Here is a 144,179-nt window from a genome sequence, read left to right on the forward strand (position 1 = left end):
GAAACTTCCAGCCTGGTAGCACAGGAGAGGCTAAGGCGAAGACCTGCAGATATGATTACACCTGATATAACCGTTTCCAGCAGTGAGTCTTCGGAAGATGAGACACGAGGCTTAATTCTTGATCCTGATTTCCTGACTTTGTTCCAGAAAGATCTCCTGCAAGCTTTTGAAGCAATTTATTCCACACTCGTGACTGTAGTATGGCGCTACTATCTGGATCATGCAAAAAGCTGGCTCTCTCCACAAAATGTTGCCATAAGCATATATTCAGACAATCCACCTTTCTCTAAAAATGTACTGACAGATCTTACTTCACTACCTAGTGAGGTAAGCATCGAAAATATGCTGCAACAAAGACAATCGAACCGGAAGCATTTCTTCACTGTTCAAAGCAAGCAAGCACCCTGTGTTTTGTTTGGGAACAGGCAGTTCTGGAAGAGCGTCAACAACCACAATAGATCAAATGAGAGGGAAATAGAGAAGCTCAAAGAATTGCTACAACGAAAGAAGATTATTGACATCTGATCAACAAAGCAAAGTTGATGTTAGACTGAGGTCGTATTTAAGCAATGCTGAAGAATAATCATTAAGTGTTACATGCCGGCAGTAATTTTTATTCTTGGGTAACATGCCCGATTTTTCGTTCTACATGATGTTGCTTATTTGTTTTGCTTTCACTGGTCATGACTGGGGATCCCTGTTTCTGGAGCTGCGTTTGAGTACCTCTAGCCCGCAAGTATTGTACAATTGTACATACTGTTGAATTTATGATTTTCTTCGCGTTCACATGGTGTATGACTCTTGATTTGCACAGTCACGTCAATGTCAACTGTTTTGTTTAATTACTCTGTGTTGGTAGCTTATGCTGAAACGTTTACATGTGAGAGACACTGTGCGATAGGAGATGACGATATTCCAAGCCAATCGTGAAAGGAAGTCCATTGTTGTGTAAAATTCGATGCACACTTGTACCCTATGCCATAGCACATGTTTGTTGCTCTCTATAACTTGTAATCACAGTAATTACTGGTTCCAAGGGTTTTGCTTCTGTACAACAAAACATCAAAAATATGAAAAAAACAGTTTTTTGCAATTAACTTTTTTTTCGTTGCAGATAGGGTAGCAAAATGTATTAAACGCAGATAGGAAGTTGGCCATTCCGAACAAGTTGACACCTTACACGTCTTCCTATCTCCTTCCGTTACCGCGAGATATCTCCTTCCGTTACCTAATTGTCTACTCTTCAGCAGAGTACTGTGCACCTGTCTGGTGCCGCAGTGCTCACCGCCACAACATCGACACTGCCATAAACAGCGCCCTGCGCACAGTGACCGGATGCCTGCGTCCCACACCATTGGACAATCTCCCCATTCTCGCTGGCATCCAACCTGCTGAGCTTCGTCGCGAAGAAGCCACTCTGTCCCTCGGTCGACGGGCACTGGAGCCTAATCATCTTCTCCACCACAAGATCTCTGCCTTCCCAAACGGGCACCCCCGCCGACTGAAATCAAGACACCCATTCGTGCCAGCCGCTCGGCTTCTGATCAACGAAGCTGATGAACAAGACATCTCTGCGGCTACTTGGGCGGACCATAAATGGAATTCTGAATGGAGGTCAAGCACCACCAGACTCCATTCATTCATCCCCGACGCCGACACACGCCCAATCGGCCTGACACTACAGAGACAGGCGTGGGTGCGCCTCAACCGTCTCCGTACGGGCGTCGGCCTTTTCCGCTCAACCATGCACCAATGGGGAATGGCTTCTTCCTCCTCCTGTGAATGTGGTGCCGAGGAACAGACCGCAGACCACATCATCAATGACTGTACCATCTTCAAGCCACCTAACGGAGTGGAAGGTCTGCGCGTCATGGATGATGAAACTAAAGACTGGCTGCTCTCTAGCAGCCTTCCAGTGTAGTCCGGGAACATCGTGAATCTGGGGTGGTAAAAGGATAGACCCTCGGCCCCAGAAGCTCAGACGACGACGACCGCGATATCGCATATTTCCTGCAAATTTTCCCACGCTTCAAATTTTTAAACTTTGGGGGGGTCGCGCACCCTCTAAAAATCGTCCGATCGAAAAAATATTTTGGATCGGCTGTTTGTGGCCAAAATCCGATCTGATTAGACCCCAAGCATTTTTGATTTCAAAAATCGTGAAAAAATGAAACATCCTAATGCCCACCCTAGGTAGAGGTGAGCGGTGTTTATCAACAACCAGCTGAAGTCGGGAGTCCAACCAGGTTTGCATTATTGGAAAGTCAACGCCTTATCCGCTGTGCGATACCAAGGGCGCAAAACTACACAAAAAGTTCTTTTTTTTCCCAATCAGACTATGGCCTTATCCTTAAATGCATTTGTATTTGATAACAACAATAGACAACGTGGTACAACGATGTGATAGAGAAAGGGATTATATGGATGTGCTGGAAGGAGGTATGGCTTAACAACTTTCGACACCAGGCTTTTTTTCAAATAAAACAACTTATGAGATGACATTACACGGCAAATATTTTCACACCAATTACCTCGAGCAAATGTGGGATATAGAAATTGTACAAAAAGTTGTGAAATAACCACAGAAGTACAGTACAACAAACCACACAAGGTTACTCCAATAAAATGATGGATGGGTTTGTCAAAAACAGTTCCATCAACCTTTCAGGTTATGTTCAAAGATTTCTATGTCGTCAGCAAAATCCATACACCGTTTTAACATCGAAATATTGTGTCGCAACGGAAAAGGGACGTTGCTAACGAGGTTGAAACGAAAGCGACAACAATTATCCCAAAAATACGAAATAAAAAACAAATACAAAAATCACAGTAGAATAACCACAAAGAAATGAGCACAATGAAGAGCTGATCGAATACAATGGAGTTTATCTCTTTTCCGAATTTGGTCACTTTCCACTTTCAAAAGACTGATTTGGAATAAACAGAATTGTACATGACGACACAGCTTTTGACGTCGTAAAAAAACTACAAGATTTCTACGTTTCACCGTCTTGTGAGCTAGAAATTACTCTAACGTTGTGCTTAGTTTGCCACAAATGTGGACTCCAATATAGCAATAAGCTCCTGATGGCTCACTGTATGATAAATCGTAACACGTTCAACTTTGGATGTGAGCGAAAGTATTCGTCGTGGTTCAACACTCTTAGGTGAAAGCGTCTAATTGTTTACGAGGGTTTTCGTTTACAGGTACCTTCTCACACTGGCGTTGCAAGCTTGTTATAGCACTTATTTAAACAAGTCATGCATGACGAAGAGTAACATATGTTGTTTGAGGACATTAACTTTGGTGGCCGGCATCCGATTTCTCCTCTACAATTAGCAACGCTCGGTCATGAAATGACCTTACGGTTAAAGCACAAGAAATCAGTTCGGTCTCAGGTCAGGTGTCAATACTAAGAAATCAATGGCAAAATCTTACTGTCACACAATAGTTGTTCCAGAATTGAAGTGCCGTAAATGGTTAAATACATGAAGACGGCATAGACGGGTTGGTGAAAGTTTCAAAAAAGCCTTCACAATCACAATGCTTGACATCCCCATTGTCACGTGATGATGAACAAGCAAGCAAGGGCGGGAAGCCGGAAGCAACTTAAAACATTCATAGATGTGGTTGTTTCAACAGTTAGCTGTGGCGCATATAGATGGCTCAGCGAGCAATGAAATCGATAAAGTTTCAATCCTTTCGCCAACGTAAAAGACATCATTTATTAACTTTTCCACCACGTTTCCATTAAATCCAATTTACGGTGACTTAATGTCTCCAGTCGTTGATACACTTTAAAAAAAGACTAATTAGCTGGATACAGTGAATGACCAACGTGACTGTGCACAGACAACATCTTAACAACAAAGAAAATAAAACTCATGCAAGATTATGGTATTTTTGTTCGTTTCATATGCTATATATTTATATAAACAAACAATAATTAAGCGTAAACGATCTTTTTGTGCAAAACTGGAATGCCAGAAGCTTGCTACTTCAAGTCATTCAGAAAACAATGAAATCAGATCTTAATCAAAGAATGGACGGCGTGGAAAAACAACCAATATACTAACGAATTCATTCATACTTGACTAACGAATTCAGTCATACTTGCGATCAGTTATTTTACAGTTGATACACTTTTGCGCTTTATAACGTTCAATGAACGTAAAAATTGGTAAAAATACCGAACTAGCAATAGCTAGCGAAATACGTTCAACTCTGGTGTGGCATTCTGCCACATTTTCATAAAAAAAAAAGCGATGAAGACTTTGTTCTACTAATAACCAGGACAATGTTGTGCATTGAATCGTTGTTTCACCTACATTTGGCCCACTCACATTTCAAACCATCTATAAAACTTAAACATCGTTTTACTTTGAACCTGAAAAGACCCACATTGATTCAACGACGTTGAATTGATTCAACGACGTTGAGTCAATGTAAAAATGACGGATTTTGCTGTCTGAGGAGGCCAAAAAGACTTTTTTCCATCACGTTGGTGGAAAATATTATCACGTGATGTGACGTCATAGTCTGACTAATGATGCAAATGACGAAACCAGGACATGACAGTTCAAACACCGATTGCCGGTCAAAGTGCATTTGCACTAATTATTGGCTACACGCAGTTAAAACATACATTAAAATTAAGCAATATAGTGCTGTATGTTTCTGGGCAGCCGATTGTAGCATCGAATAGACAGCGATAGACACGTGTTACACGTGTTCGCTGTCTATTCGATGCTACAATCGGCTGCCCAGAAACTTATCGTTTATTAGTGGCTAGCGTGGAAGCTACACCGTTATGGTTAGCGAAGCGTTACTGCTGCTCGCTGTACTAGCGAGTGATCAGCCTTGTGCTGATGGCCGGGAAGAACACCCCTTCTTCACATAGTGCTGTATGTTATTTTACGCTGATTACACGTATCAAAACGTCATGAGAACAAGTGTTTTCAATTAATCAAGTGAACAACATTTCGTTATGATGACAATGATTTCTGAGTGATACTTGTCTGAAAATACAAAACAGACCTCAAAACACAACTTGATGTGTGCAAAGAAAAACGTTGATATGATGAGCGAAGCAGAAAAGTTTTGTGTTTAAAACGTATTTACTAAAGCTGTAGTATTCGTTCTATAACACAGTACAGCTGCAAATGTAATTTAAATATGCAGGTACTATATTCACACTTCAGAGACAAAAAAAAAATTCTTTTGGTTTTTGCTTGAAGTTCCAAAAGCCCAAAGAAACTACAATGCTTGCATGCTAATTATTGACAAAAAATAAAAATCTGAACAGCAAATATGGATGCACAGTACGTATACAATACAACACTGCTGAACCAATCCCAGTGAAAAAACAGCTTCCAAAATCCGTCGTTCTTACATTGATTCAACGTCTTCAAACTTTGAATCAATGTAAAAGTATGGACTTTGCTAGCCGGGACAGTGGAAACAAACTTAGTATGTCGTGTGGTGATAGTTCCTTGATTGATGTTTAAAATTCAAAAACAAATACAAATGATACATTTCATGCAAAATAGTACATCGCTCTCCTTATGAAGTTAAATTTGGATGTTTGTTTCAATGTGAGTGATATTTCAGCGGGGATATAAATTATAAAGCTTTCTCTGTGTTGGTAAAAAGCTAATCTTTGATAACTCTTTGGACAAGGTTGGACGACCGTTGAAATGCCATATGAATCTATTTAATACAAAAATTGCAAGACTGTAAACATAAAGTGTGATTATGCTTAACTATGAGTGTTCTGAGCATCATCTCTGTCAGCATCATGGAATGGAAACTCTTTCTTGGTGATTGTTCTTACAATTGATGTGTTTTGACAATAAATAAACTAAAACCGTTTCAGAGATCTAAAGATCGACCTTCTTCCTACTCTTTAGCGTCAGAAGCGACAGGCGTGCTTCCGTTTGTCATGCTGTGCTTGCCAACTGGGGTGGAGGGAGCAGGTTGATCGTCTTCAACAGTCATGGCTTCCGAAGCAGGCCTAAAAGATTTGCGTGTGGTCAGATTTGTAGTTTAAGCATTGCCTGTAAACAAGTTGTACGAAAACCGGGGCTGTGGAGTGGGAGTCGAAAGAATTTTGGCATGTCCGGAGTCGGAGTCGTTGAAAAAAAGGCCTACTCCGACTTGATACAAAACGCTGAACAATAAGATTTTTGTTTGCAATCTTTTTTCACTATATTTTTTCTTGTTCTCTATATTAGGTTACGCTTTTAAAGTTTACTAGAAAATAGAAGTGTTTCGTTTCAATTTAAATTTCGTTTCAATTTCGATCGCATCTTGAGTAAACTTAAATTTAAAAATATAAAAAGACAAAAACTTAAACAAATCTGATAACCCTCTAAAATCCAGTAAATTGTTAAAAATGAAAGAATGTTAGATGTGAGAGATGGAGTGAAAAAAGTAAGAAAAACTACTAATCCAACAGTAAAGATAAATGGCATCAGTGTCAAAGATAGAAAAACCAAGCAAAAATCAAACTCAGATACATCAAGTAAAAGTGGCTTCAAGTTTTTAATATACTTGCTTACTCAAAGTAAACTTATAAAAACCTAAAGTTATATGAGGTATTTCAAAGCAATAGAAAAGGAAACGACTTGGGATCGCTATCACGCCACTACAACGTTCTATAACTATTAAACTTAGCATCAAAAGAAGTTGCAGAGAGTCAAGCTAGGAGTGTAAAAGAGGCACAGCACACTTTACTTGTGCGACACCTGGTACCTTGTTGCAACGAACCTTGCAGTAGACTCTTCCTCTTCAAGGTTTTGGGACTCGTTCGCAGGAGGATTGTCATCATCCTTAGTCGACGACGTCTCGTCGCTCTTTTCATTTTTGTCGGCTTCCTCAGCGTCATCGGGCGCTGGAATGTCGGCGCCGTCGGCTTCAGATCTCGGTGATGCTGGAAGAGCTGTTACTGCAACTTCCGCAGCATCATTTTCGGCTTCCGAAGTTGCTGGTTCTTCTTCTCTTGGTTTCGGTGAGGATGGAGTTACGGAAGCTTTTCTGTCAAGGTGTTCATCTTCAACTTTATTTGATTCTACATCTTCTCCTCTCACTTCCTCTGTCAGTTTTTCTTCCTGCGTGTCTTCAACAAGGGGTGTTGTACCCTCAGAATTGTTTGATATTTTATCAATTCCGTTTAAAATTGAAACATTTTCTCCTTCAGTCGAAGGTACATCCTGAGTTGAATCCGATGTTTGATTTAATTCCCTATCATCCTCTGCAGGATTCAACTTGTCCGGTGATGAAGATACCTCATTGTCTGTTTTCTCGGAGGAAAGAGGTTCATTCTCTGTCGGTGAAACAACCGGCGAAGAGCCAGATTCATCTCTGTCAGCAGGAAGATCTTCAGCTGCATCTTCATGGTGTGGGTCACCATCAACTGATTGTCCAGTGACTGGATCATTCACAGCATTCTCTCCATCTACATCTTCCATTTGATTGGTACTTGGATCACTTTCTTCTTCAGCAACAACAGGAGCGTTATCGCTTTCGTCACCATTAACTGGTGGTGACACCACAGCAGCATCTTCTTCATCTTTATTCGAAGCAGTTTCGGGTTCCTGTGGATGGGCATCTTCCGGTGCAGTCACCGACTCTTTATCATCTTCAAGATCAATTGCTGCATTCCCAGTAACGATTACGTTTTCCGTAGATGATTCTTCATTATTTTGAAGAGGAGTATCAGCTTTAACATCTTCCTCATCCTCCTAAAATAATATTTTGTTTTAAAAATTTCAACATTTTTGTTTTACATCCATGCTTTTTAAATGGGATTTCCGAATATCTTCCGCTAAGTTTATCTTCAGCTGTTTATGTGAAAGCAATAGCGATAATTTGGTATCGAAACTATATTATGACATCACAATATATTAGAGCAAGAGCACCATTGAGTGGCCATCTACCAAAAGTTGCTTTTTTTTCTTTGCTGGTGACGAATGAAAATGGGCAACTCTCAGTCATAAGGTTAAGCGTATTATCATTGATGCCTGACAAACCTTTCGATTCAACAGCAATAACAACGGCTTTGAAAATTGCAATAAAACGGGGTAATTTGATGTTATGTTGGGAATGCAAAACTGGTTGCGAGATTTTGTTACGCAAGTAGATTTTTTTCGATACAACTGTATCCTCAAACAACCTCAACTTTATCTTTAGCAAAACTGGGTGGCATCTGACATCAATATTTATTCTAAAATATGACTGTAAATAAACACACATTTTTCCGATATTTTTTATCAATTTTGTTTTGTCTAGATTCTAGAATGATCCTGCTGACAGAAAATCTGTGAGATTAGACCATTCTTGTAGAAGTGAAGTTATTTCCAATTCATGTATTTCCAATTCATTATGTTATTTTCCAATTCATGTATTGAATCGGGCAATAAAAAACGATGGTTAAAGTTTGCTAAGTATGTAGAAAGTTGTGTTGGCAAAGCTGAAGAATAGTTTCAGGAAAAAATAAATTTGATCTCACGCAAAAATTGATTGTCTTCGGTATTTTTTGTCAAATTTGTTTTTCCTAGTCGTCGAATACAAGTTAAAAATATACTAAAAAGTCTAATTAACTGATTATGACCGGATTGAACTAAAGTAGCTTAGCTGTAATCACGCAAAAGTCCTCATCACTCCTGTAATATATAATGCTAAGGCTGCTCATTCATTTATTGATTGACTGCGACTATTAAAAATTGATCCCTGTGACGTCATTTTCGTCTACACCGCTGAAAAAACTCTCTCTCTCGACACAACACTAAGCCACTGCATCGATTTCGATATTCTCCTTCGGTCGACTCCATCTGGCGTTTAAGCTTTTAAACTTTCTCCTCTATTCGTCTTCAATCACGCACTCCGAGATGTGTCTGTTTAAATATCGGAAATTAACTACCCTTTTCATAAAGCAACGTCTTAAGATAGTACAGCAACGCAAAATTCAAATTCGTGGTTTGTATTAAATTGTCGGATAAATTCTGGGTTTAATTAAAGTAAAAACGTTTCTACGACACATGTCTTTCAATGCAACATGCCACAGTTTGCAAAATGTAACTCTATCATCAAGATTTTTCTATTTTTTTTTCTTTTAGTTTCATATATCTCAAGCGACATATATTTCCTTTGAGATGTAAGTAAAGTATAGTGCAATAGTAAATAGAATAGTGGTTGAATTAACAAACTGATTAGCTGAGAAGCAATGCAAACGTAATAAATTAGCCAAGATGTTCATAATTTCAAACGAAACACGCAACTGTCAGATAGAATTATTCATATGGGAGTAGTTTTAAGTTACGCAGTTTAATGGAAAAAATGCTATGAGTACTACTGCATGTTATTGACTGATTTTATTATAGTAGAGTGCAGTAAAAATTTAGCAGCGCAAATGTTGAAAGTTTCAACATGCATGTTACATGATCAATTTCTACCTGGTGTTTGGTTGCTGTTGTATCTTCGATGGCTGTTAGATCGGGCTCTCCTGCTCCAACGTCGGAAGGTGAACGGACTGAAAACAATCAGAAAATGAAAGTAGAACTCGAATAGATTAGAGGTCGGTTCTGGTAGAATTTCTATTGAGTCTACTGCACAACAAATTCTGCTTTAACTTGAAACATAATATTTTAGGAATGCTGTTACAAAGGTTAGATGCTGCAATATCCAGGCCCGGATTTAGAGGGGGGGCAGAGGATGCAGGTGCCCCGGGCCCCCCATCAGCTAAATTCGTCCCTGGCAATATCACATGGTAATCTGAGAAAACGCACCCATAAAAAAGCAAGATGAAAAGATGGCCGTTACCACGACCTGGTTGATATAAGTTATCTTTTATTACATCGCTTCAACATACGGCGACATACAAGATAGAAGCGACGACTAACCAATGTGTAGTACGATACGGCAACTAAGCAGTTCTTATACGAAACTGAGGTCGCTTAAGAAAAGGGTTATTTTATCACAGTCAAGCTGGTGCTACTTTTTTAGCTGTGTCTCACCTTCTTCAGTGACCTCTGGTGGGATCTCTTCACTTTGGTTGGGCTGCTCATCTTTCTCCTGGACTTCATCGACACGAGTTTCCGATTCAACTATGTCTTCCTCAATGTCAGGTATCTGTTTTAGACAAACAATAATTTCAGATGAGAACGATCTAACGTTTTTACACAATGCTCAATCAGTTGCAACTGTCAGTACAAGACTGCTCAAAACGAGCACTGAATTTGTAACATACACGAACAAAAACAGACCACATCTAACGATTACTGTAGGTCATCTTTTGACAGAAGGGAAGGCAGAAGATCACTATGGATGGTCAATTCGCAATGACGAGCCGCAAAATTGATAGTGAAAATCAAGAAAGGCATAACAACCGCCACGCTTGAGGGCATTTCTGGTGCAAACTTATCCACGATCACACTTTTATTGTGAGCTCAAGTTCAACCCACATTCCAATTTTCTTAGATTGATTGTCATCATCCAACTAATTTTCTTACAGATTGTTAAGGTAATATACACATACGTTTCGGTCCGAAGGATCACCATCTGGAATTGCATCGTCACGGGGAGAAGGAAGATGTTCTTCTTCCACTTCATCGGCAGGAACCTGTGTGTAAAGCAAACTTAAAAAAAAACATCAAGTATTTCGTAACACCAAAAATTAACATATTTTTTCAAAGATTGTTTAATGTTTATGTGAAATGCAAAAGTGAATAAACATAGATACGTGAAACTAATGTCATGAAAAAGTTTAAAAATTCTCAACTTAATTCACGATTTTTGAAATTTGTGCTCATAACCTACGAACCTGGTCGATTGGAAGATCCACTCGAGTGTCCTCATCTTCGTCTACTTCTTCCGCTTTGATGTGGCTTGAATTAGTTCTGAAAACGCCATCACTTTCTTCCGAAGGAGGATGAGGATCAGACAGAACTGTCGTGCTGTGGCCGCTGGCGCGCTTCACTTTAACCGGTTTGGCGTGGAAGACTGTTTCGCCTTCGTGTGTTGGAGGAGGTCCTCCTGAAGAAGAAAGATCGTCTATGATCGAAATGACTATCATCATCATATTATTATCATCCTCATCATCAACAATAATACCAGATTGACCTTCAACGACCATCACGTTTAAGTCATGTCTTGGTCGATGTCATTTGGCATATGCAGAGCAATTCAATTCTAATGGTTGTTGTTCTACATATTAAATCCTTTAATTCCGTCGTCGATAGTGAATTTCGCGAGATTAATCTGCAGTGGATTTATTGAAAAGCCAGCACAGCCTGATAAAGCAATCTTTCGATGTAATCTTGGAATGCACTATGTTGGAAATATGTGTCTCCATTGTTTTCAATTTAAAGCGGTATATTGCACTACCAGCGACAATACATTTACGCATACGTTACATTCCTGTGCGCTTATGTAGCACTAGATTGCAGTTACGCTATTACGTTAAGGTTTCGGTATGTTACAACCATAAATATCTACATGCTATGAGGTAAGAAACATATCTCGAAGATATATTAAATTTTAGTAGAATAGAATACTCTCTGTGAAACTGTGAAAAGATTGTTGCCGCTTAAACAAAAAGGAGTGTTTTGTTCTGCCAGAGCCTATCAAGATTTAAACACACCAGATGGTCTTTGAGGTTTGTACTTCTTGGTTTTAAGGGGTCGGTAACCAGTGGCGGCACTGGCCCCCATCACCGTGGTCTCCTCTTGCTGCTCTCTGTGATGCTTCTTCTGTTCGTACTGTGGATGTAGTACAATCACGAACATGTTAGACGTAATAATGTATGATTAATGCTAAACACAAAGTTCAGCAGGGCAACTTCAAGCAACTAACATTACCTCTGCCCAAGAAGCCTTTACAGTTTGTTTCAGCTAAGTGTGATAAATCAGATTCTTAACAACGTCAACAATGAACTTTGACCTTGTACGACACATCAAAATAACCTTTTTCTTTATTCTACTCGAATAAGAATTTTCTGAAGATTCCACTTTTAAGTGAAACTAGCTGTGTAAGTTTTTTAGACAGTGGTGATTTTAGTTAGTTGGTTTTTAGGTTGGTAATTTTTAGAATACAATACATCAGACTTTCCTGATAACAAAAATAAGGAATATTGAAATATCATGAGTAATCACTTTGAAGAATACATGATTTCCAAACACGCTTACAAACTGGGTTCGCTGCTGAAGAAGACTGGGTGGAAAATAAGATAAAAGTGGTGTAATTACATAATAACGCAACATTATCAGATTTACTGCTAATTACCCGAAGCTTTTTTGACTTCACTGAAGTCGTGATTTGAGGCTGCAGATGAAGAGATTTTACAGATAGAAAGGAAGTGCGAATATTTTCCAACATAATTTCCCTACTAATGTGCGACAATAACTTGCGCTCACTACAGAACTCACCATCTTGGTATAGCTTTGCTCTCCTTCTTCTCTGGGAGAGGGTTTGAACTTCGATGCTTTTTTGATGGGAGGTAAGGGCTGGTGGTGCCTAAAAATCAGTATATTCAGTAGTATATGGCAGTGGCGTAGCCAAGGGGGGGGTTTTGGGGGTTACAACCCCCCCTTAGGCACGCGTGTGACGTCACGATATTGAGAATGATGCTTTCAGTCTAAAAAAAATTGCCTAATTTTAAACAAAATTGCATTAAAAAAGCAAGTTTTGCCAATACCAAACATTCAAACATCTCAGCCAGGAATTAGCAACAAGAAAACACAGAGACTTAGCTTTTTTTTCCGAAAAATGCCGAAGAAAACATGATCTTATCCTTTTGCTATGCTACCGGACAGCACCATTTTACAGGAATATTCGTACCCACATTTTTGTTGAAAATGCTCTCAGAATGCACCAAATTCAAAGTAATTTTTCAAAATTTTCTGGGGGAGATCCCCCAGACCCCCCGCCGTTGGGTGGTCAAACCCCCCCCTTTCAAAATTCCTGGCTACGCTACTGGTATATGGTAACAATTTTGTGGGTATATTGACATTAACATCTATTTATTTACATCTCATTTGTTTATTGACATTGTAGGTAAGGCCATCGACAAAATATTAATAGAGTGTTGTTGTTTGTTTAAATTCCACCACAAAAGTATCCTTAAAAATGTCCTCACATCTTAGTTTCAGACAAGTGATTAAATGAAAATTTCAACCCCTGTGTCAAAGGAAATTCATTGTAAAAGACAACAAATTGTAAAAGCATTCCTTCTTAAACTGTAAATTGCAACATATCAACAAAAACACTATAACTAATGCAACAAAATTAGTGCAAACAATAATAATCAAGTAAAACTTTATTCTGCAATTATAGTAATTACAAGGTAATGATAAAGTGTCTACTCACGTTTTGCGCGGCGAATGCGATCCTTTGTGCATTTCACCATAGGGAAACTTTTTCAACTTTTCTGTACCTACTGCAACGTAATAGTGCCCGTTTTCAAGCTCAGAAGGGTCTCCAAGAAGTCGAAAGTTCATGTCGTACAACCTGCGAGAAACATTAGCAGGGATTTTCATTTCAGCGACATTTCAAAACGTTTAGGTTGATAACCATCAAGTACAATAGTGGATAAAAAGTTAAGTTATGGCGTGTGTTTGGTTGCACAGCTTCGAAAAATACACGCAAACCTTAGACGAGGATTGCATTTTGTACCAAGCAATTTTTTCTGTAATGGTTATTCTGCGATGGTATAAAAGATTCCCGAATCCCGAACAGAGTGGGGCAGAAAAACTAAGCCACCACGTTTAGAAGTTAAATATCAAACTTTAAAAATCACGTCAATCACTAGTTATCTTTAACATACGTTCTGAGAAACAAAATATAATGTTGTTGGCTGCAGAACACCATTTAGTCACTACTTCAAATGCAAGATGGCTGTCATCATAAGAATTTTCAGTATTACAGGTTTTACTACTACATCCCACACAAAGCCATTTTTGATAGAAAAACTCTACTATACTTTCTAACTGCTTGGCCAGTTCTCAAGCTGATTTTCTCCGTGATTTCTCCAAGAACAAGATCCCACGTCTTCATGCATCTTGGGATGAGGAGGAGACGCAGAGCAGGAGCATTGATGTCACCGTTCCCGTAAACACTGGCAACATCAATAATGGTGTCTATCATTACATAATCTCCACTGCCCAATGCCCAGCGCAATGTCATTGAAGCGCCTAATTTAAGGTCTGCGATAATAAATCATATTCTTTTGACAGCGTACTCCGTAGAGTACCACAGTTGTAGCTTCACCCTACTGTTAGTTCAGCTATAAAACATCCTCTGTCTTGATAAATAATGATATAGTAGCATTCTGCAGTCATCTTTTGAACGTTTGATATTTACATTGTATTTACGTTATATTATTATTGATATTTAAGGAAATACATTGATATTTCATTACCACCAAACGTTATCAATGAGCAATAAACAGAAAAGCTAAACAAAAAGAAATGCAAAAGTAAGCGGGATTACTAGCAAAGCATCCTTTGCGAAGGGTCTGTGGTTCAGATAAACGATTTTGAAACTGCTCTTTACCGATTAAAAACATACTTACAATATTTGGCAAGGGTCTTTCACGTACTTGCGCCACCTAGCAGATACATTCATCCTGTTGTGGCTGAGTTTTATCTGCGAGTAAAATAACTTCGAATTGAAACCTCTCAACTTTTAAACCGATAGTGATAAAATGTTGAAATGCAAGCGCTGAGAAATCAACTATCAGCTTCTTTATTTGAGTGTTCAGTTCTGAAACTGTGAAATATTTTTTTACTATCCAAAACAACATGCATTTGCCTGGACAAGATATTACTAGCCGGCTGATAGAAAATGACCAAGGAAATACAGAGGAAAGGTAATGAACTGTTGTATATTAAGAAGTAATTACGACACGAAAAATAACTTTTCAAATGTCAACGTGGTGCCAATTTGGTGTTTCTAATATTTCGGAAAACTGATACAGCGCAAATTGAAACCGCATGAAAATTTGATCCGGTCTGATTGAGATATCTTTTTGTAAAATAGTAACCAGATAGGTAACCAGCTCTTACAAGTAGGCTGCTAAAATAGTAACCAGGTCTTACAGGTAGGCTGTTGCAGTATCAATAACAGTAGAAACACCTTACGCTTGAAACGATAAGCTGTTTTTTTTTTTTTTTTAATTTAGCAACTTAATGGCATCTGTTCACTGCACAGGAAAAATAAATCATTTATATACTATTTTTGTTCTTAAACTTCAGTCATAGATCACTCCGGAAAAAGCTTACAAAAGCTAAAATAAGCCAGAAAAAGAACAGCCGAGCAGTTTAAAGCGATAGGAAGACTATCAAATCATAATTATAGCCATTCTAAGTCTGAAAAACTGCTGCAAGCGAAGCAAGGTAGCCTACTACCATTCTTCATACGTGACAAACAAAGCATACAACAATCACATTATTTGAACAATTTTGTTGTAACTTCCATCTGATGTTTCTCGGCAGTCGAGTGTAGCAAGAATTGACAGCGATAAACAGGTGTTTCACCAGGAGGCTGAACTCGTCAGTATCGCACCACTAATTCATGCCACTGCTTTTTGTCGAAAAAAAACGGACATCTTATGACGCTACATTGCTTCCCTATGATTGCTGCTTGGGGACACTTACTTTGTCATACATCTGAAGTTTCTGCATTAAAATTTTTCTTTTTAACAATATGTGATCATCAGGCCGCCATTTTCCATTCTTATATGACTCCATAAAAGTTTGCGTAACACTTCAATAACAAACCGCCTTACAAAAAGGAACAATTCTCTGCTCATGAATCAACGTGAAAACTGAATTCAATGCTTCCACAATTGTTGCTTTCTTGAACGAACTGGTTTAGAGTGGTTAATTCTCATCAGCAGTGGGCCTCTAGCAAAAACCTAAATACTTCAGCCTAGGCAAAGTTATTTTTTAGTCTTTTCCAAAGCTGGCAGTTTAATGATAGCTCAAACATTAGGCATCAAACAAAAATTAACCTTTGCGTATAAATGAACGAACAATCTGACCAACAAAGCCGCTTAACAAGTTGTACGTACGTAGTAAACTCAAGGGCGTTAAGCACATCAAACCCCTTCGAAGTTCTTTTTAAAAATTGTGATTAACCTGATTAACTGGTTTGAATTCAAGGCTTTGGAAGCCACTCAACTAGCGTGATTGGATAAGCACACTTCATGCCAGGTTAAAAGCCTAAAGAGAAGTGATATCTTGAACGAGTTACTTTAATTAATTTGTCGCTTTACATTTTTTTCTCTTTTTTAGTTCTTTTGGTAAACCAGCAGATAACTGAAGCTTTAAACATTCTCAAAACTTTGAACAATGTAATCTCAAAAAATGAATTTCAAAATTGAACATGATAGGCTATACTTCATCACGGGTGAGGGATTTTCTGAACTTTTCTACTTGAATCTAAATATCGTAAAGCAGGCCACATGTAATTGCATTATTACCTATTACGCATAGATCAAGAAGACCCAAGATGCAGACGTGCATTAAAAACTCTTTAAAAAAGATGTTTAAATAGTAAATTTGTGGACATTTGTATTCTAAAACATTGTTTGAATGACAGCTGTGAGGTCACCCTGTGTTGTCGCGGAAGCGATATAATCAAAACTAAGAGCTTTTTAAGTGTTAAGTGAGGCTTCCCCGAGTTTTTAACGGGCCGGTGGAGTGAGCCACCACTCCACTATCCGCTACGCTACTCAATGTGCTTTAGTTTTCTTTACAAAACATAGTTCCAGTGGGATTCATCGCATCGAACAACAGAAATCCTGACGAAACTAAGGACGAAATGAAATGAAACAATAAACACTCTCCATACAAAACAAGCCGTTTAAATGTCATATGAATCTTATTGAGTCATTGTTGTTGGTTTTTTCACACCCCATGCATGGTGGCACTGGCATATGTGACGTTTTTCACAAACCCATAGCCTATAGCGCAGTGCAAGTCGATGCAGAACAACGCAGTACTCACTCACCCGGGAGTATCAGATAATATTTCGTTTCTAACGCTAGATGCAAGTGTATTTTCAGTATTGAGATAGTATTTCGTTTCTAACGCTAGTTGCAAGTGTATTTACAGTATTGAGATAGTATTTCGTTTCTAACGCTAGTTGCAAGTGTATTTCAGTATTGAGATAATATTTCGTTTCTAGTGCTAGTTGCAAGTGTATTTTCAGTATTGAGATAGTATTTCGTTTCTAACGCTAGTTGCAAGTGTATTTTCAGTATTGAGATAGTGTTTCGTTTCTAACGCTAGTTGCAAGTGTATTTCAGTATTGAGATAATATTTCGTTTCTAGTGCTAGTTGCAAGTGTATTTTCAGTATTGAGATAATATTTCGTTTCTAGCGCTAGTTGCAAGTGTATTTTCAGTATTGAGATAATATTTCGTTTCTAACGCTAGTTGCAAGTGTATTTTCAGTATTGAGATAATATTTCGTTTCTAACGCTAGTTGCAAGTGTATTTTCAGTATTGAGATAATATTTCGTTTCTAACGCTAGTTGCAAGTGTATTTTCAGTATTGAGATAATATTTCGTTTCTAGCGCTAGTTGCAAGTGTATTTTCAGTATTGAGATAATATTTCGTTTCTAACGCTGGTTGCAATTGTATTTTCAGTATTGAGATAGTATTTCGTTTCTAACGCTAGTTGCAAGTGTAGCCTACAGTATTTTCAGTATTGAGATATAGTAATAGTGTTTCAGCAGCCCAAATGAGAATATAAAGCATTCTGTAAGGATAAACTCCATTAAGAGACATTGCGCACACTTGTACTGTGTGATTATTCACACTTCACAAGACAGCCCCAATTGTGTTAACGTTAACCAACTATTTAAGCACGCTCTTGAATGGTCTACTGTCTACTCGAAAAAAATTTAAACCGTGATCCCATTAGTTCTACTTAAAATCCTAAATGTATTTAAACAAAAAAATTAGTTAATCCCTAATCTTCATCAACTAAGCTTCAAATGCACTGAGAAGCGCTTGACTGCGTCGAAAAAAACGTTTAGCGTCGTGGTTCTCAATCTTTTTTAACCCAGGCCTCACTTTGCTTTTGTAAAATGTTTCGTGTCCCCCAGAGCAACCGCCGAGAGTATTCTTTTTCTCTGAGTCATTGTAATGCATAGATAGACCTACTATGTGATACGAATTACCAGGGGCATAGCCAGTACAAAATTTCGGGGGAGGGGAATAATTTGGCATGTTTTTGCATATGTGAGTGAACCCGGAAACGAGTCACCGAAAGCGGAGCACCCATACAGGAGCTTCTCCCAGAACAATACCCTGAAATTGCGCATTCTGAGAGTACTTTCAGCCTAAATCAATAGTAAAACATTGTCAAATATTGCTGTAACAGAATGTGAAATGTTTATTTGAAATATTTCAGGGGGGAGCAATTTCCTCCTTTGCCCCTCTGACTAAGCCCCTGCTAATTACAGTATATATGCGCAGGGTGTCCTGGTTTGGAGTTCACAAGTTTGCTACGCATTGACAAGCAGGTCAATAAGCGGCAAATACCATGAAACACTGGCCATCAGTAAACAAATTCTCGGGTTGATACCATTACCTACCAGTTTGAATGTAGCAAGTGCCTTTGCATTTCGTATTCTTAGCTTGATACGAAATACCATGCTAGTGATCAAGCAGGTCGATAAGTTGGTTCATTTTGTCTATAACCAACACGCGTCACTTGCCACGTTTCACGTTAGAAAACACTGGTCTAGATTAAAAATTTTGTAAATTGCAGGTAAGTCTAAATTTAAACACTACTTTTTAGATAAATTAATGAAAGAATACTGTATGGATGGACACAATATTTTGTTCGCACTTTGGTGTGTTGCAAAGTGAAAATGAATTGCGCCGTGTACATTAATTTTGGTCAATATAGACTTAATAACTTTATGCTTGCAAGGAAAACCACACAAGCCAAAATTTTCGACTTTGTTTTTCGTAATGACTGTAACACGAGCAGTTTGCTTACTGAGAATAAAACTGGCATTTTTTTCCTGCTTACGTAACATGAACAAAAATGGGAAGGATCATCATAAACCCGTCAAAAAATCTATAAACAAAATTGCAAAATGTAGTAAGATTTCAACGAAACTTTCTCAGCAAATCAGTATCCAGTGACCATGAAGCGGTACCGTGATAAACCAACGAAGCATCTCAAGGAGTAAAAGACAAAGAGCCACGCCCTGGACGCTTGAGCCGCGTCGAAGGTGGAGCAAAATGCCAAAAATCTGAAAAGTGGAAGACAATCAATGTGACAGAGTTCTCTTAGGACACATGACTCCCATCAACTTTGCAAGTCATCTGACAAAAGCACATCGCAATAAAATAATTTAGCCAGCAAGTCAGTCTTTTATTGCATTGATTCAACGTCTGCAGAAAGAGAACCCACCAGTTGAAGGCTTACAACAACAACATATCTCCTTTTTCGTGACCAATACACCAAGTAGACCAATACGTAAATTACATCGCGAAACATTTATTTACTAAAGAATTTGAAAACTTGTGCATTTTTGAAATGCACTATTGTGTACTATCAACTAAAACCAAATACCAAAATAATTAAAAAAGTAATGCGCACCATGTGTAAAATATTACTCATGGATATAGAATTTGAACTATGCTTGCAATAAATTTCTAAAGAAAAATGGCAAACAGAAGACGTAACCCTCTACTAGCTGTTCAATAACAATGGTTTTATAATAGGGAGGTAACATATACTTTCTAAAAACGTTTAAATTACGCTCAGTTTGATGGAAGTTGCTGAGGAGCAAGCTGTGGAGAAACTGGTACAACTTTATGAAAAGCGAGCATCTTTACTAAACATTTGAAAGTTAAAAAACACTGCATTTGTCACCATGCACTTGCAGTAGTACCACACAAATGCAAACCATACACTTATGGTTGTCATAGCGAAATGGCTATCACGTTACAAAGACAAAGCTGAGATTACACTACTGAGCCTCAGTGACGAATGAACAATTCATCTTTGAGTAGCAATTGTATCGTTTGCCTGTTCAGCCATTCAAGTAGGATTTGGAGTAATAACAAAAAGACAAAACACCTGGTGTTAACAAAACTCGTAGGTGAAGGTTCAGAGCTTTTCGATATTTTAAGCTACTAAAGTAAATCATAGCCTACCGACATTGATAAATCGAGAGACATTAAAATCTTAAAAAATAAGGCGCAGATCGATCGAACAAAATCTTTAACGCACTTGCAATATTGCTCTTTGTTGTACAATATTCAAGATAACACATTTTGATTCTTTCCTACGTGATAATCCTTCTGTAAATTGAAAGTGCTGGTGAGATTAATGTTTTTTTTCTGCCGAAACCGATCGTCGTCTACGTTTAAGCTTCTAGGGCCGAGGGTCTACCTTTTCTCAACCCAGGTTGTCGGTGTTTCTTAAACTACAGCAAGTGGCTACTTGAAAGCAGCCAACATAATGTTGAACGGAGTTAAAATCAAGAATATGCTTTCGCCAAACTATTTTAAGTTTAAAATAAAGTGAAACGATAAAAGCTCGTCCACCATCACATAACGTTCTTTACCGTTGTTGGATCGCTGTTGACAGTAGCGTTGATAGAGGGTAGTTAGGTACCCCCACTCGAGATAACTTTAGGAGCCCGAAACCTCTCCAATGGAACCGCAGGCTCGAAGAAACCGTCACGTTTTCGTTAACTATTGACTATTTAGTGAGTTTCATCCAATTCATATATTTTGGACACAACTCCTGCTTTTACACTTAGAGAAAACCAACTCTTTCCCCCGATGATTTACTGGTATTTTTTTTTCTTAGATTCTTTTATTGAGATGTCTTGTGTATTTCAGGAATTCTTGATTTGTGTGGCCCGTAGATCTCATCGGTACCTGGCCCACGCTATTTTCTCGTTGTCCCAGGCTGTTAATAGAACATTTGTTGCAGCCTAAAGTAAAAACTCCATTAGGCTTCAATGATTTGTGCACTGCAGAATAATTGCCGTTTGTACATCGCAGACCGCAGGTGATATTTCCACAGAGGAAGTTGCACTAGCAATGAAAGAGATAACTCTTAGCAAATGTACCTTTTGCATTTTGAGTATTCACAGATGTTATTTCAATGCAAATCTTATTTAGTGGTGCCGCATGCATTATAGATTTGCGGCTTTAAATCTAGACACCCGATCGCTATCTCAAGAGCAGTCTGGCTGTCATGGATTGTCATACATTCAAAGTAACGCAAAAAGATGTTTTAACAATGCAAAACTAAAAACAGGTCAAGCAAGACGTTCGAAAATACATTATCAATTGAAAGAGTAGCAACTCAACTTGTATATACAAATGATAATTTAGTTTTAAAACCGTAGGTGAATTATTTATATCCCTGAAGTCAATTTCAAAAGCACAAATAAACAAAAACTTAAGTGGGAAAGCAACAAACACTATCTGATACATTTCGATTACTGTTTAGGTTTTCTTTTTACATTTAGATTTTAAGAAAAGTATTCCACTTGTGCAGCACAATAACTGTGTACACAATTTAGGATTAGGGAATATTTGCGCGCAGACACTGTAAGCAATTTACGACTGCATGCACGAATAATGTAGGCTATGTGTAAGCAACAAAGTGAGATAAAATAATTTGAAAAGATCTGGCTAAATTAAAAAGTTTGAACATTAAAATTTTGTAACTTTTAAAGTGATTAAAGTAGAGAGAATAAATATACAACAATTATTTTTGAATTTAAAGAGCTAATATTGAAATTAGTGGATTGCGAGACATCCAGCCAGCAACGTTGGTTCAAAGTCTATCTCATTTGTTGGTAGGGGCACTGCAATCTGCGAAACAGGAGGGTCAACCACAAACAAAGTATCTACCCCTTGTCCATTCCATCCGGGCAGTGCAATAAACTTGCAATTGCAAGTTTCGGTTAATATCTTAAAGCTTGCTATGACCATAAAAAAATCTTCATTATCCACACGTTATTATGAAAACGAAAGCTTTTTATGTAGGCTACAGGTATAGTACTTCTGCTTTTTTGTACTGGTGTTTTCCCAAACTGTGCGGGAAAATGCAATTAATTTCCCTATTGTATTCATGGAAGTCGGTAACACTGTGTGGAGCTGTGTGAAGGCACAAGAGTGATGTAATCAGCTTTAATTTCAAGATTAGGGTGTTGCAAAACTCGTTTACTCATGCACACAACTCACTTGATTGACATTTGATACCACAAAGGTCTGCAGTCACCCATTGCAATATCCTAATTACAGCACCTATAATGTTTCATGCAATGCAAGTGTCGCTTGACGTGCCTCACAGTAAAAAAAACACGTTCAATCGTTAGCTTATCAAGGACAGAATCAAAGACTTTTTGAAAAGGAACACGCAATGCAACAGAAACAGATATGTGACAAAATGTCGCCAGAAGAATACAGTAGTAAAAAAGTCAATGTTGTATGGGATTCTTTTTCCTTTCTCAAGTCTTTTAAACGTTATTAGGAATCTACAAATTGACATATTTTTCCAGAGCAGGGTTGCAAACTAAAATGCCCTACTTGCTGCACCGGACAATCAGCCGCAGACACTCAAAAAGATTGCTCATTGGTCTGCGATTATTGCAGCAGGAGCTTGTGATTGGGTCCGCAATCCAGCCCCACTTGACCATTGCAAATTTCATAACGCTAACACAACACAGGTTATAAACTAAAGTAGTTGTAAGTGATCAGTGATCACGAAAATCACCTTTGAAGCATCTTTGACTCAAGTTATAAAACGCAACACGTGTCGTAGAGCATTTTTTTGTAGCGCAGAAATTAAGGGGAGAACAAAACTGTGAAGTGTGGAAGTCGCAAATTTGAAGCGCTTTTGTGTCAAAACGTTGCTCTGTAGGAAAACAGTACTAATACATACAACACACGAAATTCAGACATTGTAAAAGTTTCCCTGTCATGTTCATATACATACCAATGGTAATCTCAGATGGTGCGCTTCTTCAAAGCAACAGAGAACGGTGGTGGTTTAGTGTTTGTAAATTTATCAATCAAAGCATTACGTTACTCCACCATACACTGTCAATATGGATAGACCAAAGGATGACTTAAAAACGATACAGAAAACTGTTTTATCGTTCCACTTTATTATATTCTTGAATGCAGTAAATTCAATAAGAGAAAACTACTGCAACGCTCAGAACTTTCTTCAGTCTTAAAAAAAAAAGAACCATCAAAAATAACACAATTATTATGCCAAAACACAGTTTTTCTCAAATCTTCAATTGTAGCCTATTATTTATAAATTTAACACCAGAAATAATCTGCTTTAAAAGCGAGCGAAATGATGTTCAATTGTAAAAAATGTTAAACCTTGAATGTAAAATTACAACGCGTCAAAAAGGTTCACAAAATTTTAGCGTCAAAATGTATTTTTATAGGGAAAAAATTGAATTTAAAACGTTAAACAACTTTTGTTAAAAATACGACTGATAAACGCTCCACAATAATCAAAATTATAATTTAAAATCGGAGTACAACAGCCTCAGCTAAAATTCTTAACGACAGATGAGTAGGTTCTGATCACAGCCTCGGCAAAAAGTCTACCTCATCTAAGCTATCAACCAACCTCCAATTTCAGCAACATATTAAACCGTTCTGACTGGGAACAGAAGTAAACCTCAGCCAATTGAGCTTCATTACTGACAGACACCCGACTGCCATCTCAAAAATCTCATAATAACGACATATGAGCCTCTGGAGTGAACAGCGATGACCTTGCTCTGAACGGGCTAGCGCTGCAGTTCGTCTTCAGGTTAGACAGGAAAGGCAATCGATAATTTTCAATCCGCCAAAAGGACAGCAAGCAACACTTGATCAAAATTCGCAAAGCAATAAGAATAAGTGAAAAGGAAATTAACTTTAGACTGCGTTTGCAATGAAACCAATCATAAGAATTTTTTCCAAACTATCGAGTCATTAAATCGACGCTAATTAAAGTAGCCGAAAGAGCTTTATCAAATAGTTTCTCTAAAATTAGACTTGAAACTAAAGCATTATCTTTGGTCGATGATTAATTTATGCCTTTTACTTCTACTTACAGTAAAACTGTTCGTAACAAAATATTTTGAAATAAATGATGTTTTCGTCGTAAAAGTTGGATTCGCTTCAATTCAAATTATTTTACTTTTTGTGTAGAGATTTCGTTTCATTTCGAAATGCCTTGCGTGGAGTCAGTTTTCGCGTCGATCAAAACAAAACAGTAATTTTAAACAGCTTTTGTTGACTGCACCTTTCTGGTATAAAGTCTGCTTTGATACATGCAAATAAATCAGCACAATATTTCATGCAAGAGTTGCAAACTTAGCCGTGAAAAGAGCGGTGTTGCTACTTTGACCAATTGCCGCCCCGTATTGGCGGAGCATACGTTTCGGTATTGGCACATTGGTTTTTAACAGATTAGTGTTTACATTTTGGCATTAGTTAGTTGGACCAAAATAGACGAGGCCTAACACTAAAATGACTAAAAAGCAGCCCAAGTTCAATATAAGCCTTACAAAGTGGTCATCAAACTGATATTAAACATAGCACACGCCAAATTCTGTAAAAACATATTTTAAATATCACGATTGGTTAAGAAAACTTTCAGAATTAGCGCCAAGCAAGTTAACAAAAGTGCTGCTTTTTTCAAGGAAATGCCAAGGCAAAGTAACTTCAATTTTTGCTTCCAAACAAGACCTGATGATGCTGACAAACCAAAATTTAAGTTACCACCATTTGTATTTTAGAGCTTCGGTAAAAAAATCACGATGTTTTTGCTTCAGATGTTGTCGAATTAAACTTTTTATTTTGATGAGGACACGGTGCTGCGCCATAAGCGTTCGATTGTTTGTTTGCACTAATGATTAATTGCTTTGGTGTATGCCTTAGTAAAGTAAATGTGTTTACTGCTTGGTTTTATAAAAATTCTATTCAATATAATTATAAGGTCAATCAAGATAGAGCATTCAAAAAACAAACATCGCAAGATCCAAAATGTAGAAAAATCTTCTAATTTCGTTGCATAATCTATGATCGCCTGGTTGAATAGCGCACAATTTCTCATTTACTTTACTGAGGAGGTAACATCACACCGAAAAAAATTGATCTTTTTCGTCCTGACAGAATTCCTTTTTTCGATGCCTGCACGATACGTGCTCAACGGGGTATTCCGCAGATACCTTCCTTGTTAAAAATGCGAACACCGCAATAATTGAATGAAAAGTGATCTACCAGGTTTCAATTGATTGGGTCAGGTTTAATTAAATGAAAGGATATCCTGAGTGAATTACACTCAACTCTCAGCAAGCTAAAATCTCTTCTGTAAACCGTGCAGATAACTGATGGCTGAGTCCATGCATTTCAAACATTCAATTGATACAACTTGACAACAAAGTTACAAAGAAAAACGGAAGCAATTAGTCAATCGATATGCACCAACATTATACACAGAAAGGTGTTTTATGATCAAACATCAATATCACAGGGCAGGTTAAGCTTACTTCCAAGTCCTTTTAATGTAAGTCCGCAAGCAAGCATTCAATAAATGCAAATGTTACTTGCAATAAAAAAAACATTTTTTACAAGATAGAAATAACGCGTGACTTCGTGGACGAAGAAGCTTCAAGATCAAGCGGCGCTGGTTCGACTCTCGGGGTGTGCGCTTGAGTAACGCACATTCAGGACTGCTCTCCGCTCAGCGGCACCTAGTGAATAAAATAATTCCCCGGCAACAACACTTCAACAATCGGAAAACTTCACTCTGCCAAACTCGGTAACCGGCCTTGCGTCAAGAGCCTCTACAAGTATGCGAAACTACCAGGAATAACCTATCAAGGCGTTGTCAGTCCGAGAATAAAGATTCAAAAACCAAGCCAACCAAACTTACATCTAAGTAATTTCTTCTTGGCTGTGGACGTCTATTGCCTGCAATTCCTTGGTATCTAAACAAGAATACAGTACATTGCGTTTAACAAGAAAAAAAGAAAAGTTTTTTACTCTACTCATCTTCAAAAATGATACATTCGTCAGAAAGGGTCAGATTTATCTACAAGTTACCTACATTGCAGAAAACATAATGAAAACATTTTATTATGAGAAAGCTAGCCGTGTAGACCTTAAGTGCTTATCGTTGAGTATTAGACACTTCAAAGCCTCTATGACGTTTTCGAGATGGTGGTGAAAATGCTGGTCACGGCGAGTGAGCCTTGTCACTACAATGAGGTATGATCGTGCTTGCATTATTAAATCTGAAACTCGTATGTTCTCATGCATAGAAAATGCATGTGTCACTCGTGGCAACGCAAGAGCACCACCGCGCGGTAACCGGTTCAAAAAAGAAGAAAAATTCCACGTTTTAGAAGATTCTGAATGTTAGTTATTTTTTGTTATGAAATCACAAGCAGGATTTATTTTCATTACCATATAAAATACTGATCTTTTCAAAACCGCAGTAGCCACTATGAGCTTTCAAGCTTCTTTACCTGAGATTAAAAAATAAATAGTTTCATGGTTTCTTGTCGAAGCTATAAGCTGGGCTATCACAAAATGTTAAAGATCGTAGCCTACCGATCAGTTTCATTTTTAGATTAGTTTGTGTCTAGCCTGGAGATAGGCCTTTCTTTAATAGCAGCCGCTGTTAATCCTTTATAAAGCAAGATTACCTAACTTCCCCTAATTGTAAATGCATTTAAAAAACAAGATATTTCTCAATCAACCTTAATACAAGTAGAATCAGCATTAGGTTGTTGACTAAGCAGAATGTGTTACAACTGTCAGTTGTAAAAAATACTTTCAGGAGTAAATTTATTTCACATTTTCAGGTTGAAAATTACTAGTACATAGAAGTATGGTGAGGAATTACAAAATAGGTACCTAAATCCACATTACATAAAAAACAATCAAAAGGGACGCAACAAACTATTGCGTTGTCGTCGTCAACATAAACAGAAAACCTAGGTGAATGTCAACGCTAGCGACGTAACTAACCTAAGGCTGGATTCCCATAGATATAAACGAAGAAAAATTGAGCAAAGTATAAAAACCGCAATGTTTAAAAAGATGCAAAATTTTGATAATGTTAATATTTGTCTTAGCGAGCAGTCTCAAAGCCGCTGTTTACATCAATATTTGCTTGAAACTATGTCACCATGTCTAAGCCTGTCGCAAAAGCTTGAGCTTAGTCTTCACAAAACAATGAAATTACGACAGTTGTAAAATACAGCCCAAGAACGCAACGAGCGAAATGGGAGTTTGGTTTTTAACGATCTGTGGATATTCATCCGCAGGTCAGTAGTCTCAGGATATGAAAAATAGTGCCAGTTGGCCCAGTTTCGCCATGTGTCAGAAATCGTTGAAAAAGGTTTCACTTTGAAAACAAATAATGCACTATGTGGTATTTAACGACGCTGAAATATACCTAACATGATGGGAAATTACACACATACCTGAAAAGGAATTTTGCTGCTGAAACGCGAGTGACTTTTAATCGTCGTGTTATTGTAAAACTAACACAAATTTAACTAACGTGTTAACTGTGATCGGCTTATAGTTTCTCAATGTAGCCTACTATACGTATCCAGCACAGTAGGTCTAAAGGCTAATTGCTTTTATTAAGTTCCACATATTCAATGTAGACAATTTTACAATAACTTAGCCTAGTAGTGACAATGCTAAATTGGAATCGTTAACTTTTTACATCACATCAACCAAGGTCGTGACGTGCATCAACATTTAAAGATATTGATCAGTCGTTTGTGTCAACATCAATTCAAAACAGTGGGTAATGTCATTTGACTTTCCGCGCGGCACATGGACTTCTGATACAACTGTCAAAAACCCATACCATATTTTCAAACACTTAGGGCTGAATGCACTAGCAGCGTAATTCAAGAGTTACGAAAACCGACCGATTATAAAGTTTACTACTTTTTTGCTTTTGTGTACCAACAGTAAACAGTAATCCTTTGTATAAAATCGCCATTTATTCATCCATGGAGGAACTTCGCACAAACTGATTCTCGATTAACTAATCAGACCGTTAGCTCAACCGGCCGCTTAAAAGATCCGATGTTTGTGAATCTAACTCTTAGGCTTCCAAATATTGTAATCATAGTGCGCTCGTGTGTGTATGCACTGAAACTTTTAAAGTGCAGAGAGTATTCTACTTTTGGGGTAGAATTACTGATATACGTATAACATGGTTTTGTAAAACACACAATAGTATTAACAATAAGGAAATACAGTATATATACCGTATATAGGCCAAGTAGCCTACAAATGGTAATATAAATACAAAATACTGTCAACACAACTGAAATTACAATAAAGCACAAGTGCTTTGTGAAAAGTTAACCAGCTTTTCCGCAGGGCTTTGTCTTGGCATGATACTTAAGGCATGCTTAAAGGTGGACACGAAGTTGGCTTTCTTACCTTACCGTTCATTCAAGAAAAAAAAAAAATTAATCACCGGACATTGGGATGAATACAACAAAAAGTGATCATAGTTATTGACCATTTACACAGCTTTGATGGGTCATCGTCATCAATAAGAAAAGAGTTTTGCAAGTGGTGTGTATAAGTGTTTGCTAAAAAAGGAGGAGTTTTGCTTTATTTAGACAGACAAATACACGCAGCTATTGAAAAGAGAATCGCAATCACGATAAGTTGATTTGTTCATGTTTATTAAACGCGTAACCTAGAATGAATAGAAATAGAATATTAACGTTAGGCTCGTAAATTCCTTTGAAACCACGCATACCTTTGCAGAACAAACACGAGACGCCTCTGTCATATTTTATTGCATAATCTGCATGTTGTAGCCTACAGAAGAAATTCAACAACCTTTTCATTTTCACATTTTCAAATAACAAGATACGAGAATTCCTTACTCGATTTTTCTAAACCTTTCCACTCCTCCTGCAACCAACTTCATGCCACTTTGCAGCTGCTGTAGTTGGTTCACTCTGTGACCAGCATTCGGGGTGTAGACGTTACGCACAGCTCCAAAGGGTGCCTTCATTCCCATGGTTACCTAAAAAAAAACAGTTTCAAACAAAAAGTTTTAAGTTATTGCACTGACACAAAGGTTACTCTAGTTAGTTACATATAATAAGATAACCTGAACCGTGTAAACGTGGACAATTTGGAGTGTAAACTCAGGACAGCAACTGGCAAGTTCGTTCTTTAACCAAACGCGAACCCGCTCCACAGTACCAAGTTCGCCATTATTATTTCTATTCGAATATGGTGGAGGAAGCCGGTATAAAGATAGCAAAATATTTAATAAAAAATGATGCAAATTACTGAACATGAGTGGTTTTATTTAGTCATCGACTAACAACGCTGGACTGCTACACTTAGTACAGACCTGGTTTAAAAATCCATCGAAGTCGCTGATGTGTTTTCGATTGACTACAAATTTACGTCCAGCAAAATATTTATCTCCATTGAGATAGACGTGAACATTCTTTGCTGTCTCAGGCTGTTGCATCTTCATCAAGTTGTGATGTTGGCTTCCTTGGTCAGGTTGTTCAAAGGTTGTCATCTCGTGTCAGACTTGCTGAAAAGACAGCACACACAATGGCGTGACTTTGCTGTAGGCTATCTTTCTCTTTTAACTCCGCAGGAATGGTGATGGGAACTGGCACCTTGCCTTTTGTAACAAAGTCAGTGTTTTATCAACTTAAACTGTAAAATAAAGTCAAGTTTTGTATGAAAGGTTTATAACTTAGCATTTTCTGTGAAGAAAAATCACTCACATCAAAACAAACGATAGAAAATTACTGTATTTGAAGACAGGCGCGTATCAAATCTAGCATAAAATGTTCTTTTTGCTTAAACACTAATCTCAGTCTCGTTGTTTTGTTGCACTCGCTACAGCCTGAAAGCCGTTCAATAGAAGTTTTATCTTCTTAAAAATATCACTTTCTGGTTTAAAGCAAGTTAACTGTCAATAATTTAGAAAAACCGAAATATCAAAGTCTAACTTTTCTGGCTCAAACGAAAGCTCCTTTCACAAGACGTCCAGCAGAAGCAAAGCGGATGTTGATTTAGAATTTCAAATATTATCGTCTGAACTTCTGATTTCGAGTGCTGCTGCAAGTTATCACAAGTGAAGACAATGACGGGTATTGCCAACTCAGAACTCACAGTATTGCATTTTTGACTCAAAAATGTGAATGCGGCATAAAAAGCTTGGATAAAACACGTCGGACTAAAGGCGGCTGACCGAAAGGTGCTCCTGAAGATATTCAACCAGAATAATATGCATTCAGAAATAAAGCATTGAAGAAATTGCAAAATGCATCGAGAAATTATACACTTTTCCATAGAAAACCATCGCCTTGACGGAAACACATCGGTCAAAGGTCACAAATGACGTAAACTCCAGTCTCAGGAAAGTCATTAAAGTTTTAAGAAAATGGTTTGAAAACCATCTGTCTCGATAATTAGCACGAACATGCTGTAAATTCTGCCTGATCGTAAAAACGTCAGACAACAAACTAATGTGCAAATCCCAAACAGACAATATGAATAGTTAATGAAAACAAGAGCGTTTACCTGAATACAAAGGCTTTGTCAATGAGAAGTCACTCAACCCGTTAGTTGCATTCAATAAATTTCAACAGCACACAAAACACAACAAAAAAACTCTACACTAGAGTATAAAAAAAGTACCACTGCAACCATTATACATTGTAAAGTAGGCCTGCACTATGTTTGAGAAAAAATATTTATACCAAAAGAAGTAGGCTACAGGTTAACTTTGATGTGAATTAATTGTATATAATAATAATACAGAAACAAAGACTTAGTTCATCTGAAACAACATACAGTTCAATAACACTTTTCAATGCCCTTGCACCTCGACTGGAGAAATTTTTTTATTTTTTTAGTAATAAACTTTTTTTAAGTAATATACTAATCATTAACTATGAATTCTTAACTTTCACTTTCAGGCTGCCTCTGGCCTCAAGAGTGAATATCCGCCTGTTAACTTGTGGTAAAGTTGTCAGAACTGTCGTTTTCAAGCATTCACACGTTTTGTTAGCGTTTCTTTGAATTTAATACAAACCTATGTAAATTTTGTTAAGATAATAACTACTGCCAACAGTTTTGAAACTTTCTTTCAAATGCCGATTCACAAAAGGTGCTAACATTCATCTTTCAACTCTAATAAAATCCCCACATGCTATGCTGTATTGGCTTACTGATAAAAAAAAATGTCGTGAGAGTCCTACTGCCCTGCTACTGCAATCATATTTTGTTGTATTTAGCTTGCGAAAGGATGCTTGATAAGACATTAAAACAAATAGTCAAAAAATAACATAGAAAAACCAACACACCAGCTACTTGATTCTCTCGACCTTGTTATCTTGTATGCTTTGAAAGCTACCGACTAAAATCACAAGCTAAAGTGATAAGTCTACCGGCAGTTTGTCCAGGTGTGCCCTTATCAACAATGGTCTGCTACATGAAACAAAGAACTAAATATTCCAAGCTGGCAATTAAACAAATCGCTTTATCACATCCACACGGCTGGTTAAAAAGATGTACCTCCTTATACATTAACTTGCTGCTAACACAACTATTCAGTAAAAGGCAGAGCCCTCGACCTTGCAGTGGCGAAGATAAAGGCTCATACGAAGAAATGTCCAGGTACATTTAAACCCCGGAAAGTTGAACCATCTTTCCTTGTTCGTTGATGTTCTATTGTAGCTTGTACTTACAAACACCACAATGATACTTTTGAAAAAGGTGTGTTATTATTGTCAATGTTAGTGTATGGGATGGTGGTAGACAGTCAAGGAGTAAGGTGTAACGCGTTTATGATCACCGTGGCTAATCATTAATCGCATAACCACCAATGATTTAAAATAAATTATTACTACAAAAGTTAAGCTAAAAAATTTCACTGAAAATGTTATCATCGAAAATCGAATGGATTCCACGTTAGCCGTTTTTTCGTAGCGAATGGAAATGCGTTGCTCAAGCGGACATTTTGAGGGGTCGAGTAGAGTGCTGAATAGACTAAAATATTTTTTCAGTTAAACTTTGATCAAGTTCATGTTGAGTTTTGCATTTTTTTCAATTTTAACTTTTGTTTTTTTGAAACATATACGTATGAACTACAACTACCTTCAAATTGACTTTGAAGGTACATGGGAAGAGGAAACAGGGACGTCCAAAAAGAACAGGTGAAGAATGAGGCAGACAAAGTCGGATTGAAGGAAGATGATGAAGTGGATAGAACGAGATGGAGAATAGGAGTGAAGGCAATCGCTGCAAGGAAAGAATCAGCCACCCCCACTAGTAAGGACAAAACCGAATTTGGATCATGACGACAAATATTTGATCACAAATTGGTCAAGCAGTGTGTACGAGTGCACGTTACAAAGCTTCAAACAAGCACCACCCTGACACTTCGTGGATTGTTACTAGTAGGTGTAAATATTTCTTGGTACGCGAGACAGGAAATCGCTTTACGTTTCACTAAAGCGAAAGCGGTTGTTCGAAACAAAAATATTTCAAGAAAAATCAGCAATAAAAACAACTAACACTATGTGATAAACAACAGTAGTAATAAATACAATATGTTTCGTTTCAAAATTAAAGCAATCTCGCTTTGTTGTACACTCAAAGCAGCACACAAGAGAATTTTAATTGCAGAAAGGGTCAAAAAATGTAAAGTGCTTGATTTCACATGCAAGTTTGCTGCAATTTTTCTGTTCACTCAATTCCATTCAATTCTTAAGCTGTATTTTTAATCACCAAACATTTGTCATTTTCGATCACGTAACAATATAAAGCTTAGCGACGACTGAGGGTATTGAGTACCTACTTTAGGAACAAAAATGCGGTATGACAAAGAAAAAGAAAAACACAATTCAGTATTGGATTACCTGCTGTTATAACAATTCATGTCTTTACGAAAACAAAACAGTGCCACACACCAGACTATGGCAAGTATTGTTACAAGTTGCTCTTCGTGTTGTTGGCACAAACGCGCTGCCATAACAAAACAATCTGGTAAATGTAACCAAAAGATGTGTCAATTTACAATTCACTTCAAACAAAGCGAGCATGTTGTCACAATATTCCTGTGTCCTGCCACATTTCGCATTGAGAAAATTTTAATCCGAGCACTGAGATGGTTCTATTTGCAAAAGTTTGCTGAATAACCAAACCCTCAATTAGCCTACGGTCAACTTTATATGCTGGTAACATAGAATTCTAGGAGCGTACAAAACGTATCTAATCCATTTGTTGTAAGTCATAACCAACAGAAAATTTTATATAGACCACCCCATGGTATGGAAGGCCTAATTTCCATCGATGACGACACCAGGCAGTGGCTAACCAACAGATGCCCTGACATATAGCGACAATACGAGAGAAGAAGAAGAAGAACAGAAAATTACATTAAAAACAAGATTATTGAGGCACCTTTCCAGAAATACATCCAAATTTGTAACCAATAAACAAAAGAAAGTCGACAGATTTTCTCTTTACATTTTATAACTCTACCCTATAGGTGTTGCTGTTCTTTGGAAAAATGCTTAAGAGAAAATCTGTCGACTCTCTTTTGATTATTGAGACAGACTACTCAACCCTTTTATTTCAGTAGCCTACAACAAAATACTGTAGTGAACTGCAGTAGGCTGCAAGGGCGTGGCATCTAAACATGATTAGGCCTACCGAGTTGAATAGTTGAAACATGGACTTCTAAATAATAGAATCTGGACTGGAAACCGACTTTACGAAGTGTACAACAGTTGGCCAAAAAGTTACCAGTTCTTATTTTAGTGCTCTTTCAGTTGCTGCCCCACCCCCTCTCGTACAGTACCAGCACTGTACGAGTTAGGGTTATTCGCTAAGGGAGGTTTTTGGATACCTTAGTAACTAACCCTAAACTTGGCTGTTGGCCAACTGTTGGCCCACTGTTCTACCAACTGTTTGGCCAACTGTTGTACACTGTGTAAAGTCGGTTTCCAGTCCAGATTCTACTATTTAGAAGTCCATGGTTGAAAAGTCATCCAATCAGTGGTTCATTTTTTCTGGAAGATTCTTTACAATAAGTTTTCAGGGAATTTACATATTTAAGACAAGAGACTATGTAGCTAAGACTCTGTGAAATCATCAAGTAGCTTAAAGTAATTTTAAACAATTTTTCTCGGTTGTAAACTCGTAAAAAACTGTTTGAAATGAAACGGAGTTCTTTCGCCAAAAAAAAATTCTAAACCAAGTCAAGGCAAAGAGATTTTATGTCAAAACGGAAAAGCACAGCTTTGTTTTGAACACTCGAAAATTTGAATGTAACAGAAAGCCACATTTTACAAAAAAAAAAAACGTTGATCAAGGCACCACTTTTAAATTGAGTAGGTCTATGCTTTGTGCGCTTGAAGATTCATGAGCGCTCCATTTTCATTTGAGTTGATATTGGAGTGCTTTTTATGAAGGCTGGCCTGTGATGCAGCTGATGCACGCTCTGACAAAACAAAGGCACAGCCTATCGCTTTTTGGGTTAAAAAAAACGCTGTGTTTATGCACCCCAGCTTAAAATTGGGCAGATTTTGTTTTAGTAGGCCAAGAGGTTGCATGGCTTTTGAAAATTATCGCAAAGCAAAGATCTCAACAATTTTGTATGTGGATGGTAGGAAACCGACTCTGTAAGTTAAGGTCTGCTACTATTCGGTGAGTCCGATTCGGTGAGTTCCTAACCTCTAACCCCTAACCATAACTCCTAACCCCTAACCTTAAAACGGCAATGATAATTAGGCTACGGTACCCAATAATTTAAAAAAAAAATTGAAAAAATCCCCCGTTAAGGGATCGGACTCACCGAATCGGACTCACCAAATCGGACTCACCGAATCGGACTCACCAAATCGGACTCACCGAAACGGGCCATTCCGGTAAGTTACGGTGTTAACATTAAAAAAATTGTTTTTTAAATAATACATATTAAATGTATAGAAATATTTTTCTTTCAATGCAAACCTCCTTTTCTTTTAATTTTGTTTTAAAACAACTTTTTAGTGAAGAATGCATTTTAGTTTCATAGTACTTAAACTTCAAAATCGAAACAATTTCATTTTGTTTGTACTCAAAACAAAATATAGCAGGATCTTAAAAAGATCCTTAAATTTAAAAGTAGCCTACATGGATTTGTGTATGGCTTTTTATGCAGATTTAACAACTATTCAAGATAAGAGTATTCAAAACTAAAATATTTAAAAATAAAAATCATTACCGTATGTTATTTGATGGAAGTCCCTTTGTTTTGCATTTTATGAAGAACTTCATTAAAAACCGCCCTTTATAGTATAAACTTTGTTTTAGTCGACAACTCGACATATATCACTACTTCAAGTATAAGTACAAATTGCCTTAAGTTTTTTCTTGCACACAATTTAGTATTCAACAGATGTTGGTGGTTACTGTCGTTTCTCGTTTGTGAAGTTGGTCATGAAACGTTAGTTAAACTGAAGGCGCTTTCTTGGCAAACCAAAATAAATGAAGTAGGCCACTATGGTGCAGGTTTTCAGCAAATGAAAGAATCTGCTAACATAGCTTTTATTAACAAAGTGACCGGAAAAAGAATGGTTTAGTTCAACTTCAAATGACACCAAAATAACACAATTATACTCTGTTTTTGTAAAAAGAAATTTATATTTGGATGGAGACTGCTAAATGTGAATCTGATGGAGACTGCTAAATGTTAAATGCTGTTCACACACTTCATGTCTTGGTTGATTCTAAACTTTGATGTGTATACCTGTCATAGCATTGATAACCAGGGCAGAGACTTGTACACCAGCTCCCATGAATTTGACAAAGCTAGCTTTTTGAAACAAGAAACTCTTTGAATATATTAAAAACTTCAAAAGCTCTTCCTACTTGGTCATGCACTCAAACAAATGGTTTCTTTATGTTAAATGCTTCACAATAATCCCACTGAAATCTCATAAACTAAACAAGAGGGAGTGGAAAGAAGAAAAAAGCATTATGACATCTTGAAGTCAACTTCCCTGTCATCACAAGAAAACATGCAATGTAGGCATTTTACAGTGAAAAAGTACAATGAAGTGTTGGGAAAAAAACTTGCTATATACATAAATTTAATCACACTTAATGGTGTAAACCGCTTTGTGAATGTACATGAAGCAAAATGAAACACAAGTACAAAAAGAAATGCAGTGCAATTTCACCTTATCATGCTGTAAGGCAGGGGTGTGCGACATGCGGCCCGCAGGCCAGATGTGGCCGCGAAGAAAAATTATGTGGCCCGCGAAGATGTGCCAATTTTGAATTGTGTGTGGCCCGCGAAACGTGTTTATAATTTAGTTTAGTCTGGTACGTGTGAACAACTCATTGTGGAGTGGATTATTGTAGATTTCGCACAGCTTCTGTTAACCATTTTAGAAGTCTCCCACCGGCCACAGCTAATCCATTGTATTTAATTATTTGGAATGTAAAAATGTATGGTCACATATAAGGAATTATGAACAAATTACGACTTTGAAAAGCTCAAGTACAGACAGGAAATCTTTTCCACTTTCCAACTTTAAGAGACTATGGAATGCATCCTGAGAAGAAAACTGAATTTGCTGACCAACTTAAAAAATTGTTGTATGAATTTTTGGCTCGTTTCAAGGACTTCAAATCTCATGAACATTTGTTTGGTATATTCACTTCGCCATTCAGCACAGACATTAACAAAGCATCAGAAGATGTAACTTGAACTGATTGATCTTCAAGAAAAAACAGATTTGGAAGCAAAGTATTTAGAAATGAATCATCTTGGCGATTTTTACCGAAAACATTTCAACTAAGATGACTTTCCTCATTTGAAAAATCCACAGCTTCAAAAATGGCTCTTTTTGGCTCAACGTATTTGTGCGAACATTTTTTTTCTAAAACGAGCGTCATGAAATCTCCCTATTGGTCGGTTCTGACAGACAAACACTTGGAAAATGGACTTCGAATTGTGATCACTTCTATTAAAGTAAATTTGGAAAAATGCCGTCGGGATAAGAAGCCAGCTCCAAACTTCGCACTGAGCTCGTTTAAAGACGGTGTGACAATAAATTTGAATAGCAGTTTTCTTCAGAAATTTATGCGTCTTAACTTATTATTTCTGGAAGGAGATAACCCCTAATAATGCCATAAGAATAACATGAATAACAAAAAAACTACTCTTTTGTGCCTGCAACTACTAGAAATCATATGTTAAACAAACGTGCAGCTGCGGTTTTACCCAGTTATTCATATCTGGCCCTCCCGTTATAAAGGTTGCACACCCCTGCTGTAAGGTTTATCTTAATAAAAAAATACAAATATCATATAATCACATCATAACTCAGTTGATAAGAGCTGGACTTACTGCACGAAGAAACCTCAAGGTTAAGCGGCGCTGGTTTGCCTCTCATGGTATGCTCTTGAGCAATGCATTTTCAAGGACTGCTCTCCACTCAGCGGCACCTAATGAATGCAATAATTCACAGACAACCATACTTCAAAACTTCACTCCTCTGCCAATCTTGGTGACAGGGCATGCACCAGTGGTTTAATGCCTCTACAAGTATGAGAAACTGCCAAAAATCACCTATCAGAAGCTTTTTCAGTTCTAAAATAAAAATTCAAACCAACCAAGGGGCTTGTAGGTTTTAAGCCGCCAGCACTTTTATGAGAAAAAAAATAAAGGATAGATGTTGCCAACTATTGGGCATGGGCGGCTTAAAACCTACAAGTGCCCCAACCAACTACTGTAGGCTGCCATGCAATCTAATGTTAGGCCTGCAGTACAGGATAGTGTAAGTCGAACATCATAGATTAATTCACCAACTGGTTGTTGTTTCTTTCTCTAAGCTTATTAACAGAATGATTTTCAGCTACTTTTAATTTATGGAATTATTCACTACTAATTTAATTTTATCCTATTTTACAGCAGTGAAATTTCACTAAAAACGCATTTCACTCAATAATCTAAAATTTCCAAATTATTAAAAATGAGCTAAACCTTGCTGTGTTACGGTACTAGTAGTACCGTAGTGCCGTAATCACTAGCTTACTTACAAAAAAACTAGTATCAACAATACTGTAGTGTTAATCTCATTCTTAGGAAGTAGCATGAAATATAAAAATAACTAACCTGTCCAAATCATCCCTGTGCTGCTTAGGCATTCCATGATAGTCCTGCAATAGGCCTACAGGTTATCGTACCTCATAAAAGTAGGCCAGTCCTTCTCTTATCTGCATTACCAAAACTCCAACAAAGCTTGATAAGCAAAGAACCGTTTTATGTTTATAACACTCTAGGCCTAGTTTTACAAATGATGCTTAACTATTCCTTACGTTTTACATGTTGCGCCATGTGTTCAGTAGCCTAGGTAAGTTTTGAAACGCCACATGAATTGTAAGCTTTGAGGATGTTGCTATGCCATTTTCCGCTAAGTGGCGTATTATTTTGCAAACACAAGCATTTACTTTTTGTTGTAACAGTTTATTTCACATCACACCACAGAAAGGTAGCCACTGAGCTTTCAAATGATACTGCTTCAGTGAAACATTTTTATGTTATAATTTTAATTTTGGCGAAGAGGTGATTTTCTTAAACCATAGACAGATACAACCTAGCAACCACATGGCATTTACCATAATACAATAGCAGGAAAATAAACTTTAAATTACAAACGTTTTCGGCCATATACTCATGTTAGCCCTTATCAAGTTACAAAAAAACTGATGCTATAGGCCTACACAAATTAAAAATACAGAACTGATCTACTTATAAAAAAGAAATGCACAAGAATGAACCGGCAAGACAGAGGAGAGGCAAAATCACATGACGCTTAATTACGCAAGAAAACATGACGTAATTATTAAGTAAAACGTTTAGTAAATAAGGGTCACCTGCGACAAACAACTACTTATTGAGGCGAGGATTGCAAGATTTTATGAGCAAAGCCTCGTGGATTTTTGTATCAAATTAGGTGAAGCATCTACGTAGGCTATAGGCCACAATTATTCTAAAAGCAGGGGCGGATCTACCGGGTGGGCCTGATTGGTACAGGCCCACCCAGATTAACAGTGGGCCCACCCAAAATCAGATTCATGAAAAAAACATATTAATGTTTAAGAACAACCAAGTGGCACTAAATTGTCTGCGGCATCACTATTTCACAGCATTTGTAAGAGATAATCGGTAACACTACGTTTTTGTGTGCTGGCCCGCCGTGGCATCATTGTTGAAAGCCCACCAAGATATTTCCTAGCCCCACCCATAAATTACGTTCTGAATCCGCCACTGTCTAAAAGACTCCAAGAATGGTTTAATTATTGTCTGAATAAGTTTGACAATCGAGTAAGCTTATATGATATGGCACTTTTTTTGTTGAGAGCAGTTAAATCCAAGTGCTCCCTCACTTTCGTGGACATAATAATAGTAGGTTACACGACATTTAAACACAAAAAGGAGAGAGTCCTAAATTTAAGCTGAAAATAATAACCGACTTTAAACGTTTTAAACACCGAAATAATATCACTGTTGAACTTTAATTTAATAAAACTAGACATATTCTTGACAAAACGTTTGGATTCTTCACCAATAAATGCACAGTGAAAAGGTTTTTTAATTCGCGTTCACTTTCCTCCGCCTGAGAGGCAGTAAAACTTGAATCCAAAATGTTGTTATAAAAACATTCTTATGTTATTATAAATTTTCGCCAAATGCAAAGCATACTGTAGTGCCAGAGAGCTCTGTCTCTGACGTCACGCGCTCCACGTCACTAGAATTGCATTCCAGAAGATTCTGGCCCTTGAGCGCATACCGCGGACTGCTCTCACGTCTCGAAAATTCAATCCAGCAATCAACCTTTTGTAAGGCGCCTTGCCGAATTTCAACTATAGTTCATCGATACGTAGATCTGCCGTCGTGTTGCGTTGTATGATCGTGTGTAAAGCTCGCTATTCCAAACTAGAACCTTTCTTAAGAAGCTTAAACCACAATTATAATCAGTATTATTATTGCTTCTGCTGCTGCTGCTGCTAGCAGCCTATAACGTTTTTGGATCAGTAGGCTATAGTATTATGTTTAGAACTTGTAGGTTATGCTATGATTTTGGTGCAACAGTAATATGATTTTTGACTCAAGACTCCATTCTCAAGTCGATTCCGGTTGTAATCGAGCTAGTTAACAATGTAAAAGCGACAATAGATTATAGCCTATCCAGTTTTGGTGGTGGAGCGTTAGTCATTCCGGTGTTTTTCTTACTTTTTGTGTTAGTGGATTCTATTCCTTGAAAGCGCTACTCAGTCGAAAATTAAAATCAATATAATAATTTATTTGCATCAGACAAAGCTGTCCATATCCAAAACAAAACAACAAAATAATACACAAACTGCAAATGCACAAATAACGAACAACAAGTAATATGATTTTTGACTCAAGACTCCATTCAATAAACAAGTACACTTGTAAGCAAGCACTATTCGGTTGAATTTGAGTCAGTGGACGATACAGCAGTAAAGACGACTTCGTGTCCGATCATTCCTTGCCAACTTCGCCCAAGAATGTCGCCGTCAGCGTGTATGCTGAACAGCAGCGTCCGCTACACATTCCATCAATGTAGGCTAATATGTAAATGACTATAGCATGGCCTGCAGATTGCCGTACAAATTTAAGTTCCCGTTACTGGCGGCGACGACTTCAGTTTATGTAGTCATTTTTCTAGTCAATTAGTAGTCAATTTTTAAAAATGTTGTGTCTTTCAATCAAACTAATATAGCCTACCAGCTTGAATTTTGAAATAATTATCAGTTTCTTTGTTTTTTAATGTTTATTAGTGACTTAGTAAACAAAATATCTAAAGTTCTAAACAAAGTTTCTTAACAGTCTTTCTAGGGCAGGGTTACTCAACCAGGGGACCGCGGTCCGAATCCGGACCTTCTGGGTGTTGATAATGGACCTCGGGCTCAAAGAATAACGTCATTGCCACGTTTCTGTCCCTCTTTAAACAGATTTCCACTGGGAGGAAGCAATTGTCCCTGTGATTATCTTAATAGCTGGGCGCTTCTCCTCCCAGACCCCAACACTTTGTCAAAAATCCAAGTCAAGTTACATTTTACCTAAAAAAAATGGCTCGGTGCTGGTACTGATAGTTTTACTTTCGTGGTTGCGTATGAAATAATTACCGGACCGCTAAAAATATTCATCTTGTCAAACTGGATCTTTGTTAATATTAGTTGAGTAACCCTGCTCTATAGGGTAAATATTGCGCAATAAGCTCAGATTTATTTTTTTAACATCTTGCCTACCTGCAACTTCATCAGGAATAGGCCTATTATTTTCATCAAGAATGTCATCATTTCCTTCTTCGTCGCTGTCAATATTGTGCGAACTAGCTAGAACTGCTATTGTTTTGTTTTTTTATATATATATATTATTGGTAGCCCACTGGGAACTGGGGAGTAGCCTAACGCTTACGGCTAACTGTTTCCACTTTCAATTAAAGTGATAGACCAATTGAGGACCTGTGTTTAAAACGTGCTTCAGGCCCTTAATTTCTGTTAAGAATGAGTACTGAAATAAAAAAATATGGGGCGTTTAATTCAGAGATGTACGTATACGCCGTAAATGTTACGCCGTTTACTTGCGGCGTAGACTTTCTGTTTACGCTAACGCTTACGGCCACATTTTTTGAATAGTGGTCGCTTGAGGCTACGCCGTAAAGTTTTCGCGGTTTTTTAGCATATAGCGTCAACGTATACTTTTTAATGTTATTTTTTCGCTACAACACGCCAATACTTTCCAGCGCTACAGTTGAAAGAATATTTTCAATGGGCAAAGACATATTGAAACCAAAACGCAGCAAAATGTCAGATGAACACTTTCAGATGCTTGTGTTTCTTTGGGAAAATTCAAAATAAAACTTGTTTGTTTCGAGTGGTTTATACCGTGTTAATGTTTGACACCTAGCAAACAAAATGAGTTTACGCTAGTGTATGCGCTGACGCTGACGCCGCCAACTTTTTTTACAAATTACGTTGACGCATACGGCGTATGGTTTTTCGAACGTTTGCGTTTACGCTGACGGCGTCAATATTTTTTTTATACGCGTACATCACTGGTTTAATTGACATTACGCATCTCGCACCTTTTGGTAAGGTTCCGGCCCGTTCAAAAGTACCCCTTGGACTCCCTGTCAACGCTATTATTGGTGTGACATCATCGGGTTTGGAAGGATTGTGGGATCTGTCATATTAGCCTATGCCCTATGTTATGTAGATTTGGCGAAAAATGCGTATCATATAGTTTAAATCCTACATGAAACAATAGCCTACGCCAAAGGGAGTATGGAGAAAAACAAAGCAAGGCCAGTGGCGTAGCGATAGCTCCCCATTGGATATTGTGGACATACCCGAGGGCGACCGGGTCGTGGGGGGAGGGGGAGCAAAATATAGCCTAACCTGGGCTACTTGATTTTGTAAGATTTGAAATAGTCTTAGTAGAGATAGATGAAAACTGAAACATTTTTTATGAAGCATTGTTCTAAACAGGGTATAGGCTACCTTATGAATAATATAAGCCAGTTTTGCTTTTTCTTAGGTTCTTGCAGCTTAAGTCTCTTTATTTTACATGTCCTGTTAGGCTTCATGAAGTGTTAAAAACAAAGTTTTAAGGAAAAGCGTTTAGGCTACCACGAAGGCAGTGCCGGATCTGCCATTAGACTAAAAAGTCTTGCCTAGAGCTTCAAGTTTTAGGTGCCTCAAAATTTAAGATAGGCTATACCACGTAAATATTTAAAAAGGTTTTAACAGGGCCTTTATATTTGGAGAGACCTTCACCTGGTAATGGCATGAAATTCTCTGGGAACCAGTTCTGATAAAGTAAAGTGGGTATTCATAAACAAGTCGTAATGCAAATTAAGTTTCTGTTGTGTTTGTTTGGTTGTTATGGAAGGGACGTAGGCCTATGACACAGGGTTACATTTTTAACTGTTACTCTGAAAATGGCTTGATTGTTAATAGTCATTGAGACAATTATTTGCTAATTTTTAACTAACGATGTTAGTCAGTTGTTTTCTTTGAGTAACATTTTCTCTTTTACAGTAGGCTAATACTTCACAAAATGTTTCTCGGCAGCTGATTTGTAGCAAGAATTGACAGCGATAGACACCGTGTTTCGCCCTTGTGCTGATAGCCGGGAAGAACGCCCCTTCCTTCACAACTTCACAAAATGTTTACAAACAAATTACAAACTGTAGTTGTCTTCAAATGGTTAATTTCAACACTTGCGTGCAGGGGCTAAGTCTAGGAAGGGCAATTCCTCCCCAGTGGCGTATATTCAGGGTGTTCAAGGTGTGCACTGCACACCTCAAGAAATCCAGGAAAAAAGAAAATTTCCATCGGTTGTCGATGTTCTTTACTTTCATGATATTCTAACATCTTGCTGCATGCTGATTGCTTTCTTTTCAATTGCAAAACTCGTCCTCCCCTTCTAATTTTAATACTCCAACGTTTGAGGTCATTGCCTTTAATTTTTTTCGGTCATTACCTTTAAGCTGGGTGTGCACTGACACCTTGGCGAGTGCTATTTAAAATAAACAATTAAGAAAAATGACGTCACAAGGCAGCGAAAACAGCAATGGTTTTAGGTCAGCCAGGCTGTGCACTCGCTGATCTGCACACCTTGGCGCGTCATTGGGGGAATCCCAGGCAATAGCAAGTTTTAGCTTGTTGGATTAGAGTTTGAGGTGATCAGCGCTGGAAACAACTTTTGCTACAACTGAAGCAAAAGCAAGCTTTCTACGACGATGTAATTCAAAAATTTATTGCACAAACAAGAAGAATCGAATTATGCTATAGATGAATTTTCCTTCTGTAGTCGAGGTGTTAAACATTTTCGTTTTTACTAAGTAGTAGGCTACGGCGGATAAAAGTACAGCCGACCAACATAGCAACCGACTTTCTTTTCTTGTTTATTATCGAGTTGCTTTGCTATTGTTTTTTGTTTTAACTTTCACCTGTTTGTTTTTAATTTGCTTGTACATTTCTCAAGGTGTTGCGACCGTGCCTAATCCTTGCATGAAGTAAATCATTACCATCTCGAGCACGCTTTAACTTTCGCGTTTTTTCAGACTCCTGCTGTGTTATGGCAAGTGATATTGTTCGTTTTGATGGTCGGAAATAAAAAGTGAACTGAAGTATGTGACTTTAGAAATGCAACTTAATGTTTGATATTATTAAGTCTTTCATTCAATGCGCTGTCAAATAAATATCTATTTTGTATTCTTCTCCATTCCGACAACATTATTTTTGTCAGTTCTGTTCATGTTCAGAATTTGTGCTGAAAATGCTCTCTGAACGCACCAAATTCAATGTTAATTTAAAAAATTTTGTGGGGGAGGCCCCTCAGACCCCCCGCTGTTGCTTTGCCGTCACTGAACACCCTGTCAAAGTGGTCACGGTACGCCACTGTTCCTCCCCCTCCCCGGATTTTTTTTATACTTGCACCGAATAACATTAAGCTAGGTTATTGGACAATAGATGTTGATGCGCTGTCAATGTTAGTTACATTTTTTTTGAAATGACAAAATTATCATTTCTGTCGGGCGGCAATTGACTGATAGGTCGTATGGTCGTTTCGTTGTCTCCCTGTTAATACCGGCACGGGAATTTGTACCATTTTTGCGTTGTAGGCCTATATACCACTTGCATATTTCTACCATGTATGATGTAGGTACGGTACTGTTCCTGGTAAATAAACCACTACTTGATTGAGTAGGCTATCAGGTCTCGCAATGATGTAAATAAACGGAACAGTTGTTTTGGTTTTATGGAACTTAAGTAAACTTTTTACCCTCTGTTGCAGGCGCGGATTTATGGGGGGGGCCCGGGGGGCCCGGGCCCCCCCCGAAATTTTGTGAGGAATTGTTGAAATTGTATGTTTCCGCATCAAATGGTTTGATATGCTTCTAAACAGCTAATGTTAGTCCCACGGCGGACTTAACTTACCACGGGGGGATAGGTTTTTGTTATTATGGTTGAAATTACCCATCGATCAGACTCCGTTATTTTCTTTCATACAACTTCAAATACATTTTAATAGTAACATTTGTTGGAGCTGAAACCAACGCTGAACCAAATGGCGTCAGTTGCAACAATCTGTAACCCCTAAATGGCTCAGTGGCGTAGCCAGGGGGGGGTTGAGGGTTTCAACCCCCCCCCCCTTTGGCACGCGTGTGACGTCACGATATTGAGAATGATGCTTTCAGTCTCTTTATGTCTCTAAAACAAAGTTTACTTAACTTTAAATGAAACTGCATTAAATGAGCGAGTTTTGCCAATACCAAACATTCAAATATCTCAGCCAGGAATTAGCAACAAGAAAACATAGAGACTTAGCTTTATTTCCGAAAAATGCCGAAGAAAACATGATCTTATCCTTTTGTTATGCCACCGGACAGCACCATTTTATAGGAATATTCATACCTACATTTTTGTTGAAAATGCTCTCAGAATGCACAAAATTTAAAGTAAATTTTCAAAATTTTCTGGGGGAGGCCCCCCAGACCTCCGCTGCTGGGTGTCGTCTTAGGCGAACACGCAGGCGGGCTTTGCCCGCCCGACGTCATAAAAAAAAACCTTTCAAAATTTCTAGCCAAGCCACTGGAATGCCTGTTTTATAGTTTTTAGTCTTCTTTATAATTTCCATCAATTACGTATATGCCTGCAAACATAAAATATATCCAATTGGTCATGGATACTCCATGCAGGGTTTTAAACCAGATTTCAAGTTTACTTTGCATGCTTAGCAATTTTTATTGAAGCAACATTTATTTTTTAAACATTCACAATTGATGAAAATGGCTGTTTTAATGTCTATTTTATATCATATCTAGGCTATATGTCGTAGTATCATTATTGTTCATATGTGCTTTATCTTTTCCTTTCTTTTTAATTGATTTTCAAATTTTCTGGCCCCCCCCGAAAAAAACTCCTAGATCCGCGCCTGCTCTGTTGCAGCATCATTTGACAGCGTTTTACTATTGATATGGGCTGAACGTACAGTACTTTCACAATGAGCAATTTTAAGACATTGTCTTCAAAATTTTCAAATTAAAATCTTAGCTTATCATCTAAAAACATCTCTCTGATAAACAGTAGCGTAGGCAGGAGGTTCAGGGGGTACTATAGGACTCGGGCCCGAAATAATTTTATGGGCCCAAAAGCTCTTCAAGGAGCCGGGAAACAGGAAGAAACCACAGCGTATTCTTTTGATAGTGCGTTTTTTAAATAAATATCTTGATTTGTGGCGTAGAGATCTCATCGGCACTGGGCCCGAAATATGGCTATGCTGATGAAGTCTCGCTGAAAAACCAACCACAACCTATTGCAGCTACGTTTCAGCGCCTATTCAAAACGAATAAATAAGTTTTCTTGAAAAAAACATTAACGATTATTGACCTCATTGTTGGCTACTGTAAAAGAGTCGAAAAAATAATTAGCATTTTTGTACTTTTGTTTTTTCTAGTATACCGGTACTTTTTCTCGACCTTTGCTATGTTGACGTGTATTGTATTTGCTGTGATGATCAGAAATAAAAACAATTGAACTGAACTGCTTTGTGTTTTTCTTAAATTGAAAAAAAAAACAGAAAATGGGATTAATGCAGCCTACTTGTTTACTGAGAAACCAAGCCTTAATAAATTATGAAATTTCCAGAGTTCATTAAAGTTTTGTGCAATTTTGCAAAGCGGAAGCAATAAAACAAATATGAACATTGAACAGATTTAAGAACAAGCAAACGGAGCTTGAGCTTTGGATACAAATTTCGAAGCTCAACTTGGCCCACTACAATAAGCAGCAGTTAGGTAAGGCAGCTTACTAAGCCTACGTTTAAATCTGACATTGCCACTCTGGATGTGCTCCAAGTGCAATTGTCAACAAAATTTTGTTTATGTGACACCGTTTGTTTTTGCTTTAAGTTGAATTCATGTGAGACCGTTTAAATAAAAAGAAAAAACAAACGGTGTCACATAAACAAAATTTTGTTGACAATTGTTGTTTTTTTTTATTGCAAGTAGACCTAAAGCAAGGAATTTTTTTAACGTGAAGTTGATGAAATCGGACTTCATGTCTCGTGTGGGAAATAAGAAATTGTCTGTTTTTTTGATCTTGTCCGTTGAAAGTAATTATCTTTTCAAGTTGGGCTACTGCATACAATAGTATAGTATAATTCTTAAGTTTATTTTAGCAAAATCCCGACGAGTTGATCTTTGTTTTATACGAAAAATAAACTATAACCCTACTTAATAAAATGTTGATGTAGGCTAGGAATGGCATCATGGCCGTAGGAGAACAAAACATTTTGGGGTGCAAACAAAATTTTCCCATTTTTGTCTTTGCAAATATATTTTTAAAAACGCAACAGTTTGCAATTTTTTATATTTTGTTTAAATAACTGGAATTTTTTTGCCCAAATGCGAGACATTTTTTTGCAGCGAGGAAGCGACCGTCTCCCTTCACCCCGTCTCCTACGGCTATTAGCAGGAGGCTCCCGTAAGTTTGCCTATTATACCTGCAGTGGTGATGCATTATGTATATTTTAGTTTGCCTCGTGAATTGCTATTTTTCGTAAAGAGAAAAACTTTTATCGGCGTTTTACTGAAGCATCCAAAAGGGTGACAGTTGCTACTGAACCAATGCATGAGATACAATAACCTCTCAAAAGCTTAATTTACGTTGGTTTATTCGAATAACTTGCATAGCTAAATCTAGCGCTGCCACCAAACCTAAAATAAGTTGTTGTGCTGTTGTGCAATGTGCATGTGATATTCCAGTTCTGAAGAATTGGTGGCCAATTACAGGAAGCAAACGCGATTATAGACTCGACAATTTGTGAAGCAGAGCGTGACATATGGCAATTTGCAGTCCAACAAACAAAGCAGCCTTGCTGTGAATGCAACAAGAAGTGAACATAGAACGCACGGATTTCTAGATATCTCTGCAATCTGCATAGAACGGCTGCGAACACAGAAATAAAAAATAGTGACCTAAATCTAGTTGCATGTTTGCAGCCGTTCCATTCTAAGTTACTATTTTTTTAAAGCTTTGCATAACGTCTGCAGACCTTGAATCAATGTAAAAAAAGATTGATGATTTGTTGTCTGGGTTGCACAATTTTCTTTTGTAGCTGATTTTGAAGCTAGCAAGAGCCGTCCATCATTGCCAACTGCAGTCAATCAAGGTTAGTCGGTGGTGCAGCCTAAATGCTCAGCTATTAAAGTTTATTCATTGTAGGGGAAGGTCTAGTTAGTTGAGCCAGAAATCGATTTTTCTGCAATAAAAATTTAACGACAAACTTTACCAAAAATCCGAATCCATCATGATAAATTTCAGTCTTATGCGGTTCTTGTGAACATGTTTGTGTTTGCGACTGACCCCGATTTATATCATTTATCGGCATTTTAAAATTAAAATTTAGCCGGCTCAAATGATACCCTAAATTTCACGGTTGAGCCACCGGTTGTTCACGGTTGATCCACCATTATTTCACTTCCAAAAGATATCCCAAAACAGAGCTCAATCTGCATCAAACACAATAAACTCTTCTCTTGAACATCTTGCAAATAAACAATCAAAAAAAGTTTAAACTGTGTATTGTGTCTAGTGTCTTAAAATGAAAGAACAGTGAACACTGAACGAACAGAAATTTATATTTCTGAAAACACTGAGAATCATTGAATAGGAAACTTTGCACGAAGGTGCTTTTACCTTTCTGAAACGATTTCGCGAGGTTTGTGAAGAAAACGAACATTAGCAACCAGTGGTGTTGCTATCGAGAAAAATATAAGGGGGGGGAGTGCTAAAAAAATTACCCTCAAACTGGCGCATTACAGAAAAAACTACTCTTATGGAAGTTTAAGGGGGGCAGTGGACCGCCCCCGGCTAAGACACCAGTTCTACGCATCAATTACAGTACGGTACAACAAAATTAGGGCAGTACGTAAGGACCATCGGCTTATAAACTACATTCCTTATGATAAAGGCATGGCTCAACCGTGAACATTGCAAGTGGCTCAACTGTTAACACCGCCGCCATTTTCAAAATTCATGAAAAATTGCCAAGAACCAACTGGCTAATCAAGCAACGAGAACTACTAAAACAAAGAGTAAGTTACCCTCACCTATCCCAGTATTTCCATTAAGACAATGATGAAACATCGTAGGAAAAAATAGCACATTTCTTATTTTTCTCAAAACTACTTTAACCTACCATTTTACATTTGACTGCTTCACAATTTTTCTGCTTGTAGAAAATCCCTAAAACTACATGTGCTGATGGACTTCAAGTTTTTCCATATTTTCGTTATGAAACGGTTGACTAATCATGCACGACGTTGCGATAAAACCGGATGGATCAACCGTTACCCGGCTCAACTTACCAAACCTTCCCCTACATTGCTTTAACATTAACAGACAATGAATCAATGTAAAATGACGAATTTGCAATCAGCCAGACACTAGTAGGCTACCACCGCATCTGCTCCGAGTATTAACAGAGTTAAAAAAACAAGTGCGAGGAATAGACTACTACAGAAAGGTCAGATTGTATTTCAGAAGATTTTCACAGCACTGTACTATACTTTGGTGACCTGATCTAAAACCATTGAGCCTTTTTAGTTGACATAGAAGGCAAAAATAGAGGCAAAGTAGTAAGTAAATCACAATTAAGAGTTGCTAAACTCTAACCAATCTTATATAGACTATAGTCTAATACAGTATACTTTTTTCGTAGTCGTTGGACTGCCATTTGCTTGAGTTTCTTTTGTTCTTATGCGGTTTGCATTGGACCATGCTGTATCCAAGGGAGGGGGGGGGTGAGGGGGTGATCACCCTCCCACTTATTGGAGTCAAGTTGAAATTACAATGACGATTTTTGCCTACTGTCAAAAAATCACCCCCCCCCCCGAATTCTAAAAGTGGATAGAGCCCCTGCATTGGACCATAATTTTTTGGTGGCTTTGACACGGCTACCAAAACATTATGGTCCACCGCAAACCGCATAAGAACAACACAAACTAAAACAAATGACAACCTGCACCCAGGCGCGGATTTATGGGGGGGGCCCAGGGGGCCCGGGCCCCCCCGAAATTTTGTGAAAAATTGTAGAAATTGTATGTTTCCGCATCAAATGGTTTGATAAGCTTCTAAACAGCTGATATTAGTCCCTCGGCATCACAATTGATGAAAATGGTTCTTTTAATGTCTATTTTATAGCATATCGTATATGTTGTAGTATCATTGTTCATATCTGTTTAGCCTTTTCTTTTTTTTTAATTGATTTTCAAATTTTCTGGCCCCCCCCGAAAAAACTCTTAGATTCGCGCCTGCCTGCACCGATAGGAGATGATATCTCAACCAAACTGTCCTAACTGCAACGCCTCAAATCAGCCCTCAGACCATCTCTCTCATATTGGCTAGACTAGACCAGTAACCAAGCTTCAAGGTCAAGGAGGTAGGCTACCACACAGCCCACTAATGCTACAACGTTCTCATTGATTGGCTAAAGAAAACTGTTCGGATTTATAGCGTCATACGAAACAATAACAAAGAGATTATTAATTTTACGTAAACTTGTGACTTGTTTGGAGGTTTAATCTTTTTTTCTTGTGGCTTGTGAGATAGCAATTCAAGCAACACCCTTCAGTTTTTGTAATCATGGCATTGTCTCAGTTTTAGGGTTTGTAGGACATCCTTCTGGTAGAAAAACAGTACAATAAGAACATGATGTGCTGTGCTCTTTGTCTGGCTTAAACACTTAAACAGGGTACAACTTTTAAGAAATCACTATTTTAAGATTGTCATGTCAGGTTTTTCAGTTACTGAAAATCTTGCAACCGACTGTAATAATTTCTATATCAAGGGCGACAATCCAACCAAAAGTAATTATTTCAGGACATATTTAATTCTTTGGTATTAAATGTAATAAACTATTTCCTATGGAGCAAGCAAGTTTTGTTAACAATTTTAAAGAGGACCAAGTCAAAGATATTTTGCTGCGATATTATGGATTGCGATCAACCCGAATTAAACTTTTAATGGGTTACGAGAAGCCCAACATTCTGGTTTACCCAAAACATGGTGCAAAATGCCCTTCGCATATTCTCAAAGCTGACTCTGAGAACAATGAACAAGGTAAGATCAAGTCAGAGCTTAAACAGGAGTTAGGACCGCTATGTTTCAAACTTAAAATATCATGCTAACAGTTGATGTAGACAGCTGGACAACTCCACACCAGTGTAATGGTCCAAACGTAACATCTGACTAGACTCTTTGTTCTCTAGTCACCAGAGAACAAAAGGTTTTGAGCAATTTATTTATAAAACTTATGTAAAGCAAGCATTAAATTTTAAATACGTTTACTTTAAAAAATTGACGTCTATGAATTTCCAAACATTTAAAGACGATTGGATTAAAAATAAAAGAATTGTCAAACTTCGGCTTTAAAAAGCGGACCTTGTTGAAACTAACTAGAAGTTCACTCTCTTTAAGTAAGATTGTTTTAAGTAATTCAAATATTAATGATATTTGTCAAATTTGAAGATTCGTTTGAGAACATTTTTTGCAGCTATTCAAATTGTGATGAGCGTGCTATATCAATTGTTCCGAAGCGGGTTGCCTGTTCCATTTCCAGTGATGACTTTGTCCAGAGAGTGGGTACACAAGGCAGAGTTGGGTAATGTGAAAAAATGAATAAATTAGAGTCGTTGACGAATAGCACAGCCACCGCTGCATTTTAAGTGCTTTCTCAGAAAAATCGACGTAGCCTATAAAGGTGTTTCGTCAGTGAAGAAAGTCCATGCGGTGTGGGGCTGTAGGCCTGGTTAAATATGCTTTACTGTGACAACCCATCTATCAAAGCCCGTTGTTTTTGTACTGATTCAACGTCTGCAGACGTTGGATCAATGTAAAAATGACCGGTTTTGCTAGTTGGGAACGGATTCCGGCATTGGAGATAGATGATTTGTGAGGATTTGAGAGAATTAAGGATTTGGGATTTTGGGTTTTTGGGGGTTTGAAATTGGATCATATTTCTCCCATCCTGTATTGTCCAATTCCTTAACCTTCCCCATTCTAATATCCAGCACCTTCAATCCCCAGTCGTTCAACCAATTATTTATTATTCGATTAACTGTTTTTCAATCGAATGTCGCTTCCAATTTTCTGAATGTTTTTAAGTTGTGAAGGTTTTATACGGTATACTCATTACACAATACACAGCACATGCTATATAAGTCACACGTTTGAATTACATTTAACTAATTTATTTTGTTCAACAAACAGATTTTGTTTATAGAATTTTCATTAAGCTACTAAATAATGCTTGGGCTACGATTGTACAAACTTCCATGCAATGTAAAAAATCTGTAACAATCTTAGAATTTTTGTTTACGATTCTTCACATAGGCTACTGTGCCTGGCGGATTTCACCGCTGGTTCTCAACGGATTGTGAACAATATCATCATGCGTATTTTTTTATTTTTTATTCAGGACATGAAAAAGACAGCTATCTCTTTACGTTATTAACTTTCATGCCAGGAGACACTTTGACGAATGTGAAAGTCAGTCAATCACAGCTCAATTCTATAGCATACCAGTGCGGTTCAATGTTTGCCAAGCTCGACAAAAAAATAATGGTAGGCTAAGCTTGAAGTTTCACTTTTTTATCTTTGTTGTTTTTTTATGTTTGGTGTCACCTTGCGTGAGCTGAGCTTTGTTGAAACAGTGACAAATGGATGGCGTGTATCATTTTAGCGAACAAATCAATAGCCTAGCTTTTTATCTCAAGTCTGAACCTTAAAACATTTGACCAGGTTATTACAATAGCATTTCAATAAATTATTTAAATTAAATTATTTATATTAAATATTTTATTGAAATGCTATTGTGAGTGTTAGCCTGGTCAAATTTTTTAAGGTTCAGACTTGAGAAAAAAAGCTAGGCTATTGATTTGTTTTCTTAGTGATTGCTTTCTGATTTCTGTATTAGGTAGATCGCCCATTTGAGGAAGTGTCATAGCACCAGATCACCTTTTCCAGTTAGTTTTTTCCACTTTTGATCATTTTAGCGAAATTAGACCAAAAACAACCAAACGTTTTTATTTGAACAAACAGCATTGCTGGTTGCCAGACATCACGACACCTCTCAGCCTTTATCACCCTGGCTTAAAAAAAAACTATAGCCTTTCAAGCAAAACCCACATGCAGTAGGTGAATTGCTGCATTTGCGAGATTACCCAGCTAGCAATTCAGTGCTTTTTACATTGGTTCAACGTCTGCAGACGTATCTTACGTAAGTCTTTGGTATGGCGTGACTGGAAGCGAACCCAGATCTACAAGAACCGAAGGAGATAACCATTCGGCTCTAGAGCTGGTTTCTTGTTGCCTTTAAAAACGTTTTTGGACTACGGCACACTTAAAAATTTCGGAATCTACCGCGGCACATCATTGTATTTACAAAATATTGCTTTCTTGATCGCTGCTACGTTGAACAAGTCATACCTTGTAGACAGGGTCAATGCCTCATGGCCACCTGGAGATGCGGCCTGATTTGTCACATTTTGCAGATTTTGATTACAGCTACTGCTAGTGCTTGACTGAAATTTTTTGAGATGTTTTTACTTTTTGCGGTTTCCTAATGACATAAAACTTTTTTCTTGCCTTGGGGAAGCAGTAGCAAATGAGAAAAACTAAGTTGAAAAACGCAAAATCAGACTGTTATTGAAAATTAACAGTCTGACTAAAATCTTCGAAATCAAATTTTCTTTGTTTTTCAACATGTGAAGATGTTAAAACCTATTGTGTCATCTGGGGAAAAGAGTAAAGAAAGCGTAAAAATCTATTTTTTAAAAAAATTTATTTAAACATTCGCCCAAAGTTAGAAAAACCTGGAAATTTCTGCTAAATGTGACAAATCAGGCCGTATTTTTAGGTGGCCATGGCCAAATCAAAAATTAGCACGCTGCTTTGCGATGACATAATAGTTTACCAATTCGCTAATGCAAGCTTTTACGTATTGTTGCTAGCGAAGTTCTTGAGTTTAAAAAATTTCAAACTGCCACAGTTTTGAATAAAAAATCATCATGGGCTTCTGTATGCTTACCATCAACAAGCGAAGTAACCAAAAATGCTCTAAAAAATTCAACTTTAATTTAAATCAAGAAACAAGTAGGTTAGTATTAAATTTGATTTATTGAGTCTTCTTTGTTTAACCCTTTTGTTTTCTTTTGTGGAGCAGCCATTAGATTGATTGGTGATTCACTTCACGCAGACCATACACACCGTTTGGCGCATGATAAATGGCACAGTTGCAGATGGTGTGGTCTGCGATTTGTTCCTCCTTGCCAGACTCACAGATCGCGAATGGAACCATCCCTCAGTTGTGCATGCTGGAACGGAATAGTCTGACCCCAGTGCGCAAGCGGTTGAGCGACACCCAGGCAATTGACCACCTTTGCCCCCCTGACTAGTGACTACGCCCCTGCGTCTACTGTATGTAGGTCTATAGGTTTGAAGAGGAAAATGGTGACTAATTGTGATCATTTTTTTAATATTAATTTTGCTTTGTTAATTGTGAGTGTCACGATGAAAAGCATAGCAATAGTGAAAAATCCCGTAGGAATTCCCTACTCCCTACAGATGTCCCAAAGTGCCTACCGTAAGGATAAATCCCTACGTGTGGCAACATTGCTTCAGACAGGTGCACAGTATTCTGCCAGAGCGTAGACTTGCGCAATAGTGGCACTGCGCAAGGTGTCAACTCCGGCAAAAATAAACACCAAATCAATAATATTTTTATTACGATGAAAGAAGTTTTTCACTTCATAGTTGAAGTGTCCGAATTGATAAAAAACATGATTAGAAACACAAAACTAAGCACACATCTCAAAAATAACCACGTTTCGTAGAAATAAGCATATTGGTAGGTTATTTTCTAAGACATTGTACTTAACAATTAATAAGCACAAATCTTAGAAATAAGCACCGAATGGTAACCTTGATTATAGAAGTTATAGTTATCTGTATTTCAATCAATAGTAGCAAAGAGAAGGGAACTTGGTCCGCGCTCCCCAAAATCAAGGAAAAGTGTCATTTTTGCTCTTTCTTTTAGTATAGCACCTGCGACAGGAAATGGGGACACCTGAAATTTCACTAAAAAATTACAACCCAGCTAAAACACTGCAATACTGTAGGCCTATGAACGTTTGTCAAAACATAAATTATTGAGATTCTTCTGTGGTTATCAATAAAATGATTGAAACTTAATTTTGTAGGCTTACTACAACTTTTACAGACTCTAGTTAACTGAGTTTGTTTCTTTTTTTGAACTCCATTCGGTGCCCTTCTTTTTTTTTTTCCTGGTCCGCTACTGGCCAGTAGAATCATTTACTGTTATCACAATGTGAATCTCCTGTCAACATGAATCCATATTGCCAGGAATTGCCGCTTTACAGTCGAGTAACTAGTTTAGATTTTTTGGAGGCATTTCCTTTTTGCAACAAACATCTGCCACTTGTCTTGTTGTTGTCTATAGGCCTACTCGTTATAACTCACTGATTTTAAACTAGACTTTCACTGCTGCTAAATTTTCGAAAAGCCTGGCTCACCAAATAACAGTTTGGTAGAAGGAAAAACGTGAATGATTAAATTATTTATTGTTGTGATGTCATTTAACAATGCAATAAGTTATGGGAAAGTTTTTATGACGCAGTTGGATGGTGGGAGTGGTTTTATAAAGCAATTTACAATTAATTGATTGTTATCGACAATAAATTGTACCCTTCTAAACTAATAGTTGTGCAAGGGCTGTAACATTCAAACCACCAGACATTCGCGGCACACTTTCCCCTCTTTTTGGAGCACACAGTTTGTGACACTTTATGTTTGAAACAATCACTGAAAAATCAACATTATAAAAAAAAGTTTGAAGAAACAAAAAGTGACTCTAAGAAAACATGGAAGATCATTCATGAGATGATAGAGGGGAAAAGAAATTCGAATAATAAAAAGCTTCCTTCAACTATGACTATAAATGATAAAAGCTATAAAACAGATTCTATTGAATTCATTAATTTATTAAATAATTACTTCACAAAATTGGAACTTCAATGGCAGCTAAAATTCCAAATTCAAATGTAAATTTTGAATCATTCATGTTAAACACAAAATGTTCTTCTTTTGGCTTTCCTGATATAAATGAGATAGAAGTATCTGATGCTATAAGGAGCCTCAAAGCAAATAAAGCTTCAGGCATTTTTGAAATACCTTCTAAATTTATCAAAATGGCTAATGTAATTATATGCCCTTTTTTAACAAAAGTACTGAATAAATGTGTTTTGCAAGAAATCTTTCTTGATGTACTCAAAAAGAGTCTGATAATACCTGTACCAAAAGTTAGTTCACCTTTACGCTTCACAGATTTGCGACCAATTTCTTTATTGCCAACTTTTGCCAAAATTTTCGAAATTTTTTTATATAAACGGATGATGAATTTTATTGACAAAAATAATATTTTAACCCCAGCTCAACATGGTTTTCGTGAAAAAGATTCAACAAGCTTAGCATTGACAAAAATTTATGATGATTTACTTTCTAACTTGAATGATCACAAATAGGCTACACATGCTCGGTTTTTGTTGATTTAAGTAAGGCTTTCGATACAGTTGATCATGGCATACTTTTAAAAAAACTTCACCATTATGGCTTTCGTGGCAAGTTTTTAAACGTTTTAACATCTTATCTAACAAATAGAATGCAAAGTACAAAAATTAACGGTAAGAATTATAATTTCAATGTTGTTAAATGTGGTGTCCCACAGGGGTCAATCCTTGGTCCCTTGCTTTTTCTTCTTTATGTGAATGATCTTCCAAATACATCTTCTTTTTCAACTACACTTTTTGCTGATGACTCAAACTTTCATATGTCAGATAAATGCCTGTCATCTCTCCAAAAAAATGTCAATAGAGAGATAGGAAAAATTGATGTGTGGATGAAATCCAATAAACTTTCATTAAATTATAGTAAAACTACTTATATGATCATCTATAACAAAAAAAGTGCAGCAGAAAATTTTAATCTGTCCATCAGTGGCCGATCCATCAAAAGGAAGAAATATATAAACTGTATAAACTATCTAAGTGTAACTTTGGATGAGCGATTGATATGGGATAGTCATATTATTAATCTTAGAAAGCAGCTTGCAAAGGTCTGCGGCATAGCATTTAGGCTGAGATACATTGCCCCTTTAACAATATTACAAACCTTATATTATGCTTTGTTTCAATCCAAGATCCAATACTTGATTATAAATTGGGGAAGAGCAAACTCTACATTGCTTGCTCAACTACAAGTGTTACAAAACAAGTTTATTCGATCCTGCTTATTTTTGCCGAGGTCAACAAATACAACTGTTCTTTATCACCAATTTAATGTGCTCAGAATTGACGATATTATTAAATTAGAGACTGCAAAATTTATGTACAAATATGTGCACAAAATGCTGCCCCTGGCCTTTGCTGGCTGCTTTATTTTTGTAAACGAAATTCACCGTCATAAAACCCGTCAGAACCAAAAGAATGATTTATATTTGCCTTCTACAACGTCAAACTCTGGTAAGAAGATGCTATGTTTTAATGGAGTGAAACTATGGAATCAAGTACCAAAAGAAATAAAAGAAAAGTCTTATAATGTTTTTGAATTTAAATATAAATGTTTATTAAAGAATTTGTACAATGATCACTCCTGAAACGTATCATCCGCTTATTTCTCTACACAGTTTTTTTATGTTGCCCTGTGTTATTCCATTGTTATTGTATTATGTAAAGTGCTGGTATTGTGCTATATATTATATATGTGTTAATGTTCTTAATTTTGGGTCTTTTGTTTAAATGTTTGGGTGGCAGCTGACTTTGGTGACCTTTTAGTCTTTCGCTGCCATCCTTGTTGTGCGAATTATTTGTGTTTATTGTGTTTTTGCTTTTTGTGTCTTTCTTTTTCGCCAACAAAACAAAAAATAAACTGAACTGAAGTTTGGTGTACAACAAATTTTTCGCAGAACGTCTGTCTGGAAAAAAGGTTAGATAGAGTTGACTTCAGCTGGGATGTCGCAAATGATAAATTTTGTAAAAGCAAATTTCAATCCATTGATGATGATGATCTCCGAGCTTCGTGTGTTGAAATTGACAAGCTCTTTGATGAACAAGTGCCAGCAGTTTCATCTGAATTGCGAGAAGGTAATGTTTGATTTCTGCACTTTCGTTAAAACCCTACAGCTTTCTATGCTGCAACGAATTAATCTAGGTTAGATATTGAACGGAATGCATTAATTTAAAGACGTTCTGTAACTGACTAAAGAAATAAAATTAAATGCATTGCTTTTTTCACTAGGTAGGCTATAGCCAAAATGGAAAAGGGGATATTTGTTTCTTGCTTTAGGTTCTGTATGATTAAAGTCCGTGGTTGAAGTGTTTAAAGAATTCACAGGCTTAAAAGAATTTTATGTAAATGCTGCAATTTTTACTGATTCTCTATGAACAAACTTTATTCACTTGCTGTAGGTCTTATTCATGGTGATGGGAATGAAGCTAACATTATAGTAACCTGTGACCTAGCAAATAAAGACGATTCACTGCACAATGAAAAGGCAGAGTGGAAACTAGCTGGTAAATTAAAATTAGATCTACTGAAAGAAATAAGTTGCCAAAACAATACATTTACTTTTATTTCAAGCTCTTCTTATAACATGTGGGGAATCAACAAATGCCTATTGTTCATGTAGAATCAATAGCAATGACTATAACAATTTTGCAGTTAAACGTTGCATTTTACCGTTACAATCCTACAACAAAAAGAAAAACCTTTCACAAAAATGTACAAGACTATTGAAGAACATAGGCTTGGTTTTAACTGTTGCGCTGTTCTTGGTTGGTTTAAATTGGGCTTGAGCCTACGACTAACAATCTTTTGTGAAATAAGTATACTTGGCTGATCAACTTTTACTACCGTACTTTACCATATTTTATTTTATTAGCCTACTTGTTGCAGTGAAAAATATTTTGGTAAAGCATAGGCCTATAGCAGTAGCCTATATTTCATGGATTGCTGTGACGAAGATTAAATGCCTACGAAACGTGATTTGATGCTATTGCTATACAATCCTTTTCAGGGCTTATCGATTTTGGTGACATGTATGAAGGAAAAATCGTGTTTGAAATTGCAACACTGATGGTATACATGATGAATAAAGCTTGGCACAGCAACTTAGATCCAGAAAAAGCTGCAGGAATGGCACTGAAAGGATTTAACAGTGTTTTACCTCTGAACGAAAAAGAGCAAGATGTTTTGCTCATTTGTGTAATGAAACGAATGGTCGTGTCAATCTGTTCCAGTTCATATGAAAAGAAAAAGGGTTGCCATGAACAAATATCGAAAGATTTATCTTCAATGAGCAGCCTTGTACAAATGATTTGGAAGAAAAGTAGCTGTAAAAATATATTGTTTTTATAAAATGCTGAAAATGTGCCTTGGTTAACTTTCCACAATATATCCACGAGTCACGACAGAAAGTAGCCTAATAAATTAGTTGCACTTTTACCATGTCTACTGACCGGTGATTTCAAAACTTCGAGAATTTGTTTTAGTGCTGGTAGGATAAATTGAACTTTGTTGTTAAATAAAAGGGAAGATGTAACATCTTGCGTTTTCAGGTGCTGTTTACTCTTTTTACAAAAAATGTATTCAATGTTTTGAAGACGGTTGGGTTAGATTTGTAGATGTGTTTTTGCTAATACAAGTTTTCCCCATGATTTTAATTAAACTATTGTTTTGTAGCCTATATGTCACAGAATAATGGCCGCTTGACATGTTTAGTTGGTTTGAATCTTTATCCTTGGGCTGGGAAAGCCTTTGGTTGGTTATTTCTGGCAGTTTCACATAGCCTACTTGTAATTTTTTTAACCACTTACGCAGGCCCAGTCATCGAAATTGGCAGAGTGAAGTTTCAGATTGTTCTTGTTGCCTGTGAACAGGCCCGGATTTAAGGGGGAGGGGGCAGAGGTTGCAGGTGCCCTGGGCTCCCTTTTGAAGGGCCCTCCGACGTGGAAAAAATGTGATTTTGTGTTATTATTATTTTTTTTATTCAGCCTTTGAACTTTCTACAAAATGCTGTGCAGTGCTGGATTCATGCTACTGTAAACGTAGAGGTGGTTTTTCGCGCCCGCCGGCGCAACATTTTTTTTTTTGCACGGAGGCCCCCAATCTAAAAGTGCCCCGAGCCCCCCATCAGCTAAATCCGGCCCTGCCTGTGAGTTATTCCATATCCAAGGCTGAATAGAGAGCAGTTTTTGAAAATGTGTTGCTCAAGCGTACATCTCGAGAGCCGAACCAGCGCCTCTAGATCTTGAGGTTTCTTCGTCAAGAAAGTCAGGAGCTTAACCAACTGAGCTATCCTGGCGAATCATACCGGGTTATCGTCAAGCAGTCAACCGAAAAAGTTCCCGAACTCCCAACGGGCTTGTGCCAGGGGAGGGAATGCAACCACAAGAGCAACGACAGGAATTTATCTTTTGCATCTTTTAAACCTAACTTACAATGAAAACGGAATTGAATTTTGAAATGAAATCAAACGAAAACTTTTAAACAAAGTTAAGGCAAAGAATTTCGCGTGGAAACGAAATATTTGGCATCATTAATGCAACTGAATGTTTTTTGTTTCAAACTCTATGATTGCAATGGGCAAGATTTTAAAAGTTCAGTTTGGGTGTTGTTGTAGGCTATTCAGCAGTTGAAGATTTAGAATAGATTAGAAAACAGTTGCCCCAGCTGTTTCACCACCACAGGGCTCCTTGTCTCAAGCCATCATAAAACCCATCAGGGCTCCTTGTCTCAAGCCCTCAACCAATTCAAGCCTCCAAGTAACTGGATTACAAGCGCAAGCCACAACTCCCGACGAAAGTGAGTAGAAAAAACAGCATCTTACGTTTATCTAGAGACGCTCCGCCCACATTGTAACGGTAGCAACCAGGGCTTTGGAGCAGGCATAAATGATAACTTGCTCCAGCTTCGTAGCTCTCTTTTATCATAAATTAGGCTCCTGATTCGGAGCTTATTGATACCACTGCTCCGGCCTCCTAAAAGTGCTTGCATTAAAATAATGACGACATATCAGTTTAATTGCTAAAGCTTAAAATTGCCTGCAGATAGGCCTAACTGTTGCTAAAAATGGCACAACTTTATGAAATTTAAGGTACTTTCATCAAAATGTCATGAGGAACTGAGTTTCAAAACATATTCGACGTCTGATTAGGCTACGCAAATAATTTCTCAATTTTGTGAAGGGTTGCTGTTAAATCATGCGAATTCAGCCAATAGTAGTAGCATCTTATGAAATGCATCGGAGCCGGAGCTATTTTTCAAACAACTGGCTCCAGATCCTGCTCCACTTGAATTTCACGTAGAGCTCCAGCTCCGTTGAAAATGCACGGCTCCGGCTTTAAAGTCCTGGTAGCAACTTAACCTGGTGAATTTCAATCCAACTACGAACCAATCAGAAGTGGCGCTGTTCGTGACTTTTTGCGTAAACGCAAATGTTACACTTGCGCTTACCTATACAGATTGGGTAGCATGAACAGAGTCTACTACAGCGCGAAAAGCAGGTAATAGGCTTGGTTTGGTTGGTTTTGACCTTTATTCTCGGACTGACAAAGCCTTGATAGGTTATTTTTAGTATGGTAGCCTATACTGTAGTTTCGTGTAGGCCTACTTGTAGAGGCTTGAAGCATGGCCGGTTAGCGGTTACCGAGATTGACAGAGTGAAGTTTCCGATTGTTAGAGTGTTGTTGCCGGGGAGTTATTCAGTTCAGTTTGTTTTTATTTCTGACCATTAGGCTACAATGAAAAAACAATAGCCTATATGCCAAACATAACTGAGGTTTAGAAAAAGGTAAAAGCGACAAAACGCAGACGTTATAACGTGCATGATACCAAAGCAGAGCAATCAGTTTAAAAATATGGCACGGTCGCAACACCTTGATGGAATATTTTTAAATTTATATGGAAAAGAGAGAGAAAAAAGGCTAGTAAATTCTTTTTTAACAGTTTAGATAAAAAAAAAAGACAGTTGCTAGCCTATGTTGATCGACCTTGCTAAAAATGCGATTTGCGACCCTGTTTGGAGACGCGGTCCATAGCCTAGTTTACAAAGCCCTGGCCTACAGGCTACAGTGGATTACAAGAATAAATCTGAACAAACTAGCACCATAGCAAATTAAATTCCACAACAGACAGGAACCAGCGAAAGACTTATTATTACTATCAGTTATGTCAAGATTAGCAAATTACGTTTAAACGAAAGTTAGGTTGATGTTCAATAAAAATTAAAAAAAGGAAAAAAAATGTTTATAGCCACAAAAACTTTCAGATGCAAAAGAATAATTCCGGTCAGTTTCACGAAGTTTTCAGTTCAGTTCAGTTGTTTTTTTTTATTTCTGACCATCATATCAAAACAATACACATCAACATAGCAAAGGTCAAGAAAAAGGTAGAAGCGACAAAACGCGAACGTTAAAACGTGCTTGTGATCGAAGTAAGTTATTGAGTTGAAAAAAATTTGGCACGGTCGCAAGTATTCTTATGTTACATTCTAAAAATGTTTAAAGCAGAGCTGACATCAATTTTGTTGGAAAAAAAGAACTTCAATAACTTTTATGGCCAGACTGAAATCCGTCTTTTCATTATTGTAGTTCACTAGTTCTCCGTTTGCACTACACAGCACAGCAACAAACAAAACGTATCAGTCAGATGACGTCACAATATGGGCGGAGCGTCTAGCTAAGTATAAGAATGCTTTTTTTTGTTACTGAAACCGCCGGGCGTTGTGGCGTGCGCTTGTAATCCAGCTACTTTGGAGGCTTGAGTTGGTGGACGGCTTGAGACTAGGAGCCCTGCGGCGCCTCGACCTATGTCGATCGGGCGTCCGCGCTAAGCTCGGCGTCAATATGGGTATCTCTTGGGAGCTTGAGGTGTCCAGGTTGTCTAAGGAGGAACGTACTGGGCCAGGCCCGCAAGGGAGCAGCTAAAAGTTCCCACGTTGATCAGTAGCGGGATAGCGCCTGTGAATAGGCGGAGTGTCGTAGCCTAGTCGACACAGCAGGACCCAATTCTTTTGTTAATTTACAACGTTGTTTTTTTAAGCCCATGTAAATGGCGCAGACTAACTATGTATTTTTTTTAGCCAAGTCTGGATTTTTTTAAAGTGCGTTGTAGTCAAGATAGACTTTAACTCTCACTAGTTGCCGGTTGAATCAGTTCTGTTACTAGCTTGTCAGTTCATAGCTTGTCACGCCAGTGTCGGAGCACGAACTGTTTTCATCAACATGACGAAAAATCGAACATAATATACTGTAGCCTAAAGGGACAAAACTTTTTGTAAGTTATGCATGAATAGAATCGCAAAAGCGGCAGTAGGTATCGAATCTTCAACCTCTTGATCCAGAATCAAACCACTGAGGTAACCGCCGTGCTTATAATTATACCTTCAGATACCAGTTGGATGCTTTTATCAATTGAGTTACGTGCAGTAGGCAAAATAAATAAATCAAATGAAAATACCATAAAAAATTCCAAACTTTGTATTTTGCTTTCTGCAGGGCTGTTTACAGCAAAGTCAGCAATAATTGAAAAAATTCCAAAAAACGCAAAATGCTTGAAAATTTATCAGTAATCTTAAGCGTTATTGGTAGTAAAAATGTGCATACACTGTGAAATCCATCAAGCTTGTGAAATTTGATAACGGATTTGCCTAGCGTCTTATATATAGGACAGCTTTTTTCTCAAAAAGTACAAACACAATTAGGAAAAAAAATAATTGTGATATGTTTTTTAGGTCATAATTATGCAATATTTAAATTTTTCGAAATTTTTTTTAAGTAGGCTACTTTCACTTTCGGCACAAATGGGTTAACTTTTTAAGTTAAATGGCACTTACGCATTTGGTTATTATTTTTGGATTAAAGTTATATCGCCAAGCTAGAAAAAAATCGATCTTACAATCTATAACCGATCTTGTGTTGTTATTGTGTGTGAATTTTGTCTTTTAAACTGAGTTTGTGACGTAACCGCACGTCTCAAGACAAGTTAGTGCCCACTGCCATCAAATCGACACTGCCATAAACGACGCCTTGCGTATCGTGACAGGATGCCTGCGACCCACACCATCGGAAAATCTCCCTGTCCTTGCAGGCATCCAACCAGCTGAGCTTCGTCGCGAAGAAGCCATCCTGTCTCTCTCTCGTCGCGCTACGAACCCCAACCACTTGCTCTACTCAAGTCTCTACGAGTCTGTGAACGAGAAACCTCGGCGACTGAAATCGAGACACCCATTTGTACGTGCCGCACAACTCCTGATGAAAAGTGCTGAAGACCAATCCATCAGTGCGGCTACCTGGGCGGACCACCAATGGAGCTCGGAGTGGAAGAAGAACTCCTCAGGACTCCAAAGTTTCATCTCCGATACCAGCCACCACCCAACCGGAATGCATTTGCCAAGGAAGGCCTGGGTGCGGCTCAACCGCCTGCGTACTGGCGTCGGACTATTTCGCTTCAACATGCACAAATGGGGGATGGTTCCATCCGCGATCTGTGAGTGTGGCATGGAGGAACAAGCCGTAGACCACACCATCTGTAACTGCGCCATCTACCATGCGCCAAATGGCGTGCGTGGTCTGTGTGAATTGGATGACGAATCAATTCAATGGCTACTCGACACCTGCCCAAACATCTAGACCGCGTCGCCGCCACTGCCCAAGGGTGGTAAAAGGCAGAGCCCCTCGACCCTTGAAGTGGCGAAGAACAAGGTTCAAACGAAGAAGAAGAAGGCAAGTTCTTGCAATTTTAGTTAATCTACTCATCTAAAGATTTAATGCACTTAAAACAGTAAGTTTCATGTTTTGACGAGAGAGATTTTATTTTTTTACGACAATTACTAAAAACTAACACTTCCAACGAAAAAAGAAAACACAAGAATAAAATAGTTGATCGTGAGGTGGCGCGAAAGACCATGTTTCCGATGTAAAAGAGGTCTCGTATTGCGACACTTTCACAAACCACTTGCCAATTTCTGTCGCTTCGCTTCAAAGGAATCTGCACCGCCTGTGCGCTTACATTTTAATTGTAAAATTCACTCGCGATTGCCGATTGCAGCAAAACAACAAGAGACTTGTTGCATGCATTTCATTGCATTGCAATTTACAACTCTAAAAATTATTGTCTTGTCAGGGCCGTCGCTGCAGGGGGGGCGTGCCCCCTCCCCTGACAACGACCTGTGCATACACACTTCAGGCACTGAAGAAGAACTGGTTTTAATTTTAGTTTCATTAACTAGGTGGCTAGTAAAAATATTACTTTTCATGGTCTTTCCACTTGTGCGTTCATCCGAAATAAAATTTATCGGCGATTAATTATCGGCGATAATCAAATATTGCCTTTGGCGATAACGATAAACGATAACTGAAAAAATAATTAAGCGAGAACGATAAGCGATAAAAATTTATCGCCGATAATTATCGCCGATAAATTATTGCCGATAATGCCCATCACTGCCTAGGGCGGCAAATTATCGGGGGCGGCAAAATATACGAATGTATTACATTGATCATACTGTACGTGAATATAATAATTCACAACAGATATATAGGAGTTAATAAATATGTTATCACATCACACACATTTATACACAGTGCGGCAAGTCATGTAGGCCTATGGCAAATCATCGCCCCTAGAGTACTTCACGTTTGATTGGTTTTCAACAATATGTATTGCTTAGCGCTTCTTTTATTTATCTGTTTCGCTTAGTATGGAGGACTAGGCTTTGTCTGTGCAATTTTTATTAATCTTTGTTCCGTTTGTTTCACTGTTAGTAAATTTAAAGGAGCCTAGAAAAAAATGTTTTTAGTCAATGTTAGGTTGATGGAAAAGTTGCAGGCTATTTTGTGTACTTGCGTTGATGCTTAAAGTATGTAAACAATGAATGATCTCATATTTTTGAGGATTAACTCATTTTTACTTGTTTCTACAGATGTTGAAGAAATTATTGATTTGTTTGCAAGAGAAAAAACCCGCCGGAAGCGATTTTAAACAATTAGTTCATTATACCATCTTCCATTCCATCCCATCGCATTCCTTGCCAAACGGACAGATATACTAAAATTTATTTTCAAGATATATAATATAATACTTCAATACTAAAGACGCAACAAAAATTTAAAATTTTTACAGGTCCCCTATAAACTGATTGCGCACTTTATCCTAGAAGAGAACTACAAAATGAATTACAGTAGACTGAAATTTAAAAAATGAAATTAGTCTTATTTTTATCACATGATGTTTTGGTTGAAGGACTTCCCATTTCAAAAACAGTCTTCACCTGTGGACACAGTCAGATTTTTTTTGGGGTTTTCTGGCCGTGCTAACTAGGCTACTAATATATACATAGCTTACTACATAATTTTTCATTCAGAGTTCAGGCACGTTTTAAACTTTTCAAGGTTTTGCCACCTTTTGCCGTTCATTAAACGTGCTATCGATTTTTGTAGTTATAGTATCTTTTTCGTCCCGGACGCGTTAATGACGAAAAATAAAATGATTGAATGATTGATTGATTGATTATTATATTCAACCCGAAAACTTCCCAAGCACGGTGGTTTAATCTGCCCCTGTATAATCCGGAAATGCAACTCCCATCATTTTTCTTCGAGTTCAGGTTCACAAAGTATTTGCAATTACGAGCTTAAATAGGCTACTTCAGTTTAAATTTTCAAGTATCGGCTTAGCAGTTTTGCGCAAATTTCAAACTCGTGTTTAAAAAAATGTAGCCTAAAGCTTTCCGGATTAGCCTTGAAAGTTAGAGAGTTTTCAGCTAAAAGGACGAGTTCTTTAGAGTTCAATTTTGCAATCTCAATTGTCTCGTCTCTGACTAATCCGCTCAGTAGACGAGTTATTTTTATGATTTTATCAGAATCTTTGAGGTTACACTACTTGCGTTTTGATTTTTGAACAACCTAAACTATAAGGCTGTTTAATCGAGTCTAGTTGTTCGACCGCTACAAAAAAATAGCCTGAGTTTTAAGGAGAAAAAAACTACTTCAAAGAAAAATAGCTCTTTCCAAACAAAACCATAAGGTTGGTGCAGCTAGAGCTGACCTATCTTATAATAGCTTGAGATAGGGAATGGAACAATGTTGACACAACTGATAGCTAAAATTTTGTGGCATCTTGACAGAGAATTGTATCATGAAGTCTTGCCTGCATTTGCTGACACTGTATTATTATTTCTGGCTGTAGTTATGCTAACTTTTAAGTTTAAGGTTTCTGTATTTTTCTCAAGTTTTGTTTGATGGGGAAGAACTTCAGCTCGTTGTGGCACAAATCTACGTTTTTCTTTTTTTGACCGACAAATTATTTTCATGCTTGAGCGATTTTTTTCAGCATTTTTAGAAACAAGTTTTTAACAAAATTGATCCACCCCTGCTTCAAACCGGAGTAGGCAGTCAATGAATGCATTAAGAAGAAGTTTATCAATTGACATTGTCATAATGATGCAGCAAGTCAGGATTTGTTGAGTAAGTGCAAGGAATATTACCTCCCACCTTATGGCAAGTAAAACGCAGAATCTGGACTTTAAACTTTACTTTTCTTACAGTCTACGTAAAAATACAGCGTTCGTGTCAAAGACGTGACCAACCGGTCAATAGCAATTGCAAACATTTTTTAGTGAGGCTTATCACAGCTTGGTTTGAAAGTAAGTACTGGGAGAAAACAAAATTGAATTCTCTTGAGAAAATCCTGAACCAAGTGCTACTGCTTGTACACACTACGCAGACAATCAAGTTCACCGTTTGGCGCCGATGTTGAAACTTGAAAGGATGCTCGCGATTTGCTGTGAAAACAGATTTTCAACTGTTCTTCTAAACATAGGTCAACTCTTTTTTTTATATAGTCTGATTTTCATGAAGGCAACAACATGAAATCTTTTTTTTTTTAAACAAAATTTATTTCGAATGGGTAGAAAGAAGGTTAAAATAAATATAGACAGGACTGTAGTGTAGACTCCAAAATTTTTACTCAATTTAAAGTTCAAGTTTGGTAAATGTTCCACCGCTTTAGCTTTGTTCCACAAAACGATAAACTTTACAATCACAGTTGACAGTGTGCAAAGTTTTAATTGTATTTTTTTGTAAATTGTAGAATTACTTTCGAGTTCGAGTTAAAAAAGTTTTTTTTTCAGTTTACATTCGAGTTTAAGTTTTCAGCACCGCAAAGAGATTTTACAACAATATTCATCGGTATATTTTAAATTTCTTGTTGAGCATGTCTTTTGTACCTGGCCAGCATACTCAGTCGCAGTTGGCAGGGCCCAGGGCTTGCGGTCGTCGCCCGTCGGTTACATGTTTAGGATTGCTCAAGCATAAACACGAAGCGTGCTTGACTGCCTTGCAGTGTGTGATCTTGTTACCTAAGCGAGGTATCAGCTTAACGTTTCATGTTTGATCCGGTGGTTTAAGTTTATTAAACAGGTACTAGTTTATTATTTAGCTTCTACTGTAGAATAGAAGTTGCTTTTTCATTCGCAATGACTCAAGAAAAAGAAAATATTATAACTGCAGCAAACGAACATTCATCCAGTGATGCAATGCTTGTCAAAAATGATGCAATGCAATCCAAGGTAGAAAAAACAAGCAATGGAACTTCGCATGGGGAATCTTTAATATGCCGTGCTGGCCATATTTATTCAATGAAAGCGTTTGTAGCCTTTGCTGGAGTGGTGATGTGTGCGCAATCTGCTTTGGCAATATACAGCAAAAGCGTTCTAACCTCAATTGAGAAGCGGTTTGAAATCTCTAGTTCGTTAGCTGGATTTATAGTCGGATCATTCAACATAGGAAACCTTCTCTTTGTAGTTGTGGTAAGTACTGGAAAACATGTGTAATTCTCCGTATACCGTAGCCTAATAGTAGGCTACATATTGACACTTTATCAAAGAATTGATGAATATTCTTATGTATAGGAAGTGCAGCTAAGCAGATGCCGTGTTACGACATGCATTATGCACTATGCAGCCCACCTTACGTTCGCGTTGTATATCCAGTTTACCGAAAATCATGTCACTTTTGCATGTTTTGCTAAGCTGAGGCACGTGAGCGTCTGTTCAGCACGCAAGAGGTCGTAAGTTCAATATCAAGAGCTGGTAGCTGTGCCTTAAAAAGATACTGCATGGCACAGTGGCAGATCCAGAGAGGGGGTGATTGAAACGATTCCCCTCTAACACAGAAAAGTAACTTTATTCACGGTGTATTTGCAAGAGCGGATTAATGTATACGTTCCCATCATTGTGTTTTGTTGAAATCGTCCCTTTCACGCTACTTATTGGATCCGCCGCTGTCATGACATGCTTGCAGGTGGCGGTAGCGTATTTGTAACCTGAAGGCCACTGCAGCAACCACGTGACATTGTGATCGTCTTTCTTGAAAGTTTCTGATATGAAGTAAATTAAACGAGTAATTCGGTAGACGTAGACTGTCATAATCTTTTGGTCTCTTAGACTTAGGGAGGTGATAGTTTTAGTGACTGGAGTTCGATTCCCAACGTTGCCACTACCTTTTTTGTTAAATTACTAAACAAAGTTCAGAGCAAGAACCAATTCTCTGTCCGAGTGCTAGAAGGATCACAAGGACTGCAGTCAGCTGGTTTACACGGAAAATTGTCGTATTTTTAAGGTGTCTACCGGTCAAAACACTCCATCTGCTGCAGCGACCTGTAAATTACAAATACTCCAGTAGACGTCACGATTGGCTTTGTTGCTTTTTCGTCAATTTATCCTCACGCTTGAACCACCAGACACACGCTTCGATGTAACTGTTCACAAAATAACGCTGCTGAAAACTACAATCCAGATTTAATCGTTGTTGCAAGTTGATTAATAGCTTTTTCCAGGCCCTTTCTTATTTCCCACAACCAAAAAATCATGTGACCATGCAATTTCTCACAACTACAAGCTAGGTTTTGACACATTTCCAAATAACTTGCTGTTTATTTTCCAATTTTTGTGTTTTGGTATCAAGTTTATAAAAGTCCACCAGTGACTGAACATAAATATTTATTTTATATCGTTTAGTTGTTTTCCTTGAAAATTTTTCAGGTTAATGCATTATTGGCAGAAAGCGAGCTGCGTTATCACAAAAAAATTATTTCTTGAATAAACCCACCGCATTGTGGAGTCATATGTGACAAACAGAGACAGTGTGAAATAATCTTAAAACTTGAATTTTCGTTATTTGCCATGGTGTGTAACTGTAACCTATACCTTCAGGTTCAGCAACAAATTTGTAAAATTTCGCTTACTCGCGTGGAAAAGCATTGACAGCTCTTTGAAGGAAAAGCGTTGTAACGCGTCTCTTGTGTGAACTTCTGAGAGGGTATTTTGGGCTCGGTACCAACTACCAACAAGACTAAGATCCTGAGCCCAACAACCAACTAAGTGGGTTTACCTCTAAAAACGAGTCAACTCTTATAAAACAAACTAAGGAAAAGAAATATACAAAAACGTCAGTGAAATTCTAAAATTATCGAAGAAAGAGGTCATTTTCAATTGTCTCCAAAAATGGATTTAATGCAAATTTACTATGGTAAAAGAATACACTGTGCTTTTTCTGAACCCCTTGGAAAGGTTACGTCCCCTTAAAATCACCCCGGCTCTAGTCTAAAAGTACTCCCTCTAAACGCTACTGGCTGCACGTTATGGCACTTGTATTAAAAATAAAACATGTTTTAACATCTCATATTCTTGATGAAATTTGACCTTATGAACAGGAAAAAGTGACTCAAAGCGTCATTTAAAAAACGAATGTCGAAAAAAGTTCTCTATATTGGAGCTATTTTCCAAATAGCGAAAGCAGTGCTTTTAACGTAAATTCAACTTTTAAAGACGTTGAATCAATGTAAAAAAGATTCATTTTTCTGGCGGTTTGCCACTCAAGGTGACGAGCGTTTTGAGCTGAACTTGCATTTTGCAGCGACGGTCAATCTTTGTCTGCAAGTGACATGTTTCCTTTTGGAAACGTGTCAAAGCCAAGTTTGATTATAAGTAAGAGAACGTTCAAATATTTCGTAACGCTTTTTTTCCGAATTTTTGACCCCCCCTCCCCCATGTAACGCCAACGTAACGCTTTTTTCAATCCCCCCCTCCCCCATGTAACGCTTTTTCACTACGAATTCAGCACAAAAAACTACCATTCCGTACTCGAAAGCGTTACGTAACGTTTTGCTTGAACCCCCTCCCCCCCAATGTGACGCTAACGTAACGCTTTGCATAAACCCCCCCCTCCCCCTCGAAGGCGTTACGTAATATTTGAACGTTCCCTAATGTTTTCTTACAGAAGATAATTGTGTTATGCCTGCACAACTTCAAACGTAAGCCCACAGTGAACCATTTTAATCCTGCTGTCCCAACTTTGATATGTTTTAACTTTGTTCTTTGTAGCATTTTCTTGCTTCATATCATTGCGTCACAACTGCAAAAGGTTTCCGTTGAGACCAACATCTCTCAGTCAGCACATCAGTTCTTTTTATATTAATTCAACGTCTGCAGACGATGGATGCAAAAAAGGGCTAAGTTGCAGGGTGCGCATGTGCTTTCTTTGACTTCAGAAGTAACTTTAACGTTTGCTATGTACATCCAAAGTTAAGAGCCTAATCAACTTGTGAATATTTGTTCTTCAAGGTAAGCAAGCTTAGCGGCTCGGGTCACCGCCCTCGCATAATGGCCACAGGGTCACTTTTGATCGCCCTTGGTGGTTTTGTCAACTTTGTTCCTCATCTTGTCAACGAACCGTATAAGCCGAGGTAAGAAAAATTGCCAAAGACGATTTGCATTTAACTCTACAAGTATTCAAGAGATAATCTCAACCGACAAGTAATATACTGCATTATAAAACTGGCTAAAAAACAACGAGCTTAATTTCAAGTGTGAAAGTGCCATGCGAAACTACTACGAATAAATGTTGATTTTCATAATAATTTAACGCTCATCATAAGTTAATGACGTTTTGTATTACATTTGAATGTCATTAGCAATGCAATATTATAAGATTGTGCGAAATCGTGTGTTTTTTAAACTATAGAGTTTCGTAGAAAAATACCATAATTACACTTTTAAATCTAGTGCTACCATCAATTTGGGATCAAAACAAAAAAAGCTAGAAAATGTAGTATTTTTTCAAGATAGGTACTGAAATTCTTCGCGTTTTACTGTGGGGAATTAGTTGTTTATGACCAAAAGAAAACGTTCTTGCCATTGCTCAGCTTTCACAAGCGACTCTGTTATTACTTTTACTGTACTTCAAAGACAATCTAAAACTGAAATGAAAGTAGAAAATTAGGACATGTCTCAAAATGAAGTGGCATAGCAGTTAAATATGACGCAATTCTTCAAAATTATGCCTAGTTTGAAGTATGCTCATGCATAGAACATTGCTACTGCTAAGAGTAAATGAAAGACATGGTTACTATATAGCGATTTTTGAGTGCGTTACGGATTCAATATTTGCTGTTCCAAAATATTTATATTCAACTTAGCTTTATTTATGTTCAATTGGTACTTTGCAATGAACTTTTATTTTGCTTTCAGCAATGCGACTACGTATGACCCAGACAATCTTGAAGAAAACTCAACACACTATACCTATCTGTTTTTGGTTCTTATATTTGGAGAAATATTACAGGTACGTTATGGGACGTTCCTTTGTGTATGCAGTCATTTATTTTCCTCAAAATAGCTATTTAGGCTTACAAAGGAGATAAAAGAATAATTGAAATTTGGCATTTTTGCTATTTTGATTTTTTTTAGTTGAATTCAGTGATACAAACAAGCTAACGTAGAACAACCGCAAATTGACATCATCTGTAGAAATAGTCCAATTTTGTAGTCCAATTAGAAGTAGTTCAATTTTGGCACTTTTGAAAACAAATAACCTTCGTTCATGCTGTAAGTTGTAACACCAGGTTGAACTACCAATGTACATTGTACAAGCCCAATTGAAGCAAAGCGTAGCTTACAGACAAAGTTGAAACTGATGTGTGTGGTTAAAAACAAACAAAACGACAAAACATTTTACATTCTGAACAGGTGTTATTATTTAACACAAGGTTCACCAAACCACAATCGTCGGACGAAATCAAGCCCGTGACATCAGTTGATCGAGCTGGCCCGCTGATAGTACTTGTACTGTATGAATGTGACAAAACGGGCGCTGCGCGAGACATTGTGAAATACAATTTCTTTTCTAGATAACTGGCATATAACGGGGGAAAAATCTCGAAACACATCTTTGGTCAAGGTCATCGAGCTCAATTCAGCGATTCTTAAGTTATGTGTCGTGACTCAACGTTAGGCTTAGCCACCACATTAATAAATCGCCAAGAATTTGTTAATTTTATACTGTACAAATAAACACAGACTGGAGTGCAAGTGTTTAATAGAATTACTATGCTATCGCGTTTGTCAAACGTTCACTTGTCCGGCTTGTTATAAAAAAAAAAAACTATTCTAACGTGTCGATTTTACCCGGACCTAGTTCCGTTGAGAGAATAATTTGGCCCCGCAACCAATGAGGTTTTCAGGCCTCGCATCAAGAGATGTTTAATAAAAACACACTACATTCTAAGAATATGGGGTAATTTCTTTGGTTTTCGGGGCGCTTGGAACGGTTACAGACCCTTAAAGTCATCCCGGGTTCAAAAGTACGCCCTTGGCTCCCCAGTCAAGGCTACCTTCCCGGACCATAGTGTGTATGTTTATTGTTGTCTTAGTAATAGCATTTTCAAGTTAGTATGTCTATTTTGCCCAGCAGCAAATGTTGAAAATCAGCGCATTATAAAACAAACTTCTTTCGTTTTTTTATCTCCGGAAACAGTTAACAAAGTGATCTTTTTCATGGATTTGAAGTAACAAAAGGCAGATTGTGATCTAATTCTAACCCAGTAGCAAACATTTTTAATAGCTAGAACAAGGTCAACGTCAATATAATTCATGACGAACAAATTGTTACTAGATTAACATACATGTTGTTTTCGCATTTAATTTTTCATTATTTTGCGTTTATTTTGCAAGAATCCGTAACATGAATTTATTTTGTTATTGTTTGGTGTAACATAGTGTCAGGTGAGTAGTAACAAAAAACAGTTTATAATACAAAAAAGCTCCATTCTAACTTCAGAGCTGAAATTGGTTGCTGTTCAAAGTAACTGTTCTGAAATCAGTTATCGTTCTTTGCAATTTGAATGATAAGAAATTTCTCTGCCGACACCGCTGAATGGCTGTCACCACCTTTATCAGATTGAACTGAGATTATTATTGTCCATTGACAGAAAATTGATCGAAAACGGACACGTACTTTTGTAAGAAATCATTGTTTGATAGCAAAAGCTAAATATTTGATAAGCGTTGCTTTGACGACTGTGCTTGCTCGCTTTTATTTCTCTCAAAAGCGTTAAGTAACTTAAATGCTTCTACAAAAGTGAATGTAAAACGCACAAAAGTAGGCCAACAACGTCACGAGTGAAAACCGGTAATCGATGATATAGTTTTTGTTGGTTAATCTAATTTCAATGTCATAAATTTTGCTTGCAGGGTATTGGAGCTACAGTGCACGTACCTCTCAGTTCTTCATACATTGACGACTACGCGTCCAAAGACAATTCTCCCGTGTATTTGGGTAAGTTAATAGCTTATTTCCTGTCTAACCATGTTTACTGTAATTAAATTTCCGCAGTCTTTATTTGTAGCAACAGTGTTCGACGACTGGTTACTATTTCCACAAACAATGAAAGAAAAATTGTCTCACAACATTTTGTTTTATTTTTCCTGCTCAAATCTTCTTCTTGCGTATGAGATGATAGCAGTCACGTTATTTCACCCAGGCACTGCAGCTATTGGACTATGTTGCTATAAAGCGCTGTAAGGTTGGCATTTCCATTTTGAGGTCCGTAAATCGGGCAGTGATGAATGATGTGTTGTGCGGTTTGGGAGGGAGATCCACATACATAGAATGACAATTCGACAAGACCCCACTAGAACATATTATAGTTAAAACGTCCCATTCCAGTACGAAGACGATTGAGCTTTACCTAATCTTTGTGGGGTAACTCTGATCCTGGTGGGTGTGAGGTGCTTGGAGGTACTGTCAGCTGCTCTGGTCCTACAGTCTCATCCCAACGTTTACTCCAGACTCTTTCAAGGTCAAAATTAGAATTACAGAAATCTGTAGCATGGCGAGAGGGTTTACGAGATTTAAGACGTGGAGGCTCTAAATTAAGTTGTTCCTTAAGAACCAATTGATTGAAGAGATGATCTCCATCCAATAGAGCTCGCTGTGTAAGCTGGTGTACCAATATGAAATTTCGGCTCAAGCAGGCTGAGTAGAATTTTAAATGCTTCGCTGCACAGTGAGTCATTGTCTGAGACCGAACTAAATCTCCAATAACTCACTTGCGGTGAAAGTTCAATTGCGTCACAAGAATGATAATTTCTTGCTGAATTCACTGATTTGAGTTTTTATGTTTAAAATTTTTAGGCTAAAATGAAACATTTTTTTCGTGAAAATAACGCTGCAATATAAACAAAATGGATAAAATCAACCAAGAAAACTATGCTTCATCGTTCCACGTGAAATGCCAAGTCATCGTGCTTAAATGTCTGTGCACCAGCGAAGTATTTTGGCATCTTTGCTTCTAATGGCGGTTTCAGGATAAATTCATTTAATCGATATGTGATGCATCGGGAGACAGGTGGCTTAATTATACCACAAATGTATAAAACCCAGCGACGCAACAGCACATTTAGCGCTTGTTTGAAGCAGTAGAAAACACAACCACAACTTCCTTCACTTCCACGAAGTAGCCTGCAGCACGTCAAGTTTTAAGAAGCCAAATACTACACTCTTGCTGTATAAGTATTTTGAAAACTTTTAATGTAACACTCGTTACACTCGCAGTGTGTGCAAGCTCAGCATATGAAAAAATCTACGTTTGGTTTGGCATGTTCTGTTTGGATGAGTAATAAGATTATTGTAACAGCGATATCAATTCTTTAATAAATTATGTTAAGAGATTGGATGGTGTGCAAATGCCGGCATTTGATGAATGCAAATTAACAGTTTTGATTTTCGTTTGTTTTGCAAGCATTATTTCATTTCTAGGCATATCGTTCGTCTTGCAAAATATTGGACCTGGATTTGGATATTTAATTGGGTCTTGGACTTCAACTGTTTATGTTGACTTTGATCGAGTGTCATCAGGTAACACTTAGCAAACTTATTACACTCTGCAAGTCTCAGCGGGTTTACCAGCGGCCAGCGGGAATCATTTGCTAACCCAGCCAACAAAATCTGTGATTTTAACATTGTTACATTCAACGTCTGCAGACGATGAATCACTGTAAAAAGGGCGAAAATGAAAGGTAGAAAATAAAAGCCAGCAGGAAAACAAAACAGTTTTAACTAGTTTTTAACTAGTTATCATCACAGCTGAATGCCTCAGTTACATCATCACAGCTGAATGCTTCAGTTACGGTTTTTGTTCACTGCTTACGAAGGATGCATATTTCCTGTCATCAGCGAATCATTGTTTTATCGACTACTGGCAACGCTGAATCGACCGAAAAGCGACAACTTTTCAAATCGAAGTGTGGTGAAGAGAATTTGAAAGTTTTCAAATGTTCACAGACAGTTCAGGGTCATTTCGAAGTTTTCTTTTTGTTGGCAAAACAAAAATAGACGAGTCATTTTTGCATCAATCTTGGATTCTTACATTAGAATTGGATGCAAAAAAAGAAATAATAAATACTAAAAAGTTTGGGTGTTTATCAAGAATATTATCTTTTCTAACAGTAGTTGCAATGTTCATCTGATGAATGTGAAAGTAAAAGAAGAAACATACGAGTTGTTTTACTGCTTCACTGACGTTTTTGCGCGCCTTGTCAATGCAGATTTAGGTGGTGCTCGAAACGTGAGTGAAGCAATAAAATAACTCGTATGTTTCTTTTACTTTCGCAGTCATCAGATGAACATTGCAACTACTTCTAAAAAAGAAATATTAGCCCATCGATTAAAAAACGGCTTCTGTCTGTCTTCAATAGTTTTACTTTATATTGTAGATAGTATTCCTGTTTCCAGTGATAACAAAGCGCAGTGGGTTGGGGCATGGTGGTTAGGATACTTGATCATATCCGCGTGGGTAGTCCTGGCAGCTTTCCCGCTCTTTTTCTTCCCAAAAGCTATGAACCAAAGAAAAGACGACAATGCTTCGATGCTTTTTGACGAAGACAACAGAATATTTATGAAATCACCCTCCAAAAATAGTTCTCAAAACAAAGCTTTGCAAACCTTTGACGTCATCAAGGCCAACGGTCGATCAATCGACACTGACATCGTTTTGGATAGCGAACGATATTCTTGCGAGATTTCTCCCATGAACAAAACCGAGAAGAAAAAAATCGGGTTTTGCCAAGGTTGGTGATGCCAATTTTATTTTAATTAGTTGGAAATCATTGTGACATTGGTTTGACTTTAAGTGTAGAGAAATTTCAAATTTGAATATGTTATGTTTTTGGTCTAGCCAAGCCGTCGCATTTTTTTTATTGTTTTTTCAGATTTCTGGCTTACCGTCAAAAAGCTTGTCACAAATCCAACGTACATGTCAGTTGTGTTTGGTTATTCCGGTCTTATGTTTGCGGTCGGAGCCCTCACTGCATTCATGCCAAAGTTTCTGGAGGTTATTTTTAAAAAGTCGGCAGGTTTCGCAAATCTTACTTTTGGTGAGTTTTTTTTATAATCATTTATTGTAGGCCTAATGTTCAAGTGATGTTCAAGTTTATTGGTCAAGTTCAGCATTTCAGTTATCAATTTCAGCAACCCAATTTCAAGCTGCCAATAAGATTAAGCGGCACTCTGTTGTTGTTTATCCAAATGTAACAAGATCGAAGTTTAGTAATAATGACACGAAGTGGATGTTTTAGATTTAAAAATATTTCTTTTAAAATAGCTTACTATCTTTAGAAATGTGACAAACAGAAGTCAAGTTTGTTTTCCTTCCTTTAGTTACATTTCCCAAACGCAAGAACACGTCAAACCGTAAACAACGTTGTCCATGTCAAATTATTGCTCTTCAGTATTGTTGTTCAACTTTTATATCACAAACCCAATGCTTCCACTTCTAGCCAGAAAAATGCATTTTTTCAGACTTATTCAGCCTCTGCCGATGTTGAATCAATGTAAAAAACAACAAATATTGCTTGCTGAGTTAAACTATTAATCTCGACCTCCATTTGGGTTGGCACACTTGCTGTATCTGGCAATACTCATCTCATTGAAGAGTCATGTCTACAGCCATCACACAAACGGAAATATCGCATCCAGTTATGGACAACAAACAATTTCCGCTGAATCAGTGTTGCCAAATTTCAAACAATCAAAGCAGCTTCTTTGCTGTCTCTAAAATCTCCAAAACCTGAAAAAGCAAAATACTTTAGTAACGAAAGGCTACTCTTCTATCATTGGATTGAAAGTTACCTTTGCAAGATACGTGATTACATTTCTTGAGTCTGAATTGTAACACACAACGAAAATTTATCATTCAAAGCTTGCTGCTATTCTACCACTTAAGGCTTAAAAGTGCGTAACAAGTCTTGAAGTACCAGTGCTCTGAGTGTTTTGTTTCTTGAATTCGAGACTTCACAAAGTGAGTGACCAGAAATGTTCCTGAATAAAGAGGGATAAGTGTCACTTTCCGTTTAAAATAAAGCCACCCAATGTGAAAACTGAAACCACATAGTTTCTAGTTTTAAACTGATTCAGGTTTATGGAATGATGGTCGTAAAAACCTTGAATGAATTTTTTTTTCGATGCATTTCTTGGACAGTTATTGGGTGGATGGATACATGAATGTTGCTAGTGAACACGTCACAAAAACAAACAAATGACAACGCAAGCAATATGGCAACACAAACAAAAAATAAAATTTGGTTGGTTGGTTTTGAATGTTTATTCTCGGACTGACAAAGCCTTGGTAGGTTATTCCTGGTAGTTTCGCATACTTGTAGACGCTTTTGACGCAGGGCCGGTTACCGAGATTGACAGAGTGAAGTTTTCGATTGTTGAAGTCTTGTTGCCGGGGAATTATTCCATCCATTAGGTGCCGTTGAAGAGAGCAATGATAAAAAACAGTAAGAAATACAATATGCTCCAAGAGTAACTGATCGGACAGAGTTTTATGGCGTAAGCTGCATCGGCACTTATTTTACAAAATAAACTTACCAACTGTGACGTTTGGCTTCAATCCCCGCAAGCCCGCGCGAGAAACTAAATTAGTCTCGCGCTTGCCTTCAGATGATCTCACATTTTTTGTAAGTTACACGTTTCATTTTTTGACTACGTTGAGCACAAATTCATCAGTGTAGTTTTTAGTTGGTTGAGTTACAGGACGGTTATGTATTTTTTTGCTTATCACTAGAGAGAAGAAACTGAATTAAGAAGAAAGAAAAGTGAACAAGTAGCCCGTTTGCGCACACAACTACATTCGTTAAAACAAAAAGATCAGCAATCTCTCAAGAACATGAAACTCCACACAAAATAAAATTTTACGTACAGCCTTCACTTTTTCGTCAGTCTGAATTCTAAAAATATAATATATTTTTATCGTACGCTATCTGCTGTCAAGAAACGAGAACACCGCAAAGTTCGAGCCTTAAACAAGAACCCTAGCCAACCATTCTTCCAGTGTCCATCCTGCTCCAGACAGCAAATCAATCGTTTTTTACATTGATTCAACGTCTGCATATGTTGAATTAATGTAAAAAACGATTGGTTTACTGTCTGGGGCAGTAGAAGTTTTACCGCACAGATAGGCCTCGTCAGTTATCTTCGCACTCGTGTAGCCTACGCTGACCACTGACCAGTGACCATAGTCTCATTGGCCATCTTCGGAAATGAAGAGCAAACATCATATTTTTGTCTTCATGTTATAGGCCTTGCGGTACCCCCTACCATGTGTGTTGGGCTATTAACGGGAGGAATCATTGTAAAGAAATTCCATTGGCAAAGAAGCGGAATTTTGACGTTTGTTGTCATTGTCGGCATGATGTCGCTTTTTCCTATTTCCTTCTCAACGCTGATTCACTGCGATGGAACGACACAGGTCAGATGTCACCAGTGAACTTTGCAAAGTTCATGTTTATGATGAGTCGACTTAGGCTCCAGTTACCTAGGCTGCAAGATTAAAATGTTGTTTTACGTTCAGTTCAGTTCTCCGCATTGCGAAATCATGTGTTGCTTCTGAATTTTCACGTTATGATAATGTTATTTTTATTAAAAATTATGACTCTTTATAGGTGACAAAATAGTGTTTTGTTGTTTACAGGAATGTGTGACGTCTGCAGCCATTACAAATTTTTCACTGGTTAGTAGTCCTGTACCTGAAAGGATGTGTGGCCAACTTGACTGCTTCATGCCTTCTATTAGCTTTGCAATCGTCCTGTCTTTTGGTGCCATGCTTGCTGCAAACATGGTCACACCAATTTACACAGTTGTTTTAAGGTGAGATGAAAGTGGTGTGGAATTACGTTTGGCGAAACGTGAAACCTCAAAAATTACCGAAACATATTGACGACAGCTCAGCACTAATTTGTGATATTCTTTTCTGGGACTTTTTTCTAGATCTATCTCTTCTTCCATTGTTTTTACTTTAGCTTTTGGTGGATAAGATCAGGGCTGTGGAGTGTGGAGTCGGGCGAAAAATATACGGCTCCGACTTCTCGGTTTATAACTGCCCAATTCCGACTCCGTTTTTGCACACTCTAAAATCCCCCCGACTACACAGCCCTGGATAAGACTGCGATTTTGTAGTTAGGAAAATAAAGTTTCGTTCAATGTCGGAGGCGTGGAAAAACGAAATCTGTGGCAGAAACGTGATTTAAAAATTCATTTTAAATTTGTTTAAGATTTATTTTCATTTTGTCTCTGAAAAAGTTGTGAATATTTTAAAACACATTTTAATGCAGAGGTGGCAATTTTCTTCATTGATATAAACCTTTTTCTGCACCAGAATGTTTTTCTTTTGCCATTCACCCCAACGATGATCTGTGGATTGTCTCATTTTAACATCGATTAAATGTATTAAAACGTTTGATTTATGCAAACAAGACGGAATTTGCTGCTTGTGATCTGAAGCCAGTGCAAACCGGTTCAAACAAAAACCACTTGATATGAGCGTCATCGCTCTTCGCTTCATTAATTTAAGACTTCCCTCACAAGCACCGCGTTTTGGAGAAAATATAATGCCAAAACTAAAATCACTTCCCTGACAGCAAAATCCGTCATTTTTACATTGATTTTGTTGCTTCAAAAAAAGCGGCTCAAGCCACAATTGTTTGTTCTTCGTCAAGAACGTTTGTTCTTCGTCAGAACAAACGAAATTATGTGGAGAACTGAAGTTTTTTAAGACGCTCAGTTGCCTGCGCTACATTTCTTTTTATGCAAACATGACAACTTCGTGATGAAAAGTTACGTTGACCGCGTTGTAGAAATATGAGGTTTTGTGGACACACTTTGTCCGCAATCTCTTATCTACTGTTCTATCAACCACAATGTTTACGCACAGTGTTTGGTAATACTGTAGTATTGCTTACCCGCTTACTTTGCAGCGATGTCCTTCACTATAACGATTGTTTATTGTAGGTCGGTTGACCCAATGGACAAGTGTACCGCGATTGGATTGCTTTTTCTTATCATACGCGTGTTAGGTAAGCACTTACTGTTGTATTGGAATTTGGGCAAGCATGATTCACTGCTGAAGGCTTTGATTGCTGAGACACTCATTTGCAGTAAATTTTTAGTTGCTGTCATTCACATTGCTTTTGATTTTTGGCACCGATTGGTGAATTCATGCAAAAGCAAGGAAAGCCCGGATTTGTTGTTTGAGTTTACGTCAAAACGCAATTTTTGATTCATTGCTCAGTCCATAGCGTGTTATCTTTGGAAGGTCTCAAGTCTCACTGCGCACTATCTTACTGCAAACATTAGTCATATGTGAAAATTGCTTTAGTGGTAAACGACAGGTTGTTCAGCAGAGGTAATTATTCTTTTAATTATTATGTTATAATCTGTGTGACTACTTACTATCTGTTAAGGCAAATAGTATCACGGGAAACCAAACAATGATTTCAAAAACTGATAACTTAAATCGTCCGCCCTGAGCGCTCAGTTGGTTATCGACTTCTGGAACGAAGAAGCTTCAAGATCAAGCGGCGCTGGTTCGACTGTCGGGGTGTGCGCTTAAGCAACGCACGTTAAGGACTGCTCTCCATTCAGCGGCATCTAATGGATGGAATAATTCCCCTGCAACAAGACTTCAACAATCGGAAATTTCACTCTGTCAATCTCGGTAACCGGACCTGCATCAGTAATTCAAAGCCTCTACAATAAGTATGCGAAACTGCCAGGATGAAATTGCAAGAAGCTTTCTCAGTCCGAGGATAAAGATCCAATCAATCAAATTGTTTGCTTTTTGATTTGTTGGTGTCTTTTGTGAAAACGTGGACCGTCTTTTGAAATTGAAACGGCGACTTTCAGAAAAACTGACATGAGCAAACAGTTCCATTTTCTTGTAAAGTTTTAAGGCGCAATACAAGAAAAAAGACTAAAACGAACACATATTTTCTTAACACAAGTCTATATTTTTCACAATTCCCATTCTCACCATTTCAGGCAGTGTTTCAGCTGTAGTCAAAAACATATTTAAAACTTTTTAATTATTATCTCCACCTACACTGTTAAAAATCTATAGCTTGTCTAAAATGTCTAGTTAAGTTTAAAAGCTTAACTTATATTTGGGCTTAAGATTTTAAGAAAAGATCAATAAAAAAAACGATGCTTGCTCAAGTTTAATTTAGAGATTGTGTGAAATCACCATGGTAACTTCCATCAATGAGGAGATGGTCCCTTTGCGTCCATGTAAATTGACCGCTAATCATAAATATGTCATGCGAAACGGAAGTATGAAATATGTGCGTAAATCTAGTATTAACATATTCTCACCACACACACCTGCATGACAAAGTTTTATCATTACTAACCGATGGAAAAGCTGTTCTTTTTTCACTGGTAAAAAAGAAGGACCACATTTTTTGTCGAAGTGTTACTTTTAAAATTTATGAATTGGTGCGTATCACAAAGCAACTCAACGTAGCCTACTGAATAACATAAAGTAAAGATTCTACTATAGGAGTTGTAATTTACAAAATACACTACAGTACACAAGTACCGTACATCGCAGTATCCTGAAGGAAGAACAATGCAACTACGGTGGTTGTAACAATGCACTTTACATTTTGGCCAATTCTTTAGGCCAAGGCTTCACTTTTTTATTGTGCAACTCCATTTAAAAAACATAATTTTTTGATGTGACTATTTGAATTGTATTTTCCTGTATCATTTGTTCAGTTTGTGCTTTTCAGTCCAGAGTGTCGTTACAGTTACAGTGCAAAGTCAAATTTATCTTACGATTTTTCATTTTATGTATATTGCAGATTTAATTCCTGATGAGGACACACGTACGTGTCGAAAACGTTTGAGTTTATTTTAATTATGTTATGTTTTTTGTGTGTAAAAATAAGTATGTTAAACCCGCTGAGGTTACTCTGTTTTATTTCTCTATTTGAAATGTGTAGTTTACAGTGTAAACTACACACCTTTACATTTCTACACACCTAACACACTTTACATACCTACACACCTTTACAGTGTAAACTACCCACTGTAGCCCCATTTTTGCTACTGTGGTTTGGTGACCTATAATTAGGATCGCGGCCTCGTTTGGTATGGCGACGCATAGCTTGGAAAGCCCTGCTTTTGGTTAACGATTTATGAAAGACATTGGACAATGCCGTTGAAACCTTCTATTGAGTACATGCATAGATTTAGCAACGTGGTTACCCCTAGCATTCACCAATGATTTTGTATGCCTTAAATTTCACAAACAGTTTTCAGGATTTAAAAGCATGGCAATTTGTTTTGATGAGCTAACAAATTTTAGAAAAAAGGTCAATAGGCTTCACAGGTGCATATACGGCTTTTGTACCAACAGTTTTTCAGACAAGAAGCGCAATCGTGTGCTCTAACAGTAGTTGTCTATGCAAAATGAGCACTATGTAGATCATCCTTTGTATTCCACATTTCTACTCATAAGCTTATACCATTTTGTACCTTATTGTACTATTCATTGTCATGGTGTGCAAAAAACAAAATTAATGCAAAAGTGGTGCCCTTACTGAAACAATAATTTTACTGGCACTACAGATTAATTATTAATTAAAGGATAATTGTGTTTTCTTTTGAACAGGTTTAGTTCCGGCTCCCATAATTACCGGGGCAGTTATTGACGAAACTTGCATAAAATGGAACGTGGAAGACGGAAAGAAAAAGAATTGTCTTTTGTACAACGAGCAGCAATTCAGGTAAAGCGCACTGAAGCCATCTTTGTTAGCGCATAAAATCTAATGCTTTGTCAATGCAAGACGTGTTTTGTAGAGTGATGATTTGTACTACGATGTAGCACTCAAATGTCACCAATGCTTTTTTGTATATTCTGTGGTTTGCATCAACACTTTGAGATTAGCTATAGTAATCTGATCGGCAAAATTGATGCTCATAATCTCAAAGATATTTCATGGTACGCTGCACAGTGACTAGTTCTGCCAGATAACTTTTTAACGTAAACGCTTTTGCTGAAACACATACACTTGACGTTAGCATTTCACTTGTATAAATATGCCACAAATATGTGAACAAAAGTTAAATATAACCGATAGAGCTTTTTAATTCACTGTGGTGCACTGTTTCGTGTTGTGTGTTGCAGTGTAGTTTAAAGCTTTCATGTCATCCACGTGTGGTTTTTTTTTATCACTGTCACCAGCAATCAATACCGATATGTTATTTTTTGCAGGACCCGCTATTTGACCACAATCGCTTTGGGAGTTTTCATCTGTGTCGCCTTCAACGTGGTGGCATTGCTCACTGTTAGACGTCATGAAAACAAAGATGGCAAACCAACAACAAAAAACCTATCCAATTTTTTACGGCGCTTCTTCACAAACTCACAACGGCCAACCGAAGAAAGTGAAGTCCATCCGATCACCGTGTGACACGTGTTTCCAGTTTTTGATTTTATAAACAATTTGACCGCTTCTGTGGCGAAGAGCAAGATTGAAACACCTGCCGTCCTATTAGTTACAGGCTCATGCCTAGTGATCGAAGATTCGGATTAAGTGGATTGGAAGGCGAGAAAGTCGACCGCTGGGTCCGCTTTCAAGTGCACTGTGCTTCGCTAAAACGATCCGTGCTGTATTGGGAACTGCCTACCTTTCAAGTGTCAGTCAGATGCCCCCCTCCCACGTGGTCAACTACTGTGAAGGCGTATTTATTGGATGCTCATGTTTTCAATAAAAGATTAGGGCTTGATTTCGAATTTGATTTGCTCTATAATTTATTCACTTGTTGCAGCGTTTTCAGCGGAACTTACAGGTTTAGGTCTTCAGTTTAGTTTTGTTGCACCGCAGCTATAATAAAAGTAAATAAAATGACACGACGTTTTCCATTACTCGAACAAACCAGAGCACATATTGGCTCACATAGAGATGTTAACGTCATATGCATTGGCAGTGGCGTACGCAGGATTTTAATTTGGAGGGGCATTCCGAATTTTTTTTTTTAGAAACTACCTCATTTGCTAATAAAGCCAACATAAGATTTTCATGTTCTTAACGATACCAATATAGGATAGCTCGGCCACTTCGAATATTTTTTTTTACTGAAAACACATAATAACTTAATAGGTCAGTGACAAGCGGGTGGTAGAGCTTGGCCGAAGAACTTTTGTATGATTTCACACCGCACTGACAGACCGCTTATGCATGGTAATGTTGGAACAACCTTTGGTAGCAATCAATAGCTAATTGAATTCAACCGAAATAGGTTGAAGACTCAGTTAAGCTGGATGTATGACAAGGAGTGGTATAGGCTATGAAACCACGAAATGCACCTCAATGTGTCGTTCATTGTATGGGCCCATTGCCCTCTCCAGTCGTTATCACTGGGCATTGCTGAAATCTGTAGTTTTCAAAAAGTTATGCAACTTCCTATCCCTACTGCTTTTGGACCTCTGATGATCAATATGCGTCACATGCGAGTATTTACCTTCGAAAAAGGTCAATTAAGGACGATTTGCTGCTTCATGCCGTCATGTCCGTAAACATTTTTACAACACGCAGGTCATAAGGGTAATTGAATCAGGACTTTGCTTTCAAATCAATCAATTATAGGCTAGATTGTTTTCATCAGCGGGCGATGAGATTTTCCCATAATTGAACCACTTTGGTTTAGGAAAATTGTTGCGAGTGTCACACATGTTTTCAAAAGCATGTTTTCTGCAGTAGCCTTTGCAACAACTCATGCAACGTGACCAATTGCTGTAGAACCAATTTGCTCTCCCCAGCTACAGCCCATGTACAATTACTCACTGTTCAGACCAGCAAGGTGAGCATACGTTTACATTAAAATTTTCCTGACTACGAGGTTTAATTCATGTCATAAAACTTTGTTACTGACGCAAGATGGCAATGGATCTCAGAGATCGGTTGCGCCACTACGCGGCTGCACTGACACTGTTTTGTAAAGCGCCAAGAAGCAACCCGTATCTGCGATGGATTCAGCGCCATATAAAAACACACATTATGATTATTAAACGTTTGTTTCAGACCTTGCAACTGTTTACTCCAATACGAAGGAAACGTACCCCCTCATATTATGTTACGAGAGGAGGTAGTGACAATAGACATTGTCACTTTGGTTTAGTATTCGAAATTAGAATTGAACTCACAACTTAGCCAAAATGTTTGTCAACGTAAGTTTGAACCATGGCGTGGTTTGAACATATATGGCATGACAGTAGCCTATTTGATTTCCTTCGTAGGCTTTAAGGCTTATACAGTAAAACAAAAGCGGTATCGCAGATTTTATTTTCTATTGGTCCTTTGGACAACAGTTTCCTAGGACCTAGACTACGATAAATTACCTTTCATTGATTTGAAGTAGTATTGATTTGGGTTTGAATCTTTATCCTCGGACTGACAAAGCCTTTGATGGTTATTTCTGGGAGTTTCGCATACTTGTAGAGGCTCTTGACGCCAGGGGCGGATCCAGAGGGGCGCGATCGTCCCCCCTAAAACCCAAGAAAGTAGCTTTATTCTTCATTTATATGTATACGATTTGGAAAACAACATATCGAAAGCAATGCTGAATAAGTCTTTCGCCATGTTCAAAGATTAGGTTAGGCTAGGCTATAATAATAACTTAGTAGGCCTATAAGGCTATTATTTCGTCGCAGAGTCTAATTACCGAACAAAATTACTAAAATTTAAAAAGTTTCTAAACTTTTTGCCGGCACTATAGAGCATAGCGATAAATCCCTTAGCCTAGATAAGTTGGTTGGACAGAGCAGGTTATTGGCAACTTTGACGGTCAGACGTGGAACTAAAACCATTGAAATTCTACCTTGAAATTGCATCTAGAAACAGCAAAGCTCAATTTTTTTCAATGAGACTTTAGCATCTTGACACCTAACATCATTGCTACCACGAAATTGCTCAAGTACCGACCCGATAGCATTGACAAAAGTCATTTGCAATGCCTACAACGGCTTGTTACGTCATGTATATAGTGTGGAATCTGCTCTAGGTTCAGAGATCCAACTATGGAAGGAGAAGTGGGAAAATAAAACTGTTCCGGCGACTGCTGCAGTCTTACCGATGACGACTGCTGCAGTCTTACCGAAGAAGCTTTACAACCGTGTGATGAAAATGTGTACACAATCGTAGACTCTCTTCTAAAAATACTATTAACCTTGCCAGTCAGCGTAGCATCAGCCGAAAGAAGCTTTTCATCTCTTCGGTCGTTGAAAACCTGGCTGAGGAACAGCATCGGCGAGGAAAGACTGAATGGATTGGCCTTACGATACCAGCATCGGGACATTTTAATTGACACAGACTCCGTGATAAATCGATTTGCCAACAGTAGAAACCGTAAACTTAACTTAGTGTTGTAGTTAAAGGTACGACACCTGTTAGTATTACCCGTACCGGCAAAGTAGCTTTTTAGTTTCGTTTTATTTGTGAAGTCCACAGAAATAGTTGTTTCTGTTATTGTTAGTTTCTTTTTTTGTCTGGTGCAGCGACAGTGCATGACACGTTTTAAGGAAGACTATATCTTTTGGTCGTCATTTAACTATGTTTAACTGCCATTCTATTGCACAAATTGTAGTGTTTCGCTCGTCCAAAATAAAAATTTACAATCTATACTTAGCCTATAGTGGCGATTTTACGGGGGGGTGGAGCACAACCCAGTGTTTTGACCTGGCTCCCACTTTTGTTGCTCATTATGTTGAATGTATGCATAACCTTTCCTCATTGCTCTTTGTAACAATTCAAAACTTGTCAGAGGAATAAAACCTCGAAGTTATACAGTAAGTCTATAACCTCAATGTTTGCATCAATATTGGGAAGACAAAATTACCTGTTATTATCTTTCCGAGGTCAATTTTTAAATTGCCGTGAAACAATCAAGAGTGAAACCTTCAGTCTCAACTATAAATGCGGCTAGGTTGCTCAGGCTTCAACTTGACATGGCAAGGGCATATCAGCTCTTCATCCCTCCCTTTGTTAAACAACAGCATTGTTGAAGGTTTTTTTAAGTTATAGAATGTCAATTTCTCATTATTTGTGTTCGAAATGCTCTCAACGCATCAAACTCGATCTAAATTTTCTAGGGGAGACCCCCGTCGTTATTTGTGCCTGGCTGATCACTTGCCTGAAAGTCAATGACATGGCCCCCCCTAACGTGAATACCTGGATCCGCCCCTGCTTGACGCAGGGCCGGTTACCGAGATTGACAGAGTGAAGTTTTCCGATTGTTGAAGTGTTGTTGCCGAGGAGTTATTCCTTCCATTAGGTGTCGCCAAAGATTTTGTGGGTCTATCCTGTGTTGTAAGTATTTTGTCTTCTAAATCCATTTTAAGCAACGCTCAGCTTTTAAAACTACTCAACAACAACCAACGTATGACCCGTTTCAATAGAGTCTCCTACAAGTTAGCAGTTGTGAACTGAGCAAGCGACAACTGCGCTTGATCAATGCACGTTAAGGACGGCTGTTCAGGCTGACGGCTGTCAGTCCAACAATAAAAATTCAAAACCAACCAACCACGACCTACTAGAACACGGCCAAATATGTTGCTATTTGAGGAAATTTCTAAGAGTCTGAATTGTTACAATCATAGCTATGATAAACCTGTCATCTTGCCATTACCAGAAGTATGTAAAATAAGTAATATTTGCACCTAGACATATGTTTGGCTTGTTTAATTGGAGATTAGGTATGTACGTTGAGCACAGTTTACACAATAAGAATGTAATATGTAAGACTTTTCAACTGCACCCTGGAGGTAGTATCGTTTGGTGCAATTGCATGTTCCATTTAAAATATCAAGGATTTTTTGTGCATTCAAAGTTGTAAGCTGTTCGTTGGATGTGTCAATTTAAATTTTAATTCGTTTGTTTTTCGCCAAGTTTAGTTTTGCAAGTAAAATATGGCTATTGGCGAAACATCCCACTTTACAAAAAAACCTAACGACTGTATGATGAGACTACCTCCAGGATGCAGTTTGAAAGTCTTACATATTTTACAGTATTATTGCATAAATTGTGCTTAACATACATATCTAATCTCTGGTAAAACAAGCCAAAAATATGTCTAGATGCAAATGTTGCTTGTTTTACATACTTCTGTAAGTGGAAAAATGACAGGTTTATCATGGCTATGATTGTAACAATTCAGACTCTTAGAAATTTTCCCAAATAGCAACATATTTGGCCGTGTTTTAGTAGGCCGTGAACCAACTAATATACTGATTCAAAGAAAACTTTCTATTCAGCGTCATCTAGTGGAGGGAAAAAATTACAGACAATAGCATTTCAAACACCAGAAATTTCTCTCGACCTCGGCGACAGAACCTGCGTCAGTGGTTCAAAACCTGTACAAGACTGCTAAGATCAAGGTCCCAAAGACGTTTACTTAGTCCGAGAATAATGATTCCTTCAATCATAGAAAAACTTTCTCAGTTTGCGCATAATGCTTCTCACAATCATTCAATGCTAGTTCAATACCATACGAAGATTGACTTCCTAGCCTTTCCGTCCACTTAATCTAAATCTTCAGCTACCGGGTGTAAACCTGGATACGACAAACAAACAAGGTTAGTAATTTTTTTACTGAAGGCGGACAGTGTAGTTGCTATGCTGAAGTTCTTTATCGTTTTACGTTATTTGAAAAGCTTTACCATCATCTTCGCAACTGATGATCTATAGGCTAATATGCACGGAATATGGAAATTCTGTAAGTTGTGTTAAATATTTTTTGACCACAGGCACCTTAGCTAGCAAGTTTATTTAGCCGTAGAAAAAAATATTTCAAGTAATGAAAAGTAACTTTTTTGAAAGAAAACGTTATTTACAAAGTTGAAAACTGTTAGTGTCCAATGTTCTGTAAAAGACACCATTTACTAAACAGCAGCTTATACATTGGTGAAAGTTTGATTTGCATTTTATGCAAGCAGAAGGTAAAGACGAAAGCCGAACTGCTAGAAGATCTTTGTTGTGCTTTTCAAACAACAACTTCTTGTCTATCTTTCATACATGGTCGGGAGTACTTGTTTGTAACTTACACTTGTTCAAATTAATACGTCGATGAAAAATTCTTTTCTCACTTCGGTTATTCACAATGCAGTACAGAATGTTAGCCTTCAACGTTTCAAGCCGCTTGTGTTTCCAAACGTCAACTTGCAGTAAACACTTCAAAACGTCTGTTGTTGATTGGCAGCTAGCAATTTTGGGACAAGCGTCAGGTAAAAAGCACGCGAAGCTTTCCAAGTATCTGTTGCCATAACATGCAATTAAACGGCTCTTTCTTTACAACACTTGGAATCTATCACAAAATAGCTTCACAGTTGGCAGAGTGAAGTTCTGAAAGAAGGTTGTGTCGTTGTCGTATCGACAAACTTTTAAAGTTATGTGTGAGATTGTCGTGAGGCAGTGGTGTTGCTAAGGGGGAGGTGTGGAGAAAAAAGGAATCATCTGACACCGGGGGGACATTCGGTGCACACGGGGGACATCCGGTGCAGTGTCAGGGGGGGCTCTAACTGATTGTCTAAAAATTCAAAATTTTCAATAGAGCATCATGCTTCTAATGATTGATACGTTAATTATCACCAGCTCAAAAAGTGTCATTACCGTTGCCACCGCCTGTGACAAAAACAAGTGTCATTGTTACGGTCGCTGGAAACCTTATGGATTGACCACTGAAATAATTTACCATATTTTCATTTTGATTTTTAATAGTGGACAGAAAATGATAAGTAAGAGTGCTATAGGTGCTGTGAATAAGTGTTATTAAAAAATGCATCAAGCTTCCAAAAAGGTGTTGGAAACATCACGAGTAACCTTGATTGTAGTAATGGGTAAAAATAAATGAACTTTAGACCTTCAGAAACGGACAGTTTTGCAGAGTTAACTAACTTATTTACGTGATACAGTTACAGTAGTTATGAAATCTGTCCAGTTTAAGTTAACATGTTATAAAATTCAACATTTCCCATGCATAACTCTAAAGCCGGACAATTAGTATAAAATAAGTAATTAAAGAGAAGTTGAAGAAAATTTTCTTTTGCGTAGTGTAAGCAGGGGCGAGTTTAACTGATGGGGGGCCCGGGGCGCCAAAAACTTTACAAGGTAACTCGAAAGTCACCCACACCGTTGCTAATGCCTTTACACCAGGCGTCAGCAAACTCAGTCGGCCAGCGTGACTAAAAATTAACCTTGAAAGAAAGGGAGATATTTTGCAGAAACTTCAAAAGCTGAGAGCAAATGCTATTAATAACACAAAATCACATTTTTTTACGTTGGGGGGGGGGGGCTTCAAAAGGGGATCCCGGGGAAACTGCACTTTCTGCCCCTCTTAAATCCGGGCCTGAGTGTAAGGCGTAGACTACTTCGTAAAAAAAACAGTTTGCTTTCGCATTTCTTGGTAGTGCAGAAAGCTATAAAACAGAGTGTGTTCATATTGGACGCTCCTACAATATTTTTGTTACAAGGCAGTGAAAAGTTGTACTTTCGGTTTTTGGTCATTAATTCTGAGTTTTCGTTGTTGCATCAAAGCTATAAGTTATGGATTGCGGTTGCTAAAAATCACAAATGGAATTCAGGTAGTTCCTGTATACGTTAAATTTTGATCTTTTTTTTTTGAGTAAGGCAGCGTCGTTACCAATCGTTGCACGAAATACAACTATAATACAGTAAGCCATGGAATGGGCTAATATGGTCATTGGTCATGTGGTGCTATATTCCATTCTTCGAAAACACCATCATATTTTTCGTTTTTATTGTGTGCTACAAAAAAATGGCGTATTAAATCATTGTCTTCATTTGTCTTGATTTTTTCACCTTTTTTAGTGGAATACAAAAATGCTTCATCTCTTAATAAATGTTCGTATTAACACCGAGTTGTTTGTATAGTAAAGTGATGGGATGATTTGATTTCCCCCGTTTATGATGATGATGATTTCCTCCACTCAAATTTTTTATTTTATGCTTAAATTTGTTTTTATGTTTGCTTGCACCACAGAAAAAAATAATCAAAATTATCTCTGTACAAACGATAAGAATAATTTATTACCATTACTCTCCACTACAAACAGGGCCGGATTTAGCTGATGGGGGGGCCGGGGCACTTTTAAATCGGGAGGCTCCCCGTGCAAAAAAAATTTTGCGCTTACGGCGCGAAAACCCACCTCTACGTCTACAGTAGCATTAATCCAGTACTGCACAGCATTTTTCAGAATCTTCAAAGGCTGAAAGAAAGAAAAAAGAAAAATAACACAAAATCACATTTTTTTCACGTAGGGGGCCCTTCAAAATTCGGGGGCCCGGGCACCTGCATCCTCTGCCCCCCCCCCCCCCCTAAATCCGGGCCTGACTACAAAGAAGCTACGCCGATTTATCTAAACTACAGCAAGCACACTAAAACTAAAGCACAATAAATTTAAAAACCGGAAACATAAACAGAATTAAAATCTCTTTGCAAATATAATATCATTACAATTGAACTGAAATGATAGCGTTTATTCGCATTAATTTACACTGTCTTGAAATTTTAGTTTTGCAAAAAAATGCAGTTTTGTATTATGATAATTGTATTTTGCAACATAACAACTTTACAGAAAAAAGACTAATCAAGTTTTTTTGAACATAGCCTACAACAAATTATGCCATTCTAAGACAATTAAAAATTGAACGAAAGAGAGTTAAGTTATCTACACAGCAAGGTTTCCTTTAAACTTTCCAAAACTAGGTATTATTTTTTAACAATCTGGGTTGTTGATCAACTTTAAATGCCAAGATCTGAAGACACCACCTTACCACATTGCACGAAAAACGGTAACGTGCAATTAACTACAACCAGAAATATAAAATTACTTAAATCCTTTTTGGACGAACCAAGTTACAAGCTGACAAATCGTTACCGATACGAAGTTAATGGCAAGGATCGTTCTTGGAAGACATATAATTTTTACAATAGTTTTAGTATGGAAATTTACGCTGAAGAAATCTGAGGCTTCATGATAGACTCGTACAAAACCACAGCAAGTGCTTTTCGTGTTTAATTCCATGAACAAAAGGCGTGAATCATGTCAAGTTGAATTTAATAAATTTCGAATTAGCCGATATAATTAGGCGATAGGAAACCGAGTCATAAGTAGTCAGTCATTATAAGTAGGCTACGTAGCTGATGTACTAAAAAAAGCGTAGGCCTAGTTTCAGTTTTGGATGTCTGAGCAAGAATTACGTGACTTTGTCGCTTGTCCTTGCTACAAACTGTCAGAAGATACTTTATTTTCTTAATCATTTGATTCTTTTATTATGTAATTTTTATGTAAGTAAGCTTTATTATAGCCTTTGTATCTTTTTATTATTGTTACCTGTGTAACTCCTCCGACATGTCTATCTGACTACACCCCTGGATAGTTTAAAAGTCATCTCTTCAACTTTTTTTATAACCTGCTGTTATGCACATGTGATCCATCGTCATCAGCGCAATCACATCTTTGTCATGAAAACAAAGTTCGTACAAGCTGCAAACGGATTTGCATTAAACGTTCGTTGACCTTCAGGCTATTAAGGCGAATGTTTAATTTGTTGTTGCTACGGCAGGGATGTCCATCTTAGCGAAACAACAACATGCAAGTTTATGTTGTTCGTAAGATCAGCAGTGATTACTAGTTTGCATACCACGTTTTTAGCTTCAGGCTCATCAGAGTCATAAATGAAACCACTTACAATATGTAAAATGCTTTTTGACGTTGCTTTCATCAGTTTGGGCTACGACACAGTTTTTGTCAGTGAAAAAGCTAGTTGAAACCGCATCTTGCAGACAGTAAAATCCGTCATTTTTACATTAATTTAATGTCTGCTGACGTTGAACCAAAGTAAAAATGACGGATTTTGCTGTCTGGAACTTGACTGTTAGTAATAGAAAATTAGAATTGAAAAAAATGAAAGTGTTTTGTTCATTGCCATCAGTCATTGAAATGTAGCAGAAAAATATATTCTAACATTATCATAGTAATCAAGCAATGTCTATTGTATTGCAAGGACTCCAATTTTACGTGAATTTGAAGCATCTGATAATACGATAACACCAGATAGCATCTGATAACATATAAACCATTTTGTTCAGTTGAAGAATTTTAAGTGTATTGATTATTATGTAAGTTACTGTATTTTTAGTGTAGCGTACAAGAAGATATTTGTCGTAAAGTGTTCTATTTCAAGCATGGCAGCCAAACATGTGTTGGTCTTTTTCCTTGTTCTGATTTTGGTAAGTCCGAGATGTTTGCTTCATGTTGACGCCACTAAAGAAGTAGAGTTATCTTATGACAATAATTTCCAAAAATAACCACTTAAATTTTGTTTTTTTTCTGCAATTTTAATGTTAATTTACATGTTACTTGCCAGTCACAGTATACCAAATTGGATTTTGGTTTGCTGTGCGGCGATTCTTGATAGAAAGTTCTCTTATGATTCAAAGCAAATTTTGTACATTAACACGGTAGTTAATTATGATAGGCCAGACAAGTATTAAATTTTACTAAAGGAATGTTATTGACTAAAATTTGTAGCTGCACTTCCATACTGTAACTTGATGCAGATAAAATTTCAATCTTTACTTTAAGAAAGCGTTAATTAAGAAACTTAAAGTACAATATTTATCGCCACAGAAAGCAATTAACTGCAAAACTGTTTTTGGTGTTTCAAAGTGGAAGTGATAAAAAGAGTGTAGTCTTAGAATGTATATCTTACTGTTATACATTTATTTTACTGGTATACGTTAGTTGTTTTGAATATACAGCAATGTACAAACCGAAGTAGGCTGTCTTAGTTATCAGTTAATTTACTGCGCTATTAGTGTTAATGTTTAAACTGTTTTATTGAGAAAAACGCAGTGTTTTTGTAAGAGGCAGAGGGAGCATGAAGAAGATGAAGTTCACTATTTGGAACGATGGTGATGGCTGATGCTTTTTAAGTCATTCGTGGCATATTACAATTTTAGATGAAACCATCAGACCACTGGCTGTAAAATATCCTTAAGCTAACAACACGTACCATTGTACATGCACTAGACAATAAAATAGTCACCTACTTCAGACTATAGTCGCAAGAAAGAACATTTAAGGGCAAAATAGCCTATATAAGCTGCATGCCTCATGCAAGTCTCTTCGAACACATTTGTTTCTCATTGTTTTGTTTTTTATATTATTTTGAACTCAGATTAGATTTCTTTATTGCTTTAATCTTAGAGCTTAGATTTAGTTAAATTTGAACTTGTGATTTGTTTCTCATCAATGAATAATTGAAATTTATAGCAGGAATTATCAAAAACTTTAACAACGTTTGATTTTATGAATTTGTTTTTCTCCTAAACCTGTGATCCAACTAAACCTGTTTACTACAAACATGCAGGGACGAAACATTTTTTTCATAAAGCCTTTAATGTATTTTTTGAAATTGTGATCTTGTATTTTCAGAGCGACTTGTCTAGTTCTTGGATACTTGCTCCAGCGTCGGACAACTATCAAGACGATACAAACTATAGCAGCAATGAGAATCAATACGATACAAACTATACCGATTTGTACGATAGCAGCAATGACACGGCTTATGACTACACAAACTACACCTACCCCGACTACTCGGAAACGTTAAACAATAACACTAAAGCAACACCTGATGGACATATTGACTATGAGCCTGAGCCACCCCACGACTTATTTTCTATTTACACTGATGGAATACGTAAAAACAGAGGCTACAATTTTGACTTTAACAAAGTGGAGGAACATATTAAGAGTATTGCTCAGTACAGGAGACTTGTAGAAGTGAGTCAAACTAGCATTGTGTTTAAAAAACCACAGTAAATTTGTTTGACACCATGGGCTCTATCCAAGGGGGGGGGGTGAGGGGGGTGATCACCCCCCCACTAATTGGAGTGGGGGGGTGATCAATGCAAAATCACCCCCCCCCCCCCACTCATTTGGCTTTGAAAAGGTTTTGTGATATTTTATTGATCAAATTTTGAAAAATATATTTTCGCTGTTGGCACATTTTGAATTTTTTATCAATATGAATATATATTTCATTTCAATATGATTTTTTGGTTTGGCAACCCTGAACTACGAGCCAGGCGTTTACACTGTGTTTTAACTTAGCTTGCTTGGTAGCCACTTTAACAAGAAAAAATTCTGCAACTGCAAATGACTAGAATGACACCGCCAACCAATCAGAACATGTTATAAGAGGCTACCGTCCAATTGTGACTTTCTCGCACTTAGCCAGAGAATTAATCTTTGCTTTGAACTTTATTTGGTAATTACAGAAGAAAAAAGAGCAATAGCAGTTGTGAGAATCGAACCCACGTCAATGAAATGACTACTTTCTAACCCTAACCCCTAAAAAGCCAACCAGCTGCCAACTTAGTCGGCAGCAGTGGCCGAGTGGTTAGCGTGTTGGGCTCGCAGTCGAGAGCCTGCATGTTCGACTCCACCCCCCCGCACTTGCTGTTGTTTCTCTGGGGAAGAAACTTCACTATGAGTATAATTGCCTCTACTCAGTGATCGATTTCGAGTAATGGGTAGTACCAAATTTAAGTCATAAGTAGAGTAGACAACCGGAAACAGACATTGCCGTCGGCTGCAGCGTGGGTCAGGTGTACGTCAGAAGGCGTACACCGATGCATAGCGCTCAAGTCCGCTTTCTCGCCATGCAGGGTAAAAATATGAAAAACAAATAAACAAACAAACAAACAGCTGGTAGAAAATCCAGCACTTGATTTGCTTTGTATCATCTTCTTTTCGCCCTTTTTCACGTCACGAAAAACGTAGTTTATGATTGGTTCGAGTTTTCATTTGCAGTGCCAGAAATATTTCTTGTTAAGTGACTACCAGTTTGCTTACCCAAAAATGCCCTTTCCGAAACATACTTTGTGAAACGACTTGGAAACCCTATGCTTCGATCAGAAAGAAGCTGATGCTGCAATGGGGGGTCTGGGGGGCGCAGCCCCCCAGAAGTTGAAATGACTATGACGATTTTAGCCCACTGTCAAAAAATCACCCCCCCGAATTCTAAAAGTGGATAGAGCCCCTGTTTGACACGACAGACAATGGAGGCTGGTAACGGTCGGAGACAGCAAATGCAAGAAGATTTGACGTTTTGGTGTGGCCTGCAAATCTTAAGCATGCTCATATCAAGAAAAATGCTAATAAAGCGGAATGACATATATGCAAATGAGAAAATTGTTTTTCATCCTTTTGCCTTTTCGACAATAGAATGCGTTGTTTAACCTATATTCAAATAAAAGTTCTTGGAAAGAGGTGTTTAATCTTTTTCCAAAAACTTCACTTTGTTTATTTTAGATAGCCGGAGAAAGGTAGGCTATAAAATGCTGTCATCCACATAACAGAAAGTTGGTCACCAGAGAGATGTTCTCAGATAACATGTCATATTTGGCAATGAGATTTAAATTTCAAGTATATTTCCTTGGGCTAAGGTAGCCTACCATTGATTTTTCACCATTCTTATAAAAAAAAGAAAAAATACGTGCAGAAGCGAACCGACATAAATTTAAAATATTTAGATATTTCTTGTCCTTATTTACGAGATTGTACACTTTCGTCAATGTTGCAGAGCAAATCACTTCATTCATCAAAGCAATCTCCATGAAGTTTTTCATCTTCTTGATAAAACTTTTCTATAAACATTGTTTTAAACACCCCGTGGAACCTAACACAACATGCAGAGTAAAGAGATTTAGGCTGCAATTAAACCTGACAAAAAACAAAAACAGTTTATCGTACATAAAACAATGCTCGATATAGGACACTCAGTTTTTGTGTCTGTTTTAACTATTTCAAATTTTATAAAAGTAACAAGTAAGTAATATTTTCCCCTTATAAAAACCTACTGGTCACAGCGGTAAACCATAATCTCTTCGTGGGAAAATTGTAACATGAAGTTCCCGGATCCGTTCGTCTGTATGTAATGACCGAAAAGAAACACTCTTTCGAAACGTCTATTCAAAAAGTGTATTCCTGTAAAATTAGCCCGCGGCTATCGAAAATGGGGTGCAACGCCGTACACCACTAAAAACCTGTCACTACAATCCAAACTACTTAGTCCAGCTAGCAGCACTAAGCGAAACAGTAAAATTTGCGACTAACTTCAAGCAACCATTTTACGAATGATCAGAATACATGGCAATATCTCAAACTCACGTACGCAGTTATGTGACGCAATAATGAAAGGAATTGTGATGCAATTCAAACAGGTGTTCAAAGGTGATGATGCAATGTTTCATCAAGACTTACGAACGATGGTGCAATATTGGCTCATTTTTTAGGAACAATTCCATGACGTAATACGCTAAGATTCAGTAGACCTGAACGGTTTTATATGACGTTTGATTTGGTGAACCATTGTCGGGAACATAGCGACCCCTAGTTATGACAGTCTGACATGGCATAACTAAAAAAGAATTGACGACAATTGTGAGCCAATGAATAAAAAACACACGATACACAAATTGTTTGAATCACTCACGTTTAAGTTAATACGCAAATACAAAGGGCATGCAAAGAATGAACAGCAATAAGAATAAAACACAACGATACATGAAATTGGTACCATATGTACACACTAAAATGACGCTATATACAATTGTTGCGATAATAACCGACTGTTCCGGGCTCAGACAAGTGTCGGTCACCGCAGACAGAACCAGGCTCAAACCCTAACACTTAGGTGTTCTTTACGGGGGCGAGGCACGAAATATCCCTCAACACGTAGTCTACTTTCACTTTCCCCGTACTCTCATCATAGTTGCAGACGGCAACTTTAGCTCTCCGAACCACAGGCTTCCCTTTCCTAATTTGTGGGACCACCTCATGCACCCTCCCAAGTTGATACTTCCCACGTTTACCAATGTCTTGGAGAAAACCCACCACTACAAGTTGACCAGGCTCCAAATTCTCGGCCATTTTTAATTATTTTTTCCGGCCCTGAAGCCCTGGCAAGTAAAAATCGATCCATTTACTCCAAAACTGCTGAGAAAGTGACAAATTGAACCGATAATCCCTTCTTAGTTTGTCACGATCATGTGGTTGCCCAACAGCACAGTATGGGTTTAAGTATGGGGTCAAAAGTGAGGCAGGGGTGATGACAGTAAAATCCCTAGGGTCGTCACTCAAAGGTACCAAATGGCGTTCGTTCACGATCCGAACGGCACTGCCTGCGTACGTAAGCAGTTCAATAAAATTGGGCTTACGAATTGAAGAGTCCAAAATGTGAAAAAATGCAATTTTAAATTGTTTTACCATTGCTTCCCAAGCGCCACCTTGCGCTGGAGCATAAGGAGGTATAAATTCCCAGTTTATCTGCTTCTGTCTCAGGGCGTTGTGAAATTCAGCTGATTTTATCAACTCGGGTAACTTCTTAGATGCCGCCTGAAAGGTGCTTCCATTATCGGAATAGATAGCATTAACCTGCCCACGTAAATCTGTAAACCTAGTAAAGGCAAGTGAAAAATCACTCAGCGACAATGACGTAACCAGCTCAACATGAATAGCGCGAGATGCCATACATGTGAACAAGAGTCCCCAAGCTTTTTTGTGACTTCTACCTTCAACAAAAGTTAAAGGTTCAAGATAGTCTAAGCCGCAATCAAAAAAGGGTTTCCTAAGCGCAGTTGTGCGAGACAAAGGTAAATCAGACATAAGCTGCCTTATAGGCCGCGCTTTCTCAATCGCGCATACACCACAGTCATTAAGATACCTCTTCACGGAGGCATTACCATTAGCGATCCAAAACTTCTGTCGCGTAGACAACAAAGTGTGCTGTACTCCACAGTGCGCATTTCGATTATGATGCGACAGTACAAGCCTAGTGAAGGGGTGTTTCGAAGGCAAAACGATCGGATGCTTTGCTTCTAGAGAGATCTCGGGAGAATTACTTAAGCGCCCTTCAATGCGGATTACACCAGCGTCATCTACACAAGGTCTGTACTTTTTAAGTGAACGCAATTCTTTCAAGCGTTCCTTCTCACGTTGCGAAGCGCCAACACTACCCCGCTTTATCACTTCTTCAAGGGCATCCAGCGATCGCTTGGTCATTAAATGTACCACATCGCCATACACGCTCTTCTGAACAAACTTCATAGTCAACTCCAAAGCATTATTAAGATAAGACGCGTCCAGTTTTGGCTTCACAAAGCTACGCTTTTTCAATTGTGACGTCACAAAGTATGGTAAATACCATTCAAATCCCTTGACATTTTCTGCTTCACCAGCACGCTCGATATAGCCATTAGATTTAAGATCTTTCATGGTGTCAGTAAGGAAATCACAAAGTTCAGGTTGTTTTAAAGCCTTCTTCCTTAAAGCAGCAGCTTTATCTGACGCCAACACAAAATTGTTAGGTAAATCAATAACTTCTTTCAACGGCACAGGTATCTCAAATCGACCATCTTTCAACTCAATATTCGGTTCAACAAGTTCTCTAGCCAAATTGTCATTGCGAGACAATTCACAGGTTTCATTTTGCAACGTCAAATCCTGAATGACTTTATTCAGGTCTGCTATTTCCATATCCCGAGACTCAATTTTACGCTGAAAGCCAGAGATGACATCCGACTCTAAAGACGTCTGCACTCTGCACACGTTAGCAACGCTTTCATCTAAGGGTGACTTACCACCACAAGCCAACCAACCGAGAGGAGTGAGTAAAGCATGCGGTTCACTACGATTTTCACCAACACACTCTTTTTTAGCCCACATCAAATAAGCGTTGTCGTTGCCAATCAGTACATCTACAGTACTACAATCATTCAAATGAAACATATTCACGTCATGAAAATGACGAAAACCACTTAAATCCTGCTTATGCGGTAAAGTTTTAACATCGTCAGCCCAAGCTGGGTGAACAACCGAGGATACATGACAAAACAATTCATCCGTCTCTAACGACTTGATGTTGAGTTTAATAAGGTCAGCACAAGTAGCTTTCTGACCAGCCAGAGTATCCATTTTGAACGACGCTTTATCATACGTTTTAAGGCCAAGTTCACACACCAAATCACTCGAAACAAACGTCAACTGCGAACCAGGATCATGCTGACAATATACCAACTTCGATTTGCCAGTCATTGGATTCAAAACACGAGCAGCAGTAACGCGGTTAAAGGTTGCTTTAACATTTCCAATGTTAACATTACGCACAGGAACTCTGGCACCAGCATCATTTTTGCCGATCGAATCCAGAGAATCACGTGATGTCACATAAAAATCATGCAGAAGAAAATAGTGTTTCCTATCGTTGTTAGGCCCACACTTACGACAGTTATTTGCATGAACGCAATCCCTAACCATATGCTGGCGCAAACAATTCAAGCATTTGCCAGCTTTCACAATGACATCTCTCCGATCTTTAGGTGTCAAGCGCAAAAATTCTTTACAATTAGACAAAAAATGATGTTCGACTTGACCCCGTGACGAACAATAAATACATGCCGGTTGGTCCTTACGTCTGGCCTCACCACCGCGCGGTGCGCCAACAGCAGTCGAGTACTGCGAACTCCCTGACATGACATTATCATGGGGTTTTACCGACGTCTGCCTAACCGGACATGAAGGCAATTTTCCTTTACCAAACTTTTTAAATTGCTGCGACTCACCAGAATCGCCCATTAGCATAATGCTAAAATCAGTCGACTTACGCGTTTCCTCCCGTACTACAAAATCGAACAAACTCTGAAAAGTAGGCTCATCAGTGCTACCATACTGATCACCTAAAAAGTCAAGATAACGCTGTTTAGCGTCAAACGGGAGTCGCTTAGCCAAATCCAAAACAAAACGTCCTTCTAATTTATCACACTGACCATAAGCTTGCGCGTAAAGCAAACACTGCGACAATTCATCTTTAAACTCTTTCAAATCACTGGAAGAGATCGAAGTTAATTTGCTACCATAGCGATACTTTCTAATTTCTGGTTCGGCGAAAAGACCTCCACGAACTCCAAAACGTTGGGACAAGCGAGCTAACGACATTTCTATCCTGTCTTCCTCTGACAAGCCAGGAGTGTCAGAAACCAAATTAGCAATCGTTTGAGCAGCTGTCCTAACACAAGCTGCTTGTAACAAAGTCAAACGAGTTCCTTTAAAGGGCGAAGCTGCCATCAAGGCCGTAACACGATTTTTAAAGAAGACAAATGACATATTATTACCATCGTAACCAATCAAGGCTGCCTTATCGAAGAACGTCCTACTATTTTGGTATTCAAAAAAGCAATCCTGCTGCTGAGAACTTAACGTGTGGATTGCACTGGTCCACTTACAGATTGAACAGGCGTCTGGAAAAGGTTATGTAAATTAAACTGCGATTTATGTTAACTTCTGGAATGGCTAGAAGAGCCCTTCTTAAAACTACGCCGGGAGCCCAACTCCGAACGATATTCAGCTAAAAGTACCTCTTTACGTTGTTCAGCCCTCAACTGAGCGTCTTTGAGTGCGAACTCAGCAGCTCTCGCTTCGGCTTTCGCGGCGGCCTCAGCAGCTCTCGCTTCGGCCTCAGCTCTCGCGGCGGCCTCTGCTTGTATGGCCTCAGCAGCTCTCGCGGCGGCCTCAGCAGCTCTCGCGTCGGCCTCAGCTCTCGCGGCAGCCTCAGCTCGTATGGCCTCAGCTCGTATGGCCTCAGCTCGTATGGCCTCAGCTCGTATGGCCTCAGCTCTCGCGATGGCTTCAGCAGCTCTTGCTTCGGCCTCAGCTTGGATTTGAAGCTCCTCTCGTCTTAGCTGTAGGTTAATTTGTGCAACTATCCGAGACGAACTCTTAGACATCCTAGTGCTTACATTTGAGGCGCTATCCTCAGGATGTATGTCAGCATCCAACATATCTGTGAACTCACTTACTTTTTGTTCGAAGTTATTTTTCAACGAGTTAAATTCGGGATCTACCCTATCACGAAGTTCGGCCAAAATTACAGAGTTAAAAATTTTACTCAAAAGAGCATGGAAATGCCGTAATTCCTCTTCTAAAGTAGATAAGTTAGATTGAAAAATTAACAGTTCCTGCTTATCACTCAAAGAACCTAGGGCTACAGAAAGTTCCCCAATTTGAGTTAAAATATCCCTTCTAAGATGCCGGGCCTCTCGAACTGACTTAGCCTCATCGTTACTGGGTCCCTCCCCAGAATGGCCTGCCCGACCGCAAAGAACATCATCAGGCTTAAACTCAGTCGAGTCGATGGCGGCCGAGTCCCTGTCGCCACCGAGTGCAGACATATTAAATTTTGGGACTAAATTTAACAATTAAAAAATTAAGTCACACAAACACACAAATTATTACAGTAGTTATAAAAAACTTAACTGCAATGACCGTAAAAATACAAAAAGAATTTAAATGCACAATACCGTAGTTGTACGGGTATATGAAGTCCGACCAAAGTTCCACAAAACTTACTTGGATTCGTCCACTTGAATCTTCAAGCACAGATCGATTGTCTTTAATCTTTTTTCTTGCCAATGAATGTCAATGTTGTTTTTTCTTCAGAACCAGCAAAGAAACGTCTTTAATTTTTAGCTTGAATTTCTTCAGTACCGTACCAACTGAGAAGAAATGTCTTTAATTTTCTTTTGCTTCTGTAGACTACCAACCAACAAGATCTTCTTTTGTTATATCTTTGCTTCTGTAGCCTACCAACCAACAACTTCGTCTTTTATTATTTTGCTTCAGTACCAAACACTAGACAGAGTAACGTCTTTTATTTTTTATGGTCACAGCGGTAAACCATAATCTCTTCGTGGGAAAATTGTAACATAAAGTTCCCGGATCCGTTCGTCTGTATGTAATGACCGAAAAGAAACACTCTTTCGAAACGTCTATTCAAAAAGTGTATTCCTGTAAAATTAGCCCGCGGCTATCGAAAATGGGGTGCAACGACGTACACCACTAAAAACCTGTCACTACAATCCACACTACTTAGATAAAAGACGGAAATTTTGTCCAGCTAGCAGCATTAAGCGAAACAGTAAAATTTGCGACTAACTTCAAGCAACCATTTTATGAATGATCAGAATACATAGCAATATCTCAAACTCACGTACGCAGTTATGTGACGCAATAATGAAAGGAATTGTGATGCAATTCAAACAGGTGTTCAAAGGTGATGATGCAATGTTTCATCAGGTCTTACGAACGATGGTGCAATATTGGCTCATTTTTTAGGAAAAATTCCATGACGTAATACGCTAAGATTCAGTAGACCTGAACGGTTTTATATGACGTTTGATTTGGTGAACCATTGTCGGGAACACCTACTGCTTCGAATATGTCCACAACATTGAATGGCCAGGTAGGCTACGCCACTGGCTCAAACTACATTTTACAGTCTGAGTCAATTGCTCGTTGAAAGTGACAAATTTCCACTTGAAATCATTTATTTTATGATAAACAAGAAATTGCAGTGGAGTTCACTCTACGCCATTTTCCAGTGTACGTTATTTCCCTTTGGTGATGACTATAGAAAGATCATGCATGCAACAATAATAATATTATGGTTTTGTTTTTGTCGCTCTACTTACTGCTAAGATCTTTTAACGAAAGGTCTCACTTTTAATTTTGTATCAGATTTAAGATTTCACAGCATTATTACACAACTTAACCTCCCTGCTTTATGCAAGAAAGAATATTATCGTTACCGATTTTAAAGCCTTCAGTTTGACCAACTTGGAATCGATCTCAAATCTACCACCACCAGAGCCGAAGGCGAAATCCTCGGCTTTTGAGCTGGTTTGATGCATGCAGTAGAATGGCCTATCTCATAGCATGTCATAACGTGTTTGTGATCTGTTAAACATGACAATCAGCGATAGTATATTTCAGGTTTTAATTGTTGAAATCAAACGAAGTAAATTGAACAAGTCATCACAAGCACATGGTGTGTATCAAACTGACGTCCAGGTGAGAATTCACTTAAAAAATGACATATTTAAATAAAAACAACTGCACAATACATAACCTTAAGAAATGTGGGTTTCTTGAATTATGCTGAGGCATTAAACTATGATGCAGCTGGCATATTGCAATGCAAACAGGGGGAAAAACAAAATGTTACTATTGCTAGGTTTTAATTCCTTTTGACTTATTGTTTATTACAGGATATGCATACTGCGGCTGTTGAATACTTAAAAAACGCTTTCGTCGAAGCGGCAACAGCACAAAATGAAATCGAGGATGGTTTGACAGAGCTGAGTGAAGGCAAAACAGAAGCAAGTTTAAGGTAAATCAAGCTTGCTCTATATCAGGGGTGACGAACCTTTTTGCGGTCGCGGGCCACTTTGTCAATTACACATGAGTTATCGGCCGACACAACTTTTTAATCGTAACCTACTATGAAATTATGCAATCCTGGTTCGACTCCCGGCTTATGCTGGTAGTTGACAAACACTGCTCACCTCTGGGTGTAATAAATTGGGTGGGTGTAGTTGCTGAAGTAAAGGCGGCCGAGAAAAAGGAACTGGCCACCCTACTCTCGTTAGTGCCGAAGGCTTAGAATAATGAGAACCTTATCTTCTCATCCCTCGATGCTTGAATTCAAGTATGGCACTCACCTTTACCTTTTACCTACTATGAAACCTTTTAGAAGCGACTCAAGATATTATTCATGAAAAGTAACCAACAGCAGATGAAAGTAATAAAATCCACACAGTTGAAATTATCTTACACAGAATCGAAACATACAGCAGTAAAAAATAAAAACAAACCAACTTGAGCAAAAAGGATGGAGCAACAGTAGGCCTACTTGCACTGATAATGAAGACAGTTTGATTTTCGAAGCGTTTGCTTTCATATGGGTATGATTTCTTCTTTTTTTGGCTCTATCCTTTTTGCTCAAGTTGACTAAATGTTTCGACCATTATGCTCCGAAACAACAAATCAGTTAATGAAATTTCTTTTTCAAACAACAAACAAAAGCCCATGCGAATCATACAGCTGAAGCTATCTAATGCAGCATTGAAGCATAAAATAGTAAAAAAATAACATTGAAGCATTGAATTTTTTTGGTTAGTGCGATTTTTTGAAAAGTTTTTGCTTGACAAAGCGTTCAATATTAGGTCAGACAGACGATGTGGCAACTCAACTGCATAGGCTTACTAAGATTTTCATCTGTCAGCCTCGACGTGTAACGACTTAGAAATAGAGAAAATATTAGAAAAAGAAAATAGCAAAGGAAAGGTGTACCAGTGAAGGCATAAAACAGCTTTGAGATGTCTTTTGTCTTTTATGCATAAGCGATTGTTAAATTGTTTTGCGGGCCGCACAAAATTCTTTGACGGGCCGCAGGTTCGTCACCTCTGCTCTATATAATGGGAAACTGTAATCTGCTGCTTGCTACAAAATGGGCTATAGATTACTTTGAATGCTTGACAGTCTATGCGGAAGCATTGTTGTTAGCTTATACATACATATTACATAGTCTACCTTTGTCTAAAAAAAAAAATTAAAAAAGTGTGGCGTGTCACAGTTTTGCTGTTAAAGATATTCATAAAACATTCAAAAACAAAATTTTCTTTGCAGGAATCAAGTTGTGGTGTCGTTCAATTCTTTGCGAAGCAATATAGCTGATCAGACAAGAGCTTTGTCCACCTTGTCTGACGACTTAGATTTGACGAGAGATGAATCGATCGGCAATGATCAGAAACCAAAGATTTTTACTGATGAAGAAGAATTATTTTTGGATATTTTAAACCGCAAGTCTAATATTATCAGTGATGTTGCTAAAACTGAAAACAACAAAAACGATGACTACCGTGATGATGACATGGAGAACCACAAGGATGATGATATTATTATCAACAACGAGAAAGACGAATTTGATGATGAGGAATACAAAAATGCTGATGAACCACCAAATTTTGCTTCCCTTGGTGATGGCACAGACGAAGGTACATTGCTTGAAGTCGATATTGATGAAACTAGTTATAACCAGTTATTTGAGGAGGATGAAACTGGCCCGGCGCAAGACCAAAATATTGCTGTACTTTCAAATGGTCAAATGTACTCAGGAAAATCAGCCACTGATGCAGAAAATGATAATAATGTTGAGATATCTGATGAAAATCCAAAGATATCACATTTAAGTAATGATCTGAAGTCGTATTTGCTTGAAAAAATTGAGAAAATCGTTAACCAAGATAATGAAGGCAACACTATTGACGTTGATGAAGATACTATGTCCATTGATACTACTAATGACAATAAAAATGAAGTTATTCCAGACACCCTATATGATGAATACCAGGCACTAACAAATTCAGACACAAACCCAGATGCTCCAAGATTATCTTCTGTTATCAACAATGGGTCCCAAAATGGAACTAGACCTTATTTCGATGGTAAAATTTTAATTGGTGATCGTTCTCTTTTTAAAATTTTTGATAATGGGGAAAAGGATGCCAAAGAAGTAGACAATAATCTTATCAACGAAGATGATAACGCTGACAGTCACAAAACAGATCCTATAGACGAAGACTCGTTGTTGGATTTTAGTCAAAAAAATAATTCTTCTCTTGAGAACGATAAAACTGATGATGGAGACGCCACAGCAGATGATAAACCTTTTAAGGTTTTTAAAAATGACAAAGCAATGACAGTTGGCTCAAATGCTCCTAACTTAGATGGGAACATAGAAGATGCTACAGAAGCTGATCAGTTGTCAAACAATTTAAACCTGCTTGAATATATAAACGAAATGAGCTACCACAAAGTCAATAAGCTTGACCCCGAAATTATTACAAACGAAAGCAAAGCGTATGAAACAATCAGTAGGAACTTGATTGATTCGTTTGAAAACTATTTTAATGGGGAAAAAGACAGCGACGAAAATCTAGCTGACAAAAATCTAGAAATAGTTCCTACGTATGCTAACACAAAGCACGCTTGGGAAGAGTATTTAAAAAATGAAATACAAGAAAATATGGATTGGAATAAACAATTAAACAGCGACAGCGTAACAGAGGAAGAAGTGGAATTCTTTAATGGGGTGTCTCTTGATGCAAACGAAGATCTTTCTAGTTATCAAGATATGCTGACTGACAAAGATATTGATCAACACCAAGACATGAATGCTGAAGGAGTATTTAAACACAACTACGTTTCTGCGTTGCTCACGGCCTGCATCTGTTTACTGGTTGTCCTGATCATCGTATTCTTTGGCTTGATCGTTATGAAAAAAGGAAGCGCTCGTAGAAGGTATGGTGGCGTGCAAGTGCCATATGCTGTGATGGAGAAGAAGTCCGACTATTGTTACGAAAAACGCTATGAAAATCAAAGCGATAAAAGCAAAGTGTATGATATTGAAGTGTAAAGTGGATTCTTTTTCTTAGATTTAGTTGTCAACTGAAGTACCCTACAGAAATTAGTTCAACCTTCATTCAGCGAATATATTACTCGCTGAGCAATCTGATAATTATTGTGTAATTGCAATAATTATTCAAACGTTTCAGACTTCCTTGAAATAATTGATGGTTTTCACAAAGTAAACATCGTTTTCGCCTACGGCTTATTGTGTTTTAAACATTTGCTATAGGCCTACTGTAATTTTATGTAAAACGGAAGAAAATAACTTTCTTTTTGAAATAACAATGTACAATTGTACATTTATGACAAATGTAAATATCATGCAAAGGAATTTTTGATGTGAAAATAGTCTTCTATGTAAGCCTACTATGGGCTTACAGTATTCTTCGCTCGGCTTCAATTCGCTGCGTGAGATAACCAGTGTGAATCTTCCATTTTTACAAAGATCAGTTTGTATAGCTTCTTGTTGCAATGCCACAGCTTCCATGTTTCACTGTCGCGATCTCTACAAGAACGTGAATAAGGCGATTACTAGCTCTCTTGCCTGCAGCTATTTTGTGCCAAGCCGATATTTACAAAATAAACTCTTAATTCCCTAATGACTAGTAGGGCAAGTAAAGTCAATAAAATCAATTTGTTTTTAGTAACTTATTGAGATGTGGTATCAAGCAAGAGTTTTAGACACAAGAAGTAAGTTTCAAAATCTTAACTTGGTAAGTCAATAAAAAGTCAATTTTGTATCGTTTGGTCAATTTTTAATTTTAAATCAAGAAAGTCATTTTTATGTAGGCTCGTCACATCCAGTCCTAATGTTTTCCGTCAAATGCTGAGAAAAACTGATACAAACAACTTTTTGTTCATCGATCTCAATCTGTGTTTTATTTAGCTTCTTAAAACATAAAAAAAAAACACTGCAAAACAATGACGAAATTTCCAGAATAATGGACATAGAAAGACCAGAAAGTTGATTGAGCGCAGGTTCGACACCGTTCAAAAGCATGTGGCTGTGTCTTCGGCAAGACGCCGAAAGGCGTGTCGTCGAAGGATTAATTTAGTAACTCACTTTCCCAAAACAGTTTATTTAGTGCTGAGGTGGACAAACTTGGTATAAAAACATCGCAGGGTATTTATGTTTTTGTCGTATACATGTTGAAAACGAAAGAGATAAGCATTAACTTCATTATGCTATAGCCTATACCGGCCAGTGGCGTATCCAGGGGCGAGTGGGGCGATCGCTCCACTTCTAAAACATAGAAAAGTAACATTATTCACAAGGTATTTGCAAGGTTGGATTAATGTAGATCAGGGGTTCCCAACTGTTGGAAACCCCTGATGTAAATCATTGTGTTTTGTTGAAATCGCCTCCCTCTCTTAAAACCTCTTGCTAGATCTGCTCCTGATACCAGCCAGTAGCGTGCGGTGACCATTTTTTGGGTTTTACTTTTTTACCAAAACTGCAAACACACACACCAGGTTTGCAGTGTGCTCAATAGCTGTTCAGATCATATCAAAACAAACTGATGTGACATGATAAAAAGAGTCACTGTGCACATCAAGCATGTGTTTAAAACATTCTAAAAAATGTGAACATCCAAAAAAATGATTACCGTGCGCCACTAATCACCAGCACCTAGAATAGATGTATTTAAAAAAGTAAAAAAAGTTGTTTCTTTCAAAGCCGGGTATGAACAGCAATCGTGTCACCACATAATCCAAACCATAATGAAGTTGTTTGAACAAAAAGTTGTAAAAAAAGTGCTATAACTTACAGTAAACAATAATTTCGTTTTTTGTCATTTCGCGTCTCATCGTAGACTACTGTATTGTTTTGATGTAGTTGCTCGTTTGCCTATTGCAGCATTTGTTATTCTGACCGTTCGGTTATTATAGTCAGGTCTCACTCTGTCACAATAAGCAGAATATACTAACTTACAAGTAGTGGACAGTTCTATTTAAAGAACTTGTTTACAGGAGCAATGTTTATATGTTTGGAAATGCTGGTTTGTTGATGTAAAAATTGTTGGTTAACCGGTTTTGAGTTGTAAAAATCAAACAAATATATTATCTCAACAAGTACTTATTGTGATTATATCAGGATATACGACCATCACATATGATTATAAAATCAAGACTATACTGAAAAACTTGAAAGTTCATCCGGACAATTATCGTTTCTAGCACTAGTTGCAACGTTCAACTGATGAAAGCGAAAGTAAAAGCAACAACAAACAAGTTAATTTATTGCTGCACTAACGTTTCGCACATCATGACAATGCGCATCTTCAGAGCGAGTGACATACAAAATAAAATTTATAAAGTTATATAGGCTAGCGCACTGCAGTGCGGTTGAAGGCAAGAAAAACTGAAACACACATTACTTTAAACCAGGGCTTCATAAACTTTTTTTCTTGCGACCCCTTTTAAACTCGTAAAACTTTTCGTGACCCTTCACGGTTAAAATGATAAATAAATAGTGCGCAATATAGGTAGCCTACATTTGTGATATTGATGAAAAGGTTTTCAAATGAACACTTCATCAACGTTAAAAACGCTGACTCGCACAAATTGTCGTCGTAGGCTCCAGCGCGTGTCCGAGCATTGGTTTTATTTCGTCGGATGTGGCTTTGGAGGCCTACTCTACAGTGGAAAAGACATGGCCAAAAGTCACATTGTATGGAGAGTTGGGAACGTGGTTATATTAGCTTTTTTTGTAATGTTTTATTTTTTCTGAATCTTTTGTATCCTGCCCTCGTCCTCTTCTTTCAGATTGACTTATCACTAGCAAGTTGTTCCCACTATTCTAAATCAATGTTTGCCGGGTTGAAGGAGACTTTAACTGATCTTTGTAATTGCGTCATTGGTGAGACGATCCTTTCAACAAGTACCCAGCATTTGCCTCAATTTCTCTGCTGGAAATTTTCAAGACAAATACGTCAAAACAAACGACAGGAGTGCGGTTAGACCTACTGCTGAATCAGGTCATGGTATATATTTCGCTCTAACGTTAAGCCAAAAAGTGTGAAGGTTTTTACATAAAATTTATACATTTCCACAAAATTTAAACTTTAAGTTTGAAGATGGATCAATAATTTCTTTCTAAGATAAGTGCTCGGTAGGTTAGCTACTTTGTTTTTGTGTTGCAAATAGGTTTTGAATTCAATATAATTTGGCATTGTCCAATTGTGGAAAAAAATACTTCAGAAACTGTCAACAGATTTAACATACGTTTAATAACCAAAGGCTTAATAACATTTAATTTCACATCATTGTTAACCAAAAACTTTTCAGTAAATGAGAACATTTCAAATGAATCATTTTCAACTTCTTGTTTCCAGATGTTTAATGTGTTGATGAACGCTTTTAGATTTCAATGTAAAACAAATGTAAAAACATACATGTTTTCTCTATGGAGGGACAAATTAAGTTCGTTCAGTTTTTTAAGAAAATCTGATAAATAGCTTATTTTCAAGAACCAGATGTAATTGCGAAAATGATGGGCAAAGTCTGCATTTTTTTTTTGTTAGAAAAATCAAGACTTCAATTTTCAACACTAACAACCTTTTTAGCTTCAACTTTTGAAAGCCATCTTACTTCACATTGCAATAAAAGGGTTTTGAATTCCGATTCCGTTTTACCACACCAATTTGCGGAAATACGCGTACTGGGTGCATTGCTCTCAACGTGTTTGGTTACAGTTCATAACTTGCACAGAAGTGTTAATATGCAGTACTTTGAGTAAAATTGACACACTCTCTGCGACCCCTGAAGTTCGTTACGCGACCCCTTGCGGGGTTGCGACCCCCAGTTTGGGAAGCCTTGCTTTAAACTAAAGGTTGGCCAAAGATGTGTGAGCGGTTACTCCCCACGTTAAATTAGGTAAAAACTTTCAACATTAAATGTAAATTTGAAGCATTGGAGACCAACAGAAATTCGAGACGAAATTAAATTACAATAATGTTTCCAACTGTGTTCAAAGTCAAAAGTAATACCAATGCTGCGGCTGCGCATGCAAAATAAAACCAATGCTGCGGCTGCGCATCCGCCCCCCTCCCCGCCTCCGGCGCCCCTGTCGGGAAAGGTCGAATCAAGATCTAAATTTGCAACAACGAGATGGCAAACCTCATTAAAAGTAATTTAAAATGGGTAGGGGCCTACCAATGTCTTGTAAGGAAGAGAACAAACTTCTAATGTAGTTGTTTGTTTGTTTGTTAAATGATGATATATGGAAATGTTGATCTTCGGACGACTAAAGCTTAGTCTGAAGATCAAACGACATTTCCTTGAAGTGTACAGGCAAAAAGTTCAAGCAAAGTTGCTTGCTCTTGTCATTTGTTCGTTTACAAAACAAGGTGTTTATTTACTGTAAACTCGAGCAATTCTTTTTCTTCAAGAGGTTTTTTCACACATCGTTTTTGTTTTGTATGTATTTAGGTTATTGTAGTGCTCCAAGAGTAGCCTACTTTTGGACTCGGAATAATTTTAAAGTCCTTTATTTTTCCACTAGGCCAAGGAACAACAAAAACTCCGCATATAGTCTTTGGAATCCTGACGTTTTCTTTAAAGCTGTCTAATTTGAGGGCCTGGGCTTCTCATTATCGAGTCACAGGGCTTAAGCTTAGCTTATCCTTTCAACGACCCTGTGGAAGACCATGATCTCCACCAACATCTGCGTCAGATCAAGCACATAATCATTATCAGTGAAGCCTATAATATATAGGGTATGTGTCTCTTTGCCAGAAATATCAGGTTATTTAACGAAGTTTTATAATACATGTTCTCTATTTTGTCTTGAATACTTTCTTTAAAATTTTATTTTCTGTGCTGCTAAAATTGTAAACAAAAGTCATGCGGCTCATGAACTAGGAAAGTATTTACTGACGCGTACACAGTAGAATCATATTTGAACAAATTAAAGACATCAAAAATACTTGAAATCATGATAGCTCACAGAAAAGTTAAGTACCAATTTAGAAAATAAAACACACGAGATATTTTTTGCCAGGCTTGCTCAAAGTAATTTCGTGAAAAATCGGTGTCCGACAAATTGTTCGTAAGCAATTGTTCGTAAAGCAATTGTTCGTAAGCAATTGTTCGTAAAACAATTGTTCGTAAAATTGATTCTTCGTAAAACAATTCTTCCTAAAGCATTTTTTCGTGCATGCAGTTAAAATTTGATGTATACAAAGAAATGCTTTAGGAAGAATTGTTTTACGGATTTCATTTTACGAAAAACAGTTTACGAACAATTGTTTTACGAACAATTGCTTACGAACAATTGCTTTACGAACAATTGCTTACGAACAATTTGCCTATAACCGAAAAATCATAGAACAAGAAAAAATATCGCTTGCTATTGAAGCTTATAAAAGAAAGCGTTTTCGTACATTTTTTACTGTAAACAAATCATCGACACCTAAAGTTTTTAAATATTTTAAATGCTTATCTACCGGTGTATGACAGCCTACATGTTTTGTCATAACATCGCTAAATAAAAATGAAACCAGGCTGCATATGAACTATTTACTAGACTTTAACTTCATAATAAAAAATATATTTTTCTTTTCAACAGTTTTTATTTACTTTAAAATTTTTATTCACAATCCCTGTCTCTGGAATGCATTGTCGGAATACTACAATAGCTGTTGGGCATAACTTTGTGAGCGTGAAGCAAATACTGAATAAAAAAGAAATAAAGTAAGCACGAAAACGGCTACTACATTTTTATAACAGGGATTGTCAGCATTGCGTTATGAACTTGTGGCCTGTGATGATGATGATGATGATGTGAGTGAGAACCGTGATCGCTGGCAAGGGAGCGGATCTTCTTAAGTCCACTCATTATTTTGTAACTTGGCGAGCGAGATCGGACTCTTTCACGATTGGACCTTCCTCGACAAAGATGTAAAAACGGCTCGGAGCTTTCAAATTCTTGCTCTTGAAGTTTTGGCTCCGTGCAACAAGGTTCTATGATTATAGGAGGACTGAGTGGAGATACAACCGAATCGTCTTTGCAAGGTATGCAAGGATTTGAATCTTCTTGTCTATTGTCGTGATCTTGACCACATAAAACCAGGCTTTCTGTACTTCCGTTTGTGCTGGCACACGCACTGCTTGTGTTGCTGGTACAGCAACTGCTGTTACTGCTACTGGACAATTGATTATGATGAAGTTTTCCACCCAAAAGAATTTCATCTGGTCTTGTACTAGGAAAAAAGGTTGTTGCATTTCCGAAAGCAGGGCTGTTCGCAGACAGACTTTTGATTTTATTGTTATTATCTTCTTTGAAAGCTCGTTTTGACTGGTTCTCGTCTGATTTTGCACTTCGGCTAAACCGCCTTCCTAATCGAGGAGACAGTCTTCCAATTAGACCACCATGACTCGAAAACTTTCTATTCTTAGGAGGAAACAATAAACCATTTGATTTTGATTCGTTGTTTTCGTTCAACTCCGGACACGAAGGAAGGGAATGAAGTCTCTGGTAAGTTTTGGTCACATTGACATCTGGAATCTTTCCGCTGTAATCAAAGCCACCGCTAATGGTGGAATTAGACCTTGTGTGTCGCCTGGCTGGCTTGCCTGTGTTTGGATTCCCCTTGCGGTTAAAAACACTTGCTTCGGAGTTTTTCAAATCCTCTAAGCCGTTGCAACGAGACGATGAAATTTTAGCAGACTGACCACCAACTATTCCGCAATTTGCTCCTGATGCGGTGAAAAAACCAAATGTGTCATTATCACTAGTGGGCGATGAAGCATCGCAAGAAAAATCGACTCGGGTCACCAGCTTGGACCATCCTTCTCTTGCAGATGCCTCAAAGAAGTCACAGCGAAGTTTTTCAGCCAACTCAAAGCCTTGTTCTCTTGACACCTTTCTCACATAATCCAAATCTCCTTTATTGCCGACAATGACCAAAGGAGGAACACGACTGTAAAAAGAAGAAGTTGTTACTAAAATATGATCGATGAGTATAAAATGCTGTTTGTGGGGTGGTAGACTTTTTAAGAGTTTAGTTTTGGTTGCGGATATAAAAACTTGGCTGTTTTATTATTTACATTGTCCTGTGTTTGCAATTGTCCTGTGTCGTGTGATTGAGCGTTCAACGTTAGCCTTTAAAAACAAAACGATCCATGATGTTTTCATCTTAACGATTCAATCAACCGTGACAAAGATCACTGAACTTGTGGAATTTGTCAAAGTTTGAAGCTTTTAATGGATCATTGGAAAGATTTACAAGTGCTTTTGCACAAAAAGTAAACTTTTAACAATATTTGCACTTTTACACGAGACCTTCAAGTCTTAACAAAACAATAACACAGTGTCCAGTTAAGAGTTTGGCTAACCTCTGTTCTTTGTCTTCTAAATCCGATGTTTTTTCTATGATTCTTGTGGCAGTTTCTTTAAGCTGCCGAAAGCCATCTACATCTGTGATGGAATACATCAACATAATTGCATCAGCCCAACGGAAGTGATGCTCCACTGAAGATATTCTCATACCCTGCAAAGAGAGTGGCATAAATTGAACTTGATGAAAGATGCTGAAGATTTTTCTATCTCAATATAGCCATGGATTTTTGTATAGGCCTAAACCTTTCTTGGTGAACTCGCTGTACAATCATGCTAAATTTCCAACACTGAGACCTAAAAATGATCAAACTTTTAAACTTTGAAAGCTTTTTGTTATTTCTATTCTCAAATCAACTAAATGCTTTGTTAAGCGTTAAAAGATGAATGAGATCTTTCCTATGCCACTTCTGGTTGTGTGGATTTTAGAATGGGCTTACAAAAGCATGACAAGTAATTTACTTGCATGGATATACAGTATTCAAAACGCAAAGTAACTGGAATAATCAATCAACCTTGTCAGATGTGTCTTGTATATTAACTCGAAGTGGTTCTCCATCGACCTCTGTGACCCTTTTGCAAGGCATGTCTGAAAACAAAAACAAACTTTAACTGAAAGGTATTGAAACAAAGTGATCAAAATAGTCGCTCCCTATAGCCAAACAGCGCAAAGTGTAAAATAACTTTGTGGTCTGTTTACAATATAAGGTTATAGAGCGAAGGGCAACATGTTGTGCAACTTTGATGTCACGAAGCGAATGAAAGCACACGTGACGTGCAACTACGCACTACGCTGAAAGTGATATTTTTGTTTTGAGTATTTTGCAATAGTTTGTAACATTTTAAAGCTTTAATCCAATTTTCTTGTCTCAAGTTTGTGTTTTTCTGTACGTACACAGACAGATCCCGTAAGAGATTCAACGTCATCAAGTAATTTGATTTTTGAAGCGCGCTGGCGATAGTGCAGCGTGAGGTATTTTAACGCGTCAGGAAAAATTGCAGTAGGCCCTATCTACAATTTCACAGGATTGTAACCTACGTTAAAGACTTATGAGATGAAGATACTAAAAAAACTCTTATTTCTATCTGCGATTTTTGTAAGATCAAACATCACATTTGTAATATACAATATACTGAGAGTAAGTCATCGCATATTGTTTTTGACGTCTGCGAAACGAAAACGAAATTTCTAAAAAAAGTGTCATCAAACTACTATTTTGCTCTTTTGCTCCTTGAGCAATACAGTATTTTTTTACCGTTGCTCAGTGCATGCCAAACAAAATTGAATTTCTGACAGCTTGAAGCAGCAAATACTATCGCATACAATTCAACAAAGATTGGCAAGCATAAGATATTGCTTGTGTGCTTTTGTTTTACAAAATCTGTTCAAGCAGTTTGTCAAATAAAAACATCATATCTCACAAAACGTGACGAACTGACGATGCGTATATTAACAACCTTATATCACGTAAACCCAACAAAGTTACACCTTCACATAACAAATGAAGTGGCCTAACTTTGTGAAACCTGAAAATAAACTATTGTTGATAGGAGGCTTAACACTAAGCATGATCGTTTTGATGTCGTTTCGGTCAACCACCAGTAAAAAGTCACCGAAAAGTCGCTAATTATTACCAGACTACTGTTTTCTGACTATCAAACTATCAGTCTTCATGCGTTGTAGAAGCGCATCCCAGACAGCAAATCAGTTGACTGCAGACGTTGAATCAATTTAAAAAACAACTGATTTGCGTTCTGGGATGCTTGTTTGGTTTCGATCGTGCATCATGTCAAATGTCAAAAGTCCAACTTTAATATGAAACTTTACAACTGAAAGGTGAATAGTATCTTGCTACGAAAGGTGAGTTGTGCCGCGAGTAACACGATTCGCTTTTCCATTCCGTTTTTCGTGCAAATTAAGTGAAATAAACGGCGTTAATCACATCTACTTTTCCTAACAAAAAAATAGATCACACTTACCACAAATCGATTGCAATTTCAATAACTTTTTACAAGTAGCCCGCTACACCTTTCCTTAATTAGTTCAGGCTCAGACCCTCAGACATCTTTAAGAAATAGCCAAAGTATGCTACATAGTAAAAAAGACACACTAAAATGTGAGGAAATTTTGTATCTTGTAATTTTAGATTATTCAACGAGGGAGTGAACGGGTTTATATGAAAAGAATCTTTCATGTAATGCTCCTTCCATACTTACGCATTTAGGAGTGTTATGAGTAGGGCAACCAAAAGTCAATAAAGTCAAAATTTTTCTGCCTTGTTCAAAGTTTATAAAACGTCCACAAACTAAATTTCAGGCTGACACGAAGAGAGGTTTCAAAGTTATTAAGTAAAAAAAAAGTCAAATTTTATGGTTAGGTCAAAATTTTCTTTTTACGTAGTTTTTATTTTCTCTGTTGATATTTTAATAAAGCTACACAGATACGGATTTTTGTTGCAATTTCTGTTGCTATTCTGACGTAATAATCCGTTTGTTGCAATTTCTGAGGTAATAATCTTGCTTCGCCCACTACTGACGATTGAATATTAGCCAACTACCGTGCTGTTGATGAGTTGGTTGCCAGGGTAAAAGCAGTGACCATTAAAAACAGGTCAAAAAAAGCTAGTTATACTTCCATTGGCCAACCTCCACAGCCAATTGTAACTAGATAGGGCACTTGGTTGAAAGCTGCTTTCTATTATTCAAGAAATCTATCCTAAGTAAAAAATATGTGGAAGGCTTCCATGATGGCGGTGTCTTGCTGCGGTGTGCTAAAGATACTGTAAAAGCTCCCAATTTAGCTACTCACCTTGTAGAAATAGAGGAGCAGTACAGTGCACTATTTGATATGGAAAACAGCCGTTACACTATTCAAGAAGCTTATCAGAAAATGACGTCCCTTGACTTTGGTGCTGATGGCTGCCAAATTGGAAAATATATTCAAGCAAGAATCTCAAGAAATGACATCTAGTGCGTTGTGAAAATGGGACGAGATGATATTTCACCACATTTATATAGCCTGCTGAGGAACTCCCAAGCAACTTCTATATCAGTAAAGAGAAGCTTCTCCATTTTGGGACAAATTTTGGCGAGAGCCAGGAACTTCAAAGGCGATAATGTGAAACATTACTTGATGTTGAAGTATAATACTGCAGAACCCTCTCAGTAATTTCGGGATATTTAAAGACACTCCATATTGATCTTTTGCAGTTTTTCGAGTGACTTTCATTACCTGTTCGTTACCTGTGGTGTCGTTGAGTCTTCCACATTTTTATTTTATTTCATTAGAAAAAGAAGATGTCCTTACCTAACGGTTCGATTTCTAGTATGCTTTGCATTTCGCATTTGGGTTGCAAACGCAGAAAGGTATTGGTCAAAATTAGGTCAAAATTTGTAAATTATAAAGTCAAAATTTCAAGTTTTTAGGTCAAAAAATTGGTTGCCCTAGTTATGAGTTTGATACGAGTTGTAATATTTAGAATTATTTAAGTTTTACGCAAAAAAGCAATTTTGATTCAAGTTGCTACATTTTAAAACTTTAAAGTTTAAACCGATTGTAACTTTTTGGAGGGCAATGTTAAAATTAACGACTTAAAATAAGTTATAAACGAGGTGTGAAATATGCCCTAGCCACGAATTAGTCCGGCAGAAGTATGACTGAACCTGGAAATTTTATGCAAAGTTTTTTTTTTTATTGATTTTGGTAGCCTAGGGTCTACTCTTTCAGAATCTGCCGGGTGCACTCCGCGCATCCTTGAGCATTTTGAGAAATTCAAGATGGCGTCCAAAATGGCCGCCGTTTCAGATAACTCCCTATAACTCAGTTAGTATTTGACCTGGGATGATAAGTTTGGTGTCTAACCATATGTTTTGAGGGGCAAGGAATACATTGAAACTATTTATTTGACTGGTTGGGGATTGCATCATGTAGAAATGCAATAATGCCGCCAATAGGGTTGCCATATTACAAAATTCCAACAAAAACAAACAAATTCACTTGTATTTGGTTCAGAATAATAATTTTGCTGTCTATCCATATGTTTCGTTGACAAGGAATCCATTTAAGGCATTAAAACAGTTGCATATGAATTACATCACAGGAAAATCCAAAATGGCTGCTGATATATTTGTTGAATACTTACAGAAAATCATTATTTCTGCGACTTTGCTTGTGAAATAGCCTACCATCTAACATATAACATCACTCACAAACGTCACCATTAGTTATCACAAATGTTACAAGCCTAGTAATGTACTCTCTCGCAGCCTAGTAATGTACTAATGTACCATTAGTAATGTACAAGCCTCTCTCGCGGTCACAGGACAGTCAGTTGTGGTTATCATCTCGTCATTAAGCACCTAGTCCATAAATCTGTGACGTTGTCCAATTGAATTAAAATGGTAAGTAAGAGTCTGGCTGCAACCTGCAGCATATCACACACAGAATTTTGTTCATTTTAAACCATCCCTTGTGCAGCTGCAAGAAAGCGTTCTGCAGAGGTTGTCACTCTTGCATCCACATCTGATTATGCGCATGACAGTTTCTGGGGCGAGTTCAACATTTGCGGGAAGGAGGACCGGTTGTAGCGTTTTAACTTTCGAGTTTTTCACCCATCCGTACATTTCTGCATCAAGTTGAGGCCGATTGCTGTCTTCCAGTGAACGCTACACAATGGTTTGGTGATGGGCCCTTCTTACATTCTCTTAAAGGCCTCACTTGTAGGACGAAGGGAACAAAGTTTTGGTGGTACCGCGGAGGCCCGACCCGTTTGGGATGCCCATACCCTCCAGCGTGCTTCAGACATTGATTTACTCGTAGTATATTGACCGTAACAGGCTGACATGAATGTGGTTGCCTGCACAATCACTGATTCTATGGGAGAATCAATGACCCCTAAAAGTGACAGTGAGTGACCATCTTTCAGAACCTTCAATGCAGTACCTTTGCTAACCTCATAGCAGCATGCTACGGTATCACAACCAGTAAGAGCATGGGCTGGCAGGAGTTCATTCTCAAAAGACACATGCTTCTCTACAGTTTTTCCAATGCCAATGACTGTTCATTCCTTAATTGGTGATTCCATGGTGATACGATTTTTCATGCTTCCAGCATGATAATAATGAAGCAAGAGAATAAAAACGTCAGTGTCATCGGATATCACAGTTATATCACTCTCTTCATTATTTCGAGCAGACAGCATCACCTGTTGGACAATGATATTGTCCGCTTCCTCATGACTAGTTGAAAGGTCCTCTTTCCTGATCACTACACCACCACGGCTGATCTCAAATGGGGCAACGTCCTCACCAATCACTATCAACTTGTGACTTTGGGTGTATTCATGAAATGACTCGTCTTTAATCAGAAGTTTGACAATCAGGTTTATCAACTGCTTCTTGTTTTCGGTCACCGTCATTCTGTCAATACAGTTTTTTGAGGTGGTAACTTGGTGTTCAACTGCATCTGGTGGACTCGGCTAACTCCAGTGGCTCGAGCGACACTCTTAGTACTGCAATTGTAGTACCGATCGAACACTAGGTAAACGTCCCCAAATTTTAGTCTTTAGCAATGGCGTGTTTCAAGTTGTTTGCGTAGTCTGTAGTGGTGCCCTCTGCAGGCCAAGCAATCACCCAGAGTAGGGCTGAACCATCAATCACAACTACTGAAGTGTCACTTGCTGTTGTTCGAGCAGATACCTTAACCTAAAGCTGTCGCTTTAAGGATGACTTTAGTGTTGCAGCTCTCATTACTCCTGTGGGATCAAACATAGACTTTGGTACTGGAGCCACTTCGTAGGATAGGACATCTTTTATGTCAACATCAAGCCCACTTGCCTGTTAGCCTATGACCCTGAAGTGGATGATATTCATGTTGTTCACTTTACTACCTCCCAGATTCACATGTTTTTTTGTAGCCACCATGGTAGTCACGGTCTTGTGAATTGTTTCATGTCAGCCATCAGGTAAATTCTCTCCAAATTCTAACATCTATTTGAATCCTTTCTGCACAGCTTCCTGCACATTCACTGCAGGGGTTCCATGTTGACCAATTGCAATGTTCACTAGATCCTCTGGATGTTTCGCGGGATCAAGTGGATCCATACATATTTGAAGCTTCGTCCTTATGGCTTCTCGGTCCTTGTTGTCATTCTCTATCAGTGCCTTCTTTTCTTCCTTATGTCCACTTTCCTGGTCTCCAGAATCTCCAAGCAATTCGCCTAAGGAGCAGTTTCCACAGTACTATATGTATCTCTGCGGCTACTTGGGCAGACCATAAATGGAGTTCTGAATGGAAGTCAAGTGCCACCAGACTCTATTCGTTCATTCCCGACGCCGACACACGCCCCATCGGCCTGACATTACCCACACAGGCATGGGTGCGCCTCAACCACCTCCGTACGGGCGTCGGGCTTTTCCGCTCAACCATGCACTAATGGGGGAATGGCCTCTTCCTCCTCCTGTGAATGTGGTGCCGAGGAACAGACCGCAGACCACATCATCAATGACTGTTCCATCTTCAAGTCACCTAACGGAGTGGAAGGTCTGCGTGTCATGGATGATGAAACCAAAGACTGGCTGCTCTCTAGTAGCCTTCCAGTGTAGTCCTGGAACATCGTGAATCTGGGGTGGTAAAATGATAGACCCTCGGCCCCAGAGGCTCTCACGACGACGAGTACTACATGTATGAGGACACAATGCCCAGATCTTGAGCGTATCCGGCTTCAAAGTTATTCCTATGATGCCATTTGGGGCATGGCCATATCTCATGAAAGTAGTTTCTTTAAACATATCACTCCACAGGCCATTCCATAGTCCGCGCTGGTGGCTCATCACATGTTCCTCTTTCATGAACCGGGCTAATGCCTTTTCTGGGAGGGCTTCCATTGCCTTTAGGTAGCACATCCTATACCTTGCATAATGCACATGGTCAGCGGCAAAGAAATAGGGAAGCATTTGTTTGCAGCATCAAGATGCAACAGCCAATCAGCCTCCCGCTCAGCTCGGACAAACCTCATGATAAGGAACACTGGTTTGATCAACATGTCCACCCACAGTTTGGCAGTCTTACTCCTTTTGGTTATGTTCTCCAAGACTTCCACGAAATCCTCCTTCGACTCAAGTGTATTGCAATCAAGTACTCCTCGAAGAACTTCCTCAGCCAGCATTCTCAATGCTCGAACGTTCTGCGGAAATTTCTTTCCAGTCAACATTTTTGCGACTCCTCCAAACACATCACTCAGAACTTCCTCCAGTCCACTGTTTTCCATCAGAGTCCCGATGCAGTCTATGAAACTCTTTAGAGAGAACGCTTTATCGATCTTTTTTACAAGCCCGCTGAGACGTAAGCTCGCGCTGATCAGTCAGAAAGCAAAGTGATTACGTAGCATAGTGGGAGTTCGAGATTAAGAAATTTACACTAAGCCTAAGTATTCGGCAAATATATCAGCAGCCATTTTGGATTTTCCTGTGATGTAATTCATATGCAACTGTTTTAATGCCTTAAATGGATTCCTTGTCAACGAAACATATGGATAGACAGCAAAATTATTATTCTGGACCAAATACAAGTGAATTTGTTTGTTTTTGTTGGAATTTTGTAATATGGCAACCCTATTGGCGGCATTATTGCATTTCTACATGATGCAATCCCCAACCAGTCAAATAAATAGTTTCAATGTATTCCTTGCCCCTCAAAACATATGGTTAGACACCAAACTTATCATCCCAGGTCAAATACTAACTGAGTTATAGGGAGTTATCTGAAACGGCGGCCATTTTGGACGCCATCTTGAATTTCTCAAAATGCTCAAGGATGCGCGGAGTGCACCCGGCAGATTCTGAAAGAGTAGACCCTAGGCTACCAAAATCAATAAAAAAAAAAAACTTTGCATAAAATTTCCAGGTTCAGCCAAAAAATTGGATTTGGCAACCGGACTAAATGGATCCCATGACGTAGAGATATCACATATTTGACGTTGTCATTAGCCACAGAAATATAACAAACACTGTTTGCAGATCGGCTTTGATCTTTTTTTCAGAAAGCAACCACAGTAAGTTTACAGTGTGGCAATTGCCTTAATGGACTTTGCTGAAACCTAATACCTAAGTTCAAGGTATGTCTAAATCTTTTGAGAGCAAAAAAATTTAAATAAACTTGTTTCAAAGAAATTATTTTTGCTAGAGAATGTTACAAAATGTATTATCCTAAGCAGAAATGTGGATGAGTCAATTCTTCGGTGAGCGATATATTGTGTTTACACAAAGTTTATAGCAACTTGAGATGGTAATTGCACACGGCGCGTGACTACTTGACATCAGAAGTTTGACTGAAAAAATATTTAACATCGGCCACAATTTGAAAATTATTGAATACCATAGAACAGTTCAAAGGAAAATGCTACGAATTAAAATTTCTGAGCATTAGTTGTTTGTAGAACGAACCGGTTTTTACTTCAGTTCAAGTAAACATTAATTTACATTATGAACTCTGCGTTCAAGAAATATGATATGATGCAAGACTTATTTCCACCTTTTATGCATTGCATTACCCTTTTCGCAAAGTATTGCTGCATTAAAAACCGGTGAAAATGATTTCTAAAACTTCTAATTTTCATCAAACATTTCAAAGTTACTATAAAAAGTGAACAAAATCAGTCAGGTTTGGAAACCGAACCTGACCGATTTTGTTGACTTATTATGTTTATATGTTTGGTTGCATCCTAAATAAAGAATCCTTGTACGGTACCGGTATAAATTTTCATCCCCAATAACATCGACGAACCAGAACAGAGGTTGGGAGACATCGGCCCCTATTTCTTTAATTACAATAAAACTACTTAGAAATTAGTTGCTTGACAACTTCCATGATCATAATATAAATTTATTACTACGTTCTGCTGGTAACAGCAAAATGTTTTTGTTGCACAAGTATTACAATGCTTAATACTTAATTAGCAACCCAAACGCAACTGAGATGCAGTTTCAATGAAAATTAAAGCTTGCTTTTGAAGCAACTCATACTGTACACAGGGGCTAGTTTAACTAATGGGGGCCCCGGGGCACTTTTAGATCGGGGGGGAGGCGTGAAATTTTTTTTTCTCGCCGAGAGCGCGAAAACCTTTGCAAAGTAACATGAAAGTCACCCACACCGTTGCTAATGCCTTAACGCCAAGCTCAGTCGCCACCTTGTGACTAAAAATTAACTCTGAAAGAAAAATTAGGCATTTTACAGAAACTTCAAAGGCTGAGATAAAATAATAATAACACAAAATCACATTTTTTCACATCGGGGGGGGGAGGTCTTCAAAAGGGGAACCCGGGGCAACTGCACCCTCTGTCCCCTAAAATCCGGCCCTGACTGTACAACGTTTAGTAATCCAGAACGATAAATCACTTGGGAAAATGTTGTCGAAGTGTCGCACCTGGCAACATCCTGACGTCATTATAGCAGCGACACTATTTTCAATCATTTTTGAAAATGTGTCTTTTTGTTAGTTTCGACTGGTAATGATTCATTTTTAAATTCGAAGAAACACATCTTACTTATGAATTGTTTAACAAAAAATTTAAAACGTGTCTTGTTTGTTTGTAACATGTTAACAGCCATATAGGTGACGTTAATGTTAGCCTTAAGGACTTTTCTCCTTTGTAGAAAGAGCTTTGTCAAAAACTGAAAGAGCATTGAAAGTGATTCGTGATTCCACCAAACGAACAATGTCTGCAAACTGCAGCTTAACCGATTTGCAAAGTTGAAACGTTGAAGATTACGATTGATGCTGTTAACCATTTTCTTGGATTAAAGTGGTGAATGACTGTAAACAGTAAACATGTTTTGTAAAAATAGGCCACCTAACTTTTTGAATGTTCAAGCTGAAGAAAAGGTTGTTTTAAAAGGACTAACGTTACAGTATACCCACCTATAATTGCAATCTTAAAAGTAACCTTGAGCTTGAAGGTTTAGTAGGTATTAGTAACTAAAGTAATTGACAAAAGCAAAGCTGACACTACTGAATATGCTTGCGTGGAAAAGTAGATCGTTATTGGCTTTTCAGCGGAAAGTTGCTGCTGTTTTGCGCAGTGAATAGGCTGATATTTACTTCACCCAGTGGACGCAAAATTGCGCAATTTAAAAACAAATTGGTGACCAAGATTGCTATGCGGAGCAAAATTAACTTGTAGGAGAAGATTGTCTGCTAAGGCATAAGATAAGACTACAATCTCGAAAATGAAAGTTGCCAGTAAGCCACTTGCTAAATACGATTTTTATTTGAAAAACATTTTACTGTATTAAAAACATGTTTACTGGAAGCGTTTGCTCACAAACAAGCCATAATGCAAATCAAGAGTGTAATTTATAGCTTGCTACACAGTGTAACTGTAGACCTTACAGCAGACGACCACGACCCGAAGTTTCGTGAAAACAAGTTTAATAAATATTTTTCCCTCACGAAGAACATTTTACAGTTTTGGAAAATTTAGGTCTTGTGATATGTAAATTGTTTCGACTGACAACCATAAACTATTTATAAGTCCAAACTCACTTAAAACCTCGGGGTCATTTACTCATAAACCATTGTTTCAAGCAATTAGCAAGGTTTGAAATGAGTAACACAATTCGACAAATTTTAATGACACGTCTTTGAGTTGGTAAGTGGCATATAAACTTTGCTAAGTCCACTATTCAAACTTACATGAAATGTTCAAAATCAAAGAGCGAATTCAAAAATAAACAGCCTCCAGCGAAGGAGAATTGTTTAATTCTTTTTGTGGACAAAAGTAGATAGAGGAGATCATACAGCCATGCTCAAGTGCCATCATGAAGACACTCTGTTTGATATGGGAAGCAATAGACAAGCATATATAACACGTTTGGCAAGCTTGAGCACTGCTAATGCGCCGATAAATGCTAAAAATGTGTTTCTAGTCCTAACAAGGTTGTAGCTTGTAAAATATAAATAGTCTACCAATTTCTATAAAAAAAAAACTTCTCAACATGTTTACCATGAAAACTACTTAATTTTACTTTTTAAAAAAAAGTACCACTTCTGTCAAAACATTTGACTAATGGCAGGTTATCGCATCGCTCGGCCAAACCCTAAACCATCTACAGCACTGATTGTACGACAATTGCCAAATCTGCAAACTGTTGGTAATAATGTCATTTCGAACAGCTGTCATGCTGCAAAATTACACAAATTAAAGGCGGATAAAAAAAGTTAGAGCGTTTAAACATTTTTGAAAACTATAATTTGTGTAAGTTTTCTACGTACTCTGAGTTACAGTATAGCTGTGGTATTGTAAAATCCTTCTCTTGAATCACTGGGCACTTTAAGCAATGAAAGTAGAAACAGCAGAGCCTTACTCATTGCAAAAACACGTTCTTCTAGGCAGGGCCGTGTCCGTGTGAGCACCATCTCTGCCTCCCTCCCCGAAATCTAATAGTGGGCCCCAATGTTTAGTGAATACTCTTGAAAATAGGACCAGAAAGCGTTTAACCCTATTTCCTGTGACGTATTTTGGCCAATTGACTTGCGGAGGGGGGGGTCGGTTCGACACTATCACTTTCAGCTCGTGTAACTCAAAAACTACGCAAAATAGATCAATCAAATTTTCACATGATGCAGATAATTTATCTGACAACATAGCATCGAAAATCTTTTGCAATTTGTTCAACAGCGTAACTTGAAAAATCAAATAATTTGATGGTTGGTCATATTTTTTTATTTGACTTGAGAAATCGTTTCTTAATTACTTTATAATTGAGTGTGACGGGATAATTCCATTGTGTTGGATTTTAATCTCTTACGCGTGGACGTCGTCCACGCTTCAATGAAATCGTAATTGGCGTCTGACTTGCGTTTGCTTGTTGTTTTGCCCGAGGCATTGCAAAAATCTTTCGCTTTGTCTCAACATTTGCAGAGAATGAGACAAAATCACGGCAAAATAAACTGTTTCAAGTCATTTTTGAGCCATATGTTATATATAGTCTACACATTTTCAAATGTACTGTCATCGCTTGATATTAAAACTAAATCAAGCAATGAGCTTTAGTAAACATTTTATTTGTAACAATTGTGTAACAACTGATTTGTAACAGTTCAGTTTTCTTTTCACACTCATACTGTCCAATTTGGTTATACATGATCAAGAAACACTTTGCAGTTTACAGCACATCCCAGGGAGCTATTTATTTGTTTTTAACATTGTTTCAACGTCTAGAGACGTTGAATCGATGTAAAAAGTATCTGATTTGCTTTCTAGCTAGTGATTTGCTTTCAAAACTGATTCCATACCTACCAACAATGATCACTTTGAATGAAATAATTTTGCAAACAATTTTGATAAAGTGAAGTGACAATAATCGTTTAGTCAAATCGTATTGGTAGGCTATAGAAGAGGTCGTTTGTACATTGCCAAAGGGAACTCCCGTTCTGCGTGACAAAGTCAAAGTCGTGGCATAACGATAGGAAAAATAAATACATTTAGCAAGATATCAAATCTTGGAAAAAAAAATCTTTTTTAGGCTGATTGTTATTATCATACAAAAAAATCACTAAAATTTTGACTTTTTTCTTCGGCAAAATTGAAGGCTTTTGATATTTTGAAAATGCACGTTTGTGTCTAAGCGATTGAAACGGCTTTTTTATGTTGTCAACCAGATTTGCAAGATAAGGATTTCTACATGTTTTTCTAACTTGTTGGACATGCATTTTGTGTCAAGCTATTTCTTACGCATTAGAAGATTTCTTTCTTTTCAAATTTTGAAATAACATTTTAGATGCAGTTTGCGGTTGACGGCATTACTGCAAAAGCCATCTTTTGTAATTGATACATAACCAAAAACAAAAGGCGCATAAACTACTGCTGGCTGATAGACCACGTAACAATACATCATAATGATGTTTTTCCGAACCAAAGACCCAGAAAACCAATTTTGTTGTATATTAGTTCAGACGTTGAACCAATGACAAAAAGTGATCTGCTGATTTGAAACAAAGTGATTGCTGTTCCCAATGCGCAAACATTTTGATAAAAGTAATCAAGTTTTGGCCACAGCTTTCTGGTCCACTGAGGCTACTCTGGTCAATCGACTCACGTTGCAAATAACTTATCGACATTATTGGGTAGGCTCACACTAAAGTTGTTTTGTGTAAAGTCTTGCTTGTGAAAAAGTCGAAGTAAAAACACAAAAATGAAGTAAGTTATATTTACAAAGTAATATATTCTTGAATCAACCACAGTTTTAAAAAAAATAGTTTGAACAGGTTTCATGTAATAGAAACTACAATTGATATCATCGCGAAGGATCAAATAGCTGTGAAAATCACTTCAAGCAATTGTTTGTTATGATTTTCATTTTTCATCATGCAAACCAAGGTGAACCTCAATATCATATTTTTATGCCAAACGATAAAAATCGTTTTTATTTTTTTTTTAGTTACTTTTAGGAGACAAGAAAAACAATCCGCATAAAAAATAATTCAATTCAACATATTTCCCTTATTTTGTCAGATATGTATTTCGTGCAACAATTTTTTAGAAAAATTGCTGAGTATGGTATCGCGTTTTAGATGCAGTCAGAGAATGCAACTTCGCGGTTGATGGCGTTATTACAAAAGTCAATCTTTTGTCACGGAAATGTATTCGAAAACAAAAAGGCTCAAAAGCGGCTGACTGATAGGTTACGTTGCGATACGTTACAAAATCAAGGCATTGATTTCAGATTCTTTCAACCAAGCAAACAACTTTGCTCCAAATGACATAAACATCCAAATTTATTGAGAAAATGATATATGGCTATACCTTTTTGAGGTAAGCTTTTGTGAAAATAAGCTTTTGAAGATCAACATTTGAAAACAAAGTTTGAAATTATTGAGTTGGTCCTAATAGTGTTTCTGCTGAGATATATCAAAACTTTTCAATCCTCGTAGAGAAAAAATAATTTTGTAATCTCTCAAGCAACTGCAAAATTACCATTTAGGTAAAGATTCATTGCTGACAATACAGTATGTGCAATGTTTGTCAAAGCACAACAATTTCGCTGCGCGTGTTTTTCCACAAAAGCAGAGCAGTTTAGATAGACGATGTCAAGTTCTTTTCAGTATCCTTCAATCTCTCGTTTTTATAAAAACGTTTTAACAACATCCATAAATATTTATGTGAATATAAGTGTACCGGTACATGCAGAAGTTTATTGGCGGGTCAAAAACTCACTCCTTGTTGCTTTCCGACAAGAAATCAACAAAAAACTTCCCACATCAGTTTGTTTGTTTTGTGAGATAGACTGAGTTTTGTCAAGAAATTTTCGTACGGCTTCTTGTTATAAGTTAGAAACAAAATGTATTGGCCATAGAAAACTATGTAAAATTACATCTTTTTCAGCATGGCTTATCGTATACTTACTCTCTGATATAATTTCAAAGAAACCCAGATGTAATTAAAAGATTAATCAAAGCAACTCAAAACTCGAGTTTGCAAACAAAAGGCAGAATCATTATGGTCGAATGCTTTACAACAAAGCCAACTCACGAGATATCTGCGTCGCAGTTCCACGCACGACGGAGCTCAGTAATCCTATTAATCCGTATAATTAGAAAACAAAAGGACTAGCTAGTAGCAGGCTAAAATATCCGAGTATGTTATGAAAATCATGTTATATCTCTAAAACTATAGACAAAAGCAATGCCATTTAAAGCGGAATAAATACTTGAATAATTTTTAGGAAAAGTCAAAAAATTTCAAAGGTGTGGATTGCGTAGTTCTTTAGTGATATTGCTTTGAAAAGCGCCAAGTCCCACCCGACCCCCCCCCCACAGGACAAAGGGTTAAAGGGGTAAACTCTTTCAATGTGGGGAAAAATTACATTTATCGATTTAGCAAAGAGTAAAAAACTTTTTAAGATTTTATAGCAAGAATAGTTAATAGGCTAATATCAGTGGTTCTCAAACTTTTTTGACCGCGACCCAAATCTGAGTTTTATGAACATCTCACGACCGAAGCCTCAAGCATCAAAAATTTATTTTTTTCCAGTATGCATGAAATAGAACAAGACACAGATAACCAGTTATAGTACACAGTATTGTGAGTTCTTTTCAACTAAAAGTACTGCGTACTTTTAGTTGAAAAGTTACCAAACAAGCGTGGCTTGTTTGATGACTAAAAGGGCTGGATTCGTTGGTGAGCAAAATCGGCTTCATTCCAGTTCTGCTTCTCGGTGCTGAAAATAAATTCGATTTTTTTTTCACATGTTGCGGGTGCTATGTTTCCAGATGTCTCTTCAGTTTTGCTTTTTTTCAGAGGTTTGTTCGACAATAATGCAGAACACAGGACACATTGTGGCTTGGCAGCACTATGATCATTGATAGAAGTGAATCCCAAATTTAACTTTTTTTCTTTGTAGCCTACGCATACTTACTCATCCTTAAACGTTAACTTTCAACAATACTATACCTGCAATGTAATGACCTAGTTGAAACGAACAAACCAATAGCTCGCATCGAAAGAAACGAACCTATAGATTGAACTTTGAAATATTAAAGCTTTTAAAACTCGAACTTTCACACTCTCAGAAACCCACTTAAAATAGTGATACAATACTCCAAATTACTGAGATGAAGCCACATAAAATGCTTTGCTTATGATGTTATAATTCAGTCATAATGGAATTGAAAATACTTGAAAAATGGCATAAAAAAAGTTTGTTCCGGCAGAATTAAATCACCATAGCGGGACCCATTTTGACCCTGCGCGACCCATGTTTGGGTCGCAACCCATACTTTGAGAACCACTGGGCTATGCCGACAATGCCGACAAAGGGAATCTAGAAAAAGTCGGGAAAGGACCAGACTTTTAACAAAGTAAAATTTATAACATAAATGAATAATGCAATACAAAACTTAATTTCCAAATTAATGAAATGGAAAGGGGTTGTGGGGGCTTGTCCCCTAGAAAACTTTGACAAATATAATCTTATTTTGGTTATTTTTTAGGCATTTTTAAAAGCAATAATTTTTTCATCAAAATGCACGCTTTGTATGTAACTAAATTCATCAAATTAAACTTGAATAGGGAATAAGCATAGAAGTTTTAAATTCTTACATTAAGACCATTTTGAGTTTTTTTCAAGATATTGATTCTACAAATAGGACCACTTGACAATTTCTGCGTTTCTGACAAGCACTATAGACATTTGTCACAACAGAAGAACTAAATTTGTCCATTATTGGCGCCAGTCATTAATTTATAGCAATAAAAGCAGAGCAATGTTCAACATTTATACTTGTTATCAAAGGCTGCCATGGCGTCGGAAGGAGATACTTCACTGCAAACCACAACATGTCCTTTGCGTTGACATTTATAGACATTAATCTGCCATATATAAATGGTTCAAAAAATTACCTCCTCATAACTTATATGAAAGCTATGCCGACGCGAAACGCCAGTAATGGAAACGCCATGGCCGGATTCAAAAACAAATTGCATAAAAGTGTCCCTTTTTCAAAACTAAATAATATTGATAAGCTGGCCGGGATTCGATTATCTTTGGGTTAAATCAATCAACGTCAAGTAGTTTCACATAGGCGAAGCTATTTGAATATTTTCAATTCAGTGAACGCCTAAGATACACAAAGCTGCAAAACTAAAGCAAACAATTACTGTTTACTGCAAACTTGTCATTCTAACAATGATGCTTTGTGTAATAGACCACAAATACACACTTGTTCGAAACACCGGAACAGTTTTTACGTAGGCTACGTTTCCAGATGGTGTTGTACACCAGGGGTGGGCAAACATAACTGCGGGTCAATTTTGCTGCACGGTTTTGACATATGGGCCCAACTAACGACAAACACTGTATTTGCTTTTGGTGAGCTGGATTAATTAATGAAACGAGCGAGTCTGGCCCGTGGGCAGTAGTTTGCCTTCCACTGCCATACGTGGTGTGCAACAACGTCAAGAGATTTTTAGTACCAGTGCAACAGTGAAAGCAGCATACTCGCGAAAAAGCAAGTTACTTTTTATGTATAAACTTTTAGAAAAATACCTAAAGAAATGAACTCGCCATCAAACGCACCAAAGCAAAAATGGAAGCGTTTGCATCCAGAGACGTTGAAGTGTCGTAAAAAATACATTTTTTCACCAGGATGTGATTTTGCAGGTCTAGAAACCTGGTTTATTTGACAGCAGCCAAAAAGAAGGATACGTGACGTCGTAGTGCACATCGCTGCAAATGATTGCATGAGTGGAGGCTGCGTAGATAGGCTGATGTGACGTATGGCCAAAACACGTGTCTGTCACTGTCAATTCTCGCTGCATTCGTCTGTCCAACACAATGATATATAATAAAGGAAATCGAAAGTTTTTGAAAAAAAAAAAGAAAAAAAAATGATTATGCTCTAGTATGGCAGTGCAACCTTTAGAATTCTAAAAGTTTTCAAGTAAGGGTTTGTGTGTGTTTGTTAGTTTTGTTTTATAGTTTGATTAAAAACGTCATGAAGAAAATGTTAGGCGTTGAGCGCAACTAGTTTTAGTAAAAAAGACAAATCTATTTCAAGTAACAATCGACAGCCACCATCCAATTACTTTTCTTTCTAACTACTTGATGTACTTGTCTGTTGGTATAGCTGAATGTTTCAGTCAATGGGCTGTTGTTATTCGGATGATCTTTATAGGATTGCATACGTCAAAAATTGAACAAGGACGCACTCGGAACAACAGTAGCAGCAACCTGACGTCATAGCACAAAAGTTAAAGAGTGTGTTCAAACCAGTGAAAACTTGCTTTGCTGTCAAGAGCTTAGCGAGGCTGTGCAAACAATATGATCGAAATAGATGAACAGCCATCAAAAGTATCCTCCAAACTTAGCTAAGATCAGCGTTATGCCATTCGCTCTAGAAAAGATATTAGCAAACCGCAATTGTTGTTTGACAATCGCTGTTGGGTTTAATGCCAATCTTATGTCTACAACTGCTTACGTCAAAGACTTTTTCATTCAGCTCTGTTTGGAAGGTGCTTTGTCCACACGTGTTCATAAAATAAAAATATGCTTTTTCATTGGTTTTATATTAAAACATAGAAAGCGGTTGGTGACATTGAATTTATTGTAATCATATGTCATGCTCGTTAATAATTTATAACTGAATTTTGTATATAGGCCTACAGTTTATCAAAGCAACTTCCATTATCCTTGTTCAAATGTGAGTCCTGAATTGCTTCAAAGAGATTTAAATTAAACACAAATACACTATTATGTCTCGACTTACAAGTGACTTATAACTTTCCTAACTTTGTTTGATCAACACACAAACAAACACTAGTTGTTAGGGACTATTAAAGGCAAAGCAAATAGATTCTTAGTAAAATTTACTAAACTAACCAGCTAGAAAGATGGAGAATAAACATGATGAGAAAAATGATTTGTTATTGCACTTTAAGAACTGCAATTTGAATATGCTTCTGTGGCGCGTGTGCAATCAGTAGGCTAATCAGTGGTTCCATTTTCGGTAAAACTAGCAGTGGCACCCCTAGTACAGAAGTGAGGGGGTATCCTGGCCCCTCCCTTTAGCAAGCAAAGCCTTGGAACTGCCTTATGTACTTACATTTTGCATCAAAGTATGGAGTTTTTATAAAAAAGAGTATGGCTATTAGGCTAAAACAAACTATGCTGCCAGCTTTTACCACTTGCCACCACCAGCAAAAATCTAAAGTTACACTTTTGTGTATCAGGTTGGTGGTTTGTTCATGAACTTCATACGCATAAAGGCTAAGCGCTGATGTAGCAAATTTGTGGCAACCGGCAATTATACAACATCGGCAGTCGTCAAAAAAGTAAAAACTAACTTGTTTATGTACCAGCAGCTAACAATGATATCAGATAGCATCAAAGGAATTTTATCTGATGACATTGCTTGTGACATTCTAACTATGTTATATTTGATTCAGTTGTCCTTTATGTGTCATCTTAAATGCGGTGGTTGTATAATTATTGTTTGTTTAGATGTCAGGCAAGAATACAAAACCCATTAGCTCGTTGATATGAGAATAGACAAATGCTTGTAGCCTAACTAGTTTTAAAGTTTTTTTCAGTGAATTCCGAAGTACAAAAAGAAACAGTGTCACAACGACAATCTGCTGGGTGAAATTTCACAATTAGATCACTCATAACCTCAAAATCAAATACACAGAGTAAGTAAAGGAACGAAAGATTTTTCAGTGTGTATTCAGATTTCTCATTTCTAAACGGTTGTCAACCATTAAATATATCATCTAGCTAAGTTTAAAACATAATCAAGACATTATCATTACAATCTGAAGAAAGTAAATGGGATGGCATGCACAAATTACCTAATTCAGCAGATAACGAAATAGCTTATTTAAATTACGGCAAATCAAAAATATAGCGATGTACTTATGCCCGCATTTCATACTGTTGGAACCCAGTTGTAATCACATTGTTTGACGGCTATTGCATCGTAGGTTACGCAACTCACCAGTATTTTCGACATATTCGCTTATGAAGCGTTTGGTGAGAAATCGCACAACGGAAGCTGAAAAACAGGTAAAACAATATCAATGTAAAGTGGTGTTAAGAAAAGTAGGCTGGGCCGCTGAGAGAATAATTAGGGCCCGGTACCAATGCCATTCTCTGATTTCAAATCAAGACATTTCTAAGAAAAACGCTCTATATCCAAAGAATATACGATGACTTCCGGGTCCCCGAAAAGGTTACGGGTCGGGTCCCTGAAATCACCTAGGCCCAGAATTCTTTTAAGAAGTAAAAAATAAATTAAGTAGCCAATATGGAAACACTATCATAAATGATGAACAAACAAATTAAGTCTAATTATTTTGTCGCATGTAAATAACACGGCGTTCTTTTTCATGGTGAATTTTTTATGTGGTCAATAGCTTTGAAGTTGAATTTTTTTCGTTTGGAACGAATACAACTAAAATCAATAACAGAAATCACAATTTATGGAATGGTTTATCACTGTGAGGAAGGAGGTTGAACAAAGCATTTTGGCAAGTAACGCACACACAATACGACATAATACAGCTGTATTTATGTTGTGCATTGTTTAAACAGAGAAAGCTAAATTTACTGCCAAATAAATCAAAATCGGCACAAGTTTCATTCCTTTTTGATTAAACATTCGTAATGGCGACCGTCTTTGACTGTTCAAACAAAAAAATATGATTTCTGATTTGGCTTTTCCAACAAATTTACAAGAAGCAGAATAACGAGGAAAACGCATCGTCATTCCTGGAACTTGGCGAAGACACTTAATGGCAAGCCAAAGGAAGGGGAGCAGCTGACTCGAAGACAATAGCCCTATGTCACTTCGCTGCTTCCTGTCGTCTGTTGTATCGCATCTGTGATCGCAGTGTACTGTATGTTACCGCAATGGGCGAAAATAAAAGCATTATTATTATTATTACTTGAAAATATATCGAAATTGTCACATTCAATTCAATCATCTGGTCAAAACTTCCTGAAATCATACTATCGTGTTTATTAGTTTTCAAGCTACACATATATGCGAATGCATAAACGGGCGATTAAAAAGATCTAAACTAAAATTCAGATAACAAGTTTGTAGTTGACATTAAGAATAAGTTTGTGATGGGACATGAGTATCTTTTAACGATTCAAAAAATAAAAATAAACTCAAAATCCTCGAAGCTAAAAAAGTAGCCACGCCTTTGCACTTGACAATCAAGAGGCAACGAAGGAGATGAAGTCAAGATCGATGACATTTTACAAACTGGGCTTGACGAAACTTATCGTTGAGGTAAAAAAAATTTAAAATGTTTAGTTCACTAAAAAAATATATTGTACCATGAAAATACCAACTAAACAAAACGCTTACTTTATTCTTCACTCACTAGCTTTACCAATAATTTTATTTTCTCAAAGTTCTGCGTGATATCTGTGTAAAGAACATGTGAACCTACTTGTGCGTTGTAGGCTAAATGTGGGCTAAAGTAAGCTAAGGTAGAGTTTTACCGTGGCTGATAAACCCCTAACCCACTAAAGTGATATCTTGATGCAACACAAGATAGATAATGAGCGGTATTTGAAAAATATTAGTATGAATATTACGTTTAACATAAACATCGTGATTAATTACTATTGGTACCAATACGTCTTCATTTAAAAACATTAGACATTTTTGCAAGTCTTTGCGGTAAAGATAGATAAACTCTAGCTATCCAGCCAGCAAAAACAGATGTTTATACGTTGATTTTGCGTTTGCATACGGTGAAAGGGCAAAAAGGATGAATGTGGCTAGTTGAGTGTTTTTAATGCGTCGAGAGTTGACGCCCGAACTTTCAACTCAAACTTGAGGAGATTTTGTGAAAAGAATTTAACGTTTCTTGATAATATTTTTTGCATAAAACGTTCAAACGTGTTTGCTGGAAAAACACTTTATTTATAGCACTGAAAATATGCAAATAGAAATTGAAATGGTCACCTAAAGTTTCTCGGCTAATTGTGAGTAAATTAAGCAAATTACTACTCTGTGCGTGAGGCCTGCATTAATTATTTTACAGCACGAAGTTGTCCACCCATTGACATTCCACAGAGACATAAAATAAAAAAAACAAAAAAAAACGATATAATTAGACGTTGATCAGAATAGCCTTTTCCACCTATGAGTCTATTTTGAGCTTCCAAATGCAGTGGCAGCAGCAGTATTGACCAGGTGTTTGGCCACACCTGTTTATTGTCACGACCACAAAAATTGGTAACTCTAACTGTTAATCAAGCAAAAGACAGGAGATATAATAGTTGTGACATCACAGTGAAGGATTTCGGGTTTTAGAAACTGATATGACCTCATACCACAATCAGGTGATAATTTTTGTCCACACAGCAATTGCAAACGCATCATGATAAGGTTACTTAAACAAATTTAAGGGTGTTAAGTGCATCAGGTGGTGCGATTTTAACCATCAAAGGATCTGATAAAAGTCCATATCTCTTAAAATAGCAAACATGTGGTACAACATTTTGAAATTGTAACGTAGATTCTTGTTTCGCAACTAAGGCAGTCTGTAGTCTTATTAGAAGAAAAGCTTCTCTAAGAAAATAAAGTAGCATGCACAATAAATGTTAAAAATCATGTCATGATGCAACAAGAAATGTTCAAAATGTAGTCTACTCCACGACCTTCTTTACCTGATTTTCCTACTTTTCTGGGTCCAACGATTACTATTTTATATTCAGGAACGTTATTGCTTGTCAGATTGGAACGGCTGTTTGACGCATCCACAAACATTATTCAGCCAACTTTTTGTTTGCTAATCTTACTGCTTTATTGCAAAAAAAAAAAGAGTACAAAACTAAAAATCTGAAGAATGCAAGTTTGAAAGCGATGTAAGACTGTAGGCAAGATTTTTCACTAATCAACAACAACAAAAAATGAAAACAAATACCATTTTGTGCTCAATAAAAAGAAAGCGTAAGTAGGCTGATGACTATAAGCATTAGCATTGACGTGAAATAGACAGCACAGTAAACAAAACTAAAACATTTGTAGCATGCTTTGTAACAAGCTTAATGTTTTGTTGCTAGTTTCAACACTGTAGAAGGTGTAGCACTGCTTTAGATCATAAAAAAGGTTAATACCAAATTCTTTTGTCAAATATGCTTATATTTCACTTTCAAACTTCACCGTATATTGCACACTAAAATGGGATAATTTTTGCTTCATTTGGGACTTTGGGCAGAGGGTTTACACTTATATCATTGCATGTTGGCGATGTTATATCCCCGCCATTACACAAAGAGATTAGCGGAGAGCTAACAGATTTTAGTCTCATCCCAGACAAGTAGACTTTTAGTTTCTATTCCGTTTGCTAGATGTTTGCCATTTCCGGTGGGAATGATCAAGCCCGTAGAGGGGCTACATTTGGTCCAGTGCCAATAACATTTCCAGGCACCCAGACAAAACACCACTAAATAAGTGTACTATAGTATAACTAAAATATACGTGACGTTGTCTTTAACTTTCCAGGCCCCTAAAAAGTATCGGCCCTTAAATTTATTCCGGGTCCGGATATAAAAGTATCTCTTGCATTCCCTTCTGCCAACCCTTCTGGTAATAGTACAATAGTTGACGGTGCTCTCTGGTCTCTGCGGTCTATTTCTCAAAGTAAGCTTGCCGGTAAAGAATTGCTGTTAGTTATTCTCTAATTAATAGCTGTTATCTGAACACTGCAAGCTCTTGTCGAAACAAAGACATTAGCCCAGATGTTTACGCTGATGGGTGCTTTTCTAACTGTGAAGCTGAGATTAAATCCCAAAGAACAAGAAAAGTATTTGCGCGGTATCGCTGCAATCACGAAAACTTATTGAAATGGTTATAAATAGAAAATTTGGAGTCTAAAAAATGCAGAAAAATTCTTGCGGTTTTTCAGCTGTCTGTCAATTACATATCTGATAAAGGAAGCAAGATATTACAAAGCTAAGTGCGATCAACAATTGGTTATCTCTGGCATGTGTAAACCTGTCTTGGCAGCCACTGTAGAATCACGGTAAAATTTATCTCTAACTCATCCTGAACACACAATTAAAACTGCGGTTTAATTTACATCCGGTTCAGTGTATAGTTGCTAGCCTGCAAGCAAAGGTTTGGTCATCGAGCCGTCCAAGTTGAATTGTGCCTGCCAGTTGATTCACGGTTTCGAAAGCAAACAAAAAAATGTTTAGGGCGTTTTGCCCAAAGCTATATCCGTGCAGACTAGCTCCGTAAACTAGAGATTTTTTTTTCTTTATAAACATTTCAAACAACTAAAATTTATCAGTAGCAAATAACCCAATCAATTCCTTAGAACAGTGGTTTTCATCCTTTTTGTCTTGGCGGACTCTTTTTGTTACCTTGGATGCGGTCGTAGACCCCTAAAAATCTTTAGCTCAAATTTTTGGTGAGCTATAACCTATCGCGTCTCCTAATGGAAATAAATGTTTCACTAGTTTCGAAGCGACGCACTTAGAAGAATTTGCTGAACTCGCGACGCACCTATGACGATTGATAACATTGACGAAGTTATGTTATGAGCTATATGTTAGCACACCGGGTGAAAAATCAGTAATCTACGGTATAATATATGCTGATTTAATGTTTTCTATGAACTTTATCGAAAATTAATAGAATTTTTGCGACCTTCACATAGAATTTCTCGCTTTTTTATTTGTAATCCATATTTCGTTGTACAGTATTAATCACAGTCATAGCCAAACTGTGAGTGCTGATAAATTGCTGACTAACATTTGCATTTCTAAGATAAACATTCCTGAACAATCTGCTGTCTCAATGAACGTACATATAGCCTTATAAAAAGATTTAACTCTTTTATATGAATTTTGTTAATTAGGAAACCGAACCTTTGTGCAAAGCCCTTTTAAAATTTTAAACGACGCACCATGGCGTCGCAACGCACAGTTTGAGATTCACCATAATATTCAAATAAAGCACAACCAATTTTTAATCGATGTAATTTATTAATCATGCCATAAACTTTCACGAACCCCCTGAAAACACTTCGCAAACTTTTTGGGGGTCCACGGACCCCTGGCTAAGAACCGCTGCCTTAGATCACCCAACAATTTACAAACTCTTTTCAATTACATTTGTGGCTACGCCTTTCGACTTTTTTCCAATTGTATTCGCTTTTAGATAATTAAGAATTCCAGTATTTGAGCTGCGATGATTAACAGGACTCAAGTTATTTTTAGGTAGGTTTTACTAATTTCAGCTCCAAGCTATACATTCAAGCAGGCATTATATAATGCATATAGCTCAAGTTAAGTACTTCTGCATGTTATCAGTGCGCATCACGATTTACAAAAATAACTAGAGTCAAAAATACTAGCAAAGTAGCCTAACTAATTTGTGCATGCCAATTGCCTAGGATGTTCAATCAAAACATAGCTGTTCAGAAAACAGACAGACAAAAAGCGATAAAAATATTACGTTGGTGTTGTATGGTAGGTTACCACTATTTTGGTGTAATAACGCTAAACTCTGTTTTGTAAAGTTGGCCTATACACGTTTTACGTACACCACCCTCTTCACACCGAACAGCTCTGAAGCAATCCAATACTCAATACACAACAATAGACTACTCAGTGTGGGAAACGTTCGTTTGTTCTACATTATCAACATACAACAATCTGATGTCATAGCCCATCTAATACAGTAGTAGCCTACCGTAGCCCACATTACCAATGAAGTGACAACCTCAAAGTATCGCCAAAAGCGATATGCAAAGTCTATAATTTTTTGATAACAAAAAGGGGCGAGTTTTTTTATATCTCCATTAGGTAAAAAGTATCGAAAGCGGTCTCAAAAATTATTAAACATTGCGAAATACTGTATTTATCTCATATCAAAGCATTTGCAACAGCGCTTAGCAAACTCTAATGCGGCAAAACGGTTTGTTTGACAAGCTCAATTGCTTTGGTGGAAGTCGAAATTCTCTCAGCAATTCAAGATGCAGCTTACCGGTAGATCAAGTTTTGTGATTGCTCCCAGACTAATAAACAGCTCGAGTTCAACAAAGCAACTTGACTCGGAGTGAGACGTATGGGATTTTGGTCACGAGTCTCACTGAAAAGGCTTCGGAAACTTATCGCCATTGAGCTATTTCAAGCTATGTGTACAGACAGTACAGTAGCCTACTGCTTTGTTCGACGCCTGAGTGAAATATTTTGGTCGAAAAAAATCAACCCGGGCATAGGTAAAACGAGACTCTGGAAAGTTATGGTAAGCAGTCGAGTACCAATGCGCTCTTTTACTGAAAAGCAAGGTAGTCCAAACCGCACCTCCTTACAAGTTTGAGAAATAACAACTGATTTTGTGCAATCATCAAGAATGGTCCCTTTTATTAAGCTTAGCCTGCCAAGCGATTATCTGCTTTCTGTCCCCGCCCTGCAAATTAGCTTTCATTTGCAATGATTTAACATCTACAAACGTTGATTCAATTAAAAAGGAAGAAATAGCTAGCTGGGTCGCTCACACATCAATTCTGAGTGTTATTGGGCTAGACAGAGCGAACAGGCTACCTGTAAACGGTGTAATGCAGTGAGAGTTTTGCAGAAAGGTTACAGATCCATTGTGATTTTTTTCAATGCTTTTACGCCGTTTTGCTTTCCGCCCAACTTACAAGCATGCGTTTTCCATTCTTTAATAATACCCACAATATTTGTTGAAGATAGAAAGTCATTAGCGTCGATTGCCAAAACAATCACTAGACATTCCGAAAAAAAGACATGCTGTTCTTTGACCAAACTTACTCTGCATTATCAAAACTCTTTACTGCCAATTCAACCGCACTGTCGGTTACCCACACACACCACTCCACCAAACATCCACAAAATTTGTTGATTAAACAGGCGCCTTGTTTCAGGCAAAATAGCTTCGGGCAACATGATATTTTCAAGGCATCAGGTCACTGGGACCACAAGACAAACGTTTTATCTAAAAAATGCTGCCCAATATCTCGTAACTTGAAGACTAAACGAGTTGTCTGTTCCACTTAAGTTAAGTGACAATCTTTTTAGGTGGTGATTTTAAGCGTAAATTAACATGATTTGATTTTCATACCGCGTATAAAATCTGAAACTGCACTTTCATAATCGTTTTTGCTTTATTCAAGCATTCAATCCACAGTATACAAACAAAATACTTGATTGCACTCAATGTAGTATAATCTACCGTCACATATTCTATTACTATCTAATCAACTCAATTCAATCAAATCAACTATATATTCTATCTAATCAACTCTACCAAAGCAAAAAAGTAGCGATGTTCAAAATAATTTTTTGCTTGGTCGAAATTATTTTTTTTTTGTCTATAGCCTTTCGAAATGAAATAAAAGTATTATCTCTCATAAAAAAAAATGCAACAAAACAAAATCAAATGAACGAAATTGTGTGTGCTAAGCAGGGGCGCCGTAAGCGGGGAGCAGAGGGCATCGCCCTCTGCCCTCCATTTTTCTGTGGATGGGGGGAAGGGGGGCAATGGTTCCCTTTTAAGGTCACGTAATCTACTGCACATTTTGCAATAACAATTTCTGCTATTCGCTTTAATCTTTTATTTTTGCCTTAAAATAATATTCACAATACAAAATTCTGAATAACAGTTGGTTACATCATTATAACATACAGTAGCATGATGCCCTTCCGTGCTATTGTTATTTGTATATCGGACACTTATTGTATCATTACTCGATAATGAGCTGATAGATGAGCATTATAGCTATATCTTATCTTAAAACTTTAAAAAACTTTGGCCTTTCAGCAACAAAAGTGCATTTTTTCTTAATTTTGCCCCACCCACCCACCCCAGTCAAAAATCGTTCCGGCGCCCCTGGAGCTAAGTCGCAAAAAGTTTGGAATTATTATTATTTTTACAAATAAAACTAACTGATAAATTCTCCAAAGAGCCTAATGGGAGGCTTTCAATTTCAAACTTTAATTCAGGCGCTTTTTGAGTTCTGTGATTCTGGGACGTCATATTTTTGCTTCGAACTCATAACGAAGCGACAAAGG

The 144,179-nt window shown here is 37.6% G+C and overlaps 5 protein-coding genes across 8 annotated transcripts; 3 read left to right on the forward strand and 2 right to left on the reverse strand.

Moving 5' to 3' along the window:
• Positions 1 to 4,757: 4,757 nt before the first annotated feature.
• On the reverse strand, positions 4,758 to 38,435 carry LOC145783527 (uncharacterized). 3 transcript variants are annotated; one of them, XM_082595417.1, is made up of 16 exons: positions 38,207 to 38,435; positions 37,439 to 37,536; positions 29,420 to 29,611; positions 28,941 to 29,083; positions 25,940 to 25,994; positions 14,568 to 14,641; positions 13,977 to 14,111; positions 13,364 to 13,504; positions 12,424 to 12,511; positions 11,640 to 11,757; positions 10,821 to 11,032; positions 10,536 to 10,619; positions 10,015 to 10,129; positions 9,454 to 9,530; positions 6,755 to 7,743; positions 4,758 to 6,014 (listed from the first exon to the last, which is right to left on the reverse strand). In XM_082595417.1, exons 3-16 carry the CDS (start codon positions 29,594 to 29,596, stop codon positions 5,900 to 5,902), a joined length of 2,523 nt encoding a protein of 840 aa, XP_082451543.1. In that variant the 5' UTR covers positions 29,597 to 29,611; positions 37,439 to 37,536; positions 38,207 to 38,435; the 3' UTR covers positions 4,758 to 5,899. The 3 variants fall into 3 exon arrangements, with proteins under 3 accessions (XP_082451543.1, XP_082451544.1, XP_082451542.1); XM_082595418.1 differs by lacking the exon at positions 37,439 to 37,536 and having other exon boundaries at positions 6,770 to 7,743; XM_082595416.1 differs by lacking the exon at positions 37,439 to 37,536.
• Positions 38,436 to 51,016: 12,581 nt separating this feature from the next.
• LOC145783416 (hydroxylysine kinase-like) lies at positions 51,017 to 59,924 on the forward strand. The gene is made up of 6 exons (XM_082595288.1): positions 51,017 to 51,255; positions 51,689 to 51,796; positions 52,613 to 52,758; positions 58,175 to 58,352; positions 58,677 to 58,781; positions 59,285 to 59,924. Exons 1-6 carry the CDS (start codon positions 51,060 to 51,062, stop codon positions 59,623 to 59,625), a joined length of 1,074 nt encoding a protein of 357 aa, XP_082451414.1. The 5' UTR covers positions 51,017 to 51,059; the 3' UTR covers positions 59,626 to 59,924.
• An 8,543-nt stretch (positions 59,925 to 68,467) lies between these two features.
• LOC145783299 (solute carrier organic anion transporter family member 2B1-like) lies at positions 68,468 to 85,676 on the forward strand. 2 transcript variants are annotated; one of them, XM_082595137.1, is made up of 12 exons: positions 68,468 to 69,076; positions 71,891 to 72,012; positions 72,797 to 72,890; positions 74,798 to 74,882; positions 76,365 to 76,463; positions 77,321 to 77,674; positions 77,816 to 77,980; positions 80,189 to 80,358; positions 80,581 to 80,756; positions 81,897 to 81,961; positions 84,559 to 84,673; positions 85,162 to 85,676. In XM_082595137.1, the coding sequence occupies exons 1-12, from the start codon at positions 68,744 to 68,746 to the stop codon at positions 85,358 to 85,360; spliced, it is 1,977 nt and encodes a 658-aa protein (XP_082451263.1). In that variant the 5' UTR covers positions 68,468 to 68,743; the 3' UTR covers positions 85,361 to 85,676. The 2 variants fall into 2 exon arrangements, with proteins under 2 accessions (XP_082451263.1, XP_082451264.1); XM_082595138.1 differs by lacking the exon at positions 76,365 to 76,463.
• Positions 85,677 to 95,065: 9,389 nt separating this feature from the next.
• Positions 95,066 to 111,343, forward strand: LOC145783519 (uncharacterized). Its single transcript, XM_082595407.1, has 5 exons — positions 95,066 to 95,195; positions 96,403 to 96,753; positions 105,802 to 105,879; positions 106,077 to 106,198; positions 107,497 to 111,343. Exons 1-5 carry the CDS (start codon positions 95,151 to 95,153, stop codon positions 109,283 to 109,285), a joined length of 2,385 nt encoding a protein of 794 aa, XP_082451533.1. The 5' UTR covers positions 95,066 to 95,150; the 3' UTR covers positions 109,286 to 111,343.
• Positions 111,344 to 114,133: 2,790 nt separating this feature from the next.
• LOC145783347 (uncharacterized) lies at positions 114,134 to 138,940 on the reverse strand. The gene is made up of 5 exons (XM_082595196.1): positions 138,801 to 138,940; positions 136,108 to 136,164; positions 117,133 to 117,206; positions 116,617 to 116,771; positions 114,134 to 116,201 (listed from the first exon to the last, which is right to left on the reverse strand). The coding sequence occupies exons 1-5, from the start codon at positions 138,898 to 138,900 to the stop codon at positions 114,992 to 114,994; spliced, it is 1,596 nt and encodes a 531-aa protein (XP_082451322.1). The 5' UTR covers positions 138,901 to 138,940; the 3' UTR covers positions 114,134 to 114,991.
• Between the last annotated feature and the right edge of the window lie 5,239 nt (positions 138,941 to 144,179).

The sequence above is a fragment of the Aplidium turbinatum genome, chromosome 14 (assembly GCF_918807975.1).
Source record: "Aplidium turbinatum chromosome 14, kaAplTurb1.1, whole genome shotgun sequence".
Classification (NCBI taxonomy): Eukaryota; Metazoa; Chordata; class Ascidiacea; order Aplousobranchia; family Polyclinidae; genus Aplidium; species Aplidium turbinatum.

What these genes read in the sequence shown, in the direction of transcription:
- LOC145783299 (XM_082595137.1), top strand. Translation starts at nt 68,744, where the DNA reads ATGACTCAAGAAAAAGAAAATATTATAACTGCAGCAAACGAACATTCA. An exon ending in ATTTACACAGTTGTTTTAAG is followed by an intron (nt 80,757 to 81,896) that starts GTGAGATGAAAG and finishes TGTTTATTGTAG; the next exon opens with GTCGGTTGACCCAATGGACA. An exon ending in TACAACGAGCAGCAATTCAG is followed by an intron (nt 84,674 to 85,161) that starts GTAAAGCGCACT and finishes TATTTTTTGCAG; the next exon opens with GACCCGCTATTTGACCACAA.
- LOC145783347 (XM_082595196.1), bottom strand. Translation starts at nt 138,900, where the DNA reads ATGTTTGTGGATGCGTCAAACAGCCGTTCCAATCTGACAAGCAATAAC. An exon ending in CAGAAAAGTAGGAAAATCAG is followed by an intron (nt 136,165 to 138,800) that starts GTAAAGAAGGTC and finishes CCTGTTTTTCAG; the next exon opens with CTTCCGTTGTGCGATTTCTC. An exon ending in TACAAGACACATCTGACAAG is followed by an intron (nt 116,772 to 117,132) that starts GTTGATTGATTA and finishes CTCTCTTTGCAG; the next exon opens with GGTATGAGAATATCTTCAGT.
- LOC145783527 (XM_082595416.1), bottom strand. Translation starts at nt 29,596, where the DNA reads ATGACAACCTTTGAACAACCTGACCAAGGAAGCCAACATCACAACTTG. An exon ending in CAAGAAGAAATTACTTAGAT is followed by an intron (nt 14,642 to 25,939) that starts GTAAGTTTGGTT and finishes TTTTACTCGCAG; the next exon opens with ATAAAACTCAGCCACAACAG. An exon ending in AGCAAAGCTATACCAAGATG is followed by an intron (nt 11,758 to 12,423) that starts GTGAGTTCTGTA and finishes CTACATCCACAG; the next exon opens with TACGAACAGAAGAAGCATCA.
- LOC145783519 (XM_082595407.1), top strand. Translation starts at nt 95,151, where the DNA reads ATGGCAGCCAAACATGTGTTGGTCTTTTTCCTTGTTCTGATTTTG. An exon ending in TTTTCCTTGTTCTGATTTTG is followed by an intron (nt 95,196 to 96,402) that starts GTAAGTCCGAGA and finishes TTGTATTTTCAG; the next exon opens with AGCGACTTGTCTAGTTCTTG. An exon ending in TGTATCAAACTGACGTCCAG is followed by an intron (nt 105,880 to 106,076) that starts GTGAGAATTCAC and finishes TGTTTATTACAG; the next exon opens with GATATGCATACTGCGGCTGT.
- LOC145783416 (XM_082595288.1), top strand. Translation starts at nt 51,060, where the DNA reads ATGGAGCAAGCAAGTTTTGTTAACAATTTTAAAGAGGACCAAGTCAAA. An exon ending in AGCTCGACAAAAAAATAATG is followed by an intron (nt 52,759 to 58,174) that starts GTAGGCTAAGCT and finishes AATTTTTCGCAG; the next exon opens with AACGTCTGTCTGGAAAAAAG. An exon ending in GGCAGAGTGGAAACTAGCTG is followed by an intron (nt 58,782 to 59,284) that starts GTAAATTAAAAT and finishes AATCCTTTTCAG; the next exon opens with GGCTTATCGATTTTGGTGAC.